The 144,179-nt window shown below is 40.9% G+C and overlaps 1 protein-coding gene across 1 annotated transcript; it reads right to left on the bottom strand.

Moving 5' to 3' along the window:
- Positions 1–139,469: 139,469 nt before the first annotated feature.
- BARX1 (BARX homeobox 1) lies at positions 139,470–142,527 on the bottom strand (the record flags this gene model as incomplete). Its single annotated transcript, XM_082487686.1, has 4 exons — positions 139,470–139,634; positions 140,016–140,100; positions 140,233–140,521; positions 142,323–142,527. The coding sequence occupies 4 exons, from the start codon at positions 142,525–142,527 to the stop codon at positions 139,470–139,472; spliced, it is 744 nt and encodes a 247-aa protein (XP_082343812.1).
- Positions 142,528–144,179: the final 1,652 nt, after the last annotated feature.

Genomic DNA, 144,179 nt, shown 5'->3' with positions numbered 1-144,179 from the left:
CACTTTTTCCTCTTACATTAAGGATTTTGTCTATGATGCCTCCAAGCAATCACCAGTTATAAATGAGCTGTATGAAATCCACGTCTCTATTGGAGTATGTGGTGGCCAGCTTTCCAAGTTCCCACTTTCACATCTTAAAACACTTATTAACGGCATTGCTGAGACACCCAAGTATTATTGCGTCCATTTCTTCCTCTCCTCTGTGAACTGGAATCCAGTGCTGTGTCATATTAAGGCTGTTGCTTTCGATAACCAGAAAAGTCCTCCGTGTGCCAAAAACTAGCAAGACTTCATCGGGGGAGCTGACTAACTGAAATCTGCAGGCTGATTACCTGATTAAGACAAGCAAAATTTGGCTTATCACATGCAAAATCTTCAGTAATAAGAAGACGAGCTTCCCCAAACTCTCTGAAATCTAACACGAGCCAGTTCCAGCCCAAAGTACTGACTAAATTCTTTTACTCTAATGTATTACATTACTGCTTTATTGGCTGACATGTACTATAAAAAGTTTTAGGAAAGGTTTGCATGAGGAAGTAAAGGAAAAGCTTGCATATCCATGATTTTTCATTTATGCAGTCACCGGACCAAATATATCCCTGGTTCCAAGCAGTCACATTCAAAGCCATTAAAGCACAGATATATTTGGCCTTTATGCTATGACAGAAAACATAAGCAGGTTATACAAGTTTTGATTTTTCACTCTAAATTTACATTTTGAAGTTGTTTCTCCCAGCATTTACTGTATTGTGCTTTTCTTTTTTTTTTTTTTTTTTTTGCTGCTTATGGGAAGCGTTTTCAGGCTCTGCAAATGCACAAGCAACTTTGCCATTTTTTTGACGTGAACTTTTTTATTGCAAATGCGAGCTGCGCATAACCGCAGTTTGGATAAAACAGCAGAGCTGGAAATAAGAGAGCGGCTTATTACCTGACAGAAATGCAAGCATCTCTTCGTGAGGCTGTATTTTTACACAAACGTGTCAACTTCCATAAATACAACTGTTTCATACAGACTGACTCTTTGGGCAAGCGTGCAAAAATTTATATACGTGTATATGTAGTAGACGTGGCGCTGAGGGACATGGCTTAGTGGTGGGTTTTGGCAGTGTTAGGTTGATGGTGGGACTCAATGATCTTAAAGGGCCCTTCCGACCTAGATGATTCTGTGATTCTACATATGAATCGGACAATAAATAAAGCATTAAATAATATTTTTCATATCTCATGGAAGCGTTTCCACTCGGTCCTCAGCAGTGGGGAAAGAAGAGTCTCTTGCAGCGCCGTTTCTACCTAAAAGTGGGTACTCTATGGTTTACAGGGGAACAAATGGCCAAACTGTATTTAGCAGGAGCTCTGCCTCACTCCCATAAAGCCCCTCTCATGCCATGTTTCCAAAGGCTGCTTTTACTTTCAGACTGTACATCGTTCCTATACAACCAGGAAGATGAAAACTCAAATATTCTCTTTATATACTGGCATTTCTTTCTAAGCATCGCTGGCAAAGCCTCTGCTCGGAGATCTGAAGGCTTTAACTCACAATTACATCAAGTATGAGCAGGCAACACATTCAATCTCCTATTGCGTCTAAGAAACGTGTTTATGGTATGGGAATCACCAACACCGTATAATGTGGCTTTTGTAAATGGAATTTTATCTGTGTGCCACCTGACAGAAGTACTCATATATGGTTTGAACACTAATTATGTTATTCTTGTAAAAAAATCTGCCCTGTCACCTGCAACTTAAAGGTCTCTGCTGCTGTACAAGAAAAGTAACAGCAAAGCAAAAGACAAGTAAAAAAAGAAAAAAAAGAGTTACAGGATAAAAGAAGAGTTACAGGAAACAATTGCAGATATTAGTGCCAGTAAAAATAACACAGCTATAATAAACAATGATGCATCATTTAATTTTACCAAAATCAACAATGAAAAAAAACCCCATCAGACCTGCCATAAATCAGCCTGCCATGAATTAAATTTTATAGAAACTACCTGCCCTGGAAGAAAACACTTCCAATTTCTGCAATGCCTTCTGAGATGCCAGGCCAAATGGCTCACCAACCATAGAAACATGATGAACACTATAAAAGAAAGCAACATGAAGAGGTTATCTTCAAACTGTGCTTGCTGAAATATCAAGTATATTTGCAAGAGTAAAATCCTGCTACTTTTAAAATCAATAGCTAAGCCCAGGGTCCGATGTCACAAGAGCTAAAGAGAAAATAAATAGAAAATAAATGAAAATAAATACTTTCACATCCATTCTTGTAACCAAAAATGTGATGCTGTAGTTTTATTAACTCACATTTTGCTAAAGACAAATGATTACAACAGAAATATTTTCAGGTGGCAGATAGCTACCAACATCAAAAATGAATTCAGCCCCAAACAGGGGTTGATTCCATGAATGTTCAGTTGACACCCGACATTCGACTACTGCAGACACTACACTGTCACATCATTATTTGGCAAATTGAAAAATACCAGACTAAGATTCACATTTAATGCAGAATTTCATATAAAAGCACCTGTTCTCGTTTAACAAAAAAAAAGAAAAAAAAGAAAAAGAAACCAAAGAAAACCCAAACAACAAAAAGCCAAACCAAACCAAAACCCCCACACTGGGATAATTTACAATTTTGTACATAATTAATAAAGCAACTATATTTAAGAATTATGTTACAGAAATCAAAATCACTTTGGGCACATACATAGCACCCGGGTCCACAGGGTTTTCTGTGATGAGCTGAGTGAAAATTGAATGTGCTTCCTGCTATGTAACCGTACCGTTGCCTTCTACATTTTATCCTTTTTTTTTTTTTTTTTCTGGTTCCGAGATACCTCTAGACTTTGTAAAAATGGCAAAATCCCTACAAAAGTGACTTCTCTAAGGTCCGCCTGAACAACGCAGAGGGTTGTGCCACCCCTCGCTTTGCACAAACTCTGTTATTCTACCCTGCCCTGAGAACCGCAATGAAGCCAGCAGAGTTAAGATACAGACAGAAGTCAGACCGTACAGTTTATTTCCTGTGTTTTTCTTGAAGATCCCAAACTAGGCGAGAGTCACATATGGCAGAGCTATATGCATTTAACATATCACTATAGCTGGCTGCAGCATGTGCCAAGGAACTGGACAGATTAGACAGAAATTTTGATTAAAGTAGATCAAAATGATTAGGTTTGAAGTGCCCAGTGAGCATTTACTTGATAAAGTGCAGTTAGTAGTTATATTCTGGAATCGCATAGCAAAAATATCACGTCAAAAGTCAACTGACTGGAATTTTAAACAGCAGCTGTTTAAAATGTGACAGACTTCTGCTTAGTATGGAGAACGAGAATTTTAAAAGCCAGAAAAGCACAGAGTACAGAAACTCTCAATTCACTGAATAGTTAAAGGACTCTGTTCATCATTGGAATACATTTAAATTCAGAAAAAAAAAAAGTTATTCCGTGTGGAACTGGGCTTTGGACAAGACAGTCACAGTCTTTGGCTGGTGGGAACTAGCTGATGTCCACCCAGACAGGCTGTGGGGCTGGTCTCCTTTCATCACAACCTCCTCCCGGGAACTGGTCCGTGTTTCAGCCTCATCCTGCCCACACCACTTATTTAATTGTGACAAATGACATTCTGCCCTAGGAAGAAATTGCTTTTGATGGGTTTTACCCTACTTCTGCCTATGAGTCTCAATTTCAAAAATGGCTTATGGTGCACAGATAGCTGCGTGGGGACGTCTAATTGTACATGCACTCATGTCTTGTTTCTCTTTAATAAGAAAAATGCTGATCAACATTGACAAAAACTAAAATGGAACGCTTCCTTTCACACAATCAGGTGAGATTTTTAAATTCAGTCATACACTATGTATCCTTCAGTTCCACTAAGGGAGGTTCACATGACCTGCTTGCGCCGGCTTTATCCTTTTAGGTTTGTTCCTTTGTTTTCATCTCTGTAAAACACACAACAATCAGCAATTTGCACTGGGACGTTAGTAAACATATATATTTCTATATAACTAAGTCCCGCTGCTTTGAATATATATAGTAGTAAAAAGTATTTATTTTAGAATCCTTGAAACAAATTACAAGAAGAAAAGTAAACTTCAACAGAGCTGCAGACACTGAAACAAGAAAGGACCACTTCAACGTTCTATTTTGACTTCCTTCTTACTTCTTTTGTAGAACTTACTTCTCATGTAGAATTCAACTAACACTTTCATCACCTGAACACCACTTTTGTTCGCCTATAACACAATCTTTTAGAAAAATGCATGGTCTTCATGCAAGAATTTCAGATGAAGGCATCACTATATATATAGGCAATGGCTTTTTTCAGCAGTCACTTTGGAGAAAACCCCATCTTTGACAAAGGGGAACGAATCAAGCTCCCGACTAAACAGGGTACACAATTTTCCTTCCGTAGGACAACTTCCCGAGTGGCTTTTTTTCAGCCTGCTTTGTTTTCTTCTTCCCAGTTGTGTTGTATTTTTCATGATGTCTACGTTAATCTGACGCCTGTTATAACTTCTCGGAATAAAAAAAAATCATGTTGTGGTTTATAAGTATATGTGGCAAAAGGGAAAGCTTTCCTGGGAAGTATGGAATACAAACACAGAATGATGGCAACTTTGTATTGATGGTAACTTTTTTTGTCTTAGTTAAAACTTTAGTTGCTGTATTTTTCTTTCTTTTTCTTTCCTTCTTTCTTTCTCTTTCTTTTTCTTTCTTTCTCTCTCTTTCTTTCTCTCTCTTCCTCCTTCTTTCTTTCTCTTTCTTTCTTCTCTCTCTTCTTTCTTTCTCTCTCTTCTTTCTTTTCTTCTCTCTTTCTTTCTTTCTCTTTCTTTCTTCTTTCTTTCTTTCTCTCTTTCTTTCTTTCTCTTTCTTTCTTTCTCTTTCTTTCTTTCCTCTTTCTTTTTCTTTCTTTCTCTTCCTTTCTTTCTTTCTTTCTTTCTTTTTCTTTCTTTCTCTTTTTCTTTCTCTTCTCTCTTCTTTCTCTTTCTTTCTTTCTTTCTCTTTTTTCTTTCTCTTTTTCTTTCTCTTTTTTCTTTCTCTTTTTTCTTTCTTTCTCTTTTTTCCTTTCTCTTTTTTCTTTCTTTCTCTTTTTTCTTTCTTTCTTTCTCTTTTTTCTTTCTTTCTCTTTTTTCTTTCTTTCTTTCTCTTTTTTCTTTCTTTCTTTCTCTTTTTCTTTCTTTCTTTCTTTCTTTCTCTTTTTCTTTCTTTCTCTTTTTCTTTCTTTCTTTCTTTTTTCTTTCCTTTCTTTCTCTTTTTTCTTTCTTTCTCTTTTTTCTTTCTTTCTTTCTCTTTTTTCTTTCTTTCTTTCTCTTTTTTCTTTCTTTCTCTTTTTTCTTTCTTTCTTTCTCTTTTTTTCTTTCTTTCTTTCTTTTTTCTTTCTTTCTTTCTCTTTTTTCTTTCTTTCTTTCTCTTTTTTCTTTCTTTCTTTCTCTTTTTTCTTTCTTTCTTTCTTTCTCTTTTTTCTTTCTTTCTTTCTTTCTCTTTTTTCTTTCTTTCTCTTTTTTCTTTCTTTCTTTCTCTTTTTTCTTTCTTTCTTTCTTTCTCTTTTTTCTTTCTTTCTTTCTCTTTTTTCTTTCTTTCTTTCTCTTTTTTCTTTCTTTCTCTTTTTTCTTTTCTTTCTCTTTTTTTCTTTCTTTCTTTCTCTTTTTTCTTTCTTTCTCTTTTTTCTTTCTTCTTTCTCTTTTTTCTTTCTTTCTCTTTTTTCTTTCTTTCTTTCTTTCTCTTTTTTCTTTCTTTCTCTTTTTTCTTTCTTTCTTTCTCTTTTTTCTTTCTTTCTTTCTTTCTCTTTTTCTTTCTTTCTCTTTTTTCTTTCTTTCTTTCTCTTTTTTCTTTCTTTCTTCCTTTTTTTTTCTTTCTTTCTTTCTCTTTTTTCTTTCTTTCTTTCTCTTTTTTCTTTCTTCTTTCCTTTCTCTTTTTCTTTCTTTCTTTCTCTTTTTTCTTTCTTTCTTTCTTTCTCTTTTCTTTCCTTTCTTTCTCTTTCTTTCTCTTTCTTTCTCTTTCCTTTCTTTCTCTTTCTTTCTCTTTTTTCTTTCTTTCTTTCTTTCTCTTCTTCTTTCTTTCTTTCTTTCTTTCTTTCTTTCTTTTTCTTTCTTTCTTTCTTTCTTTCTTTCACCTATGAAACTGACCAAAAAAATGTCCCATGAACCAAAAATTGTGATCTTATCTAATATCACTAGAAATTACCAATGTTTGTGTGTTCAGCTGGGTGATGTGACTTTATCCGTTATGCATTTGAGAAAGAGACGTTAAGTCGAATGTGGCGATGACCTAAAGCTGCACCACATGTAAAGCAGAGCACCCGTGCTGGATTTGCGAAGATCAAAAAGCGTTCATCCCCGTTCCCAGTATGAATCTCCCTGCGCGTTCCTGTGCAGACAGCGCCTGGGTCGCTCGTGCCGGGTGAGAGGAGCCTGAGCTCACGGTCACATCCCGCAGCTGCGACGCAATTCCCACCGATACACACCGTGGGGGAATTGCTGCTGAATCTCGCTCTTTGAAGAACTGACTGCCGAAAATGTAACTTCCCTCTACGCTTGCTCATCTGTAAACGCGGTGCCTGAATTATTACTGAGATTAGCTCAGGATCACGTATCTGAGGGACAGACAGAGCAGATCGTCTTTATCAGATCAGCTAAGTGCTGTTTACACAGTAGCATTGATGAAGCCTTCGGGAAAGTTTGTAGCGTATTGTGCTGTTCGGCACAACTGAGGGCATCAAAGCCTGCGTCTCAGAATGCCACCACGGGCGTGATTTAACACCTTCGAGATTTCACCTAAATCGTTTAAAAGACTTTTGTTAAATAAATGTAGCCAGATCCTCCTTTTATAGCCTCTGCACTTTAAACTTCGGTTGGGGTGACAGCAAAGGGGAAGCTCGTACCTATGACACGTAGGAAAGGCAGCACTGTAATTGATATGCTGTCTAACAGGCGACTAATGTAAATCTTTCAGCAAAGGGGAAATATGCTTTGAATGTTTACTTTGAGCGATAAGGGCTCCGATACATTTCGAACCTGCCCCGCTCTGTAAAGAGTCTGGCCAGGAAAGCCTGCGAGCATTAGCGTAATGAGTGGTCAAAAAAACCTGGACTGCCGTTCCTACTTGCAAATATAAAATGCATAGCTGGGCAGTGTGCTAAATGGAGGCTTTAACTTTGAGACTAATATTTCCTAATGTTTATTTAAGAGCCCACAGCGATGGGAATTACTGAGTATAGGTATCATGTTATTCCTATTAATGGGAATGAAGAATAACACAAAAGAAGTTAAGCAATTGTTGAGTTTACTCCAACAGAATCTAATCCAATTTCCATTTTAGCAAGAAAAAACTGAGTTTTGTAATACTCAAGCAGATATATTGCGTTTTGAAGAACTAAATGCAAGTTTCTTTATGTTTTAAAATTGCATCAAAAATATAAAATGGAAAGACTTAATTTTCAGTATTTTCCTTAGAACATTACATTAAATATTGCTGTTTGAAACATCTTTGGTGTTTTTTGGTTTTTTTTTGTTTTTTTTTTTTTTTTTTATGAAAAGCATGTAACTTTACTCAGTTATGTTTGAGAGGAGTATTGTTTAAATAAAATGCCTGAAACAAAATCTCTTGAGTCAATGGAAAGACTTTCACCAGCTCCCTGGGCATTTGATCAAGCTTTCATTCAGAAAACATTTTTCTCCACCAACATACTTAAGCTGTTAAAATTAAAATGCAATTTAAGCAATTACATAAATAAGAGTGACAAATGTTTCTTTTCCTAAGTGCAAGCAGGTGTAGAGCACAATCAAGGTTATTCTCCAAGAGCCGCAATCTTTACCTACGTGAGCAGTGCCGAAAGAACACAAGACAAAAGCATGACGAGCCTTAAACAAGATTAGCCCAGTTTACATCCTGTTGTGCAAACAGATCTGCAACATCATCTATTTGAACTCCGCCAACTGTTATCACAAGCCGCTGTTAACACAAATACGCGTTACTTCATGAGCACAACGCCCTGAAATACGCAACATATATGCGTCTACATGACAAAGTTGTGATGCTTTTGTCTGCGTGATTGATTAGTTAAGCAAGTAGTGCTATTTTAAAGAATTCAGAGCTCACCTACCAACCGGTTTACTTTAAAGTTGGAAGTTTACTACCCACTACTACTATGAAGTAGTAACTTCACTGCATTTACACTGATGTTTTCCACAAAAATCTGATTCAAATACATAAGAAAGTTGCAGATTTTTTTTTTAAGTATTTTAACTGATAGGTGTTTTGATCAGCTTTCCACTCTTGTATTTCCAAAACCTCGCTCAACCCTTACATACTCAGATTTCTGCCTTTGCTGAAAACACGCTGTCCAGCTTTAAGTGAGCAGAAAATCCTCACAATTCTTTATAACATTTCTGAAAATAAAAATTTTAAATACGAAACCCTCAGGTCCAGCTGTTCAGCAGCTTATGTGAAATACCTGCTCTTAAAACGTATAAAGGTAGAGAATCCATTACTTAGTAATGACAACCTCTCCATTGCTGATCTCCAACTGTTGAATTTTTCTTGTTAGTCTCAAATGCTCAATATTTACTCACTCTATCAATACAAAACCTGCAGAATATTCATTATAAAGGTTTTCTTTAGTTAACCAGAAAGTAAAGTCCTCAGCTAATACAAACTGATTTACAGCTAAGAATCAGATCGATCAGATCATAGAGTTTTTTGATGGCAATAAAGCCTATTTTTGTGGTTTCTAATGGTTTCTGTTTGAAACAACTCCTGTATTTTCACTGCCAGTACGCGGTTCTGTACAGGCAGTTACAGTTTATTAATGAATTCTTCAAATCTCTTTTTGTCTGTATTTTTTTCCCTTGATTTTCTCCTGCTTAGTGATAAAATAAAACTGAATACAAGACCAAAAAGCCACCTAAAATTAGTATTGAATAGCTGAAAACTAAATTTTTATTTGCCTCTTACACATTTATTTCCTATCAATGTTATTACCGCTTTTTAATATCTTTTTACATAATTTCCTATGGTGATCTTCCCTGAGTTTCTCCCGTATATAAACACTTTACTATCAGAAATCACTACAACGTGCGGCTCTAAAATTGCCCCAAATTTGCTACTTTATCCTGGTAAGGCTGCATTTTCTCCTACCTTCATCCCGTGTTGATAGTCTACACCAAAATCTGCAGTAAACACTATTGAGAGGAACAGCGTTAGTGCTTCTCTCCCAAAGCCAGCCAGCAAGTTGTGCAATATAATGACGGCAAGGCACGGCACAAAGGGGATTTCAGTGCTATTATTCCAGTATGAGAAAACAACAAACGTTTAAACCTCTGCTTGGGTTTTTTTAGAACAGGCTTGGTAACAGTAGAAATGTAAGACAATTGCGTGTGGCTCGTTTTTTAAGCAAACCTCTTTCAGAAATATTTTTGAACAGTCATTGTAGCAATTATTTTTTACTGAGCTTAAGAAAAATTGCGCTTCAGTGGCTTTTTCTTTCCCACATGTATGCATGCAAAAATTAAATACACCCGCCAGCCAAGATGCAGCTTTGTGGGAAATAAGTTGGTATAATGACTTTATAAATGACTGAAGGGTTTCATTACTGACCTGTATTGAAGGAAATATTGGAGACTATTGAAAAAATCTTTCCAGATTCCCATGTGATTGGCGGGTGGTACTCCACTTGCCTGATCTCCAGTGAACGGCCACCCCCTCGGAGCACTGCTACGGCTGCTATTAATTTAACTTCCCTTTATTCAAGGTTGGGTACAAAGTAGGTATGGTGGAAATTAAACAAATGGCCAGTTCTTGGTGATCCCAATAAAAATGCGGGGGAGTTTCAGCGAGGTTGGTGTAGCTGCATTGCGCTCCCACCAGTGCAAGGAAGCGTGGTCCACGTTAACACAAAGGATAGCTCCAGGAACAAACTGGCTATCGGTACTCCACAGCTCATAGGGAATCGTTCAGTCAGCACTAATACCGACCGAGTCACGGCATCATCTGAGCTTCCAATAGAAAGAATTTTGGCCAAGAATTATGATCCCATTCTCGGTAATCTTTTACTGCACTTGGAAGGAATTCGTGCCAACATGCAAACCTGGCACCAATTATTCCTTCAGTGATTGAGCCGAGTGGGTTGCCATACTGCAAGTGAAAGCCAACGGTTCTGCTCATACTGCCTCTCCCCCAAGTTCTTTTCCCCCTCCATGAATCTTTATTCAAAATAAAGGAAAAGGAAATGTTGGAGCACACGCACCTGATAGCCAATGCAATTAGCAGATCCTTGCAGCAGGGTCTCAATTCTCTATAAAGAAAGTAATCAATAAAAACGCAACAAGGACAAAATGACCTGCAAGACTTAGCTGGTTTCCATGGTTAAACCCTGCCTGCTGAGACACGCGGGGGGGGGGGGGGGGGGGGCGCACACCACTAGATGGCAATGCATAGTGAAAAAGAAATAATTTCCTTTTTACATGCCCTGCGTTGGTGAAGCGTTCCTTGTAACAGTACCAAAACCAAGAGCGTTCCTTGCCGCGGTGCTCCATGCATTTCTTGAGAAGGAGTTACAAATACCGTTTTCATGATACAGTAAGGATTTATTGTCATTTGGGAACTGAGTAAATAACTTAAGTGCAAGTATCCAGGGAGAAGGACCAGTAAAATACTCACCGCAGAACCTGCTAGCTATTTGGTAGCTTTTGTCTTCGTGAAGCAGTTTAAAATAAATCATTCTTTGATTTCTGTGCAGTTCTGTTATTATTATTAGAAGCCCGGGTATCATCTGCAAACCACAAGAACAGGTCTTAAGTAGCGGAGCATATGTTTCGCATTTATCAAAATTCCAAGTTTTGTGCTTTTTTTTTTATCACTGCAGTCTACACTATGAACAAACAATTAATTTACATGCAAAGTTTTGCAACAAGTGATATAAAGGAAAGGCTAATAAAATGCTTAAACTTTGCTGCACATTTAGCCTTTAAAAGTTTTTTATTTTACAGTTAGAATTAGTACTCAGGTTATTTCAGGTTTTGGTTTTATTACTGCTGAATATTTCCTTGGGATTAAAGCTACACATGCAAACACGTCAAAAATAACATATTTTAAACTAAACTTGCATTTCTACAACCTTTCAGGGAAATAAAGAAGCATGCCACATTCACTAACTGTTCCCTAAAGGGAAATTTTTTTAGAATCATTTGTATTTGAAATATCTTTTATTATCTATCTTTTTTTTTTTTTTTTTTTTTTTTCAGATAGTGCCAGGAATCACTTCCTGAGGGAGTTCTTCAGCAGTAAAATCCTGCTTCAGGGCATGTGTCTCACTTCAGTCTTCTGACCGGCCGTGAAACAACAGTATAAACAACAGCATTTTAAAGTCTTTCTAAATACAACTTTGGGACTCGAGCATGAGCGTAATACATCCATGGAGAGATTGAAACCTGGATCTAAAGCACCACAAGCTCAACACAAAGACTTACCGATTGCAACAGCCTTTGAATTGTTCTTAAACACACATACCCAAAAACCATAATCAGCTACTCCACTTCTTTAATTAGCTCTTGTTTTCAGCCAGCTGAAATGAAAGAGAAGCACAATATGGTGTGGAGACTGATTTTCTACAGAAGAGCGCAAAATCAAGGCCTCAGGTGGAAGATTTCAGGAGTGTTTGGGCCTAAATAATGCATCTATACCTAAAGTTGTAGACTGAGGTGTAGCAGGCTTTTCTAGAAATGCCTTAATACTTTCGTCACGTAAGTGAGTTTTTTGAAATTTGGTCAAACACAGTCATTTCCTAGGACACTAGGTACTAATCTGCACCTTTAGACAGTTTGGATTTATTCTCTCATGCATCTAAAACTGGGACTTTCTGATAGTTTCAAACCCTAGCAGCATCCTCATTGTAACGGCATCTTCAGGGTCAGAAAACCTGGCTCCCAGCATTAGTTTGCTAATGACAACAGTTCCCCTTCGAAAAAAAACACAGTAATTTGCAGAATATTTAGCTTTAAAGAATATCAACAATATCAATGTATCATCTTCAACTGTCAGTCCTTAAAAGACGCACTTTGCACTTTTACGGTGCTTTACAGTAGAAACTGCTCCTGTATAATTTGGACAAATCTATATATTATTACAAAGAGCAAATGATGATGAGTAGGCTGCAGTGTGTGGAGTAGTACCGACCTCCCAGGGGGTAAAATCTAGTATATTTTTGGAGGAAAAGGGACTCTCAAAACTAGATGCCCACCTTACCCATACTATTTTAAAAGAGATGCTTTTTGCTTTCTTTTTTTTTTTTTTTTGGTTTGGTGGTAGTAGTGGCACATGGTAATAAAATACTGCTTTGTATAAGTATTTTGGGATCTGTTTTCTGAGAATTAACACTTTTCTACACAACTAGCATAAATAAGTGATTTTGTACCACGTAGCACAGCTTTAGTTGCTAAGAATTCTGTGCTTTTAAAAAATAATTGGTAGATATTCCAAGTGCTGACTAGGGATTTGTACAGCACTCATCCCAAGATTAATGGAAAGCACATTCTGAAAACTCCACAAATCACCTGGAAAATGTATCCTACGAAGCAAGTAAATACCTGCTAAGGGACAGACTCTCCTTGCTTTTACATGGAGAAATCCATTGGTATTAAGGGCACTGCTAATCCTAAGGACAGATAATAAAATCTACTTTGCCTTCCCTCAAAATGTGAGAACTTTGAAAACTTTCAAAGCAATTTTTCATTCTCTGAATTTGTTCCCAACATATTATTAGGAGTCTGCAGAAGCATTCAGTGCTGGATAAGTCTTCCCAGTGTATTCAAAGTAATACTGGATGCAATATAAGAAGCGGTTTGGCCTTTTCAGAAAACCATCAGTTCAAAGTATTTTCAGCATAATCCAGGACACTAAATCACTAGTTAAATAGAAACATTTACTGACAGCTTGAGTACAAATGTTTTATTGTGAAGAGCAATGAATATAATGACCAGAGCTGTAGCCTCTTGGTCTAGCTAAACAAGGTGGTGGCGTTGGTGGGTATATGTGATTAAAATGTCATTGCCAGGGCAAAGCTGGCAGCTAAAAAGAAAACAGAAGGAGTCCCCACCAGACCTGTTAAAGCTTTAGAAGGGCTTTAATAACTTCTGTTAGTACGGGTCTAGCTGAAATGATAGTCTTATTTACTCTGAAGAAGGCGAAAAGATCCATCACAGTCAATAAAGCTTTTTCTGGAGGTTAAAAAAAAGAGAGACTAACCCAAGCTGCTCCCAAATAGATAAGCCATCTCAGAGCCGGCTGAACAAACCAGCCTTAAAAGCAAAGGTTTCCGTGTCCATGCTGAAACAAACTGTGCAACTGCAACAAATCCAAGCCTGCTTTCACCAAGTACAAACCCGCTTTAATTTTACTAGTTCTAGTGTCCATAGCAGCATCAGTGCAGCAGCACACACAAGCCAGTCATCCAGGGACCTCCTGCGTTCCTACAGTCCACACCAGGCTTCAGGAACACAAGAAAATCTACCTTTTTGCGGACAACATTCTGGAGATCGTTATGCGTGAAAGGGCACTTCCGTGATTTTGGCAGCCAGTCTCCACCCCTCTGTATTTAAAGAGAAAGAACTGTACCATACTATGTTGATATCTCTGGGGGGAAAAAAAAAAAAAAAAAAAAAAAGAGAGAGAGACCCTCCCCCCCCCCAACCAAACAAATGAAAAAAAAGAAAAGGGAAATAAAAGTAAAAGCCAGTTTATGTGTTCAGAGACTGGGCTTCCAGACTGCAAAATCCTTGCGCAGAATTGTTTTAGAAATGCATTCATCTTCTGAAGAAGTAGACAAGTGCCTCCTGGTACTCTGATGTTCTGCATCTGATGCCAGCAGGTTCTTTCCCTGCAAAAAATGCCCAGAATATTAGCTTGGTCATTCTTCGTTGGGTGGAGAAGACACCAAGAACTACGATAGTGTTAGAATTATAGCAGAGCTATAGCAAAACCAAGGTACTATTCTGGCTCAGCTGGATTATGCAAGATTACATTACAAATTCAATAATGCCAAATGTAAAGCGCGGGGTTTTTCTGCTAGCAATTGACTTTTATTATTTCAGCCCCATATTTTCTCTTCAACTTTCAAAACGATTAGAGTAATACTATCTACACACTTAAATGGAAGAATAAGTGGCTACCAACCCATGTAAAACCCCACCAGTGTCCTCCCTTCATCAGCTTCTACTATTATTAGGACTAGAGTGAAATAGTGAATGTTGTAGTCATATTAGTCAGAAAAGAATGTCAGGGATAGAGTTTGTACAGAGGAAAGTAAACTAACTCAGATAGATAGAAGAAAATGGATAAACTTGTGTATGCACAGACCCTTTTGTAATTATTTACAGGGTATTTAGAGATGTTACTACTACATCTTCTATGCAGTATGTTCTTATATATGGCACGCATTGCTACAGGATACTTGCACTACCTCATCAATATTGCTAAACAAGATTTCATTTTACCGCCATTAAATAACAATAAGGAGATATGGACTGCTATAAAATACTTCATTACTCAATTTTCCAGGAACCAGAGTTGAGAAAAAGCGCAGGAGGGCAAGGCATATTTATTTTATTCACAAGATTACCCTTGTGTGCTGTGTGACGAGGGAGTTGCCATGATCGGTTCACCTTTTCGTTGAAAAAAGTAAATTAGTAAGCAAGAAAGTATGCATTGACTTGTCAGCTTTTACATTAAGGCTGCCTCAGGGTAGCCTTCACTTGCGTGCTTTCCTCTATGTCAGAATTTCTTTTTAATCCACATAGTTTGAGCACTGAAGCATAACCCATTTCTTCCTTAATTGATTCTAAAGTTAGAAGAATAAAAAAAAAAAAAACAACAAACCTTTAACAGTACTTTAAGTCTAGGGTTAAATTATATTTGAGTGAATGCAACTTGGGCAAACATGTTAAGCTCGGTGCATGTCTCCAGGCTTTACTGGATGAGAGACAACGATCTAAGTCACCCTCAGTGAAAATGGGCAAAGCTGGGAAGAGAGCGGGAAAACCCATCACAAATGCTGTTTTCTCTCCCAGCTGAAGATTTGATGGTTTATTTTTTTTATTAAGTACAAAATGCAACCAGATATTATTTGTCTGAATGAAAGGGCGTTAGTAGTTAAAAAGGAAACGTACTGCAGGATGAAATGTTCTAGATTTTTCAGTATTCATTACAAGTGATATAAATGCTAGAGCACCAAAGAATAGTGTCTCAATCTTCAGACGGCATGATGGCAAACATCTCTGCTTAATGCCAGATATGTACAATTTTTAAGTAGGAATTCAAATTCAGATACATCCCTTAAGGATGCCCTTGAAACAACATGCACCTGCACTTTTTATTAGATTACTTGCATTAAAAGGGAGGTTTTAGACTCTTGACTTGGTTTGGATAGGTCTGATATCTGCCTACACTTATTCCCCAAGAAATATGGAAAACCACCTAGCAAATATTGGAAGTATTTAGGTCAGAGCCATTAGCAAGCAGATGTGTTCTGAACCACAAGTCGCCTTGTGCTTCAGTTTGCAAGGGTACATCTACAAGCGCTGATAGGCCAAGTTTCAGTTTTGCAGGCTGAATTGAAAGGTGAAGCCTTTCTTGGAGTTCATATGAAGGAAACCAAAATGTGGAAAAAACCAAACTGAACGTAAAGGACTTTTACCCCACAACTCTTCATTGCAAAGATGCGTGCTTGATACAAGATTCGTTTGCAAAGCCAAAAGCTAGTCAAGTAACAGCCAATGTATCTCTCCTAACTCAAGATTACAACCCCATTTATTACCTAAAATTATTTGCTCTAAGAAAAACATAGATAAGTTCACTGCATAGAAAAACAAACCTCTCCAGCAACCACAGCTGGATCCCAGTTGCTGCCTGTGGTGACGCACTTCATCTGCCCCTTCTTCTACCTGCCCCCACCCCCCATGGACTTCTTCCCACCTCCGCCTGCTCTAGCTGCGTCATTCATGTTCTCAATCAGCTGCAGGTGGCAGGGGGAACTTGTACTCAGTCTTCTTTCAGCACTTTCCTTTGGACTTTTTTTCCAACCTGGAAACTTGCACATGCTTTAGTCTAGACATGAATGCGCTGTCTGTTTTTGCTCCTCAGACAGCATCTTTTCACAGCAACTTCACACATTATAGCCGAAAGTGGAACCTCGATATTTACCATTGGGCAAATGGAGGAAAAAACACCATCACTTTGGCAGCCTCAAGTTTCTGCTTCCCTGGGTATCCTTTACCAAAATTCTGGTGGTGAGCAGAGGCCACAGAGACAGCAGCATTCGACACCGAGGAATGACACTGTAGGGAAGAAGACACCTTATTGCTGTAGAGCAAAGAAAGTTCCTCAGCAGCCCCACAGTGAAGAACTGCTAGCAGTCCCTCACGGCCCCCAGAAGCGAAGGAGGGTGGGATGCTTTCTCTGAGTGACAGCGGTGTCCTGCTGGGAGCTGCGGTGGCACAGTGAAATCAGGAGCCTGAGGCGAAGTTGGAGCCCGGAGGTGGAAGGGTGCCTTGGTGCCACCTTTGCACCCTACCCTGGTACTGAGACAGTTGAAAGACAAGGTTGGCTTCTTCCCACCCTTCTCTCTGTGTCCTGTGCTCCCCACTGAAACAAAACAGCTGGCAACCAAGGTCTTAGCATACCTGAAAGAAGTTAAAAACAATTACCAAAGATGCTCTTTTTTTGGTCTTGTTTTTGTTTTTTTTCATCAGGCTGATTTCTAGGATTTCAGGGTAAGTACATTCCATCCCAAATGTACCGTCTCTGAACGCCTGCTGAATTACTCCTTCAAACCTTGCTCTGTTCATCGCTGAGTACCCAGCTTGTGCCTCAAGCCCCAGCCACATTACTACTCACGGTTCATGAGCGCTAATACAGATTTTGTTTGAAAAGCCACACGTTAGCAAACCACAGTTATTTGCAAGCCTGGCCCAGGGCTAGTGTCAGACATCAACACATAAGCAGCACAGATATTTTATTTAATTAAGTCATGCCATCTGGGCCAACAATGAAGGCACTCATATACTTTGCCTTTGCTTTCAGACTGCGTAGTGCTCCGATCCCCCCAAAATTGTTCGAAAAGCCAAATCTCCGTGGACTTTAAAGAATACTTTCAGCTGCTACTTGCATTAGGCTGAATTTCTGCTGCAACATACTCAGGATTTTTCCTACCCTAATAAAGTGAGTGACCGGAGTCAGATTTATGCGCCTTAGTTTCGTCTGAATGCTGCATCCACCATGCAGGAAATTATTAATGAGCAACTAAACGAACTGTGCTATTTATAGGATGTGTGTATACTACCACATAGCCACCAACTTTATTCTGCCAAAGGTTATTTGCTACGAAAAACAAAGGTAGCACCAAACAGCCAGGCATTACACAAGGAGAGCTGCTACTCGTGCTCCGTAGGCTTTCCAGACCTGCAGCATCACCGTTCCTGTCCACAGACGCTCCCAACAAAGATTTCTACCAAATCCGAGGGTTTCGAACACATCCACAATGCATAGGAACTGAATCAAAATATTTTGGGACAAATATGAGCTCAGGTCTTCAGAAATGAGAAACGCTTAAACCCTGTGAGTTTCCTGACTTAGTTTTGAGACTCAAAGAAATACAGGGGAAAAAAAAAAAAAACCTGTATAACCCAGTGCCAGCTTTGTGCCATGGTCCTAACCTCCTCCCTAAATGCAGCCGTCACCTCTACCACATGTTAAATAGCTACGAGTTGACTGAGCACTTTAAAAAGTTATAGATACCTGCAGGGTTTAAACAGGATTAGAAAAAAAAAAAAAAAAAAAAGACACAAAAACCTGGTGCACAAGAAGCAGGAACTGAGCATGGACAGACAGATCAAGTTATTCTCAGTTGCCTTTTACCCAGACTGCGGCATTTCCACCTTGCTTACGGGGAATTTAGTGGCCCTTCCTGGTGACAGGTGACACCAGAGCACCACGCTCACCCAGAGTTATGACATGTGACTACAGTGTGACACACAAATGTTTAAAATTAATTCAGCTATTACAATACCTTTACCGAAATATTTTAGTAAAGTTTCATAACTGTAGCGGAAATGCAGAGTTGAGTCAGGTGTGAAATTAAGTCACTGCACCTTCTCTCAATTATGTGTTACCCTCACTCTTTATTTGGTATAGAGAGGATTTTATCGTGCAAATCAACTGAAATAGGAGCTGAAGTGTTTTGCTGAACTGAGGCCTAAGCCCATGGAAATGTATTTTTTGCTTACCGTTTTAAACAGCGTAAGGTATTACTTCGGATGTGCATAATATTCAGCTTTTAAAAGTTCTGGAAAAACACATTCACCAATTTTTTGTGAGGTAAGAAAATAGGGAACACAAGCTAAGATCGAAGTACCATTATGTCACTCCCTAATTGCTGGTTGTCTGGGAAGTTACCCATATCTTTGCACTTCCTAGTTACAATTTACATCTGCCTAAATTTAACAATTAATTCTAGCACACGTACATTTTAGCACAGAAAAAAAAAAAATTCCCATTTCCACGTTATTAAAACCAAAAATCAACCCACACATCCTGGGAAATAGCATCACAGAGCATTTTCAAGGGAAAGGGTATTTTTTACATTCCTATTTTCCAAGTTTCTGTATTTAGCAGTGCTGGGCAGAAAGTCAAACATTTCCTTTTTACTGCAGCAGATGCGAACTGCTGCAACTTCTCACGCTCTTGCTACCATCTTACATTAAGGGAGCGAGAGCAAGTGCTCCTAAGCACTGCTGAAATATCAGCGTTGTAGACGTGAACAACAGATGGACACTTCAATGTAGGACTACTTAGTACCATCAGCAATAAGCGGTCAGGGTTCACGGACACCTGCAAATTCGTTTCTGTAGCATCAAGCATACTCTGGGCTGCCACGGGCTGCCCAGTATTCTATGATTATGGCACTTACTCTGCACAAGCAGTCTTGATGGATCCAAAAGAAGCATAACAGAGGTCATTGTGAAATATTTCCCTAATGTACTTGAAGCTCTTTTTCTTTGCTTCCAAAAATACAACCACACTGTTTTAACATGGCTGGTTTATGTAGTAATGAACTTAGGAATATCAAGCAGTAATGAAGATACTGTACAGAACAGCAAAACATTCTGGTGGAAATTAAAGTATTGGAATGTGTTTTAGCGCGTCTGTTGATAAATCAAACAGAAAGACCAGCATTGCGATCAGTAATTGGTTGGAAAAAAGGAATAGAATCACTTAAGGCAAAGCATTCAGATAGTGTTCAAAATAAGGCGTTTCCAGAACTGCTAATACCGTTCTAAATATTTTGCAAAAATATTTATAGAGGGTATGAATATTCTTACAAAGTGTATAATTCATTTAGACTTGTTAAGGACTGAAAAATAGACCCCAACTTATCTACTCAAATTTAACCTAAAAGGATTAGGCCAGTGAGTTCTATGTATAAGTTAAGTACAGGGTTTTTTTTTAAAAAAAAAAAAAGAAAATTTGGACTGCTAAGTAAGCACAGGCTTGGCGGGGAGGAGGGGGGAATGAAGTTGGGAGTAATAGGAAACAGCATATTTGGGTAAATAGGAACTCCCCATATTTACACATGGCATGACTGGGAATGAAACCAAAGCGGTCCTTCTCTTGCATATATCACAAAGAACTCATATATATGGTATATAAAGCCAACACTGCAAAAGACACTTATTGGATGAGCAGTTCACAGTTCTAACTCCCAGGTTGGAGAAACTTTTAAAAGATTAATACAAAGAACAAGTTTCATGATAATGAGACAGGAGAAGTTCAATTTTCCCAACTGAACCTTTGTTACGAGGAAAGGCTGAGACCTGGGGCTGTTCAGCCTGGAGAAGAGAAGGCTGAGAGGGATCTCCTCAATCCTTAATCAATATCTACAGGGCGGGTGGCAAGAGGATGGGACCAGACTTGTTCCAGTGGTGCCCAGCAACAAGACAAGGGGCAACGGGCACAAACTGGAACATGGGAAATTCCATCTGAACACGAGGAAAAACTTCTTCCCTGTGCGGGCGGCAGAGCACTGGCACAGGCTGCCCAGAGAGGGGGGGGAGTCTCCCACTCTGGAGTCATTCCAAACCCACCTGAACGTGCCCTGTGCAACTGCTGTAGGTGCCCCTGCTCTGGCAGGGGGGTTGGACTAGATGATCTCCAGAGGACCCTCCCAACCCCTACCAGCCTGTGATTCTGTATGATTCTGTAATTTATAAAGAATTTTGAAGACCTTAAATGTACCGCGAAGGTACTGAGTGTCCCTGCTTGCCTGTCCCAAATAGCTCACCGATGGAGGAAGCAGTCCTTTTTTTGCTACGGCTTCATGGACGCAGAAGCTGGTCAGCTGGAAGATTCTCCATTACAGATAAAGCAGTCAAGAAGCAACAAGCAGAAACCCGAAGGACATTTTCAGCAACAATGTAGGAAAACATTTTGAGAAACGGGAGAGTGAACAGACAGAGAGGGAAAGGGCTGTTACACCAGCAACGCGTGAGGAAGGCACTGAAGTGTGATTAGTGATGCTGAAAGACGTTAGTAAAAAAATCCTGTTGAGATATAAGGGGAGATACTGGAGTACTGTGCATCTTTTGTAGATCTTATGCAATCACGCTTTAGAAAATACGGCTACATTACGAGGTATATAGACTATTCATTTTTTGAGGTGCAGGGTGCAAAGATTGTCAGAATCTTGGTCAATTTATGAATAATTTGAAAAGTAGTAGGAATTACTGACATCCGAACGGCAGTTTCTTCAAAGCATTCAAATTCTGATGAGTTACGTTAGCCATCCGAAAAAAGAGTATGCGTAAGCGTATAGAAATTGCAGACAAAGATCAGAGTAAAAAGTTAAAACATACTGAGCTGAAAAACAGCCTGGACACAGGCAGAAAGATGAGGTCACCTCGCAAGAATATCAGAATTGTTTCTTTGTGCTCATGCAGCAAAAGGACATAAACATAGTCTGAAGTCCACCCTATTTGACTTAAGCGTGTTCTTAAGTTCAGTGGTATTTTAAGATGTGCCCTAGATGCTTTACTGATTGGGATTATTATGTTTCACAGTGTAAAAAACAATAGCTTCACAACTACGAAAGTTCTGTCTTTCTGTCTCTCTGAGACCTTTTTGGCACCTGTGACTGCTTTCTTTGGACTATGTAACAATATTTACACACACTCTGAACTTTCCCTCATCCATAGGTTTTATCCATTTCACTAGCGTAAAACTTTATATGTGAGTTTGGAACATTAATTCCAGTCCACAATTAACCAGATTTCAACCAAACATGAAAAAGAATAATTTTCTCGCTGCTTAAAAGATCTTGGAAAGGATGCCCCAATTGTACGGTCCTTGTCAAAACAGCTCATGCCAAAATTTGTAGTTCCTATGTTTACTGCTCTAAGGGCAGTTTAGGCTTTATCCTTCTGAAGCAGATAAACAATGAAAAGGAAGGGAACTCTATGAAGAAAAAGTTACTGGAATTATACATCTTTATTCCAAAAATTATGCACAAAAGTTTGTAGATGCAGGTCAAGCTGAAAGTTCAACGTCAATTCTTCACCCTTCAGCTCCGTTATTAAAGCATCTCGCTTCATAAAATTTCAAGACTCTGATAACCGACTTATAGCAATTAAAGATCAACTTATTTTTTCTTTCTGGCCTATAAATTCTCCAATGCTTAACATTTGCTACAGTGAGGAGTACCTCTCTTAAATAAGCTTTTATGAAGAAAATAAAATGACCCTGCTATAAACCTAAATTTGGTTTTTGTTGATTGTGAAGCGGTATCAGCTGTTGGTTGAATTTTTAATCTGACTGCTCTTAAATTTCAGAAAGTTATTTAAACTCAGTGAGAACGTGCTCCTGCGTTTGCTTGCTTGCATGCTGCATACACAGGCATACAAACATATATGGATGTCTCTGTTTGTGTTTATATGCTATATCCAAGCTATATAAATACCTACATGTGCATGTACACCAATATTTTAGATAACTATAAACGCTGCACCTCTTCACTCCTGTGGAAGCATGACAAAACTCCTATTGACATGAATTGATCAAGATTTCAGCCCAAAGACTTTTAGGTCGGGGCTTCCAAACAGGTGTCCGGATTGTAGAAAGGCCCTATACGGTTATATAGTCCAAAACCAGAATAGTGGGTCAAAACATGCCAAAGGTTAAGAATCACTGTTCAATGCTATTTATTTTCAGCAAAATTATGTCAGCCTGCCTTTAAAATAGGCTTTTCCTAAATTTCCCTCCTGCTGTTTCACCTGATTGAATTAATCTATTTTCCACTCAATGGTATGAAATAGCTGTGTGACAAAGTGAAAAAGAAATCCCAAACAGAATATAAAATTAAATATAAATTATTTGAAAGTATGTTACAGCAAAGGATAAAACCACATAATTCTATCAACGAAAAGAGTTGACTGTCAAAAATTCAACACACAAAGTACATATGAAATATACAATCTGTTTTTTTTCATGTTTGAAAAATTACATTAATCCTTTTAGTGAATTTTTTTAACGTGTGGAGTACATTAGTCTGGATTAACGGATGGTGTTTATCATACTTTGTATCGTGGTTTCAGGAAATAGTCTGGCAATGCTAGGTTTCTACAAATGGATTTAAAATTAATCAACATCTATTTATGAGAAAGTTTAAACCATTATTAATACACTGTAAATACAGATCTCCTTAGAGCTGACCCCAAGTGTCTACCATCTGCTCAACTGTTGTAATCACATTTTTAAAGAGCACGGTCATACATAATGATTCTTCTCAGGAAAGAGCATCCTTAAATACATCAGCAACATTTTAAATTCCACTTGTGTAATGCAATAATTTCCTACTGCCCTTTGCTAAGGAAAAAAGCATATGGCGGTGACTAAAGGCCAATCAAGCAATCCTTGATTTGTTTCCAGTGCTGCATGGGTGATGAAGGACTTTTTATTTACTTTTAGAAAAAGTAACCAAAAAACTGTAACTCTCACAACACTATTTTTTTTTTTTTTAATTAAATGTAAGTATTCTCACTGGCTTAACTAAAGCAGTCTCAATGTTAACATAGGCATCGATAATATTAATTCCAAATACAAACTGTGTGGTAACTTCAGATATATTATACGTGTGAATTAAAGCACAGTTTCAGCAAAGCCAGCTGAACCAAACAATTTAATTTGAAGCAGTCCACAAAATCCTTTCTAATCCTGACAACACCATTCCAAGTTAGTAAACAAGGTATGAGGCATCAGTCCACAACTAATCTATTGGAAACGGGGACAACACATCCCGTACTCGCATTATTTACACACCCAGGACAAGCGATGCTATCCAGTTAAGACACTTAACTTCTTTTTACGGGACAGGTAGGAGAGAGAGGGGGAGGAAGAACATTCCCCGGATCAGCTTCCTGTTTCCAGCACGCAAACCAGCTCAGGGACCACCACAACATGGTTTCAAAGAGGACTTCGCACTCTACCTGCTTTGCCACACCAACCTGCGTCTTGCCTGTCTCCAACGAGGAAGCTGTTTTGGGGCTTCTGCAGGAAAGCCAGACACCGTCTCATGTGAAACTGTCTTCATGCCATGCCCCTCTGGCGCACACTTCTCAGCATTGGATTTCTCTTTGAGCTACTGAAGGAAAGAAACCCTGCTTGTCTGGGGACAAAGGAAAGACACATCATTCAAAGATTTCTAAAACTTAATACATATTTCCTCCCTACCGTGCATTTTTTCAGCTAACTCATCATTAAGGTCAGGCTTTAATGCCCGAGCAATGTAAATCACTGACAACAATATCAGTATCGATTCACTGTTTGCTTGTTTAACAACAAGAACCGCCAACAAGGAAGTTTTCATTTTCTTTTCTGTTTCAATAGTGTTTCCAACAACAGGGTCATGGTGAACAAGCCAAGGCTACATTAGCATAACTCAATAATTTTAATCATCACTTTTCCTGTGAAATAAGCAGCAAAGGCAACCAAGACACATACTGGCATGCTACTGTAAAGGGTCCATCTCCTTTTCACTGGTGGAACTGTGTAATCCATTCAGACTTTTTTTTGTGGACCAGTTTGTCAGCAAATGTGAACTTTATTGGCTAAATGGTATTTCAGTGATTTATCCCAGATGAAATCTTGGGGTTTTGGGAGAACTGCAGCTAACTTTGGAGCCAACTGTTAAAATATCTGTAGTACTAGACCACCATTTTGGAAGTATGTTAAAAAAAAGTAAAGCAAGACACAGACATAGGGACAACTTCTGTCTCCCACCTTTGTCTCAAAAACCTTCTATATTTATATATCTGAGTGTGGAAATGATGTTTCATGATTTTAAGGCCTGGAATGAGGTCCCAGAATCTAACATAGAATCATAGGAAGTCTTTCCGGGCTCCAGGTAGGATTTTTGGGATGCTTGCAGCCCTCACTAGCTATTGGGCTCCACGGAGCTTGGCTGTGATGTATTGTTCGTTCTGGATTAAGAAAACCAAGAACGAACAGTGCACCTCTCCACCCATCCCACTCCACTGTTTACATAACGTTTTCAGCAGTAATTAGATCTCCCTTGGAGATTTCTGGAGAGTTTTTGATGTTTTTTAAAAAATCCACTGTGTTGTTGAGTTGTTGACTCAAGCGATTACCATTTCGGCTAAAGTTCATAACTTCAACAAAGAAATTAATTTTCATATTTTATTTTAAAAATATTTATATTGGAAGTAAATTATGCATAAGATTTATTCAACCACATATAGTAGTCAATGTTGTGTGGTATTTCCATGGACAGTCAACAGTCTTATGGATAAATGGAATGACTACCACTAAATCAATTGAGAAATTATACTGGATTTAATGTGTTTAACTTTCTTCAAATGCTACTGGAACTAAACTTGTCTATAATTCTCCCAATTAAAACAAACAAGCAAACCAACCCCCAAATTTTCAGTGATTCAAACAATTCCTCATCAGATACAAAGTTTTTCATCTTTAAGTCACAAGGTCGAATCTATCAGCAGCCAGTAGTACCAGAAAATTGTTCTCATGGCATGCTTTTACAACAGTCCAACCTGAAAGAAATTTTATTGTCATTGCAGTTCTGCAGAATTTGCTGAGCTTGCTTCAAATTGGCTCAACAAACCGTGTTGATGGACATGGCAGACGTGATTTCACTTGTCCAAACGGACCTCTCTGTTCCCCCACAATACTCCACGGTTTTCCAGAGAACAGGGAGAAGGAATTTTACAAGACTATGGAGTGGCCTGGTGAATCTGTCACTGCATGGACAACTGAATTTGGTAAAGGCACCTGTGACCATGCAAGTCAACAGTGAAACCTAAAAATAACTGATTTGATGATGAATTGGGCGTCTTGAATGCATGAGAGGACATTTAACAATGCACGTTGATTCCAGGCACTCATGTTTGTTATTATTTTATCTTATGAAGAAATTATTAAACATATAAAATTGACGCTATCTGCAATGACAGGGCTTGTGTTTCTGTTTTGTAGCTTAGTGGTATTCATTGGAATTCGACTGGCAGGGAAAACAGATGGGGATGGACATAACTTGAGCAAAGCCCTCTGAAACGCTACCAGCAGGCTACGATTATGCTATTACTGCAGCTGATGACTCCAGTAATGGCTGGAGCAGCCTTTACTTCCCAGGTTACTTCCAGAACAGTAATCAAGGACTCATTTTCAGCCACGAAGGAAATCCAAATGAATTGCCCTTTCACAATGGGCACAGATTTACGTCTGTGGAATCTGATGAATTTCCAAATGAGGGGATTATTAGTTACAGACATTCTCCTGTCTATTAGCATCAAGCCAATGGACGAAGAAAAGGTTTTAGCAAGACTTTGAAAGCTTCTTTGCAAGTTGTTGTCCTACAAAGAAAGCTGTTGGCAGTCATTTGCTTCTCTGCAAACTAAACGAAAACTTGCCCAGCAGTCAAATCCAGACTATACAAAGTTTTGGTGACAGACTGGTACAGCAAAGATCATGGGATAAAACGTGCAAGATGATGTTGACAAAAAATAAGCCAAATGTACGTTGATGCAGCGCATGGGTGATGCTGTTGCGCAACGTTACATTGTGTTTCTTGCAATTCTGCATTTATTAAAATCAAAATGCTAATATTGATCCGCCCCGCTGTGCAACAGAAATAGCCTTTCTGTGTAGTTGTTTCAGAGGAGAAAACACACAACAGTTTTCATTTGTCCTCTCAAAGGCTATGTTTGTGATTCTCAGTTGAATTTGGCAATGCCAGTTACTCATTTACTATGTGTTTTGGCAGTGAAACGAAATCCATACAGCCACACGCTAATTGACAAAATCTGTGAAGGCATAAGATCCCAGTTGCTTTCCTGTGCATCGCTGTTCTTAGCACCGTACTGAAACACTTTGAGAACATTCGGTTGCAAAGGTGCCAATTTTGCACAAAAAGAGCCAGACATGCTCTGCAGAGGACAACAAATTCTGTTCTTGTAAGGGCTCTGACATCTTCTGTCAACGGACAGAAAATTTTTCATTCAGTGGATACATTCAATTAAAACTTTTGGCTATTGTAATTATTTATATTTATTTACTGCTTATTAATATGTAATATTTATAGTATGTTATTCATAAATGCGGCTAATTAGATTCATTTATTAGTAATTATTGCACTGCATTCGCGTACTTATCAGTAATTTAATTATACTACATGCACTATTCCATTTAGTGCTAAAAAAATGCAATAAACCCCACACTTTTACAGACACACTTATTTCAACCCCTGCTTTCCTTGCAGGATCTTTTCTTTGCTGTTCACAGGTACACAGGTATTCTCAGTTTAGTGCAGGTTATAAATCACTGTCTTATCATACTCCTAGGAGGAACACAGTACAATGCATATTTTTAATAAAACTTAAAAGAAATAGAATCAAAGAATCATCTAGGTTGGAAGGGACCTTTAAGATCATCGAGTCCAACCATCAGCCTAACACTGCCAAACCCACCACTAAACCATGTCCCTCAGCACCACGTCCACACGTCTTTTGAATACCTTCAGGGATGGTGATTCCACCACTGCCCTGGGCAAAAATATAGGACCATCAATCAAGGACTAACATTTAAATCTATTGAAATTTGCAGAGGCACCTGCCCTCCTTAAAATCTCTAGGAAAAGGCCACTACCCCTTACCTCAAGTGACATATAACATGCTTTGGAATAGAGAACTAATTCTGTATTAGCAAATAATGCCACAGGAATGCACATAATTTGGCTTTTATAAGAATAATAACCCTTACAAAAGCAGTAAGCCAAAGAAATCTATTTGGGATTTACGCCCGTGTTTGCTCAGGGATTCCTATTTGTTAGCAGAGCTGTGAGAGACACCTTCAGCCTGTGGTGGGGGTCACTTTCTGTCCAAAAAACAATGAACAGAACCTCTGTCGGACCAACAAAGCAAAGCAAGCTCAGCTGCTTTTGCTGCATTGTCTCTGCCAAAATCCCTCCGTGAGCAAGACATTACCTTTCCAGCCGTCTTTCAACGTAATATTGGCATTTCTTCCCTGGCTTTGACACCATCACATGCTTTTGGTTTTTTCCCTGGTTCTCCTCTTGTTTCTCAGGGTAGCAGGCAGCTTTCTACAACAGAATGCGCAAGAAAAGAGTCCAATGAAAATCCTGGGGATAAGCTTAAGTGTCCAATTTCTTGAATTGGTTTTATTAGATGAGTTGCTATTCCACAGTTACTTTTCTCATGGACGACTGTAAGGCATGCTGTTTAAATTGTCTATTAGTTTTAACTCTCATAATCAAATATATTGAAGATCTCTCTACCTACTGTATAGTTTCTTATTATTCGTTATTATATTTATATATTATTTGCTGTATTATTGATGACATTATTTATTATATTTATTATAATATTATATATCAGATTTTGTACTTGTCTGACAATAATTGTCAGGTTGTCTAATTCTCTGACACCTGTGGGAAATATTTCGCCAAGTCTGTTACATTTGTCAAAAAAAGAACACTGCAAAACCAATAACTGCATAAGGGTTGTTTTATTTGGGACCAATTTACAGACATAAACCCATACACACAAAACCCCATATCCACGTATAACTCAGGAGCAAGTGACCTGATGTATGATAAAGCAGCATTAACACAACAGCCACCGAAAGCACTGTTGCTTTAGAGTCTACACGTCTATTTTAACTATTCTGCTTATTATCATTCAATGTGTGCTATGTATCCGAGCCTGTTTGACAGTGACTAGCTGCAAACCAACCTGACTGGCAATATCTATGTGTGCTTGAGTAATTAGCGACTAGTAGGTTCAAACTGACCCTGGCTAACACAAATTAGCCTTTTTAGCAGCACTGCTGGCTGCCGAGCTGGTCAGGAAGAATGCTGGAGAGGTTTCCTGCGGGTACGGCCTGAATATGAAGGGGACTGGTTTTAGTTAGCAAACTTAAGAAATCAAACAAACCCGTCTTTACTGTTTTATTATTTGCCGCTGTCTAGTTAAGACCTAAAAAAAAATGTTCTTGAAAATCTGAATACAATCCTGACAACATTTCTCTTTGTCAGTACTCACCAGGTTGCCCTCAGGAATTTCTCTTGTTCTTCGTCTTCAGGAAGTTCGGTAGAGAGAGAAACCATTTTTCAATGGAAATTTCCGGGCTGTGTATGCTCACTGGCACTGAGCAGTGATTGAATATAGCAGACCTCAACAGGTCTTTTTTGAGCTAGTAGCAAATCTCTACCATCCGCAACCCTGCAGAGAAGAAAAAACATTTCCATCCGCATACTTAGCTGTCTTTGTGCAGTTATGCTCAGACAATTTTCACCACAACCGCTTTGCAGTCGGGTACCGCAATGCGCTGTATGCCAGGAATTTGAAATGCGCCACCATAACAAATGTTTCAGCGATACCACAATACCTTTTTAGGATCGCTATCAGCGCTCCTGAAGACGGCAGAGATGGAGAGCAAGCTTGCAGAGCAGGAGGTGGGTGCTGCCTGGCAGAACAGAGTGAGCTGAACCACCAAGGGGGCATCAGAAACACTGACCAGGCTGAAGGGTTGGGGCAAGGGCAGGGGGCAAACACAAGCTTGACTGATGGGTAAAAGAACTTGAGACCATAATTGATGAGGGCTGGAAAGAGCCAGTTTTTCTGCTGGGAGCTGTTATTTTCTGCTGGGTTTGATCTGATGGTGAAGGAGGGCTCTCCGCTCCCTCTAGCAGATATCTACCATCTTCACGTGCATCCTTAATCCAGCCGGGCATGAAGTCAGGGCACAGAACAACCTGCACTGGCATCACACGCGCAGTTATGTGGCTATAACCTAAAAGGAAAATAAAAATAGTACTGTCAAATTGCAAACATTGAACAAGAACTTCTTCCAGGGTAATTTTTTTCCCACATCAAGGAAGATGGAGATCTCATTTTAGCTTTGAGCCATTAAGCTCCCCATGTAAAGACGGCAGTAATTACTTCCTCTCACACTGTTTCAAGCAACGGGTGTGTCCTAGTGGACAAAAAAGGTAATTCCTGTGTGTAATAAATACTGAACCACATAAACTGCGTGTTAAACACAAATTCCTGAAATAGCAAGCATTTCAGAAATCCTAACTCTAGAATGCCTGATAACAGCTGCAGAGATAACATCACATGAACCGAGTAATTAAAATTAAAATGCAAATACTAACTTTTTAATCGTGGTTCACAGACAAATACCTAGGATCGTGAAAGTGCAAAATCAGGTCCTCAACTTTATTTACCCAGGATTGCATTTAACAGTCATGGAAGACTGAAAATCAACGACGCAGAAAGCACTTGGTAATTTATTTTGTAAAAATCTTCCTACTAGTTTTTGGAAGCCACAGCTGGATATCCAGCAGAAATTAAACGAAAGTTGTACTTTATGACATGACTGTGTAATGTCAGGAAGGACCAACTTATAAAAAATAGGCTATACTACTTTTCACAATTTCTGTCACGTGTTGATTCAGACTTGTTGATTCTGACTTATTTTTCTGAAATGCTTTTAAGCGTAATATTCAATATGTCACTATGAAACGCACTGTTTCTTTCTTAAAAGTACTCATTTATTTATCTATGATTTCTGCATTTATGTGCATCATTTATCGTGCACTGCACAGATGAAAGAATTCCACACCCCTTTCCCTGTACCAGATGTACTTGGTTCCAGTAATTACTACTTCAGGCTAGTAACTTTTTTACATTCATTTTGCTGCAGGAGAAATGAAAACACAGAGTATGGCAGAAAACGGAATTTGGCCTGCTGGCTCAAATATTTATTTACCAACTACAATGCAGAAGGTGTTAACACATAGGAAGAAGCTTTTTTCGTGCATATCAAGGGCAAGAATTTAACATTTGAACGCATAACTATTTCTCAAAATATTACTTGAAAAGAAACTGCACTTCCCTGCAGGTTTAAAGTGAGAAATGAAACCGTTGGAGAAGCAAAACGAAAGTTGAACTGGCATTTCATTCCTTTAGCTTTTATTACAATTTTACACAGGTGTTCACATAAAAATATTGTCTGGAGTACGCTGTTGCTTGCGGCAGACGTATGATATTTGTATGTTGATGGCGATAGTCTGCCATCTACATTAAATATATGTGGGGCTGAGAGGGTTAATACGTTCCTTCTTTCCTTCGGGAGGCCTGGGTTCAAATTTAGTTCAAGTCACAAGTGAAAATGAGTTTGGTGGTCTCGAAGCAAAAAACACATTTGTCCGTACGCCACAAAACCGCCGCGTAATTTGGCAGACGGCCGCTCCATTGAACGGTTTTGCTGCGAGGAGCGGAGCGGAGTGGAGGGGAGCGGAGCTGGCTGGAACGCTGCAGGGCAGCGCTGCGGTGCACCGGCGGGAGGACGTGGGAAAACATCAGCGCTCGCCCTGCTCCGCCAATCCATCTCATCGGGGTACCAGGCTCACGCATATCGTCCGTCACACCAGGGATCTCCACCGTCTTCATTAGCAAGAAAATAAATCACCCTCTTATAGCTGAAATGCAGAAGAGGCTTTGCTTTTTGTAAGATTCTGCTTGCTTTCAGAAGGTTTTGGAAATGTTTCTGGCAGCTGGAATGCTCAGTTTTTTCAGAATATCTATGAAAAGGAATTCAGAAAATGTTTTTAAAAAAAATAATAATCAGAAGAATCAGAAGGCGAAGCGCTGACTGCAGTGTTTTCACTTGGAGCTTTTTCATTAATTTAAATGAGCTCAGAATTTCATTGGAGTAATTTCATTTTGCCACATTTTCCATGCAGAGTCTTTATTACTCAAATTGAGACAAGATATAAGAAGGAAAGAGGAAATTATTCATTTTTCATTAAAGTGTTTCAAGAAGCATCCATAGAGTACGTACTAAAAATAACTATCACTGTAAAAATATTAAGTTATGTACCATTGAAAATACATTTCTTTAAAAAGCCCAGTACCCACCTTAAATACTGGGTAACTAGACAAGATTAAAGATTTTTTCTTCCTTGTCATACACTAGTTATGTGTGAAATATCAGATGATATCAGATGAAATTACCAGAAAGTAATTCCTTCTCCTGGAATTCAGGAATTTATTGAAATGGTTAAAAGAAATTATGTAAAGGTCAAATAAAAGGACACCACTGAATTCTTTTGAAATATTTCATTCTTGAAAATTTGGCTCTTACACAGAGCACGGAGGGGCCATTTGTCTTCCCCTGAAGAACAAATACTCATAAATTCTCCTGCAACCTTCTGGGGTACATTTACAACATGCAAGTGACCAAAAAGACAAAATTCCTAAGACTTTCTCCACCCTTCACCATTCTTCATTCTTTCCCCCCAATATCAGAGTGGTTCAAAACTGGAAAAATAAGCCAAGCAATTAAAGGCCCTTTGGAGGTTTTTTGGGGTGACTAACAACTGACACGAGGAGTGCCCAGACAGCAGGATGCTTCCCACTTCTCCATGAGGTGGTTGCCTACTCTGACCTGCCTCCTTCCCTCTTAAATATTTGTTTCTGCAAATATTTGGACATTTGCATTTAACGCCCCAAAAGCTTGCAAGAAAGTGAGGCTTTCAGCTGGAATGTGTTTGAGTGACTCCATCAGAAACTGCCTGTTTATTTATAGCAAGGGAAACACAACACATATTTTATTAATGTAAATCTGAGTCTCACCTTGCCTGGATGACAGAGATGTCAACTCCACTTGCCTGCTTTGTCACGGAACAAAACTGTGCCTACCTGTGTTCAGTTTCTGGGCTTAGGGGAAGGTGAAAGAGCAGGATCTTATAGCTCACGCTTTAAACCCAAATATAGACCACAGAGGAGAAGAAAGCTTTTCCTTATCCCAAAGCCAATTACAGAATTTTCTATGGCGGCTGAGGTTGCATCTTGGTGGTTTTCAGCATTTAGCGTGGAAGCTTATATTTAAATATACCAAAGCATATAAATGATGAGTTTATTGCAAACAATGTAAAGAAAACAGACGAACCTGAAAAGTAAAGAAGTAAAGAAGTAAAGAAGTAAAATGCTATATTTTATCGCAGTTCTAATATTTACATTAGCTATTTCTACTCAATCCGAGGGTGTTTTTTTGGTTCACGAAGATGTAAAGGAAATAGATAAAAATACTAAACAGTTGCCACTAGCTTCAATATTTAGGACTTGGCAAACAAGTTTATCTCAGATATTAACTGAAGAGCAGGTAAGGTTGCCCGCAAAATCTAATGAGGCTTAAAGGTAATCTGGAGTATATAAAGCAATAAGAAAATCTCTGTCGTGTCCCAGTGAGAGACTTGGATGCTGTCTAGTTCTACATGCTATAATTTTTGGGAAAATATTTTTTTGCAAATGATGGGAAGTCAGTAGTTACAGTTACTGCTTACTGTTGACATTAGGTGACTGTTCCTATGCCCAGAATACCACCTACCTCAGCTAAATGGTATCTTTATGAAATTAACAGAATGCGGTTACAACATGGCTATAAGAAAAAATATTAACGTCAAATTTTGGATTATAATTGGAAAACCGACCTTTGGAAAATATGTTACCACTGCAGTCCTGAACTGTACTGTAAAATGACAACTTCAAGATCTAGAAGAATGACTGTATTATGCAGTTTAGAAAACGCAGAAAAATAAAAATAATTATACTCTTTACGCATCACTAGAATTCTAAATTAAAAAAACCTTGAAGCTTTCCATGGCCTTCCTCCTGTGAAGTAATTCACATTACTTTCTCTCTTCCAACTCTTTGGAAGTGTCTGTCAAACACTTTAAAATACCTTCAGTAAACTAGATTTTTTTGTCATTATATGGGCAATCTCCATAGGCAATTTTGACAGGTATTGTAAATAAAGTTTTTTCCTAGAAACATCTCAAAGCAATATTATTTAACAGCATATATGTGATTCGGTTTTTTGTTCTTAAACAGCTCTATTTGATTGAAAACCCTGAACTACAAAGACTCCAAAGTGCGTCACAGCAAAGAATTTTGAGAAGGTTCTACAAGACTCACTTTGATATTTTACAGTTTCTCTTGGCTACATTACTCTTAAGATTTCTGCCACTCTTAAATTTCAATCAGTGCTGCATGCATTTTTAGTTGCTTTTCGTTCATTGCTTTCCTCCCCAGGTCAGTATTTATTAATGGACATATTCCTGTATGCTTATATAGCTTTATTAGCATTTATTAAGCATTAGGCTAGTCCTATATCATTGGTTTGAATGGCATTTTTCCAACAAAGACTCAAAAATGCATAGAAAAAAGTCAAGCTGTGACAAAAAAATGTTTATGGACTAATCACAAATATTCGATATGTGAGGGTTTTCTCTGAGATGTGAATATTCGGTTATAGTATTATTTCTCACTGGATACAAAAAAGTCTCACTTCCACACAAAATTTTTGATCAGTAAATTAATAAATAAACATCTGCATAAACAAATACAATTACATTGCAATTGTATTTAATCTATCAGTGCTAAATTACCATCTAATGGAGAATGTAGAACTCAAAGCACTTAGCCTAATATTTATTTCTAAGACAAAATTTGGTTTATTCACAGTATAGAAAAAAAAAAAAACAAGCCACCAGAGAATGAGGAATATTGCATCTGTCCTAGTTTATCAGTAACTGCTCAACGACAATTGAAACCCAGAGGACTGACAGAATGACGTGAAAGCATAGCATTGGTAAAATATAATGTAAAAAATACCAATGACAATATGGAACACCTTAATGAGGAAATATCCTCCTGGTTGTGTCAGTGGAGCTGGCAAAACCCTTCCAAACCTTAAGCCAGCCAGACACAAGGATGACCAAACTTCAGCAAGAGTTTGTGCCAAAAATAAAATTGAAAGCCTCTTGAATTCCGGGGGAAGAAAAAAAAAAAAAAACAACCAAACCCCATTCTTATTCAAATACTCTTTTTTGTTTCAACACAGTATCTCAAGACTAAGCTTATTTAATTTAAAATCAATAATAAAAATTTTGAATTAATCTGATTAAGTGGGCTATTTTTTGAACTAAGCATTCTGTATTGGTTTGTTTGAGATTTTCTTGTTCTGCTTTGTTTTCCATTTTGCTGAGAAAACAAAACAGATTTCACTTTATAGTGACTCAGAATGATCCAACTCAGCCCAAAATTTTCAGACTTGGCCAGAGAAATTAAAAGAATAAAGTATTCAGACATCTGTATTTTAGATGCAGCTGGTGTAAGCTAAAAGGTCTGAGTTAAGGCTCCCTTGCAGAATGATGAGTGAGAATCTTATGGACATTCCCACTGCATTTTTTTCACCTTCTTCTTTTTGACAAGCATATAATAAAGCATGGAAATTAGGGCTTCTTGATGCATGGCAACCATTCATAGCCAAAACCTCTAGGGTTTGCTGTACGTAATAAAGGTAATCCACTGTAAAAAAAAAAAAAAAACCCACACCATCTCTGGTGTCCTAGGAGGGAACGATACAATGACAAAACAGGTTATTTTCCACAATTTTATGTTAATCATTACTGTTCAATTCAGACTACCTCCATAGTCTATCATCCATCCCGTCCCCTCGGGGTTTTATATTGCATTTCGCTACAAAACGACCTCCACTCTGGTCACCTGCAGAACAATCTCTCTTCGTTGCCCATCATAGCAGGGCAGCCATTTTTCTCTCTATCTTTTAATTAAAATCTCCGTGTCAGTAGCATGTATTAAATCACGTTCCATTACAAGCCCAACTTTCAAAAGTGCATTTTCTTAAGCAGCTCATATTTTGTCGAGCCTAATTGCTTTAGTTCGAGGCAATATTAGTTGCAGAACAGCCAGTAATAACCTTTAGTCCTGGCAAATTTTCTCTCTACAAGAACTCAATCACATAACATAAACAGCTATAAAAGGAGGCTTTTTAAAGCTTTATTCATAATGTGTAGCACATGCATGTGGCAACGTATATCAGATCACAACACCGAATGAAATACGAGATTTATCCATGATGTAAGTTATGCCAACATATAGTAAGTTGAGAGCATTAATTTGAATTTAGTTATATTAGAAAGGAAAGGGGAAAAAACAGCATGCTGCTTTATTAGTGCAGGCTTTCCCAATTTAATACGAAAAATCGTTCCTTGATTCCTGAATGCAGTTGGGTCGTGGCGCAGCACTTGGTGGTGCGATGCAGTGCAGAAGAGACACACCAAGCTGTTGGCAGCAGAGGGTCAAGGTGGTCCCTCTGAAGAAATGCACGCCCAGGATTCGCGGTACAAAAGACAGATTTTACCTTTGCTACAGCACAGCAGTAAAAACCAAGCCGTAAGGATTGAAAAAGTCAGAAGAACGAGAACTTAGGATGGCCCCCAGGCCAACACATGCCCGCGGGCTGACGGAGCCCCAGCCTCAGCCGCATACCCAAGAGCATTCCCAAGATCCACAGGTAATGGAAAAGCCACATGCTGGCCATCCCCGCCTGGCTGCGTATCCCACAGGGCAGTCTGGATTATTCTCAAAAGCCCATGTGTAATTTATGGGGTGTATTAACAAAACGCCTTTAGCTTAAGCCACTGAATTTGTTAATCCCCAGAGATGAGGATACAGTCTTCAATATGGCAAATATACTGCAAGGATTTAATACCAACTTATTTAACACTTAATCTAGTATATTTTAAGCCAATCTATTAGAGGAATATGCCTCGCAGACAGTTTTCAGCCTGACCGGTGGTCACGGAGAAAGACAGTCTGCTCAAACCCACCACCACCACACCATCCGCTCCAGAAAGATGGCACAGTAACAGAGAGCGTATTTATTCCCTTCCCTTCACTGCTTTTACTTTTATTCACATAACGAGTTACAAAAAGGGGAGAACCAGAGCAGAATGATCTGAAATGTCGCAGTACGCGAGGATATTATTTTGAGAGCAGCAAGGTAAATAAATACGAAGCGAGTCACCCAGTCTTTAAAACAGAGAAAAGACTGATAATGAGTTATTTTTTGTAGTTCCATGCAGTCCAATTCACCTAAGAGTAGTATATACTCAAGAATCTGAAAGGTGGTGATAGAACTTTCTTTGTGATTTACAAACTTCTCTAAATCAAAAATATACCACTAATTTCGCAAAGGCTAGCTGCAGAGAGGTGCCCAACATGGAAATCTACATCACAAGTTTGAATACAAAAAGGGGTTCTCAAGAAACAGAATTTTCTGTAGGACCGTTACTTATTTCACCAGTAAGTTTGCATAGTTCCAGCCAAGTTTTTTTAAAAGGTAATACAATCCTTTTTCAAAGGATCCGTTGCCAAGTGTAATTATTTGTGAGTATTTGAGAAGTTCATAGAAACATTGTGCATACAAATTCAATTTGAGAAGTTTTAGGAAGTCCAAATTCATTAGGGAAGGCTGATCACAACTGAAAAGCAATTTGTGACCATGTCCAGCCCATTTATGAATGTTTTGCAGTCCCTGAAATGAAATGTTTTCCTTAGTAGTTGCAAAAACCGATCAGTACTCAATATCTGTTTGTTCTACAAGTATGTTACAGTTATTTACATATAAGAAAAATATTATTACATAACTGAAAAAGTTAAATATCCAGATTATTTTCAAAATTAAATACAGGCTTGCCCTTATTCTCAATGCACAATTTTTCTACTCAAAAAAATTTACAGCACCTAATTTTTTTCTATTTTATGAAGATCTAGAAATTGGATCTCTGAAGAAGGGACTTATTAAAAAACTTAAGTTTCAGCATATTAAAATCTTAAAAGTAGGAATACGTATAAATCTTTGTTGAATAATGGAATTAATTATATTTCAAAATGGATAACATCAATATGTTTGGGTAAAACATTTTTTCTTCTAAACCGGATCAAACCCGCAAAGCCTTCCGAACTAACCTTGAGCTGCTTCAACAGACTTTCTACTCGGTGCCTGAACCTAAACGTGAAACCAGGCAGGCACAAGTATCACCTACTTGTGGTGGAGCCATGTGAAATTTCATTATTTTTGGCATGTTCAAATGTAAAAGTGCACAACTACCAAGGAAGATCACTAATACAAGATGAGTATCAGGCAGTTACAAGCCCCGCTTTCCGAAGCACGAGTTAAACAAACAACACTTCCAAAAGGCATGCCAGGTTTTCGTGAACTTGCGATATCAAAAAAAGTATTTTTGGACTCATTCTTGAGCAAATCATGGCTACATAGAGGGACTCCCCAGTGCAGAGCCCCACTGCTGTCCCAGGAGCTCTGCATAAGTGCACCAGTACATCCATACCTGCCATATTGTCTATTCCATAGCTCTCCAGTGAGAATATATTATGTAGAGTAACCCAATAATTGCAATTTCTCGTTTGTAAGAATACCACTGAAGAAGATGTAAAGACAAAAAACAGATATAGAGCAGCACTTTAAAGATATTTTTTCCTTCAAATAGAGCTTTTTAATATACAGGTGGTAATCACACAGAATAGTGATACAAAGTACAGTGTTTAAAAAGTAAGAAACAGAAGATTTTCTTTCTGGAAAAATTCCTAAAGGAGTTACCGTAGACAGGGAGTTAATTAAATTTCGTATCTCTATTGGGGACTTAATTTCTGTTTGTTAGCTCTTCTTTTTGTTTGTCATTATTTCTGTTTCAGAAAGCCACACAAAATCTCATTTGAAGATGTATACACAACTTAGTATTAATACCATTCTGTTAAAAAAAGGCAATATCCCCTTAAAATGTAGTTTTATACTACCAAACTACACTCATTTCCTGAAGAGGAAGGTCAATAGATTTAGGATTAGTTTGCGTACCAGATAACAGGACCCAACAGAGTTCAAAACGACAAAAAAAGAGGTAGCTTTATTTGTGTTATTTACATTGCATACTGGCTTAACCTGTAATTACAGCAAAGTTTTCTTTAGCAGAGACCACAGCAAGCGGAAACCACACGGAGTTGTGCCAAGAAAACTGCTGCCTGCTCCAGTTAATCACTAAATGTGTTTCTCCAACAGAATTTTATCTTTAAGACCAATTTTCACATTAGCAACTTTGCCTTTCCCTGATGCGTCGCCTGCATTAGTGCCCCGATACATGCCCTAAGTACCTGAGAGAGGAGGAGGCGCACAACGGGGGTGAAAGCGGAAGTTTTATCATTTCTGACTTTCCTAAACCAGCATTGCTGACTCTTTAGGTCCCTCCTCGCAAAGCCCTATAAAGCCAACTGGATATGGTGTACTGGAGGTGGAGCAGGTTATTGCAGAATCACTGCAGGTCTGATGTTCGGAGTGGCACCAAGTTAGACATGACTGCCAGAACTTTTCAAGTATATTTTACATTTCTTCATGAATGCTGAGGACAATATCCCCAGTTATTAGAAAAATGTAGCTCCATTCTCTCTGGTGACATTGGCTAAATAATTCCAACTTTGTGGACTACCTATTGATTTACTATCCATTTTACAAAGTCATAGACGGCCTACAGCATTTGCATATATATTACGAAAAATTCCAGGTAAACCTGACGTAAAAACAAAGAGTGAGATTTTGCATGGTATAAACGGCTGTTGGTCATTCAGGTCCTAAGAGAGGCTTAAAAAAACTCCCCTTCGCATTAACATTCATCTACATATTACCAAAAAAAATCCCTTTTAAAATGGATGTTAAAAATGAAACTAGATCAGATAAAAATACCCAAGCACATAAACTTTTTCGTAATGACATAAACTGGTCTGATCCCTCAGAGCTGTCAAGAAATGAGAACTCAACTGGACCAAACGCTTCACTACTAAATCCAACATCAATATAAAAGACTGCATCAGTCACATCATATTTATGGTCATGGTTCACATGTGGCATTTTCATCGTATTCTAATATAATAAAGGATCTAAAATGTCACAATCTGCACTTAAAAGGCCACCAAATTAATTCCTTCTCCTCACTACAGCCTCCACTGCTCAGCTTTTACAGGTTTTCTCACCTTTTTTCACTCGATACCTGCTTTACTGCACTACTGCTTCTGAAAATCAGAAACGTATTTTTCTACCCTGTCACATGATTAGAATTTAAAAGTCTTTACAAGGAAGGGCTGGATTTCGAGTGCCTCCTTTCCTAATTTTCACAATGGAGAGTTTATTGCTGTTAAAAGTTCTGCTTATCAGCAGCAACATCAAAGACGTCACATTTAGAGGTATTACTCAGAATCTGACGTCATGTAACGTGTTGTACCACTAATTCAAAAAACAATTGGCATTTCTTCTATAGCAGTGAATACAAAGACAAAATGTTTACTAATTTAAGTAATGTAAAATAATTTTAAAAGCTGTCTCACACTAGAAAACACATTGATATGTAGCATTACAGAAGCCAATTGTGAACCATTTCCTATATCTACCACTGTAATCCCCTTGACCTTGACTGTCACCTATCAAGAAGCCCCATACAAACCAACTCCTTTGCTTACTAAAAGGGCAGAAATGACTAAGACCCTTCCTTCAAGAAAATAACTAAATAAGAAGGATTTTATTAAATACTCGATATTATTAAAAATCTAAAAATAACCTATTCTATCTTATTAGTCATCATGACTGTACCTGTAAAACCACGAATTATCATGCCTGTATGTTACGTGTGTAGTTTTCAAATTCCCTTCAACTGGTAAGGAAAAGGTTTTCTTAACAACTTTTCCATGCAGTTTTTCTTGAAAGAATAATCTTACAGGCTGCCTGTAAGTGCTCATCATATCAGGAACAAAACAGAATAAAGCAAGCTGAAGAGTTATGCCCAATAACCTTCACTTTCAAACTAGAAAGGCCCTAATTAATTGAAGAATGAACCAAATCTCACCCAGCTCACACTATGCCTTTGTTGGCTTTGCTATTACCAAAAAAAAAAAAAAAAGTTTGGAAATTAAGAATTAATAGAATTAGTAGACGCTATCACTTCATCAGTAGACCATTAATAATGCTGGGAGCTCCTGATCCCACAAAGCTTCCTGTATTTTTGTTCACTCTCATCGCTGGGCTTTCTCTTAAACCAGTTACTCCAGTTACTCTGGCCGGGCTGGCGAAATGCACTGTAAAGCCCGTCCCCAGGGCTTCAGCAAACACAGGCAGCACTGCAAGGAGCCGAGCGCCGAGCCCCAGGGCTGCAAGTTCCGTTATTATCATGTACAGAATCATGGCATCGTCGAGGTTGGAAGGGACCTTCAAGACCATCGAGCCCAACCATCAACCTAACGCTGCCAAACCCACCACTGAGCCATGTCCCTCAGCACCACAGCTGTATAAAATCCATTCAGTTTTTCAGGTAGAGGTCCTCAATTAAGCTGTTGTTTATCTCTTTGGAAAATGTCTATAAATTCAGCTAGATACGTCTACAAATTTAAGCCTCGAATGTTACTTCTAGAAACTGAAGCTGTAATAACGAAGCAGCATACTGAAGAAGAAAAGCAAAGTTCAGAGCAAAAAAGAGTCCCGAAAGAAAAAAACTGAAGAAGCTGCAAATAGCTAGAGATAGACCCAGAGAGCAAGAAAAATGTATTAGCAGACATTGAAGATGCTCCAATAGTGCAAAACTGGAATTCAAATCCAGATTTGGATGTTAAAAAGCCCCAGAGTATAGAAGTGCTTGGATCTGGACAGGTATTGTAATTCTGTTTTCTTATTTTTCTTCTTATAATGTATCAGAAAAGGGTCGGATATTTTGTACAACCACATAAAATACCGTGGGTACAGCACAGCAAAGTGTATAAGTGCATGTTTAAATCCTATTAACCGTGTACAGACTTTACAGTAATATTAGAATTGTTTGTTGATGTTAGGGATGAGATTAGGTGTGATTACTACAACCAAATCCTGTGTTATTCTATTTCTAAAACCGACATCTAATTTTGATTGTTTTCTAAAATCAACAAACTATTTGTATGTACTAATGCACCAGCCTGCTTGCAAGTTCCAAATCTCAACCTGTAAATTCCTGCAGGCGCATGAACCAGACTTTAAATGCACCTGGACACTACTATGGAAATACAGAAATAAATAGCAGAAGCAGTGGGAAAACCTATCCTGATGGAAGAAAAATGTTACATCCAGAAGGGAATGCAGCTCGCAGATACGATTGCAATAACTACAAGTGAAATGGTTCTGTAAGTAGGTATCATATGGAAAACAAATTAGCAGAACTTGAAAACATCTGGAATAGATATCAACATAAAGCTCAACAATGCATTTGAAAAGGAAACAAGATTCCAGCAGAAATATCATGGAAATAAAAGACTGGAAGCAATAGTTAAGTACTGACTCACAGAGGCTTCAATTCTGTTAATACAAAGGATCTGTTATTTTTATTTCATTGTCATTATCAGTTTGTTATGTATGTTTTGCCTAATAAAGTGGTACCTGAAATCAGTTGGCACATTGGTACTGAAACATGGAAGACTAAGAAAAAGACAGATCTCGATTAAACTATTTTACTTTTACTATGTTTTGTCAACATTTTACCTGCTGTCTGAGCCTACATATGTCATTTAGCAATAGTATAAATAGGGGAAAAAATACCCAAGCAACCCCCTTTGCAGAACAAACTGTGCTTACTGGAAAGATACTCAGCTGAAATGGGAAAAACAGTCTACGTTTTAAGATACACAAAATGCCGAATATGGAATTGTTCTATACCAGATGTTTTAAATATACAAGAAAATAGCCAGTTTGGGGTTAATTTAAATGTCTTTTTAAATTGATTCATATTTTTCATAATGCGTGATACAACATATTTTCTTAGTATATAAACATCCATATATTTCTGCAGTTGGAACATGAGGATTTTAGTACCAATTACATTACCAGGGCACTATTTTAAATCTATTAACCATTTTGAAAAGGCAGAAAATCCCCTTACGTCACCACTGCTTCCCAGACACATTTCTCAGTAACTTCGTTACCTTTTCCTCCCTTGATTGCTCCGGTTGCTGAAGGCTCCGGTCCTCGTCCAGTTCCTCACCTCATGGGACAGACTCTTCTCTTCTGAGAGTCTGAAGGATGCTAACTGGTCCTTCCTCATTTGGGACCCGACAGACCCTATCACATATATACAGACAGACCTTTCCTTCATTGCCCTCGCTCTTTACTTGTCTTTTGTTCTGAAAGCAGTATTTATTTTATAGGCATGTTTGAAACCACAGGGAAGTTGCTTCTCACTGCCTCTATCATTCCACTACTGGAAATTATACTGCTTTTCTCCTTGATCATTTAAAAGTAACTTTATATAGTTACAAGGAACATGTTTATGTTGAGCAAGCCATCCATCCACTGACCTCAAAAAAAACATAATGCTGAGCATGAACTGTGAGTTTTGCAGAACCTATGGGACCTTCCAGTGCTGCCATAAAGACATAGAGACCATGAACACAGGGCTGCCCACCACAGCCACCTCCTCTTCCCCGTGTGGATTTTCTACCCATACGCATCTGCCAGCAAAGCTCCCTACTCTGTTATCTCAGCAATTCTGAGCTTTAGGGAGACTAGCTTCAGCGAAACAAAGTAGGCTCTATTTTAGTCATTACAAATAATAGGAATAATGATTTTCATTTAGTAAACAGAAAATCTCTAATGTATTTTCGTTTAGACCACACAACCATCTTTCCTGTCCATCCTAATTTTTACTGTGTATTACACATAGTCGAAGCAAACCATTTCTTCCACAATCACTCTTTTTTTCAAGAGTATCCACGCTTAAAGTACAGTTCTGGACTGGAAAATGCTGATATAAAAGTGACGTCTTCTTCCTAAGAAGTTTATCGCCTTTCTAAACTTCTGATCAGTATTACTTATCGACAGCAACTGGCACACTCACAACATTCCATTTCAACCAACATAAGTATTAGCAAAGCCTGGCACTAAAATATTAATTATCAGTGATGGAATAGATTTCAGACTGACCAAAATTTTCACGGCGTTTGTAGACACGGCAATGAGAAATAAAATAACCAAAGTGATACTGTAGGCGGTTTAACTAATGATTTATAAGAATTAATAAACAATAATTAGCAGTTATGCTTAGACACATCTAGTATGCTGTAAAGTTATAAGTGCATTGATGCATGGTATTATAGGAAGTTAACAAGTATTATCATTATTACCCTGTTGTACTCTACAAGGATTGATTTGCAGATGTCTTAACAAAATATCAACCACTAACTTTGATAAATAAGTCATAAATAGTAATTTAATGTACAGATTGACCTGAATGTTATTTTATTTTTTTGTAAAACAAAGATTGTTCACTAACAATAAGTGGCAACGACCACAGCTTTCCATATTGGCATTTTTACAGTAAAACTCAATTCAAACTCTAAGGCAGTGAGTATTCATGAAACAGAGAAATGATGAAAAACCGCTATGGAAGAGCAAAAAAGAAAGACCCCAGAACAACTATAAATCTTCTTTTACTTTGTTGGCTATTCGAATACCTGTGTTGTCTTTTGGGCATTTTTGGTAATTTCTGCTCTACGGATGTTTGCATTACTTAAAGTGACTTTCTATCCTGCAGCGCTGAAGCTGCAGCATTGAAGCTGCATGAGAGAGGTTTGGAACCAAACTCCACAATTTTCACAGTAATTTGGCACTGCCTCGGAGCTTTCTCGGTGTTTCATTCACCACGGTTTGGCATTTCCCATCAATTGTTTTCTCCATCACTATTGAATTGGTCCCACAATTTGAAATTAATCACTTGGAGTATGTCACAATTCCAAGTAATTTAACATTAAATCAGAACCTAATTATACTTTCCAGCCTTGTACGATAGCCAAAATGTTCATAATGGGGCACATGACAAATTACCTGTGTCACGGATCCAGCGAATAAGCTGCTGCAGCAGAGGAGTACTTTCAGGTGAAAGTACAGATCTTTGGCCAAGTGGGAAGCAAGGCCACTCGCTATCTCCCTGCATTTTCCTAACACTAAATTAAGCTCATAAAACTAAGATTATGGCACCATGCTCAGTATGAAGAGATCTTTCAGTAGTTCCAAGCTAATGCTTTTTTAGCAATTGATATTAAAAAATAACCTGGCTTCAAATACTCACCGTTCTTTGTTTAAACTACTGTTTACTTACCAGATTTTTTCGGCAGGTACGCTTGCATCTGGCACAAAAAGCATCCAGCTAATGTTCTTCAGCGAGGGAAAGCACATGCGCTATAGTCTGCTCTAACCGCAAGAGGCTTAGTTTTCATTAAAGCTGTGTTTACTCTAGCTGAGTAACTTTTGGGGAGTGCAAAGACGCAAGACAGCGGATGTACTGGACAAGGAGCTCATGGAAACAATGGCTGCGTGTAATATTTGAATTGTTAATCGCTAAAAATAGTACCGTATCAAATCTCTGAGCATCGTATTCTTCACCGAGCAACAGATATTTTGAGAGAAAAGAATTACGGCTGAATTAGGATCAGTAAAAAAATCAGGCCGCTAATTGCACTTGGCCTCCCCGAGACGTAGGTGCAAGAGAACAGAGTCCAATTTCTCTACAGAAAATCTTTTACTTCTGTTCCTGCTTTATTTTGGTTTCATATGACAGACACTACTAATTCAGTGAAGGAGTGACCCCGAGACCCTGTTTCTTCTCCCCGGGGGAGCTCCAATCAGTCAGATTTTTCTCTGCCTTCCTTGCTACCAGTGTATTTCAACTGGTTTCCCCAATTTTTTTCTGCTAATTCCCATTTCCTTCATAATCACAGGCTTTTATGTGACTTGCTGGCCAAGCGATTTTCAGGGGAGCTATAATTGCCACAGGTCTTAAACATTAACCCTGCCAGGTGTCAGTGCTGGGACTGCTTGTGCATTTGATTAATGATACCAGAGCAAAAAAATTGGTTTTTAATTGACTGTCGTGTTTTTCTTCTTGTTCAAGTGCTCCTGAAACAGTCAGATGATCTGGAACAAAGGTTTCTTGGGAAAAAACACCTGAGATGGCATGCTGAAATACAAGAAATAAAAGCTAACTTAATGAAAAGTAGAAGGTCTCAGAAGCCCAAGGTGGATTGACTATTTCACATGTGCAGAAACCTCAGCAAGTCGGAAGCGTTTCCAGCTTTTTCACCTTGGATGGATGTTACACCACAGGGAGCAGAGACACAACCATTGACTTTAATTATTATCTTTTTCGTTCATAAAAAAAAAAAAAAACCACACACAAAAAAAATAATAAAGGCAACCTTGATGTTATTCATTAACAAGAACGGTGCTTTTATTTGACTGGGCAAAGCCGCACCAAGAGGCTCACTGTCACCGGAGGGTACGGGACTCTGATTTCCCAGTTTGCCATCAAGGGGTCAGTTTACATGCTGGGAGTTCAGTGCACACACGGCTCCAGCTGCAGGCATGGTCTTTGGAGCAAATAGACAGCAAGATCCATATACCTGTTGCTCTTTTTAGTGCTTTTAGGATCAGAAAATTCATTGCTCTGATGAGCTGTTCAAGCCAAGCTTTCTCCCTCCTTGGAAAGCAGAAGCAGCTGAGGATCCATCCATGAAAAAATAGCTTTAAGGGCTCTCCTGCAGCCATCAATTGCAAACAAAAGGTGACGTTTAAATGCGCACATCTACACAAGCTACTGCTTGAATCGTATTACTAAACAAAAGTTGTTGGAGTTGGACTTAAGTGAATATATCAAGACCATCTTCAGGCAAACACAGAAAAAGTAATCACTCAAGACAGAGCATTGCTTTAAACCTATTAACGGTTAGAATCCTGTTAAAATGTGTTTACAGCTTCTTTTTCTTTGCCAATTAAAAACGTGGGATATTTCCACTAAATCCCACTATCCTAACTGAAACAGAAGTGAAGGAAAATAAGCGCAGGTAAATGTCCCATGGCCTCAGAGCACGTTCTTTTACGCGTCTCACCTCTGTCAAGTCAGCTGAAGCCTGTCCCAAGCAGGGATGCTTTTATTAGACGTAGCACAGTCAAGTCAACAAAAGTAGGCTCAAGTCAGCTCAACTGTTTAACAATATAAGCTGATTTAAATCGGTTGAGGTGGTGCTCTCTTGAAGTCTCCTATTGCAGCACAGCAGCCTTGGTATTTTAAGTGCTTTAATGACATCTTGCAATCCCAGTGACTTCAAGAAGCACCGGTCCAGCTCCTACTTCTGGCCTGTCTTCACTGCTGAAAATTCATGTTTCTCATGGACTGCTATTGGTGTATATAAAGAGCTCAGTTTTGCTGCGAGGCAATAAACAGGATAAGTCTGTAACATACTTAAGGTTCTCATTTAGTTGCGCTCACAAATTCTTAATCCATTGTTAGCGTCTTATCTTTTCAAGATGCGATATCCTCCAAATCCCTGTTATTGCAAAATCATCCTCCAGGTGACAGAAATTGCTCTGGGTGTATGAAAAAAAAAAATAACAACAACAACAAAAAAAAAAAAAAAAAAAAAAAAAACAACAAACTGAAAAACAGAGGGGCTAGAATGGAAGCCGGAACTCTGGTTCTTAACGATAGTAAACACTGCAAGTGATGGTTATAATAAATGTTTGTTTGAGATACAGTTATTATATATTGCCCAAATATTTAATTTAGCCAAACCTCTGATCAACTGAAACAAAACCTACGTGGGCCAAGAAGCTGGAGCTAAACTGTTTGGGGGAACGCGACGCTGGCATTAGCACTGAAGCAGGAACAGAGGTAGTGTGAGGCACACAAAACCACAAAAAGTGATCTCATGTCTTTAAACTGTCCAAAGAATCATAATAATAAAGTTCTAGATGAGTGTTGAGGGGACACATGCCATTTCAATGAAAAAAGTAATAATTTTAAATGACATTTTGAAACATTCCATGGAAATGTATTTGAAACGTAATATGGGGACTCCAATGAAGAATATGCTTTTAATACATTACAGATTATATGTGATCATCAGTTTAAGACTTCCCCTCAACAAGCAAGATAATTCAAGTAGACATCTAGTCTGTCTATACAGTTTGCGTTGCCATCCTTTCAAATGCAAACTCTGATGTTTCTTCATGGCTGGAGAAATGCAGAGAAGGTATGGTTTTAATTTTTCAAACTCCTTTGCAAATAAGCTTAAACATTTTACAGTTAAAAGGACAGAATTTACATTTGCTGTGTCTGGTCAGTTTTAAAAATGGTATCTGTTATGAATCATGTTCACTTTTAAAGTTCATTTAACTTGGCTTATGGTTTACTTTGAAAAAAATGTTATGCATCATTTGGAGCTGCACTCCTAGCCACTATTAGCAATAATAAAGGCGTGCAGGTTTCCATCTGATGGCCCTTGTATAAACTTGGATTTCCATAGGAAAAAACAAACAGGATCCACACAGACGGTAATAAATCCCACAGGCTTATGCCGTTACCGATGCCAGGAGTTTTAATCAAGGTACAGCCATTACGGGTCTTTCTGCCGCCATAATGGGATGCCTGTGTGGATGGTACTAGGGAGAAAAAACAGTAATCCCATTAACCAGAAATGCAGTGGGATTTTTTACTTTTAATCCTAACGAGGAAACATGCCTTTATGGTATGATGAAGTCACGGAGTAACTTTAGCGGGACTTCAGGACTCTCAGCATCTTCTGGTCCTGAGCTTTTTAGGCTATTCTCAATTTTGCAGCTGCTATGCTATTCACTCAGGTTACCTAAAATGGTCAGGCAAGAGAATCATATCCAGAATGAGAAGAAATGCAATATTGTAAGATAATTTGCTTTCAAGATGGTTCAAGCTTCTTCAATTAACAGAGAAGCTTCACATGGTGGTGTCACCACACCACATCCCTTTTTCTTTCCCTGAAGGTTATCCCAAATGGCAATGCTTCCCATCAGGCTGAATCACCTATTTATTTTTGAGACCTCTGTGCTACTCTACCCAGACCATGCCAATGTTGCCCCCCAGAAATCTTCCCCACCACTTTTTTTTTTTTTAACAAACAATAATACAAAAGCAAGTGGACTTGCTGACCATGCCAAAGGAGGCAAAGAAACCATAGAATGAGCACCTCCAGTGCACTGACAAACACAAAATCAGCCTCTGAAGAAGGCAGATGTAGAAGACAAGAAACAGAGGGATCCAGACCTTCATCTTACAGCTCCAATTAATGTCTTTTTTCCCCTCACCATTATGTATTCCAAAAGAAGAAGAAAAGAAAAACACCCACACATTAGACCACAAACCCTTGTAACGATGCAAGCACTTGCCTTCCATTCAGCCATGTTCACTGACATCTTTGACAGAAGAAAACCCGTTTTCTTACAATCACATCTGTCTCATAAATAAAAAAGTGTCCTTTCAAAGCCACCACATGAAATCTAAACATGGATGTAATGAATAGCAAAAATCACTTTTGAACACGGCAGCTTATAACCTCAAAGAACAAACTATGTTTTCCTGATGCTTTTCTGATGCCCAATTTGATATGGTCTGCAGAGCAGTTTTTTCTGGCTACTATTATGTTCCCAGGCTCTGTTCTTCTATCTCCTGTCCATCACTGATGGATAGAGACCTTTCCCTCACAGAAAAACATGTAAGATTGCCCTGCCCTCCCCAGTCTCCGCAGAAGAAAATGTACCACTCTTTAGAGCTCTCAACATGCACATTTTCCTGTTAACTGAGCAGCTGTTTAGTCTAGTTAAATAAGTCAAATCCTCCAAACCTAGTCCAGTAAACAGTTCGGTTAGGCAGCAAAGCAGATGGTAAAAAAAGATCGCCTAAAAATGTCAGTGGAAATCACATCGCTGACACAGTGAGTAGCCATGAAAGCCCATGGTCTACTTCACAGTCCCTCTGCTTCAGGAAGTCTCATAAGACACCAGGTTCCTTCAAGCCAACATGACTGACCCTACAATGGTCAACCAGGTCTTGCAACAGAATGAAAAGACTCATCTCTATGGTCCCATGAAGAGCATCAGCACAGTTTAATAACCACAAAAAAGTATCCTAAGGTTTGTGACCTACTTGTTAAACTTTCTAGAGGTGTACCACTGAACAGCTCTGTGACAAAAGCCTGAATATTAACCTGCCGGTACCCACTGGGTGGGCGTCTGGTAGCTGCCAACAACTGAGACAGCCACTTGCTGAAGAGCTGCTCTTTGAGTTTCAAGCTGAGTTGCTGCACTAGCTTCTTAATAGTGTCAGTGGTCTCTCAAGCCAAAAATAGACCTAATGAAGCTGCTCCAAGAACAGTCCATCCATAGGTACTCACCTGATTTTATCTTCCGTCCCCTGATTTCATCCCAGTGTCTCAGCTGCATGGCAGTGGCTGCAACTGTTAGATGGTGCTGGCTTGTATGAACCATCCTAGCTTGAGTCCAACACCCAGCCCCGTAATTCCCCAAGCACTCTGGCTTCTAGAAGTTGCACTAAGAAAAAGCTCAGGGGACACACAGCCCAGCTCCACTATGGATATCTGCCCAGATGTTGAGCAGTTATTTGGACAAAAAAAAAACCCACCGCAAAAACCCACCAGGGTTGCATAGGGAGGAGAGTGGGTTAAACCCAACCATGCAGATGTACTTATTTCAAGAGTTATCACTCAGCAAGTCTGAGCACTAAAGCATAATCAACTAAAAAAAAAAAAAAAAAAAAGAGTAAAAAGAAAACCTCAACTCCACAGATGATCAGTGCTAAAGTGTGAACTATTTCTCTGGTGCCACAATGGTATTTAACAGCAGCACAAATGTTTACCTCAATATTGCCTTTAAAACCAAAGGTATTTATGCGCTCCGGAAAACAAACCAGGGGACAGGCAATGCAATTAGCTTCATTTACCATGTGCGGCAAGGAAGCTTGCCAGGCCTGCCTGAGAAATCCAGCGCTTTAATGGGAATGACCAGCAGCCACCTAATAGAGAAGTAGGTGAGTAATGGCTAATGAATAATCTATTCCATGCATTTAGGACTTCTTTCCATTTCAAAACTGTCTATGAACACATTACATGCTGTCAAATAACTTCTAGAGTAGTTTCTTGAAAGCTTTCACATTCAAAAATACATTAGTCAGACGTGCATAATACTTGGAATTCTGTACATGTACCACGCAAAAAACAGTAAGTTCAAAATTTTCACAGAAACAAAAAGTTGAATTATTTTGTGAAAGTTTCCTATTTTGTTGAATGTTCACACCTCCTTGGCTAGGCTATTCTCAGAAAGCAAACAGAGTAGCCAGGGGTTCCCATAACAAAAGATCTACTGAGTACGTGTTATGTGCCCATTTCCCTCTATCAGTCTGGAGACAACTCCAGCTCACTGTTTGCCCCATCTAGAAACTGCCTCTGTTGTTGGGACGAGTGCTGCTGGGGGAATTCTCGGGCAGCAGGAGAAGAACCACCCAGTGCTGCCTCTGCCCCAGCTGCTGACTTGGTGCTCACCCTCTTGGGCAAGCCAAAAGGGACGTCGCTCTGAGGAGCCTCATCTCTTCAACAAGAAAGAGCGTTTACTTTGGAGCAACGGAGAGTGAGCTCACCCAGGCTCACGGTGATGCTGTCAGCAGTCATGGTGACTGCATTCCCGTCCCTCATTGAGAAGGAACGGGTCGGTGATTTGAGTACCAGCGTTGACACACAGGAAGCGGGTTGGTACTAAGCGAGTCTAACGGAGGGCTACAAGCAGCTCTCTGCAAGTAGCACCTTGGAGAAAGAGAGAGCAACAGTCAGATAGGGATCGCCTTGATAGTGGTGCCCCAAATGTAATCCCAACCGGACAAGCATAACCCCAAGATGTTTGTAGAGAGTGCTGCATGCTGAAAGTTTAGCTGAACTGAGGTGGACAGTATATATTTAACGTATCAAACAACAAAACTAAAGATGTTCCTTGCATGCACCTGACATACCATATAGACTTTGGCTATGAAAATGGAGACTTAATACTCCAACTCCATACGCATTTTCAACACACACATTCTAAACTGCAGCTCTTACCCTCTCCAATTCCCTGTTTATGTCAATATATAAGTAGAAGTAAAAGCAAGTCATAATGAAATCAAAATAAATACAGCAAATTTGAGCCACCAGAAATGTACACGCTTAAAAAGACTACTGAAATGTAGAGTTTATCACAGATGGGCCCCTGGGACTTGCAATCCATTGTTGAAAGTGGGGTCAAATGCAGCACAATTCAGGCCGTCAGCAGAGGTGTCATGTCAAGATCTGACAAGCTTTTCCCACCCACTGCAACACCAGTCCACTTCACAGCGAGGATAACCCAGACCACGAGCTAGCAAGTAGGTGATTTGACGATGAGAGAGCTAAGTTGCACTTCACCCCATATATGTCCTTTGTTGCCAACAGAAGAACTGCCAGTGGTGTTCAAAACGCATTCAGGAATTCGATGAACACGTGCAACGCGGGACATGCAAGATACTCCTACACTCTAAATCCCAGGCAGTGCTACCAGACTCCTCTTTTGGTTAAAGAGCAGATTTGGGTTCCTCACTCTGTAGCACGTGGATAGGTCATTTAGCCCCACTTGGCCTCAGGCTCCCTTCTTATGAAATGGCATTAATGTTTCCATATCACTCATGTTTATTAGGGCCTTCACAATTTGCAGTGATGAGCATCATGGAATGCCTATAATAACAAGTAGCTTACGTAGCTGACTTGCTGCAAACACAGATTAGATGTTTAATGCCGTCTGAGGTGCATTCACCTCACTGAACTGGAATGAAGACCTTCCCATGTCAGTTTATATCGCATCGTTACCTACACACACAATAAGTAACAACTATGTTAAATTCCTAACAAGTTGTTACTGGAGCATTCTAGAAACAGTAAGAGCAAAAAGCTGCAGAGGCAGATTTTAGTCAAATTACACACATCCAGTGTCCAGCTGGTCTGTTTCCCAAAATAAAGGCTAAAAAGACCAAGTACACTTAATGGATATTTACACATTTTCTATTTCTAAAAGCTTTCAGGACCGACCTCAAGAAAAGTCACTTTCTTGGGAACAGTGCTTGTATCAGTACAGAAAGTTAAACTCATTGTTACTGAGATAAAAACATTGAATAAATTCATTGGTAATGGTCATATTTCACTATAATAAAGAGCTCCTATCCACATGAAGCCTACCTAAAGGACACAAGCAGTTGTTTCACAAACACTGGAGGTAATGTCTGCAGACAAGCTCTTTCCTGTCTGGGTTCTCTGGTGCCAACCAGGGAGTATATTCACGTTATAGTGCTCCTTTCATTGGGGTGCTTAATAAAATTTCTCTCCTCTGTTCTAGCACTTGCTGAAGCGGGGAGGGATATACGTATATAAAGGCTTCATGTGAAACTAGGTAAATACAGCAATGTTGTGCCATGTGTGCTGTACGCATAATGTTTGCTGCGTGATACTGTCCAGTGATAATTTTTTCATAATTAATTGTATCAAACGCAACCCTGGCGAAGATGCTGAAGTTGCATGACTGTGAGTATTAATCTAGTATTAAAAGGACCCCAATTGTCATAGTGGTTTCAAAATCACAGAATCATAAGGCAAGAGATTGCTTAGTCTATCCAGAGGATTAGCTCTCCTGCGTCGTTCTCGATAGACATGTGTCTAACTCCTCTAATAGTAGACATTCCCAACTCATCCAAACACACTTAATGATTTCAACAAACACACTATTTAGGGAAGATAAACCTTCTTTTCTGCAGCAACTCAAGACCACTATAGCGCATCATGTCTGTTATAGATATGGAAAAAAAGTTATTCTCTTCCTCCTTGCCTTCTAGATGCTTCACGTTGCCGTTTTCCCTTAAGTATTTTCTTCTTTAAGCAAACTCTGCTCTCTCCTTGAACTTCAAATTTCTAGACTGCTAATCACTTCCACTGATGCCCTTTGGCCTCGACACTTTTACTGAGGCTTGGTATCCCAAACTGGTCATGATATTCCAGTTAAGGCCTTTGCCTTTCAACAGCCAAGTAGAGAGGAAAGATGGTATCCTACGTCTCACTGGCCGTATTTCTGCTGATACTTTTTTTCTGCAGTGTTTGTACTTTCACAACAATGAGACATTGCTAATTCACATTCAGCCCCAGTAAATCATAAGTCATCTTGTGCAGACTGTGGCTCAGCCCGTTGATTACCATGAGACATTCAAATTTTTTTCTCTATTCAGTAGAGACAAAATAACCAAAACCCGTCTCCTATTTGTCAAGGAAATTTCAAATCCCGAGCTTGTCCTCCAACATACTTGCAGATCTCCAATTTTTTTTTTTTTCAAATCTTTTTTTTTTTTTTTTTTTCCAAATTTTCAAACAAAGTTGTGATGAACAAACCAACTTCACATGGCCCGCTCAGTATGCCCTCCCACTCTGATAGGGAACTAATAATACCTGCTCTCTGAAACTGGGTTTACAAAAAGTTTTCACCCCTCCCAGAGTATTTTCTATACATTTAATGGCTTGTGAAGATAGCACGTGAAATTATCTCAAAAACCTTACTAAGACAAAACACATGACATCAACTGTAGGTTCAAAAACATTTAGTTAAAATGTTCTTCTCTGCAACAAAGACACCAGCTAAGCAAGAACTGAAAACTACTCAACAGTGTTGGCTGCAAAGCTAAACTCAGGCACTGCATTGGGCTCGGGATTTACTTATCCAACTCAGGTATGAAGAGAAGTTTGTTTTCCCCAAAGCTTGTCTATTCTTTTCCCCCCAAAATATTTATGATTTAATCTGCTAAAAGAGACCATCACAGCTCCTCTCCCTTTGGCACCAGCCTAGGCTCCAGTACAAGATGCAGAACTCTTGAATCATTCCCACTTTACTTGGCTTGCATTTTCCCTTCTGACCAAGAGAGACCACAGGACTTTTACGACTCTGCAGCCTATTCCTAGGATCCCACTTTGGAGTATAACAGCATTACAACGTTCCAGGCCATATTACATCTAACTCACACCGCTGAGATCACGTTAGTGTGTTACATTTTGTTCTCAGGTCCCAAAGATATGCAAAAATACTCATTCCACTCTCCCTTTTCAGGCAAAACATGCCTCTTGTAAGAAACTAACATCATTTTGCACCTGTCCAAACTGTTTACTAAACTTTTTATTAAACTCTTACTAAACCTTTTACTAATCATCGAACTGCTGCATAAAGCAGAGACAGAGATTAATTTCACAGTACTCTGAATAACGTTTCAGCTGAAATGTGTATAAGGTAATGTATGTCAGCATTGCAATGAGGAGAGAGTTCTTCAAGGAAATCCAAGAGAGGAAAGTTCCATTTTCTTAAAAAGAAGCCATAATAAAACTGGATTATGAGCGATTCAAAGATGATCCGTAAAAGTACATCACTGGCAATCAAATAGGACACAGGAAAAACCCCACATTTTTCAGGTTTTCCTTCTCCCACGTGGCTGAAAAAGGTTTTAATTCAAGTTTTTTTCACTTTTCTGCTTGACATTTTACTAGACTTTGCAGTCTAGTAAAAACCTCTACTAGAGGACATAAAAATTTTGTCTGGTGATTAAATGCTCATCTTGCAGAAGCTGGTTAGTGAAGATTTTGTGTGTGTACACACAGATAAAAAATTAAAATGTTTTCCTTAAAGTTTCCTTTTCTTTTAGAACTTCCAGAAATTTAATATCTCTTTAGAGAAAAACTCCCTCGAAACTTCCACTTTTGGAAGAAGCAGAAACATCTTGCTATGGTACAAACATAACATATTGCTTCCTTATGTATTTGTTGAAATATATTACTTTAGAGTTCATTAGTACAAGGATGTTATATTTTGTGGTTGGCAAATCACATCTTTTTGTCATCCAGTTCTTGGCAATCAGCAACAGTCATGAAAGATAAATCATTGGGGGGGGGGAAGTTCTTGGTCCCTCAGATTTCCCAATATAAGTCATGTATCTTCATTTAGGCACTTTAAGAAATCTCTGTTTCAAGATACAGAGCCAAATAACATGTGGGATGGCTCCTCATCTGTCACAGGGCAAGCACAAAAACCGGTCCAGGGTGTTAGAGTATCAGAAAGAAGACACCATCTATATTGTGTTACTCTTTACCGCAGCTCGGCAGTTTTCTCACTTTTACCCTTCCTATTGTCACCCCCATTCCACCGGGGGAGGGGTGAGCGAGCAGCTCTGCGCTGCTGAGCTGCCCACTGGGGCTAAACCACAACAACTGCAGATAAATATTACAGTACAAATACAAATACTGTACCAATTTGACAGTCAAGTAGCATCAGCCAGCTGTAGCACATAGGAAAAAAGGAAAGAACTCAGGAATACTATCCGAAAACTGATTTGCCTGTCACTCCCGCCTGTTTTATATCAGCGCATCTCCAAATTCTCCAATAAATTTAATCCTGTATTAAAATGTACATAAGTCTTTTCAATAATATTTTATTAGGGATTTTATCCAATACAAGAAAAATTAAAATCTAAGTCTTTGTTCCTTTTATAGTCCTCCATGGTCTATGAATGAATCGTAGTGAAATGCAAACCCCCCAAAAACACCGAATTGTTGGTGTGCTTTGTATAGGATAGAAAATGGGACACAGTGGAAGTTTTGCAGTGTTGCGCAGGGACCAACTTCTGCGTTTATTCAGAGCCTCAGCGAAGGACCACAGGGAAAAGAAATCTGACCACTTTCCTTGCAGGTATCCACAGGGCGAGGAGCGACAACCATAGGAAAAATGCTACCAGTGAAAAAGCAGATATCCTGACAGGGAAAAGAGATGAGAATAGAACTAGCTGTTCTGTAAGATCCCAGAGAGTGTACAAGACTTCTGAGACTTAGCCTGATTTCATTAGTCTTCTGGATAAAGAATTGGGAGCAAAATAATGGAAGGGAGTCTAGACAAAGACAGGGTGAATAAGCAGGAGGGCCTTTGGGGTGGTAGTTGTTAAGACTTGGTCCAAAAGTACTACTAGAAGTTCTCCTGAGAAATGGCCAGTGCTTTCTTACCGTGAAAGAAAAGAGCTAAAGAGGCACATAGCACACAAGGAGGTCCTAGCATGGACCTCAGGGGTTCGCAGTGCTGCTCATTTCACCTACAGTGTTAGGTTTGGAGATCCTAGAAGCAGTGGAGTGGACTGCATCCCACACAAGACAAATCACTTTAAAGGTTAGAGACAGTGTTGGCACCTCATAATGCCAGAAGATTTTGACCACCACTGTTGAAAATGTGGTTATTCTATTATTCTTAGGATGTCCCTATGCCTTAGTCACTCTCTTCCGCATCAGGTCTAATAGTCCACCATTATCTTTGATCACAGAGGTAGGACATGAATGCATCCCACTCAAAAGGTCTGCATTCCCCAATGCCTAGCTAGCAAAATAAGGTGAAACCCTAACACCGTGCATCTAATAGCTCCTGTGTCAGTACCTCTTCTCATAGGAGCTGGCAAGATAGTTTCAGGTTCAGTTAACCCAGTTCACAAAATAAAATTAGTGTTTCAACATGAGGAAAGTCCTACTCTGTTTCTTAATCTGGTGGTCAAAGTTAACCAAACTATCCATGGCTTGAACTGTTCCACAGCTCCATATTTCACAAATGCAGCAGTTAAAAAGAGTAAAATTCCCTGAGCTTCAACAGCAGTTAAGACACCATAACAAAGCAACTCTTCACAGGCAATAAGGCAGACAGGCTCTGAAGAAATTTCTACTACAGCTTTTCCCTCTCCTGCTTTTCTTGTTTTACAAACTATTGGAAACCTCATTGACCTTGAGAGTTCATTTTTGTTAGTCAGTCTACAACGCTGCCACGTCGGGTGTCCATCCATAACATGGAACAACCGGGTTTCTGCTCACAGAATGCTGTGTCACCCTCAAGGAGAGGGAAGCATAAATACCTCGCTGGACTGGAGCATAGTGACTTGTCCAGAACATTTCCTCAGCTTTAAAACTCGTTGTACAAGGTATATTTTGCTCTTATATAATTGTCTTGGTAAACTCTTAGAAAATGTAAAGCTGAGCCAGACTGCAGACTGTTAAGTGTCACATGAAACATGGTCTGCTTGCAAGCTAAATGATGTTTACCTCATCATTCTATTTAATAATAGAGCCATTACGTAATTTGAATTCCTACAACAAACACCAAATGTAAAAGAATTCCTCAGGTTGGCTGTCGCTGAAATCTGCTGTTAATACGATATACAGTTATATATAAGATCCTTGTAATTACAGAAGAATCAAATGGCTTACTCATTATGGAAATTCTGAAAATTGTGGCATTAAATCCGAATGAAGCAGCTCATCTCAAAACAATGAAAAACCTTTAAAATAAGATTTGAGTAAATACTCAAATATACTCAAATAACCCTCATCTTGGGTTACATAGGGATGAAATAAAAATTGAGATTTTGCAATTTGTGATGAGAAAAAATATCACAAAATGCTAAAAACCAAAGTGTTCACCCACCCACTTAACCATATATGCAAATATTTTCCTCCTGAAATGAGAATTGGACATTGTGCTATCACAGAATTTCCCATAGTGCTCTGAAAACACAAAGTCAGTGTGGAACACCTGCCAACATTACAGATGATCAAAGTCACTGGGTGCTCTGTCAACACACAGTTATTTCATTATGTAGAAGTTATTACAGTTTGATCCAAACCCACTGAACTCAAAAGAAGCTTTTTATTAATGGCAATGCTTCCTTTTATTAAAACAGAGGTTTTGGACAAGATTTCAAATAAAACACAGTTATCCTGCTGCTGCGTTCAGATCAGGAATCATCTGTAGAGTCTTGATGGATCATAGCCCCTTTTTTACACAGATCGAAAGGGAATTCATCAAGACCTAAACATTTTGAAGTTTTAATGCTATGGGCCAAAATATTTTTTATAATTTGTCTAAGGCATGGTATTCCTTTTAATTGAGTTCCAGGAAGAAAACCTGACTCCTTTAGCTCTCACAGACACATATGAAAAGTATATGCTTCTTCAGCATTAACATAAAAATAGTAATAAGCAAAATTAAACAATCTACAATCATTAGCCTGTACTAGGACAATTTACTCATAGCTTGGCAGATCTTCCTTACCATCACACAAAAAGCTGTCTTTTAGTAGTCTCTACAAATGAATGCCATGTGCTTCTATTGTATAGCCTTTTCTGTCCGTTGGCTCCACCTTATAATGAACCTGCTGCTTCTGCTTAATTCAATGTATGTCAGTTTTCCACTTACTTCAACAGAAAATCTATTGTTCAGAGCTAAAGATAATACGGATTGCTGTTATATAAGATATAGTAAAAGGAATAATTGGGTAAGAGGAGCAGATGAATGAGTAAGCTCCGGTTCAGACACAAAAATCTGGATAATCAGTAGTGATGGGAAGCAAATGCAAAAAAAAGAACACGGCAGTTAAATTGAGTTTACTAAAATACAATGTTTTTAAAAATTACTTGAATATGGCAGGAGCTTTTCTAAATTTACCGAAGTGTCACAGTTAATTTTCTTGTGGAATTCTTATCGGGTTTTTTTTAGTCAGCCCTCAGTATAAGCTAACAAGCTTTAGGCCTTCTCTCTGCATCTCATATTTTTTAAGGGTATGTGAGTTCATTGCATTTGCAAGCAAAATCTAAATAGTTACCAAAAAAACTCAAGCCAAAAATAAGAGCTGGGAAGAAAAGAAGCTGTGGATCATCAGTGTTGTTGCTTAGTCATCATTTCCCTCCACCTCATTAGCAAGCAAAGATGCGGCACTGGAAGGCACGCGCACACGCACACAAAGACTCTCCATCCTTCTTCCACAGTGCGGGAAAATGTAGGCACACTCGAGGGTGCACTGGCAATCTGGGCAGAATGCTCAGTTATTCCCGCTCACAAGCAGGGCTGTGTTTCATGCAAAGCCACCACACGGGGAGCACTCTTTCCGAGAAGACAGCATGCTCCCACAGCTAAGGATCAGTCAATGAAGCCTGGAGAAACACTGGAGAAGGGCTGCAAAAGCATATGCAGCTATGGAGAGGTTCCACACTGAATGTCTGCAGGTTTATGCCCATATACAGATCTGTTCTATTTCTTTCATAGAATCACAGTATGGTTCGGGTTGAAAGGGACCTTAAAAATCATCTAGTCCAACCCCACTGCCATGGGCAGAGACACCTCCCACCAGCCCAGGTTGCTCAAAGCTCCGTCCAACCCGGCCTTGAACACTTCCAGGAATGGGGCCTCCACAACTTCACTGGGCAACCTGTTCCAGTGTCTCACCACCCTCACAGTAAAGAATTTCTTCCTAATATCTGTTCTAAATCCCCCCTCTTTGCCCTCTCAGCAACTCTCATCCCCATCAAAGTCCAGACAAGCACAGGCTCAGACCATTAATTTTCACAATATTTCCATTTTATAAGTAAGGAACCAATCCTAAAAGCTTTGTTCAAACTAAGTATCAACTTGAAAATCAACTTATTCTGACCTATCTTCAGCTGTTTCATTTAGAAATCAAGGGCGGTTGCTGCCAGATCTTCATCTGGTACCAAACCAGCACAGTTCAGTTGGCCTTCTGACACCTTCCATGAATCGGACGTGCAAAGTGGAGGCTGCCCTCTCACAATGTTTGTATTCTTCTGTTCTTACATTGTATTCTCCCATTCTTAGTATGCAATGAGATATGCTTTAACCATTCTGTTTTATTAAAAAAATATCTAACCAAAACACAGGCCAAAACCCAACAGGTGTCCAGCTTCTGCAAATCTTGAAGTCCAATATTAGCCGAAGTCTAATTTATTTTTTTTTTTTTTAATTCAATATTTTCAAAGAGGAAAGACACTACATCTCAGAAAAAAAGTAAAATATATTTTCCAGTCTTTCCGTGGCTTTATTCAACTTCAGGACAATGCTAATCGCAGCTGTTCGGCGTTTCCTTAAGATATTTTCTCTGCAACGTGTTTTTTTGGTTTGGCCTTTGGTTTTTTTCCCCTCTTTCCTTTTCCTTTTGATGTGACAAATCTATATTTTCTAATTATTTATAAATGGAAATTTGGGGTTAAGAATGCAAATTGAAGTTCTACTTTAAAGAGGCAGAGCTTAGGTCAAATATAATAACAATTTCTCATCAGCTATATTTCCTGCTTTTAGAAAAAGGACATACAAAAAGTACCATATTGCCAAATAATACTACAAAAATGGGAGCATACAGGCCAAAGCAAGCACGTGTATATAGATGGGAAGATTAGATGGAGAGAGCAAAACCAAAAATATCCAAAGATACTCCTGTCCAGTAGTCACCCTGTTCCAAAAAGTTAGGCTTGTACTATACAGGAGAAAGTTTAAGGTAAATTATCAGATCAGAGATTTCACTAGGCACATTTCGGATGGGAATTCAGCCCTCTGGATGCTGCTGCAACCTGAGCTGGAGTCTCTTCTTCCCCTGGAAAAGTTATTGCATACGACTTATGCTTACGGTTTAAAGGGAAGACTAAGCGTTCAGATTTACAAGCCAGTGAAACAGTTAAAAACATCAAGATGGTGTCAGACACCACCCCCCCCCCAAAAAAAAAAGCAGATTACAGTAGAACTACAGCAAACAAAAGTTTGCGATGAAAGGATAACATACCATAATAATTCCTCCGCTTCAGCAAAAAAACAGGTACAGACATTCTGCTTGACTCAGAAAGAATACAAATAAGGCAACGATAGACATGTTCCTTGGATATCTGACAGTGTAACACTTCCACTTCCTTCTGTGCTCACAAACATATCACCAAGTAAGGGAGCACATGAAAATGCCTTTTTTATAAAGCTGGATTCTCTTCACTAATACTTATTGCACCATTTTAGAAAGAAAGGCACTTTTCCTCTGTTCAAAAGAAATATCCAACAATTTCCAGTAATGATATCAAAGGCTCATCCCGCAGTTAAAAAAATGGTTCAGAAGCCAGAGCAACACAGACCAAAGTAAGCACGTGTATGTAGATAGAGAGAGCAAACCCAAAAGGTCTGAATTTCTTAATTTCGTAACAGCATAGGCAACTGAGAAAATGTTCTTCTTGAATTCTTTCTTTAAAGCAACACCCTATTTGTTAACAAAATAAAGTATTTTTCTGCAATTCTTTCCTGACTAATACTTCCATCCTGGTCTTGCCTCGTCCAGCACAATCCAATTTATGTGCCACCGCCCTACCCACTTAAAAAGAACTGAAAAATTACATACTTGCACGTCATTTGTTTTACAAAGCTTATTGACCCAAATTTCATCTCTGACTTCATCTGTTTGCTGTGAAATGAGCCTTAAACAATTTTTCTAAGTCTTTATTTCAGTCAACAATGGAAAAACATTGTCTTAACATACCTCAACTGCAGAAACAAAAACATAAGAAAGCACATTTATGAGCAATGCCTGTAGCAACCATCCCTCTGACCCACCTCTTGATCTATATTGTTTCCTGAACAGAGCAGCAGTCAGGTGGCAAATATCAGGTCCTGACACAACTATCTTTTCCTCAACTCTGACGACTTAAAAACGAACACCGGAACAAAATTAGTCCAACCTTTGATCAAAGAAGGTGGATACAGAAGACATTCAAGCTCTCAACTTAGCTGTTAGTTAGCCAATGATGTTAGTAACGTACCATAGGGACTTGTGATAAAGAAAAAAGGACAGACAGAAAATAAGTTCATTTACAAGTTTTAAATAACAGTATATTGTTATTGTGTCACCATTTCTCCACTTCAAAAATTTCAGTTTGTTTTTGGTTTTGTTTTTTTTTTTTTTTAATCAAAGTGTTGGAAAGTGTAATCAAATGCTGTTAGAACTGGTCAAAAATTACATGGCTGGGTACTATTCTACGTGCTATGCAAAATCAGTTAAACCAAGTGTCGTGGTTTGGCCTCAGCCAGCAACAAAGAACCACGCAGCCGCTCGCTCGACTCCCACAGCCGTGGGAAAAATCAGCAGAAAAGGGCAAAACTCGTGGGTTGAAATATTATAATTTAACAGAACAGACAAAGGGAAGAAGAAAGAAAAACAATAACACCGGCAAAGGAGTAGAAGAACGCGATTACAGTACCGCCACGCAGCGCGCCGACCGGACCTGCCCCACCGCAGCCCGCCCCCGAGTGGCGACTGACTGCCTCTGCCCGGCTAGCTCCTCTTATAGCTGGGCATGGGTCACGTGGTATGGAATACGTGCCTCCCCTGCCGGCTCCTTGGGGAAATTAACCCCATCCTTGCCGGAACCAGGACACCAAGATTACAGGGAATTCAGATCACTGCAACCTTTGCCCCATGCAGGACTAGATGCAGGTTTCACTTATCACCGGGGCAAATAAAAAGAATACAATACAGAGAAACACTGAAGGGTTAAGCAGGTCTCATTTTTGCATTGAAAATGCATAACATTCCCATTTTCTGTCTTCCCTTTAACCTTTAGAATTTGTCTTCTTTTAAACAGGTTGCTCAGTAATCACATGTTGATGGATGTCAACTACTGCAGTTTTGTTCAAAACCATGAGCCAGATTTTTTCACAAGTCATCCATTTACTACTGACTTCAGGGAAGATATGTGAATTTGGCATCAACAGAAGGGCTGATGTAAGGGCTCCTATAGGCACTATGGTCTTTATGTGAGCATATGTGAACACACGGGCACTCAAAAACTGTCAAAACAAGTGTTACTTAATGATAGGCTCCTAACATAACATTTAGATGCCTAATTAAGACTCCTTAATTACAAAAGCACTCAGCAGCCAGCAGTCTCTACGTCGCCTGAAGTTCAACTTCATACTCCTATTTTTAATATGAATTCAGCCACACACAGTCTGATTGCGCTGAGAGGTACAAAAAATTTTTTTAATGAGAGGGTTGGAAGGATGTTGTAATTAATCACAAGCCCTGTGCCAGGGAGAAGGTGCTACCATGAAGTCCCTGGGGCAGCCGGGAGGCAGAGCGTCAGCCAGGGAACTGCTGAACTCCAGAGCTTGCCTAACCCAAAGACTATATGTGAGTAAGCACAGAAACAAAACCACCCAAGGAATTATGGATCTGAAAGTCATCTCACAACTCTTAGAATTTATTTCAGGTCTCCTTCATAAGTGGGATATGAATCCATTTTCTTTTTAAAAATTCCTCCCCTGATAGCATATAATTTTTCTCTTAAAAGATACAAACAAAACCCAAACCAGAAAAAAAAAACCATAATGTGCTACTTAACATCATGTGACAAGAAGAGTCTTAAGACCACAGGACCTATTTCCTCCCTGTCAGGAATTTGTGGGTACTGTCTGTCCTGCTCAATTTTACTGAGCATTACACCATTCCAAACACTGTTTTTTTGAATCACTTAATGGATTAAAATCTGTCAGCCTTTAGCCAAAAAAAAAAAAAAAAAAGGAAAAAAGAAGAAAAATAAAAGAAAAGAAAAAAGTGCCAAGTGACACATTAGCAGCACTATATTGTTGCTAAGTACTTACAGCAGGTTCACCTTGACAGCCTGTCACAACATAATGGGATGTTCTGTCACAGATGAATCACCTAACACCCTTCCTACAAAGGAGAAGCACTGAATTCGAAGTAACATGACAAGCCATGATTTGCCTCAATCCTCCAAAACATGCTAAGGTGGAATGCAGAAGAGAAAGCCAAGAAGGAAGAGATGAAAGTTTAAGGCAACAGCGCAGCGTTTCAAGACAGCACGTGTTTTTCTCTACTGTGCTTGATGGACGTGGCATGACTAAATGGCTAAATATGAGGTTAATTAAAAACAAACAGTTCGTTTTTAAAAAGTGTATTATTGACCAAAAACATTATTTTCTCAGGAGCTCGTTACATGAGAATTATTGACTTGATTGAGCATTATTAGCATGTCAATCACTTCCAGGCTATTTTTATAACCTTGTGCATGTTGTTTTATTGCAACATATACAGATAGAAAAGTAGATACACACAGTAAAGAGCACTGGAATTCATAATCTCTACCAACAATATCTGTTTTGTAGTGTCTGGGGCCACGCGGAGGCTATAGGAGGGCTTTTTACACTGCAACAAACATGGGAATTGGATAATCATCTCTTTTAGCATTGTTGGTTTGCTCCTCTGACCCTCTATAGCCAGGACTATTCAGTCCCCAAGACCAAAGGTGGTCTCTCAAGATATGCTCATTGCCACAGCTGGATGGCCCAATATTAAATTTACACAGAGCATGCAAATCAAAGTGACTGTATATTATGTAGAGGCATATAAAGGGACTGAAAGGGTTTGCTTAGCCAACTCTGTACGTACACAAGAATTGCTGTTTAGGCTTGATGGAGGAGAAATAATTATGTTTATAATTCAACTTAGCTTTTTGAAGAGAGCCAGTGACAGTCCTGATGCCTAGCCTATCCACAGAATTACAACAACAAAAATAGTAGCAGTTACAAAGCAAGTTTCTTCATTCAGTTGCCACAGGGGTATATCATAGAATCATAGAATCACAGAATTGTCTAGGTTGGAAGAGACCTTGAAGATCATCAGTCCAACCATCAACCTAACACTGCCAAGTCCACCACTGAACCGTGTCCCTCAGCATCACTTCCACCCGTCCTTTAAATCCCTCCAGGGATGGCAACTCCACCACCTCCCTGTTCCAATGGCTGACAACCCTTTCTGTGAAGAAATTTTTCCTAATATCCGTCCTAAACCTACCCTGGTGCAACTTGAGGCCATTTCCTCTTGTTCTATAACTTGTTACTAGCAAGAAGAGGTTGACCCCCACCTCTCTACAACCTCTTTTCAGGTAGCTGTAGAGAGCAATAAGGTCTCCCCTGAGCCTCCTTTTCTCCAGGCATTGACAAACTCCTGCACCCTTTGGCTCTCCTGTTATAAACCAAGAGGTAAAGGGGCTGATTACTGACAAGAACAAGGCTGAAACAATGCTGTATAAAGAAATCTCATTAGGGACCACAGCTATTCCCATTATCTGGCTAGGTCAAATACATCGAGTATACCTTCGCCCAAATAGCCTGTTTTCTGTGTTTGATACAAATTAATGCCGATAATGGTGACACTGTACAAAACACAGACTTTAATTATGTGTTATCTGGAAGTCAAGAAGGTAGCAAATGTCTGCATCACAGGACAAACCCTGGCTCAGCTTCCAGGGCTGCCTAAACTTTCTTCCCATGCAAAGGACATTAACAGAGTTGTTCAGGTTTCATTTTTACTGAAGGAAACGAACTGTATTTTACTTGGGGCAGTCAGAAAAATCACTGTCAAAGTCCTGTGGAAAGCTAAAACATTTAAAAGCATAAGCCAACGGTAGACTAAGCCAACAGAAGACTTTTTTGTAAAGCGACACCCATCCATTATAATGCCCGTTGGGCGTTCGCTGGCTCCAGCAAGAAAAGGGAGATGCAAGCAACATGACTGTTTTCAATTTCAACATTTCTTTTTCTTTTGTCTGTCATGAAGAGGAATAAACCGCAGCAAGCTGACAGTTCATTGAAACTCAGCATCACGTGGGATAGTAAATAAAGAAATAAGACAAATCGTTTCCTTTTATGAAAATGTCTAACCAAGAGACTCTGCCAAGCCACCACCGTGGTCGCAAGGCTCTCCTCGCAACCATGAAGTACAACTGTGCTGTGTGATTCCAGTATTCGCTTGTGTCATGAAGCAAAACTTAAACATTCCTTTTATTTTAACTTTTTTTCAGAGCTGGGTACAAACAAGGTTAGATGTGTATTTGAAAACAAAGCTGAAGAAAAAATGATAAGAGGCTCCTCAAAAAGTACTGAAAAATAACACTCTACAAGAAAAAAGTAAAATTAAATTGTTACTTGAAACCTTTACTTCAACAGGTTTATATCAATAAGTCCCTATAAAACCTCTCAACTGAATTGGTTGGAATAGTCAAAATAGAACTATAATCCAATTAACTTTCTTATTTGTATTTTTTGAAAACTTAAGGAACTTTCTACAGATGGGTTCCTGGGCCAGTAGACTGCAGGAGGCTACTTCCACCATAAAACTCAGTAAGTCTTACACTATAAACATGTCAGAACTGCAGGGTTAGGTGACTATTCTTATAAAAAAAAGGGAGAAAGCCTGAACTATTTAAAACACAGTGAGAAAAGGGAAGCCAACTGCAAGCTGTACATCAAATGTAATTTTTACTGAAATAAAATTTTAAAATATGGTTTCTTGTGTTATTCCACAAGCTTTTAACATCACCACATGAGATCCCTGCATTATGTCAGTTCAACAGTTACTATGACAATCAGTTATTACTACAACTATCAGTTCAACAGCTACTACAGGGATGAGCAGAAGACCGAAACCCAAAAAAAGTAAATATCAACATTATATTTTCTTGCATGCGTTTTAGAAAAAGAATAGCATTCAGATGGAATTAAAGAGTGCTCCCAAGATTACAGGCACTTGAGCAATCTCAGATCTAGTTTTAGATTTTCAGTGTACATGGGTTAACAGAAAGATATAAGGCCCCTCCTGCACCCTACATGATTTCATGTAGGGGGTCCTAACCATTTTAAAGGTGAAAGCTGCTCCTTCTTTTCACCAGCTGAGGACAACAAATCCTACAGCCTCTTCAGCGCAAGTCTCTCTCAATCACACTCTATTCTGGAAATGAACAGAAGCAGCAGGACAGGTCAGCACAACAAATAAAAGAAAACCTTTACCTTTCTGTGGTCCCTCAATTAACCAAGAGGAAAAACCATCCTCCAACACAGAATCATCCTCCCATAGTCAGCCATTACCTTTGAGGAGAGGGATCCCTCAGGAACTTCTATCCCTTCTTGCTTTGTCAACGCTAGAAATCAACCACACCTTCAGCAGAATAGCTGTCTATTCTTTCATTACAAAGTGGAGGGAGCTTGGATCCCAAGAATCCCTTGACCAATGCCCTACACAAATGCTCCACGAAGGCGCTCCACAGGACAGTTGCAATGGTTGGTCACATCAGCTCACTTTTGCATGAGACGCCCTTAAGCTTTTTGCATGAGTCCTATTCAATCTTGACCACCGCCATCCTATCCAATCTTGTTAAATTTAATTTGCACACACAGGCATGTCCCATAAGAGCAGATGGCTTTCCAGTGAAATGACAAACATCTTACACAGCACAAGAACAAGCGAATTTAGAAAAGTCAGAAACTATTTTCGGAAAGCAGAAGCAAACTAAATACAGGGTAGCAGCCTCGAACCACAACTTGAAATCCAAAACCCCAGAGGCTGGAGCGTGTAAAATGCAGTGTACCATTGTTCTAAAAAGTACAGCACAGTTACTTGCCTACTGGTGTGTTCGGAGGCTTTAGAGCGGGTGGGAATTAACCTCTGAATGGGAGAAGAAAAAAAATGGTTATTTATCATACAGCCCACAAATATACAATATGAATGAAAACATCAACAGATGATTATGGTAACATGATGCAAGACAAAACAGTGGACAGTCACGTCTACAGACATGCCAAGGGAAATAATGAGATAAAACAAGACCCTTCTGTGGTCCCTCAATTAACCAAGAGGAGAAACCATCCTCCGCATAGAATCATCCTCTTGTAGTCAGCCATTACCTTTGAGGAGAGGGATCCTTTGGGACCTTCCAGTCCTTCTTGCTCCGTCAATGCTGGAAATCAACCACACCTTCAGGAGAAGAACAGACGTCTATTCTTTCGTTACAAAGCAGACCACTCAAAACAATACACTGGTGATTTTGTATGCGAAGGTTGATATTTCCAGCTTTATTCTTTGCAGCTCTGCCTCTATATCTAACCTCAGATCATAAAACGCTGTACATTGATAAAAGCTGTCCTGTCATCACAAACATTTGCTGGTTACGGAGGCTGCAAAGGCCACCACCCTCTAAGGCTCAAGATTTTTTTGCCATCACCATGATCACTACGGAGTTACGCACCCTCCGCCCCATTAAGACCTAGTGCCAGCTTTCTCCATGCTTTTCTCCCCAGCCCTGAGTTCCTGCGCCTGCCTTTGTGGGAAGGATCCTTTGCTCACACAGCTGCACTGGAAGCCACCTCAGAGAGCCAACATTAGCGTCTATGCAAGGGGAAAGGTGGGAACTTGTATCTGGAGGGAATGGAAGACTAGGAAAAGCTCTTTCACTTATTTCAGACTGCAATTCCACAATTACTTTCTACAAAGAAACCATAGGGCTGAGACAGGCCAGATTTTGGGGAAGAGGAGTTGCAGGAACCCCTCTTTGAAACAGCAAAGACTTCTATATAAGGAGGACTCTACTCCTTACAAGACTGTAGAGAGGTCAGAAATGCCTTGACAAGATTTTGCCAGTATTTTTAAAGAACATAACTGATTTTATATGCACATGATTGAATTTACAAAATTACACACGGGATCATTTTTTTCTCTATCCAACCCTTTTTTTGGTTTTCAAACAGCTAGTCTAGGTCCTGTGGAGTTCCTGGAAGCATGTCTGTCCTTAGCACTGGACGTGAAGTTACTCATGTTCTTTCAGATGTCTGGATGGTTCAGCATCGAAGCACGAGACAAGAATTCACTTCCCAGTGTTCGGTTTCTCACAGATGTCTTACACAGGCATGAGAAAGCTCTCTGCACTACTTTGCTTAAATTTCCCATCCAGAAAAAGGAATAAGAAGACCAACACGTTTATACTTCCCCAGATTATTGTGAAGATAAATGCATCAAAGGATGTGAAGTACCTGAATATGGCATAAATGAGCATCACAGAAATACCAGTGATAGGCAGGCATAAAGGAAAGTCCAGGGCATACTTTGATGGACAGATAGACCTCAAAATTTAAACGGCTTCCAGAATACAAGGAGCTCCCGTCACTTTTCAGAAGGCAATCCTTAGATCTCAACAGCTTTTTTACATCACTGTAAGAACTATCAGTACAACTGCCACAGAGAGTAGGTGACACCACATCATCCAGCATCGCCTTTTCCCTCCTCTCGCAGACAGCCACATAAATCCAAAGCAGTTCTGGCAATACTTGACTTTCTTTGCTCAGGTGAAAATGTTTTACCTACATGGTAAATTAAGCTTTAACTGTTTTTACTGATTCTTGCTGAAGTTTTTGTGAAAGTACAGAATTTGGGTGTTCTTAATGTAAGAAAGCATAGTTCCTTAAAGGTTAAGCAGAGAGCTTGTAACAAATGCCAACAGCCCACTTCAAAGAAGCAAACAAACAGAATCCCAGACTGGTGAGGGTTGGAGGGGACCTCTGGAGCTCACCCAGTCAACCCCCTGCCAGGGAAGGGGCACCTACAGCAGGTTGGACAGGACGGCGTCCAGGCGGGTTTTGAAGATCTCCAGACAAGGAGACTCCCCAGCCTCTCTGGGCAGCCTGTGCCAGCGCTCTGCCACCCTCACAGGAAAGAAGTCCCTCCTCAGGTTTAGATGGAACTTCCTATGCTCAAGTTTGTGCCTGTTCCCTCTTGTCCTGTCACTGGGCACCACTGAAAAAAGACTGTTCCCATCCCCCCGGCACCCTCCCTTTAAGTATTTATAAGCATTGATAAGATCCCCCCTCGGTCTTCTCTTCTCCAGACAGAAAAGCCCCAAGTCCCTCAGCCTTTCTTCATAAGAAAGATGTTTCAGTCCCCCAATCATCTAATCCCCTAATCATCTTCGTAGCCCTTTGCTGGACCCTCTCCAGCAGATCCCTGTCTTTCTTGAACTGGGGAGCCCAGAACTGGTCACAGTGCTCCAGATGTGACCTCACCAGGGCAGAGCAGATGGGGAGGATGACCTCCCTCGACCTGCTGGCCACACCCTTCTTGATGCAAACAGCATTGTACTGGCAAATTTTCAGTTTCTGAGACTGATATATTAAAACTGGATTTCTACATTGAAGAGCAAATACAGGAAAGGGAAAAAAAAAAATCTCACTCCATTTAAGACAAAATGCCATTTGTAATGCCAATCAGTGTAAGTACATATGTAAAAAGGACAGAAATAGTATTCAGAGGAAATGCATTGGTGTGTATCTGTTTATGCGCTTATTTTCCTGCTGGGTGTGTACAATTGCTGTAACTGAGTGAATGAAATTAATTTGAGGATAAAATCTCTGCCTTATTTAAAAAAGAATAATAATAAACTGAAGCTCATAACTCTGCGGCCATTTCTAAAGGTATCATTTTTTTCATCATAAGCTTTTCAACAGCTGTGACTCACAAACCATAAACACTTAGTACCAAGAAATTGCAAATGACATATGATTTATGATGCGTTTGTATCTCTCTCTATAAAAACGTTCTTTCTTTACATATAGGTTCAGCGTTGGACACAACACAGCATGCATGATTCTTATATAAAAGGAAATCAGTGATTCAGCTAAGACACCTGGCTACGAACTTCAGTTGACACTGGCAGGTTCTATTTAGCGTGCTAATTAATTTTTTTTATACTGAATTTGAATGATACTGACCTGCCCATACTGTCTCAAGGACAAAGGCTTTGATTTAAACAGCACACGCTTGCTTTTCTCTTCTAATGAGCCACAACATTCCAAGTTTGGGGTGTCTGATCACATTACATTACAGAACTGTTTTCTTATTGGGATCTTTTTAAGCTAATGCATATATTCTCTGTCAACAGTGTTCCACATTTCCCAAAAAGCCAAAAGCAGAGCAAACCTGTTTTGACAGTTTACATCGAAGTTCCTTGGATAACTTCAGATTATTGTTTCCTGTCATCACTGCATGATAGGAGTAAATCCATAATGTTTTACAGACTAGACTGTGATTTCCTGGTAAATAAAAGAAAAAAAAATGCTTAACCACACCACACATGGAAGGTGTAGAAACATCATCGTATGCAGTGCACATAATCCTGCAGACATGCCTTAGGTAACCCTCAACAGTATAAAAGACCACCCTCTCCAGGAGCATAAAATATGCATGACAGGACGTCCAAGGGTAACAAAAATGACAATGATGTAAAGGATCACACACATACAATCTTTTTCATCACATCTAGAAGATTAAACACCAGTTAGGTTCTGGTTTGATTCAGCTCTCATTGGGTTTTTTTGCTGTTGTTGTGCTTTTCTCTCATGGCAACAAGTTCCTCTCCACCATTCACAGCTCGTGAAGGAGTTAAACTTTTTTTTTTATTCTTTTCCCAAGTAATATGAGGTAGTTAGTTTGGGCCATCTACAAGGATCACTTCATTGTAATATAAACAAACACTAAATGTAATGTGTATTTCACAGGCAAATGACCATGTGGGAGGAAAAAAAATTTTTGTTAAAAAAAAAAAAAAGAGAGACTTTTATGTATTGAATAATTTGCTGCAGTTGAAGCATGCACAAGGAAATGATGCATCACATAACGTCATATGAAATTTAAAATCAGATTCTTTCAGGTACTTAAATGTTCACCTAAAACACCTGCAATACAAGTGCTTCTGAAAGTCCAACATGCTAAACTTTATTTTCAATAGGAAAATCTCAAATTATTTGTATGCAACTTGTTATATGTTGCAACATTTTCCTGAAATGGAAGAAAATTTTTAAAAATAACAATGAAACAATCTGCTCCTGACATGTCTTGTTTTCTGAGTTAAAATAAGATAGTCCTTTTTTCCCATTTCAAGGGTAAATCCAGCCAAAAAAAAGGGGAAATTGCTAACCATACTCAGGGAATGAAGGCTTGGCCATCCATTCAACAGTCAAGTGCACACTTAGATAAGCTGAAAACTCCATTCAATCTATTGGTTTTAGTTAGTATAAGAACTTTCATTTATAATATCCATAGGAACTAATTAAGGAAAATATGTGGGTTTTATGTTGATCTCTAGTAGCTGTTGCTCTCACAACTCTTCACCAACACGGCCTCATTGTGAGAATAAAGCCTGAAGGTGCGAATCCTTGACTTCATCCTTCCTATTTACAAGCCAGAAAGCGAGATAATTTTTATTTCTTTTTTTTTTTTTTCAGTTTTTTTTTCAGTTTTTTTAGTTTTTTGAAAGGAAAATCATCACCACAGTACAGAAAAATATTTTAAACAAGCACAAAAATCCCCACACTGAGGGAGGAAAGAATATAATTGAGAATACTAAAAAACCCTGTACACTTATTCTGAATGCTTTTTCAATGTCCAAAACCGTGCTGGAAACCATCGTTGGTTTTGATTTGTGACAGAGAGTCCAGTTAATGAATTGGTGGAACTTAAAATGCCGATGAATGTAATTGGAAGTAGACAACATACAGACAGCACAAAACAGCTAAAGACTCATCCTGGATGCAGAGAAAGCTTGGAACTTCTCACCGCTCGGATGTGCTTAACTAGTAGGAACTTGCACAGCATGGATAAATAAAACCTTACAGTTAAAATTTCTACTTAGGGAGATAAAGACTCACCACAAAAGGCTACTGCAAGTAAGTAAAGAAATTAAAATGTAATAGAAAAATGAGCGACCAAAGAATACTATGACTTAAGATATCAGGAAGCATAGGAAGGCAGTGAGAATTGCCAAAAGGGGAGCGTGAGCTGGCAAACGCGGTTCCTATCGTAAGTGAAAGATGCGTTGCCAGATAAAGCAAAGCCACTTGTAATGGACAGAAGGCAAGTACTGCAGGCAGTCTAGGGAAGACGGTCAGTACACGAAAGTTCCTCTCTGCTATCAATCAGCATAATGGCGTCGAACATGAAGCAGGATGCTTTGTCAGCACAGCGCTATAGAAAAGAGAACTCCATCAAACGGGGGATAAGCCCCAGAAGCCTGAAAAAAAAATTCAAGCTGAGGAGAACCAAACCATTCCCAGCCCAGACTGAAGGAACACTAACTAACAGTAGTGGTTTTGAGTTGGTCTGGGGTTGTTTGGTTTTTGTTTTGTTTTGTTTTGTTTTGTTTTTACATTGAAAGTGATATCAGATATTCAATAGGCAGCAATGTTTTACTGGTTTCAACAGTATTCCCAATTCCACAGCAAGTTATGAAAGTAAATGGAAAGCAGAACAAAATGCAACATAAACAAAAGTTGATCATGATAAAGGCATAAGACAAAAGAATACAGCAGATCCCCACGTTTTATTGTAACTGTAAGAAAACCGCAAGAGACAACTGGAGGGGGAGAAACTTCACAAATTGTGACACAAAATAGCAAACCATTTTCCCTGTCTCCTACAACAGGAAAGAGTACGGGGCATCATATGAAATTAATAAGAAGCAGGTTAAAAACAAAGAGAAGGCAGCAGATCCTTACGCAGTTCATACTGAGCTGCAGAAGAGCTGACCCCGTGATGTTGAGTGCTAAAACCTTGCCTGGATTCAGATTCTTGGAGGACATATTCACCAAAGGGCTATTAAGCAACAAGAAGCCACCTTTGATTCAGAAATTTCCTAGACTGCAGACTACTGCAGCCTAGGAGCATAATTTCATGCCTGACAAGTTCCTGTGCCTCCCTGAAGCATCTGCTATTGACCACCTAAAAAGCAAAGTACTGGGCTAAACGCATCGTCCTAGTAGAGATGGTCTGTTGTGCCTGCACTCTGGAAGAGCTTCCCATGTAACTGATCGGGGAGGAGATTGGAGGACTTGGGGAGTCTTTATCAGTTCCTTTGCCTCGTTAAATTACTAGCTCTAGTCCCTCCAATTCACTTCTGGAGCATTTACACCCAAAGCAAATGCCAAGGAAGAAAAGCGTAAGCCATAGTATAACGATGGAGATGGATAAAAAATTGGTGATCATACATTTAGTTTAAAATTTAGAAAAATATTTCCCAAACCCTCGAGCAATGACTGGAATAAGCTTTCAGTAAAAACAGTTGAACAAACAACTATTTTCAAGATTCGGGTCGGTCATAAAAGAGATCACGTGCCATAGTTTCCTGTAAAAGCAGCGGATTGCACACACCGAGGCAAAAGATCCTTTCAGGTCTGCTAATCCATCCTATGTTCTGGAGCCCATCTTTCATCTCCTCTGATTTAGGAGGAGTTCCAATATTACCTTATGCTCCATGGTGGTGCATAGACCAAGGGCCAAGGAGAAGTAACTGCTACGGCACAGAAATTAAAGCAGAGACGTTGTGGGTTTCAATTTTGAACACACTTGTAGTTGTAAAATGCTCAGAAAAGGCACATCCATTATATTTAGTTGGTACTTTTCTATCCCTCTTGCATTTTGAATGCACATACAACTGCTTGCAAACAACAAATCACATAGATGAGAGCATTAGCTATAAATAAGTGTATCTTTCTTTGGTCTTAAAACCTGAATTCTTTCCAGGGGAAAACTGTAATTAGTATGACATGGGGGCTTTTAGCAGATGTGAAACCGGATAGATTGAGCTCTCATATGAATAGCCTGAAACGAGGTCTGCCTTGCATGGTTTGTAGTAATGGAGAGGAAATTGAGCATTAAATACAAATCAACAATCATTCATTTCACTGCAGCAGTGGAGCAGCAGAGCTGGTGAAGTCACTCTTTTCAGCACCTTGCATCCTGCTGGACTTTATTTACAGCACCGGAGCTCCCATCTTTGGAAACGGCCACCTACAGGGTAACTCAAACAAAGAATGATTAAGAGAGAAAGCAATTTAAGGTTCAATTTTTATACACAAACATCAGAGAAGCGACATTTTCTTTGCTTGCAATTTACGATGGGTCTTTAGATATATTCATTAAGCTATCATTCTAACAGCCTGAAGTGAGGTCAACATGGCATAGCACTGCGAGCCGCAATAACAGCAGATATTAGCTGGATACTTGTACAATATGTGAAGTCAGAAGATTTATTAGTTTTCTAATCCAAAGACTGACCTGAATCTCCATTTAAAAGTTGAATAGGAAGTTGAAAATCCCTCCTAATGTTTTTGAGAGGTGTGAGGAGATGAGGAAAGCACCTGCAATGCATCACTCTGTTTAGATTGCAGCATGAAACACTGGATCTGTTGGCTGCAGTGGTCTCTGCATAGAGGGAACAGACAACAACAATCAAGGAGTTCACTGCTCATTATGTGTGAAGAGAAAAATGGAATGCTATCCCCTGAAACACCAGAACGCTCTCGAGGTCAACAGCTCTAAAAAGCTGCCATAAAAAAAAAAAAAAAGAAAAAAGAGCAAACCTCTGATTTAAGCTTTGAACAGTTCGAGTTCATTCTAATGTTTGGATATAATTCTTTGTACAATTAAAAAAAAAAGTTAATACTTTGCTATTTAACTGGTGTCTGTGATGTACAAATAAGATGCAGAAAAAAGCAATATCTTAACCGTATGTACTATAATTACTTTTCACAGTGTTTTCTGGAGGAAGGACAATGCCACAATAATGCTAGTTTCTGAACAGATTTCTTTCCGCCTGTCAAAAGTTGCACCACCGCCAAGGCCATCATGGCAACAATATCAATATTCAGTCAGTTTGCCTCGGAAGCTGTCAGATGAATCTATGATAACCCCGTCGCCTCCCACGAAATAACCCCAGACATCACCAGCACCACCCCACCCAGAACTGTTTCCTAGAGCCGGATCCATTCTCCGCCCTGACCCACCGGGGCTGGCCACGTGCCGTCCCGTCCGCCCATAAAACACCCTGCCGCTGGTACTGCCACGAGCTGTGTGGCACAAGAAACACCGTAGAAGGTATTTCAAACAAAACCATAGCCTAAAATTCAGCCTGGGAAGAGGGTGACCCCACTCACTCCCTTTTCAGCTAAATAATGTGGGAGGGGAAAGAATGTCATTGTTTTTCCAACGTGATTACAAGTGAACGCAGACCTGAGAAATGCTACGAAACCTCAACCGTGCCGCCTGAGCCACACCGCTGTACACAGGGTTCTAGGAACCTGGAGTTAGCGAACTTGAAAGAAAATCTCCTTTAAACGCGGCTACCTCAGAAAATAAAACATTAAGAGTGTGAGGGCAAACACAGACACTTCTAATGAAAGTTGAAATAAGAATTTGGTAACTCCAAATGAGAAGATTTAGAATCGAAAACAGTATGTAAATCTAAGAAGTATCATTAGGGGTAATAATATTTTCTGATTTCAAATGGTATCCACATTTATTGTACAACTTGCGCATTTAGGTTTATGAATCACAGGACAGGAAATCTAATGACTATTTTTATGTTGCATCCATAAAATATTTATTTTTAAAATAATGAAAATAATAAATGTTATTTTATGAACTCAAAATCAAAATATCTACCTTAGACCCAACAGAGTCTATAAACTTTTTATGTATGATTAAAATGCACGAGTCAAAGAGATGCCTTAAAAAAAAATTTGTCTTCAAGTGATAACTGAAAAAGCAAAACAGTTGCAGAATTTCTAACATTGTGAGCATTATCTACAGATTTTCATCAGATACAGCATACTGCAACTGAGTTGATCATTCTGTTTTTAGCCTAAACTGAGAAAAATCTATGTAATTATCAGCTCAATAATGAGATCATAATTTCATGTTCACTTACAGTCTTCATTGTACATTGATTTTTTACAAATAAAAGCTTAACCTGAGAAGCTTAATTATAACCCTCCACATTCAAATGTCTTTTAAAAAATTCGTGTTTGAAAAGAAGTCTGTGATTCAAGAGGAGACAAAAGGAAATGGAAGACATCTTGCAACTTTTGGCTGAGATTTGACGAAAGTTCCTAAAACCAAGTTTGCTTTTTGTTCATTTAAACAGAGCTTGAAAATACATAGGACTGCATAAGCCCAAGCATTTTAATTCATGTATTAATTGCAGTTGCTGTAAATAAGCATCATTAGTCTGACAGCCATTTAAAGTAGTAGTACATCTTTGTGAATCCCAGGACTGTAAGAAAGACTTCTCTGTTCTCCCTTCACCTGATGAAAAACTGGTAAGCAAACCAAATCAGCCCCCAGATGAACTGATTTTTATTAAAAGGAAATCTTTTTGAATGTTTCTTCCCCAGATAACTAGAGCAACAAGAACTTTTTCAAGCAGAGGCTTTTATGTCTATCCACAAACATTCCTCATGATGTGTTTCCATTTGATGCTTTATTTCAGCCCTTAAAAGGTGATAAAAGTCCAACAAAATGAGAACTACTGCGCAATGGCTAGAACATCCCGAATTTATGAACAATAATTAACCTCAGTCATTATGTTTGCTACCGATGTACCAGAAACTTGGTAACCTCAGGGACTCCATATCTGGTGTGGATGCTGAAGGAGGTCAAGATAATCTCATTCCTGGTTCAGGGAGGGTTTTCTCAAAAGAGGACAAGAGTATGACAGCCCCCTACCCATTCCTCTCTCTGTCCTTGATTTACTGCATGTGAACAACACCTACACACAAATACATGGTCAGGATGCCTAAAAGAAAATTCCAGCACTGCTTATGGTTCACTGTGAAACAGTTCATCAGCAAGCTAAGAGGCAAGTTTAGCAAGACAGCCAAAAAAATCACTTTTATTTTCAAAAACACTGAAAACGTTGGTGCTTCAGCCCCAGCAGAGTGATACCAGGTTATCTGGGCTGGATGGAGGAACTTCAGAGTATTTTGCTGAAAAAAAAAAAAAAAAAAAAAAAATCACAACCAACCCTAAAGACCCGAAATGCTCATTTCATTAGCTATACCTTCTCACTGTAAACTTCCTCATCAATATTAAGTTCTCTAATCATTGAAATGAATGTCATACTCCACAGACCAAGTCAAAATGCCTAATGGGAACAAAATGAAAAAAATATCACAACAACAACAGTAAAAGGAAGCAGCTGACAAGCACAGTAACGCTCCACCACAACGTAGAAAGTTCTCAGCAAGAAGAAATAAACAGGAAAGAGGACATTTAAAAAGAATCCCAACTTCCGCTTTATTGGTACGCTGCCTCAATACTGAGACCTACTTCTGAGAGACTGAGCAGAGGATGCATGACGTGGAGAAGTCAGATAGGGTATGGTTATTCACCGATTCTCATAACACAAGAAACATGGAGAATCCCATTTTTTGGCTAAAAAAGGAGATGTTTTTCTCATTTTAATTACACGTGAATTCATTGCTATGGAATGGGCTTCATCTTTCCGTAACAGTCCACTAAGATCATGGTTACTGTTCAGGATATTAAGGTTGTTTCCAAATCAAGCACACAAAAACATGTAAAAGTCTGCATAAGCTCCAAATTGGCTGAAAATAACCAGTAAACTAAACATTTACTCATCTGATCCAGAAAGGATGCAAATCTATATCCAGTTCCAGATAATGAACTGAAAGAAATCTGTACCGTCCACCCCAGGTAAGACTCTTGTCTATTGTTTCAACACCATGGACACCTGAGACTCAGTCTTATCCTACATTTTCAAACCATTACAAGAGCCATTCTTTACTGGAGGAGGAAACTGAATAAGCAAATCATCAAGAAACATGATTAATAGGTTTTAACTTAGAAATTCACTGAGCCTTCACAAATACAGCAAGTCTACAAAGACATTCCTCATCATCAAACCCAAGGGCAATGATCCTGCTCTGCAAAAATATTACCTGGGAGCCAAGAATCACTTGCACTTCTCCAGTTTTGGGGCTGCTGAGTTCTGATGATAGCTGAATTAATGACAGCCGGGCATTAGTGAGGTCCACGGGCGGCCTTTGCCACGCACCCTTCCCACAGCATGGCCCATCACCATGGCTTGAGGAATGGGTCTGGCAGGGGAGGCAGGACAAGCGGGGGTGTGAAGTGTTGTCAGGAGGATCTACGTCGGCTACGTGTCAGCAAAGGATCACACTGCATGGAGATAAAAGCCAAACACTTTGGTCTTAATGCAGTTTTAACATCACTGGAGGAACAAACAGCAATGAGGATTTGTACCAAGACAGCTGCAAAATACAACCATGGGCTGACTTCTGCGCCAACAAACATACACGTTCCTGACACTGACGACTTAGGAGAGGCTGCGCAAATACTGACAACATCAAAGGCAGAATTAAATGAGCACTGATAAAAGATTGCCAAAACAACATCCAGCTCCCCTGCCCTCCTGTTCAGAATGACAGCCTTTTTGATTTTGGCAACTGCATGTCTTAGCGAAATAGGGCAAGGAGGAGCTCTCATACTTTCAGACTTGGTCTTAACAAGTATTATAAAAGCTGAACCAAAATTTATAAGTGTATTAAAGCTGTTGGGTGTTCAGGATGATAATGGTTAAGAGGATCTCTAATCTGAAAGGTTTCACACTCTGAAAACGATCAGAGTTATTGAAATCAGATGCTTTCAAGAAAAAAATTACAGCCAATTCTTCTAATGTCTTGCTGCAAAGTACTTACATTTTCTTCTTGTAATCGTCTTGCGTTTCTGTTAAGGCAGCACTGATGAATCCCAGTCCTAGATCAGGCAACTCACGCACAGGTCTCTCTATTAGCGTTTATTCAAAAGACAACCCCAGCCCCCAAGGCCTACTTTCAGCAGTAAAAAATGAAAGACGACGAAATGTTTCTGACTTCTGTAAGATTATCAAGACTGCACAGTTTCTTGTAATCATCAGAAGAAATTAACAGGACGAACCCTCAACCAGTTCTGTACACCACTCTTCACCACAGTATGATCTCACCTAATAAAATTAAAATCAGGAACACGTAATGGAAGCAACCAGGTTTTCAGACACATGAAAGTCAACAGGAACCATGTCTGCTTATGCTTAGACTGTCTTTAGTCCATTATGTGTGCTCCACTACGACCGAATAAGAATCCCACTTATTCAGCAGGAGCTGTCGCCAGAAACATAAACATCACACCACCTCGGGACAGGGTCGGACTCTCGACGGCAACACACAGGCATCGGCTGTGGGTTGCTTGGTGGAGCCGAACTATTACGAACAACTGTAAACGCAGACCTGATGGCTTCTCTGCACGATTTTTATATACTCGCTAGTGCAGAAATGCTACTTGGGGAAAAACATTTCTGATTCTTCTTTTTCCTAGACAGATTTAGGAAAAGAAAAAAAAAAATGAAAAAAAAAAAAAAGAAAAAGCAGTGCTCGTTTTGGAATGTGAGCAATAAAGATCATTACCCTCAGTACTGACACCTTGTATAATTTGAAAAATGATGTGACTTTTGGGTAAACATGAACATGCCATAAAGAAAGTGTTCTTACATTAATTAAAAAAATCAAGTCTACAGGCTGGGTAATGAGCCAGAAAAAGGCCTGATTTTTAAAACATGCATTACAAGGCATGAATTATGTCCTTAGCTGTTTGAAGGTATTTATTGCCTGTATTTTTTTTTAAACCCATAGAATCAGAGACTATCTTCAGAAAGCAAGAAAACATGGAATAGATATACTTTACTATATATTTTTAAATGCCATTCATAAATTAGTAAATCAATTTGAGCTACAGTATAGCTTGCAAATTGCCCCATTTATACCCAGTGAATAAGAGCTGCTGAGCTCTCAGGAGTCTTAACAATCATGGGAACTTTTCTGTGGGCTTTAATGAGCCACACATCTGAGCAGAGTTGATGGGAGTTTTGCTGAGTAAGAATTAAGTGGAAACCTTGGGGCTTGTCACTGATACAGGTGTAAAGTACGGCTCAGAAATGGTTTGCAAGAAGCCCTCAATGAAGGCCTCGGAAGTTGGCCAAATAGGCGGAAATAACATCACTTAAAAAATTCAGTAGAAATACCATGAAATTGGATACCACACATTACCATACTCAAAAAGTTGAGAGTCTATTTGTTTAATTTGGATGAGTTTTCAAATAACTCGGAACTCAAGTAATCTATAGTGGGCACAACAACACGAAGGAAATACTGAAGCTGGTGTGTCATACGCCCTTCACCGTAGCCGTTGAAACAGGACTCGTAAATGCATCCGAGGGGCCTGTGCTATACGTGCCAAGGCACATTTTCTCAGTGAATGTTTTTCAAAGCTTATGCAAAGCCAATAAAAATGGAAGTGACAATTTAAAAAACAACTTAGGCTCAAAATTAAGTTATTTTACTATACAGGGAAAGAAACAAAGAGACAAAGAAAACTAGAAAGGATATCATGAAGTACCATTGTTATTTATTAATATTATACAACTCTAGGCATGTTTGAGCTCAAGCAAAGGACAGACTGACTACCTAAACATAACCAATATCTTGACTTCAATTTAACAATCACGGATTATTTATACCTTTCAAGTCATCACTTGGTAGCACTAATCCTTAGCCCTTAATACATCGAACAGCTCCTCAGTACTTTCAGGTTTCATCAATACATTCTGCCCCACCAGCATCAATGGAGCCAAGACAATTTGCAGTCTGTGAGGATCTGGATGAAGGCGCAGGTATTCCTGAATTATCTTACCTCCTCGGCTATTGAAAATGTACAAACTGTACATTGTAAATTGACTTGATAAAAAGTTCTTTCCCTCTCTGTTAGCATGAGGAAGCCTGTGGGAATACGAGGTGCGGGAACATGAGCAGTGACATATTCCAGAAGCTCCCACATATGGCAAAACTGAGTCAGCTGCCGATTCAGGCACCAGGAGATCAGGGTGGCCTCCCTGGGACATCTCCAGAAACCCAGCAGGCCACAGGTACTTTGCAAACATCAGTAGCTCTTCAACAAAGCCCTAGAGGCACTGCCTTATCTGATGGATTTCCTTCTAGTTTCACTGTGAACATCTCCACACAGGCAAATATGGCTGTGACAGTAAGGTTTTCTAAAAAAAAAAAAAAAAACAACCACAAAACAATCAAAATCAATGAAACGCTCAACACACTCCCATGTGTAGGCTGTTCGACAATCACTCTCAAAGCACAAAGCACCTCCCTCACATTCGTGGTCACCGTCATTCTTGTACTCATTTTTTAATTCTTTTTTTAAGCAGAAACAGGTATACCCTATGTTCACTTAAGTTTTGTTCACTTGTGTCTTTTTTCCACCTTACTGATTTTTGCACTTAATTTCATCCCCCTTTATGGTCTCTGTTCACTTCCTCTCCTCTGGGAAACAGAACGCCTGCTCCATGGTATGAGGTGGTTCTCCATGAACTTCTAATCAGTCAAGGAGCTCCATCTAAGTGCAATTCTGGAGACAAATTGATCTAGAAAATGTGAGGATTACATACTTTTTTTTTAAGGCTCACCAAACAGGTACGTATTTAGCACCGAGAAGCCCAAATGTGTTTCTCTGTTGCACAACAGACCCTGTATTCTACCGTGAACCCAGCAGGCAGCCCCTGTAACATCTGCTGGTCTGCAGTATCAGTGTACACCAACAAAAGCCTCTGAATACCCAAACCTCTTTGTTTTCAAACATCCTACCCAAAATACATGGGACTAGCACGTACAACATGCAACTTCAGAGATACAGGTACAACCAGCTATAATATGCTGTTACCTGGTGGTCCACAAGCATAGGTCTTAAGTGAGAATGACCTTGGATGGAGAGCAGCAGCGTGACAACACCAGGCAGTAGGTACCTGTAACGCCCTTTCTTCCTCGTGTCCCCTGTGTGGGAGGGACCAGTCCTACAGCAGGCACAGCAAACCGACGGCGGTGCCCACCACAGCAGGGGTTCGCACCGGTGTTCCTTCACTTGTGAAGAACATCTCTGTCTGGAGCAGCCTAGCTTCTGCCTAAGTCATCTCAACTAATTGTTGGTGTTAAGTGTAAAGAGAAACAAAGCAACAAATGATAACAATGAAAGGCTTAAAGAAGAATCTTAAAGAAGAGCCCAGCTTGCCCCGGTCTTTGAGTGAGTTAAAACACACGATCTGCAAATTTTCCATTTCATCAAATCCTGCTAATAGAATGCTACAATCTGGTAGTTTAAGCTGCACGTTAGAAAAAGCCAGGGAAACATTTGCTTTGGCACTGGCAGGTTCTCAGATTTTTCCAGTTGGAACAATGATAAATGACTTAACCCTGATCATTTTTCTGAAACCTGATTTTTTTTGTTTGACATTTATTTACAGTTTCTATAAACACTAACACCTATAAAACATGGTTTACTGTTTGATTGCTTGGCGGACAAGCAAGCCTTAAATACATAAATTATGAGCACCTAGTTAATGAGTGACATGACGGACATGAAGTTTTATTTACCATTGGCATGAGCCTTCATATAAAATTAGTGGCATAAGAAAGCCAGGTTTTGTGAATGCACATAGTCATACCTATTCATGGCCTGACTTTTTTTTTTTTCCTTTTTTTTTTTTTTATTTTTTTATTTTTTTTTAAAGACTTGACATAAGACTGTGGCCTATGTGTAATTTCATTGCCTGGAGCAAGGTTAGGGGAAAGCCGCTCCATCTGGCAATTTCCCTTTGACTGGCACATAGTTAAACAATGATGCAGTTTGACAAATTTCAAACCCTGCTTATGAAAAAATAACATAAACACAATAGTCACTCTGAGTAGATTGTCCACCTGTGCAAGCGGGCATGAAGTGTTAAGTAAAGGCTGCTGGTAATGAATAAAGATGCAGTGCATAGTTGGATTAGGTCGTTCCAAATGTAAATCACTGTCAGATAAAGCACTTGTGTTTACACGTAGCATTAATATTTTGATCAGTATGTTTAAGAGAATTAGCTTCTTAATGCAGATGTTCTCATTTGGACCTTCACACCCGTAGCTTCAGCCAACTCCTTTACCATCAGTTATGTCAACATGTCATAAATCTTAGCTGCTTTAACTTCTATTTTAAACAAAGCTTTGTTGTAAATTTTGGAGGCGTGTTTCCTCCGAGGCTTTATTTTTGCCAAATTTCTTGTTATTTTGTTGAAAATCTGACACATTAATGTCCAATTAACCATCTTTGAGTATTTTACTGACAAGGATCCCAGCAGCAATCAAATGTCTTTTTATTGTAAGAACCTCCCTGCCCCCCACCCAACCAGCTGTATCCATTATGTGAACAAGAAGTCTTTATATCTTGACACACGAACAATAAAGGCATTACGCTTAGCGGAAACAGGACATATGTCTCAACAGCTACACAGTCTATACCCTTTCGGACTACATACCGTAAAGGTAAATGCTCACAAAATGCTCACAAAATGGGATACAGTGAAATTCCAATACAAAATTCATGGACAGTTGGCATTTTCTTTTTTAAACAGGGAAAATCTTTTAACCTATCCAAGTTATTTTAACATCCATGCCCTTATCGCGGGGGTTGCTGCGGGACACAACACCTGTGGTAAAACACAGCCCATACACAAAACCGCAAATTCTCTCTTAGGTCACCATGAATGTAGCGATCGTGTCGCTTTTTAAAGTTCAAAGGTTTACCTTTCATCAAGTGAACATTACCCCTTTTTTAATTAGTAATTTTACATTCTCTCAAATTTCACATTTTTTTTTCCAAGTGCTTTTAAGTGTCGAGAAAGAAATTATAATTTAGTCTTAAAGTGCTTATTATTAAAAGGAAAATTAATTCTTTTCTTTTTTTGCTAAAAGACATGCAGCGAACAAGATATCACACAAATTAAGAATTTTTTCCTAAAATTCTGAATAAAAAGCATGAGAAAGAGAAATACTAGCATTTTGGAGGTTTTGTGTTTCATCAAAGAATATTTTGCCTTGCTCTGATTAACCATGGAGTTCTAAATTTCCATTAATTGTGACTATTCAATGTAGTTTTCTAATTGCAATTTGTAAACACTTGACAGTCTCCTATCAATCTTCCCATGCATCACAATCATTGCCAAGAATAAACACACATTTCCGCAGGCATGGGGCTCTATGGAAAGACCATCTTACCTTTCCAGAGCTTCTATGTCATTATTGCAACCAAGACGTTGGGTGAAGTTTTTAAACAATTTCCTCTTTTTGATTAATTTATGGTAACAATTTTGCTGTTTTTCAGTATGATATGAGTGAAAGAACGAACATTCATGGGAGGAAGATTTGGCAACAGACATCTTTTGGACATACACTGGTCATCATGACGAGCATCTGAGACCTGTGGAATACAGATCCATTGCAAGGAAACAAATTTGCTTCGAAACTCATTTCAGTGTTTGGAAAACCACCAAAGTTTGTGGGCCATGACAGCCTTTTGGGGGAAAGGAGGGTGAACAAAACCAAGTGCTGTGTTAAAGATACCATAAATGAAATGGGTATGGTAGGACAAAAGTGCCATTTGCCCTTTGTCCCCAAGATGAAGGGACCCTGCTACTGAAAGAAACACATCGAAAACAATTTGGTGCCTCAGTCATGTAACTGTTCTTATAAGAGTTTAAGATTAATAACAAATGTACCTAAAGCAGTACAAAAAAAGCTAGCATGGATTATTTCCCCGGGAAGGTCTGACACATTTTATAGATCATTTCTTCTCTGTTTGTCTTATAAAGTGAAAACCCTGAAATAACAAAAAGTGAAATGCTAAAAATACTGTCATAAGACTCGAGTCTACCATTCCTGTTGAAAGCTAACAAAACGTCATGCAAATACTTAACCTGCCGCAAGAGAAACACCATCCTTGGCCAGCTGAACTGGACAAAACTCATTTCCCCAGTAATAAAACTGGAGCGTTTTCGGCTTGCACCAAGTTTCTGTAGATGACTGCTGTATCATAGTCTACCGGCTGCCTTGCATCTTCAGGGTGAAGTTTCTTGTACTTCAGGAAAATAGTTTAATATATGGATTTAAATTTGGGGCATCGGGTCACCTAACGACGCCACTGCCTGTTTGCAGAGTGACATTTTCAAACCTACCAAATTCTGAACTGGTGTCATGGAAAGCACACACGGTCTAAAGTCTGACTGCAGGAAGGTCCCTGCTGAAAACATCAAAGAAAGAAAAAGCAGAAGTGTGTTTTGAGGAGTGGAATGTCTTCTCATGTTTGACTTCAGAGAGTCATTAAAAAATGAATGAAGAGCTGGCTGATCTACTCAGAGACCCTAACAATTAAGCTAGCATCAAAATTCAACTCCTGAAACATGTCAGGAAAGAAAAATCAAATCACAGAAACGGTGCAATTTGCCAAAAATGGCAAACGGTACTCCTCATACTCTTACTTGGATTCCAGAGGTTTATTGATGAAAAAAATATTATAAACATTAATATCTGTTGGTTGCTTCGCAATTGCACACACCATAGCCTGGAAGAATTGCATCAAGCATCCTCACTTTGGTGAGAAATCACACTCGGATGTGTCAAAGCCCTAAATATCTTTATTTCCAAAATTATCCTAGCAAACAACAAGACAAAGCTGAACAATGCCTCACTACTCCTTCCAGCCTTCCATATGCATCTTTCTTCACATGATTCCACAGAGCCATGCTCCTCCATTCATCTCTCAGCTTTAGGACATCCATGGAAAAGACCAGAGGAAAAGGCTGGTCCTCTGCTCCAGCTGCACTGCTAGAAAGCTCTAGAAGGAGCGGCGAGGAAAATCCTGACTCTGAAAGCCTACACTGACACTCTTGCAAGTAGGATATCAAATACGGTATATTTGATATTCAGGCTTTAATTTTCTGACCTTCCAGCTGCTCCGTTGTCTCTCTCTCTCTCTCTCTCTTTCTCATTTTAGGTATGACACCACCACAAAACTTTCTGATTTTATGCATCTGCTTTCTTAAGTTTTACTCCTCTGAAAGCTATTTTGACGTCTTAAATGTATATAAAAAAGATTGGATCCATTTTTACTCCTTGCTTGATCTTGATGCTTCTTAATGGGTAACTACTTCTCCATATCGATTCTAATTTAATAGTGATAAACCAATGAAAACTGCAAATCTTCTTAAAAACACCAGGATATACTCTTTTAATAATGCACACAATACCAAACAAACCAGGCCTCAAGCACTCATCCTCCAAAGTTTTCCAAATTAAATACCAAATTTATATAAAAAGTAATAAATATATGCATATCTAGAAAATACTATAAAAAACTTATTTGGAAGAAATAAGTTCTTCTGCTGAATAATGCTCAAAATGCTGGTTCCTAAATATTCTTATTGCCTGGAATGGAATCAAGTCATTCAACACTTGTTGTTGGTTATGCTAATCCTTTAATATTACTATTTATTCCAGCTGAGAAAAAAGGGCTAAGCCAGCTGTTCGAAACCTCAGCATTTTAATGTTCTCAGTGTTGGCGTAATATTTTATCACCTGTTCTTTATGTTCTGTGTCTCAATTCATACGTTAAATTATACGTCAGAATTACTTATGGGGATAGCAATCAGTTTATGCTGATTTAAGACCGCAATAAAAATTGCACGACAGTCTAAAAAGATATAAAATGCTCGTGACATAGTCGCTCTCTCTTACACCTTCGCACGACCCTAAGAAAAGCTGCAGAATCCAATCCCTGTAAGTTTCCAGGACCTAGCCTGAGCCCCGGTAGCCTGTAGCATTGTAGGAGAAGTTCTGCTTTAAGCACCACTTGCCCATCTTAAAATTCTGAACTATATGCTTGTTATCGCAGGAGAGTAATTTTACAGCTAAAACTAGCATGGGTGATTCTTCAAAGAAGGAAGTAGGACAGCATTACTGAAAATGAGTAAGATTATTTTTGTGTCATTGACTTACTCGGAAAAAAGAATTAAAAACAAAAAAATCAAACCTACTATGCTACTGAGCTTTCAATTTCTTGTTTAATCACACAATAAAGGTACAATATATCTGAATTCATTGCTTTTCTTGCAGTTCAATTTTGCTCGAGTATCCTGTCAAGCCATAAGTGAATAGTAATAGATGCAGACAGGGAAAAGAATGGAAGATTTTATCTAGCCCTCTAAAGAAAATGGAGAAACTGAGTTTGTAAGGAATACATGATCCTGATTAAGCTGCTATCCAGCCTATTTATTCTCATACAACATAGAAGTCGACTAATCACTCTATTGTTTTAAGCCAGTACGAATATGGGATTTGTAGCCTCCGCTTTTGCTAGTAGATTTTGCAAATATTTTTAGTAAATATTATGTTTCGCTGATATGTTGTATTCCTTTTGCCTGACTATCTAAACACAAGGAACCAACACTAGTGAGTTTTTGAAATCTCCAGCTATTATACAAATACTGTGGTTGCAGCAAAAAGGCTGCAGAGTACCACAAACCCTGTTCTCCACCTTCTTCTGCTCACGACAAGCAATTGCTCTCAATACTACTAGTTATTTACAGCCAAAACATACTGAGGGCTCCAATCCTGCTCAGTAAAGGCTCTACAAATACACAAGAAAGACCAAATGCTACTAGCTTTATTCCTCTGCATGAGCATCAACTACTGGGTGACCACATGAGAGCAAGAAAGAACCAGCCTGTTGGTGCCCTACCAGGTAGAAGAAACCTGGATAGGCTGGAAAGCTCACACGCGTTGTAAAAATTAATTCTGCGCTTCAAGCAATGGGTTTCGAGGATTGTTCATCTCTAGTAACCTCCTGAGGAAATGCCCGAAGGCCTCTAAAATCCCTGATGTGAAATCAGCACTGTTGCTCTGGATCCCCTGAATTTCTTCTCGTTCTAACAGAGAGCCACACCTCCTCCTTGGCTACAGAGTCTTACAAAGTTTCTTCTGGTTGTGCTTGCTCTACCACTTTCTTCTCAATTACTTACCCATTTGCAAATGCGCTTCCACAAATATTTTGATAGCAATGTTTACTTGGTGCTGCATGCAAATAAAGACAAATACATTAGGCCACCCTGACACAAATCAGGTTTTGCCACAACAACTTGCGAGATCTTGAATTATTTCCATATTATCTCAATCGAATATGTAAGTCCTGATTATAATTTTCTAATAGGGAATATTAACAGGTTCCAGGCCAGATTAGAAAAATCTGGAGTCCTGGGAAATGCTTCCTACAACATGCTTCTACAAGAGTAAGGCTACTAATAAGATTTGAAGATTTATCAGTTACACAGTTCGTGACCTTGGCAATTTCTTTAGTGGTAACGAGCAATAAGAACATTTTGCTAAAACAGGGGCATTTATAAACACTTTGATTCCACCTTCAATAAAGATATCAGATAATGTTAATTTCATAAAGGTGTCTCCCAAAACACAGTCCTCTATCTTTCTGACTAAACTCACTCGCCAAAAGGTTTGTACAACTGGAAAGTGCTATGTTTTCTAGAAGTCAGACCTTGTCCTCCATGGCCCAGCTCTTCCTCACCGCAGCACCGTAGGCTGAAAGCTGGTCAGCAGTACAGGCAGGACAACAATATTTCCATTAGTGAAATGAAAAGCAGACGACATCTTAGAGGAGCACAGTGATACACTCTGGCAATTAAATACAGTTAATTACAAGCCAACGCTATGGAAGGCAATTGGTTGTGAATAGCATGGGATGTTTCTTCACATGACCATTCCCCAGCAAAGTCTCCATTCAAAGCTTTTCTGGAATGACCTGAGAACCTTGATCTCCTTAAATGCTCAGAATTAAAGAAAATTGAACATGGAAAGCTATCGCTTAGTAGGAAATTTAATTCAACGTGAGGCTCGACTGATCTGGTAGTCATTCCATAGGCAAAGTTCTGACTGAAGTCAAGAGATTTTTTGACTAAGGAAATCAGTATTTCAGTCAAACCGTGCTTAAACGGAGGGGAGACGAGCGATCTTCAGCACACCCAAATAAACTGAGAGCACGTGGATTCCTGCAAACACTACCGAGGTGGATTTTCCTGTTAAGTCATATATTCTGTTACACGGCCACTTATGAAGGTTTTGGCAGTGATGGGACACAAGAACTTCTGCGTGAACAACATTTTTTCATTGTGTTAATAGAATTAACTAGTAAGAACAGTTTGGACACCCAATTTTCTCGCCCCAGCCCTGAGAACATTACAATAGTAAAGCTCACAATAAACTTAAACATGCTATCCATTTAAAACATATTTATTCACCTTCAGAACGCCAAGGCATAGTGAAGATTCTCGAAGATTTTTCCGAAGAGTATGCTGCTTCAGCTGAAAAACTCAGCATTTTTGACCAATCCTATGAGCTCTTCATGGTTAGACAGCAAGCTCAGGATCAGCTGGGAAAATAACAACATAACTAAACACAACGATGAAGCAATCCAAGAAAGCATTTTCTTTCTTGAAAAGCAGACTGTAAGTATATCACAGAAAGTATGCATTTTAGCATTTTCTGTAATGCTAAAATACTGCTCAGTAGTGACAAACGACAGTTGTTCTGTACTTAAAATAGTTTCAGTCAATTTTACTTTTGATCTTCTGCTCTGAAGTTTTTGATTATTATAGAGTCCTAATTGCTTTGAAGAATAAACCACAATATTTTATCACCGGTAACAGCCTTTCCCACATTCACTCTATGAAGAGCAACCAGCAGTTATCACCAGTCACAACTGGACCATCACCTCTTTCATCATATTCTCTACTCTGATGAAATATTCACCAGCCAACATCCTCTTTTTAGTCCAAATGCATTGTCATTGGTATATTGGGAGATCAAGGTCTCATGCCTCAGTTTCAGTAAGTTCTCAGCACATCTGAAACGGGGGTACACCTAGCCGAGAAAACGTTTCATGGCCCAACCATATCCTTAACCCTGACTGCTTGTGATATGGATGATACATTAAAAGTGGTGGGTTAATTTTACATTGACACCTCCTCCTCTTAATTCACAAACTCGACTAAGAATTTGGTTTATTCTTGTAGAGCAAACGTACAGACCAATGACACATGAGTAATTTCAACCAATGGTTTAGTAATCCCTCTTTCCAAGTTTCAGTGTAAGAAGAGGCAGAACCTATTGAGGGTGCCAAGGATCATCTTGTAGGATGTATAAATTATTGCTTTGCTGGAACAAGGGCGATGTGGCTGCTACCAAAGCTTCCCTGTGCGCTGCAATGCAGGCAGCTACCCTTCTGGGGAACCAAGGAAAAAACTTCTCAAGAGGCATTATAACGCTGGACATCCTTACTGGGGACTTCTACAACCTGAAGCACTGCATCCACATGGATAAACAAATATTTTAATTCACACAGGTGTACTGGCAAGGACGTTAGTTTCACTGGTTATCACTCTAAACAGCTAAACTTCCGTCCTCTGCAAGAATTCAGTAGCATGGCAAGGCAGTATCTATGCTTAGCTATATTAGACGATTTTAACTTTCACAGATTTCTCAGACGAAGGGTATGAAATACAACATTAAATGATCATTAGGAAACACACACCACAGTTCTAAGCGCGCGTAATCATTTTCTGGATGCTTTGTAAGTTATCGGCACTTTTATTTCTAATGTAAAGTATGTTTAATTCTTTACACTTTTTAAAAGATATTCTGTTGAGGCAGCAAAATAAATGGAATTAACTTCTCCAGAGGCAGCACATTCCAATATTTAAGGTAAAGAATATTAAAAGATGGTTTAGGAACTCCACCACTGGTATTTAGTCATCTTTTTGTGCATCATATTTCTGTCTGCTCTTGTTAGTTCGATTATGAATTTCTTAGGGTGTGGATTGTCTTTTACTCTATGTCTGTACAATGTCTAGGGCTGTCAGGCCTCATCTCAACTGGGACCTTGAGGCACTAATGCTATAAAAGTATTACTAACAACAGTAAAGCAGTTCTTTGATCGCACTGAATTTTGAGAACTTAGTGGAGCGATGGTTCAAAAATAAGTAGCGACCTGCCAGAACCTTATTTATCACAGTGCAGCCACAATCTGCCAAAGCAACGCAAAGCATTAAATTCCTCTCTGATGAAACACTACCTGTTTAAACGAGGTTACTGGAAGAGTGAATACAGCACCCCGCATATAAAGATACTCAGGATTAATTTGTAAGCATATAAAGGGAAAAAAAAAAAAGGAAAAAAATATTCTCATTTAAATATAAATAAACAGTTAGCTCTTTAAATGTTTAACAATAAATTGATTGTACGTGTAGAGTATAGACTGGCTTCTTTCCAGTTCTGCAGAATGCTAATTAGTGGTGTTGAAGCTGTGTATTTGTGTAAGTGATTAGGTTGTTACAGTGATCCATACAGAGTTAAGAAACAGTGCAGATGATTAGTGATTATGGAAATGTTTACGGGATCTAAATGAAGTGACCCGCACAGTTCCTTGGTATCCTCTTACCCCACAGCATTTCAAAATGCACCCGCACAGCAGCTATTGTCACCCTTCGGCTGCCCAAACCAACTGCTGCTATTCCAATCTGGTTCCTAAAGCATTTCTAAAGTTTTAAGTTTTTCGAGGTTTGGTTGGTTTGGGGTTTTTTTAAGGATTTGTTGTACTATTAAATATTCTTGCAATCACGATCGCTTCTATAAACACATTTTCCTGTTCCCGAAGCATTTTGCTTTGAACTTAAACTTCAGAGACGAGTGAGGCAGAGTGTATGGCACAGCCCGGAGTACACAAGAGCCCTGAGAACTGTAGGTGGGCACAGAAATGCTGCGTAGTCTCCAGTTCAACCCCTCCTGCTTAAATCAGGACTGGGGACACAGTCCCCATCCAAACCAGCCCTCTCTTTACCTTTGCGGGATATCTTGAAGATGCTCTACGGGACAAGCCTTACTTTGGAAGAGCCTAGGTTAAAGCTTCGTAGCACGTGAACAGGACTGTTTAGGATCTTGGCAACGTGCTTCGTGGCAGAAAGCTGTTCAGCTGCTCAGGGTTTCTTGACAATTAGACCTACAGATTGTTTTCTGTTTGAAAAGGAGTATACTATGATAGTCGCTACTGATTTATGATGCTCTTTGTGCAGCGTTTCATAGAAGTCAAAAAAAAAAACAGTAAGATCCGCTCTAGCTTGGAAGACCTTGCTAACAGGTCTTGAGTAGCAACTGACACATACTACATTGATGCGTCTGGCTATAAAAAAAACCCAAGACTGAAAAGGAATTTGGCGTCTGACTCAAACCACCATCTAAATGTAGCTTCCACCAAAGTTTTGGATCAAGCAGCTTTCGGTTCCTGACTTTTGATTCTGGCCCATCTCCAGCAGGACCATAGATCTGGCTAAGATTTTCAGAATTAGTGTAGCCAGGAACCCAGTTACTGGTCCTTCAAATTGTCAACTAACACCCAAGCCCTCCAAACAGACAGACAGCGTGGGAAAAATAAAAAGCATCACATAGTGCGTTTCCAAATAAACTGATCTTCTTCAAGGGTGTGTTCATAACATCTGCAAAATACACGTTCCTCAAAATAAAATAATATCATTCAGATCTAGGTATAACTGTAAAAATGAACAGTCTGCTTGGGGTTTTTTTTTCCCTCCTTTCTGCCTTGAAAGGAAAGCATACTTGTTTGGCTACAACTAATTTATCAAAAAAACCTAATTAATTAAAATTAAAACGATGTATCTAATTTTAGCAAGAAAAAAAAGGAACCACAAACTGGTGTGCTACAGTACATAGTGGCTCTGGAAGCCAGCCAACATCTCACAGCCACAGAAACTCCACTGACAACCAGGAAACTCAACCAAATCACTTCCATTGCCCACTGACTCGTGACAAGCTCCCATTGTAAAATCACGTTACTAGAAATTGTCTGCTTTACAGAGTGGAAAAAAAAAAAAAAAAAAAAAAAAAAAAAGAGAGAGAGAACACAAGCGTAACTTTTAGGGCTCACTTAAGCAGACTCGATGTAGAGGGCTTTCCCTCCGCCTCCCTTCAGTAATTGCTATTTAAAGATCATTTGAATGACCTTCTAGTACATCTTAGCCATCTTTTTATTTACTTGTCTGGTAAAACCCAATCCTTCATCAGGCCAAATAGTCAAAGAGATGGAAAATTTAAACCTTTCCAGCTCCTGAAGGAAAGTTTCTCCCAACAGCTGTCTTGCTTTATGAAAGCATGAAGTCAGTACATCCAATCTCATGCTATCAATCACGCCGGCTGACATTTCCTGCAAACTGTGTCCACAAGACAAACGGGGAAAGAGAACCTAAAAGGAACAACAAATTGCCAAAAAGCAGATGGAATTATGTGCTCTTGTTTATATTTGGCTGTTCAAATGAGCCTGGTCTAAATGCCTTCCCCTTCAGAATTATAGCACTAAGCAGTCATTTGCATCACTGCTGAAAACACCTGACACTCGTATTAAGAAATATTGGGTTTAATTGCAGTCCATTAAAATGTGGAAATGTCTTCAATGTAGGATTAATGATTTAAGTGAACTGTCGGCTTTTAGAGTATTTTTAGGCCCTCCTCCTGCAGATGCAAACATCCTCTTGCTCCCCCCCACCCCGCCCTGAACTTTTACAAAAAAGGTCTGCCACATGTTTCTCATCTCCTGGCTTTAGGTAAGTAGCATTTAAAACGACTCTGAACATCAAGCATCTATGATTTGTGACTTTCAGAAGAGTGTTTGTGTACACAAAGGGATGTTAAATTGTTGTTTTGACTTTAATCTAAATAATTTTCATTTCCTCTTACGGTGAACATTTTCTACACATAGCAAAACAGGATTTTGTTTTTGTCAGTTCTTATATATGCACAAGTATGAAATTACACGCTGGATGGAACACACTGACCACTGGTACTCCGTTTACGACTTTCCGTTACATGCACAGCTAGCTTTTGCCCCAGACAAAAGCTTGCAGTTGGATTTCAGCTATGCTGGCGTTGAGGTCTACACACGTGCATGTAGAGCAGATGGAGGGTAAGAGCTGTTGTTGCTCACGATTGTAACATCACAGGAAAAAAACAACTCAGTGCATTGAGTACTGTAAATATAAATGTTTTAATTATTCGGAGAAAAAAAACCTGCTTCTTGGGTGAAACCACTAGGACTTAAGTTGCTCGACAATTGTTTGACATTCTAGGATACAAAGCGTAGAGTTGTCAATACCTCAGGAGGGAGGGTGGATTAAAACTAACAGAATTTTAACTGAAAATAATTTCTGGCATTTACCCCAGCAAAAAAAAAAATCGCCAGCCCACTACACCTCTGAAGTTGTTAGGTTCTGGCCCGATGCTGACCACTGAAGTACACGGATCCTGCTGGATCCAGCCCCATCGTGGAATAACGCCTCTCCTACCCTGCTCTCTGACACTGGGACCATCCAACAGGGATTTGTAGGGCTGTGCTAACTGGCTCCCAACTTACTGGCTCACTAATGGTTTACCACAAGAAACCGTGGCAGAGGAAGGCGGCCCAACAATCCAAGAAGTCTGAAACCCAATACTGTCATCAACACGTCCTCTGTCTGCAATCTTGAAAGCACCACTTTCTGCCATACCCTTTACAGTTGGTTTCCGGATCCTATATTTATATATCGCTGCCCTCCCTCTCCTTTCATATACTAAGAATTTGGAAATTGAGAATCATTCAAACATATAAATCTTACTGGATCAGCTCTGACACTTGCAGATGTGAGTGTGGACAGTGTGTAAATACAGGTGCCGTGTAAGCAGCCTTCCAGATTGGTCAATCAAAACCAAAACAAAATCCACCTTAAAAGCTGAAATTATATTTACCAAAGAAATGAATGGAAAATGAGATGTAATATTCAAGTACAGAAAAGGATTTCAAACCCTTCAGTTTCACTATTTAGCAAACTTGTCACGATTCTGGTGTTGTGTGTATCTCTAAGTGAAATTGCAAGAAAGTCAGGTGATGGCTGCAGTCTCAAAGGCCAAAAAGTACAAGAATTGTACATGGAGCTAGAGGTTATGAGAAGTTAAAGCTGTGCCTTAAAAAAGCAGATAATAGCTGATCACTTCCCATAGATTTGTCATTTAACTCTTACAGAAACGGTATTTTACATTTTAAGAAAAGTATTAAAATCTTTAATTATAGTCTCTCACATATGTCAAAAAAAAAATGCTCCATCATTTTCAGAAGATGCATTTTCTTATTTTCTTTTTCCACCGTTCCCACAGAGAGCCATGAAAAATAGCTTAACTCTCAAATATATGTCATTTGAAAACAGGCCTGGAATATTCTCAATTTGCACATGAATGCATTATTTATAGCATGCATGAGACCATTAACATCCAATTATTAAAAATAATTCAGTTCACAGACTAGGTTTAGAATCATAGAATTGTCTAGGTTGGAAGAGACCCTTGGGATCATCGAGTCCAACCATCTACCCTACTCTACAAAGTTCTCCCTTACACCTTATCCCCCAACACCACATCTAAACGTCTCTTGAACACATCCAGGGATGGTGACTCAACCACCTCCCTGGGCAGTCTATTCCAATGCCTGACCACCCTTTCTGTGAAAAATTCTTTCCTAATGTTCAGTCTAAACCTACCCTGTTGGAGCTTGAAGCCATTCCCTCTTGTTCTGTCATTAATTACCTGTGAGAAGAGACCGGCACCAACCTCTCTACAGTGTCCTTTCAAATAGTTGCAGAGAGTTTAGCTACATTCCTAGCACATCTAGCTCTTCCCAACATTTTCAACACTGCTATATATACACAAAGCCTAATGTTTAGCAGGCTTAACAACATTTTCAAAAATATTGTACTTAAACGTTTTTGTTTAAGCTTTTTGGCACGTCTGTGCTTATAAAGAGCTCACGCTCAAGTAAAGTGCGTGCAGAAAGGTAAGTTGCAACTAAACTGAAACTTGGTTTAAAGCGTGGCCATCCTTTTGGAAAGCATGACCGTTACAACCCCTTTTAGCATCTTTAAGCCTTTTCTTTCAAGTAGGTGGCAATATCACAATTTACTTTGACACCATGAAAGCAAGCAGAAGAATTTTTGAAGATATCTGATCACATTTCTCTCCCAGGCTGCAAGTACCACGATCAAGATCAAGAGCATTAGCTTCTCAACAACCATTGTAGTGTTACCTGGATATGACCGACACCAGTTTTGGGTTTCTAAAGAAAAAGCAGCACCTGAAGATAGATTGTGCTCCACAGGTCCCCAACAGGACTTGACCTGGTCATCGGGTATTTGCAGGGCCATGTTTTTCCCCTGTCCAGAGGATTATATCTAGTTTCCATCAGGAAGAACAATGTTTCATGAAACAGCATGTTCTGTGATAAAATGGCTGGAGATTAAGCCAATTCTTGCAAAAGATGTATGATTTTCCCAAAAGTTAGGTATGCAGAACAGGCAAAATTAGGACACAAAATAGTAGTGGGGGTTTTTGGGTTTGTTTGTTTTTTTTTTTTTTTCAAACCGGCAACGTACCCACATTCTGTCCCAACTGCAAGAATCCGAAATAAGCAAGAAAATCCAGCGAATATTGAAGACTTACAAAGTAGGGGAAGGGGAGTTTAAGCAGTCGAAGAGACCACACCTCCTGGACAGATGGCCAATAAATCACCATCTGCATGGATTATAGTACTTCTACAGCCGGGAAAGAAGTACTTTGTGACTCCCATTGCCCATTAACAGGAACTCCATGGACAAAAAGAAGAGAGGAACTCTACAAGGTATTTGTGAAGTAAGAACCCCTTTCCTAGCCTTCACCTTTGCCAGACAATATGGATAAACGCTCAAGCCTTGCAGACTCAGCCCTTGGCGGAGATGTCCTGCAGACAGCAAGCAGTCCTGTAGGAAAGTACCATAGCTGCTTTAACCAAGCTCAAGCATCTGGAATGGTATAAATCAAATCCTAAAGGAAGATTTTTCTTACACTGTTATTTTTCTTTCTGCAAGATCCATGCCATCCCAAGGCTAATGAAATGCCGTATTTTATTAAAATTCTGCGTGGACGTACTGAAATGTTCAGGTTGTAGGTAGACACTGCTCTCTAACAAGAACCAAACCTTTTCCTTGCTTCTGTTGTTGAAGTTTTCAGCCAAAATCTAGGAGAGGATTAGAGACCTCCAGATGTCCACAGATTTGGAACCAGACCTCAAAGGTACCGGGCCATGGAAATTTCACTGCAATCCACTGGACACCAATTATTATGTGTTAACCACTAACTATGCCTGGAAAACCAGGTCTTATGATCTGGGTCTCCATCTGCTGGTGAAGAGAACGACAATCCAAGACCAAGGGCTATTGTACCTCCGCAGTGAATAGGCAAGACCTTTGCGGTTGTACTCACTAAACACAGCAGAGCACTTGCCACTATCCACAAGAAATAGGGTAGAGTGTGATTTCTACTAAATAAAGTTACTATATGATCCAGGACATACAGCCCGGACAATGGGCAAAATCTTACTACCATGAAAAACAACCAAAAAAACCCAAGTTGCGGGAGGCACAGATTTACTTTATTTATTTTTTTTTTTAATAAAAGCATCCTACCTCTAGCAGAAAGCATATACAATTAGGAAATATTTTGACAAGATATTTGATTACCATGCTGCTCAGCTCTATTCTTTCTTCTGACCCCCCATGCCTTGCATGCACCTTTCTAGAGGAGTCCTGTCCTGGAATGATATCCAATAGGATGGAAAGGGGATAAAGTAAGGAAGTCAGAGAGGTCCATATGAAGAGAATGGACAAACACAACAGTATTTTTTAGAACTTTTCATTAAATCTATCCTATCCAACAATATATTCACAAAAAAAAAAAAAAAGAGTCAACTAAAAAAAAAAAGAGATTGTTAGACATGCCTGAATAAATTAATTTGTGGATCACAGGTCTTGTGAGCTGATATGAAAAATAACAGATAAATTTTTGCACCGTACCTGATGATGTCATCTCCTTCACCATACACGTACCCTCCAAAGCAAGTGGAATCAGAAAACAAAAGAACCCAAGGTGAGAGATAGAAGTGCATGAGAAGAATGATAAGGCAAAGTTAAAAAAAATAAGTACATGATATTATGAGAAAGCATACAAGATAAAGGCAGAAGCAACCTTCAAACAACATTTAAAAGGCAGTAGATGGGGGGAAAAGAAGAAACCATAAAGTTCAAAACCTGAAGTGGATGGCACTGCCAGATGAACACCTAGTTAATGTACAGGGAAAGAGCAAGAACACATGCCAGTAAGTTAAGTTTTTCTGCTAACTACAAAAACAGAGTGTAAGATACTTAGAGAAGGGAATATTTTTGACAGCAATATTGGGGCTAATTAATGACACACGGTAACTAAACACCTTTTACAATCTGTGGGCTGAATTCAGCAAGACTGAGCTTCTCTGACCAAAACTATTTGTATAAAACTGATTTAAATTTTGTTAGTCTCTGAAGCCCAAGGCTGCACACAGACTGCACTCAGCGTACCTACTGGGAACAAAAAAAAATTCATGAAGGTAGAAATTTCATGAAGAAATAAAGGAGTTCTCAGCGCCTGCTGCAGACTTTTACGTATGGATGGGAAAAGTGTGCTCAACTCAAAAGAATAAACTATTCTTACCAGAAAAAATAATGGATATTCAGAAACCTTCCTTTTCAGGAAGGTCACTCATATCTATATAGTCCAGGTTTTGATAAAAGGCAGCTTTAACATTTTTATTAATAATTTATGTAAAACCCTACAAACTAGGCCATAGCATGAAGAACACAAGTCCTTTATGCAGTAAAACACATGTAACAAGAAGCATGCAGACAGTATTACGTATAAAACTATGTCTTACATAAAATAGGAAGCAATTTTTAAGTGAAAAACCATTTGGCAATTCTATTTGACATTTACTAGTCACAGAAAAGTATTGCTACCACTGTCGTTGTGTCCTGACCGTTCATTCCAGCTTCCACCGCTGTTATGTGTATACAGATTTGCAATAGCCATCTAAATCTCAGTTGTGCAAAACTTCTATTGCTTCCCCCCCCAAGGGTTTTAAGGAAGAAGTCAAAAGGAAATGCCAATATATCTAGCAAAAAATACTGCTATTTACATGCAAGAAATAAGAAGCGGCAATGGAATCATCAGCTGCAACAGGACGTTGGAAAACCACCTGCATTAATGCTCTGCACGTATGCAATGGGTTCAACGGCAAAGTATTTAAATGGCCTGCTAAAGGGATATAGATTTTTATCCACACAAAAAGCTCTTCAAATTTACTCTGATCAACTACCTTGTGTATGCTTATGGGTGCTTTGTCCTTTCTTACTTAAAAGCAAAATTAATTATAAATCCACTTTGTCTCACCGATGTGTAAACACATTTCATACTAACAGCACAAGAAATGTGCTCCGGATTATAGCCTTGATATCTGAGTTACACAAGTTTTAGAGCCCTCTGTGCTCTTTGTGGATTAACAAACTATCAGAATTATGAGGCAGCATTAAAGGGTAATTTCCTTCATTTTGTGGAGTACAATTATTCAAGCAATTATGCAAGCATAGGAAGCAATTGCTGATAACTTATTTTTTCAGAAATAAGAGCCCAGTTTTTCAGAAATAGCTTCCAATGTAATTGCTGTGAAACCTGAAGAGCAGAAACAGCCACTCTGTAAATACACAGATTTTATAATTTAAATAAATGGTTATTTTTTCCTTATAAAATAAAGTGTTACCTGATGCCTGAAAGTTTCAGATGGCATGAAAATTAGGCTTCAATTACACAGAGAGAGTAACTACTTTGTACTGGTAATGGCTAAACTCTGTAATGATTTGTAAATTAACCTGTGCTGTAATTGCTGTACAGAGTGCTACACTGAGAGAATGGCCTTATAAAACAGGGTGACATGTTTTGCATTGGGCTACTTTAGAAATCGCAGCTGCTACAAAATGAAGTCTGCGTTAGCGGCACTAACGATAACTGCAGTTTGCCACAAGCGGCACACATCCCCAATCAATTAACTCTAATCCGCCCTAGTGTAAAGAAATTCAGAAACCATTACCCAGGTTTCTGCCAATGAATTTGAGCTCCGTGGTGAGAATACCAGCTACTCCCGCTCTTCTGTCCTCCCTCCTCCTTCCCAACACAATAGGCGAGGTTCAAGCTCTCCAGGATGTCCCTCCGGTGGCAAGCCTGGAGGCCAGTAGGAAAATTTTTGTCATCTTGAACTGCCCGACACGGCCACTGAGTCATCAGAAACGTTCACGTGCCACATACACACTAATCTAATGATTTTGTTGTGGCGCTACACACTCTTTATGGAAGCAACTATGTCAACACACAGTAGAAGTCAAAGCTGACCTAAAGTCATAGATGTAAACTTCCAGTCTCTTCGAGGCTGACGCTGCAGGATTCAGTATGCCAAATCAAGCCCCAAACTTACTGTTGCCTGTAAAATTAGACTTGCTAGAATATTATCAGCAAATAAATGTGGGTGTGGACACAGCTAAAGTGAACACAGGAAAATGACCTCTTCTGTGGAAACACTTCTGAAAGTCACTCAACTGCACACAGTGCCTGTGTCATCCACCTCACTTGATCTCTTCTGTTTTCATTGGATACAACGTTGAGTAAACCCTTCTCTTGGCTGACTGCTGCTCCAACTGCCTCTGTCTTTTGTTAAGCTGAAGTTTAGCACTGATGTGTTCTTCTGGCTGGCAATACCTCCTTCCTAGTCGTGCACAATCCGGTTCCAACCCCGCCTCCCACTGGAAGCCCTATAGCCACACGTGTGACCCCGTCAAAGCTCTCTTCCTTGTGCTCCACTCTTCAGACTGTCCATCATGCTTAGCCATCAGCATCTTCCTGCTCCTCAGTTCTTTCTTCCTTTGAAATCCGTACTTTCTAATTTTCTGATCCACCTAAGCTCTCAGTTCATGTCTTCTTTGTAGCAACATACCAACACCACTTCATTTCACACTTCCATTATGCTTCTCTGCCAGCATTTCTAAACTAACTTCTCATTCAATGATCTCTCCATCATCAGCATTTTTATGAAAAGAATGTATGCCCTCCCCCACTTCTTCCTCTTCTGCTGCTTCCAGTTCACCACCAGCAGGGGGATGACTGAACTGGTAATTTTCCACACTCTCCATCTGCTTACTCCTCCCTAGCTGAGGTGACATCCTCCGTGCCTTTTCTGCATTCCTTTATTCAGTCTATCATGGCAGTCAGCTCTTCTTCAGCACCTCCAAAACCCAACCCTTCTTCCTTGTCACCGTTATCAAGTGTTTATTGGCATCACATCACTGCAGCTTCCTCATTTCCCACCTCTCAGACTTTTACCTCCCCTCCTCAGCCAAGGATCCCTCATCTGTAACTATCTCCATTTGTAACTGCAGGCTGCTGGTTGCTGCCCTTGCCTCTCCAATATTTTGATTCTTTCATTTTGCCTTTGAAAGTTCTCCAGGTCGAGCTCTCGTGCATGCTTGTCCAACTTCTCCATTCACCTTCCCTGCACAAGTCCCTTACCCAGACCTTTTGTTTTCTCTCCATTTTCACAATTCTGTGCCTTATACGATCATCCTCTATAATTGGATCACTTTTCCTCCTCTCTTTCTAAAGCCTCCCTTGTTCCGATCCTGACATCATCAACATTGCACAGCTCTGTACAATTGAAGGTTTTTATGAGATTGCTTTCTCTGCTTTGGTTTGCGTTCTACATTCCCCCAACTTAATTTGATAATTGTTTCTTTTTCTATTGTGCCAACTTCACAAAATTGAGTACAGACCAAACCTTTGCTTTACTTTTTTTCTAAACAAAACCAAGCACTGGTGTTATAAACTCGGTAATGCTGACTATATTCATTTTTATTCTGAGCATGCTGAATAATTGGAAGCAAAGAATAAAGACAGGATATTAAAAATTAAATTACATAAGGAACCAAGCATTTTAAGAAAAATTAGCTATCCAGAAAATGATTTAGCTGGAGATGGTCTAGAAAACACTGCTACTATTTCGCAAAATTACAGAGTCAGAAGTTCTCATTTACTTAATGGAATACTTTTATTTAGCTATACTTTATTAGAATAAGAACCTCGTAGTAGCCTGGTTTTATTCATGAAGCTATTCGAGCAGAGCTTATGCACTGTTTAGATTGTCTGGCCTAATCAATGATAAAGTCTATAATTAAATCAGAATGCTGTCATTCAAACATTCTTAATTTGGAATATATTATAGATTTAAAAGCGTAAACAATGACAAGGAAATAGCGAGCTTAATACAGCAATTAGAGAAAGGGTTTCATTAAGGGTCACCCCAGCATATGGATTCCATTTCACAGAAAATGTCTGCCAAAGCCACGCAGAAGCCACAAGGGTTATTCTGTTACCACGGAATATGAGTGCATCTGATCTTACAGTACTACAGGAGAAGGAGCATGTGTAAATACTTGCTGTCTGATGTCAACAAAAAGCCATCCACCGAAGCCACTGCACATCGGAGTAAGGAAAGGAGGCATTTCAAGACGTAACATTATTTCAGAAGTGGCAACCGATTCCTCCTGGTTATGGGAAGCAGTATTGTGCATCCCCTGTTGTCTGGCCATCCAGCAGTGCTGCCAGGAACAGGGGTCAGTACCATGTAATACATCTTTTTCTTCACCCACATTACTGAGAAAGAGCACATGCTGTTCTTGAGCCACATACTACATGTAACAACAAAATGTTGGTTTGTCTATCATTAGAAGAGACCTCATGGTAGTATCTGTCTGCAATTTCATCAGATTTATTCTTTAAATGTAAAAATGCGTCAAGAAAATGAAAATTGCAGTCAGATTACACCCAACTGCAATGGTCTCTTTGGACCTCAAAAAAAAATACATGAACCTATGAAATTTTCAGAACTCCCTTTTTGAAGGATTGCCCACATGTCTGCAAGCAAAAGTTTTAGCTTTTTCATGATTTAAATAAAAACCAGGCGAGGAATACCTATAAAATGTTGTAATATGTGTGGCTTCTTTCTATATCAACTAATACCTCTTTAAAAAAAGGATACAGACCCCCCAAAATCAACTTTTTCACACTGAAGCTACCACCTTTTCCAGACTTTGAAGCTACAACCTCTTCAGAATTTGCCTTCCTATAGTTACAAACACCACTTTCTCCTGTTTTAACATGTAGGAATCAGTTAAAAAAAAATTTAAAAAAATAATAATGATGTCATAGAATCATGGGATCATTACAGTTGGAAGAGACCTTTAAGATCATCAAGTCCAACTGTTAACCCAGCACTGTCAAGTCCACCACTGAACCACATCCCTCAGTACTACATCTATAGGTCTTTTAAATACCTCCAGGGATGGGGACTCCACCACTTCCCTGGGCAGCCTGTTCCAATGCTTGACAACCCTTTTGGTGAAGAAATTTTTCCTAATTTCCAACCTAAACCTCTCCTGGAGCAACCTGAAGCCATTTCCTTTTGTCCCGTCGCTTGTTACTTGGGAGAAGAGACCTGGCTACAGCCTTCTTTCAGGTAGGTGTAGAGAGTGATAAGGTCTCTCCTGAGCCTCCTCTTCTCCAGGCTGAACACCCCCAGTTCCCTCAGCTGCTCCTCAGAAGACTTGTGCTCCAGACCCCTCACCAGCTTCATTGCCCTTCTCTGGACATGCTCCAGCACCTCAATATCTTTCTCGTGGTGAGCGTCAAGGTGTATGTTCCCCTGGCATCTCCATACAAAGCAATTCTAATCTGATTATTTCACGAATTGTAAGACTCCCAACAGCTGCCCTCCAAGACCAAGCTTCTCACCCCAGACGACCCCCAGCACCCGGCAGCCCCCCAGCTCCACCATGCTGCTTTCCTGCACCCCGCGGTGGGCGCAGCCCAGGGAGCCGCAGGGAAGCAGGAGGTCCATGAGGACGACCTCTCCCAAGTCTAACCCAGCCCCAGACGGCAGGCTGACAGGGGCAAGTGGAGGGCCCAACTCACAGAGGAGACTCAGACACATTGAGCAAAATCTGATGTGACGTTTGACATGCTATGATGTTCGTGTCCCTTTTCCTTGAAAAAGGGCCCTTTTCTCAAGATTTGTAGACCAAAGTTTAGCATTTCATCTGAAAAAAAGGCCCTAGGGCCTCTTCACACTCGACTGCAGCGTTGGTTCCGTATTTGGCCCCACTCCTGAGAAACGCTCCGTGCAGACCCAGAGGTTTCCCAGCGTCCTGCACCTCTGGTGCACACAGCAAACCAGGACCGCCTGCCCTGCTCCACTGCGCAGCTCCCCAAATCCTCCGTGCACAGATTCCTTTGGGCCTGGACCACTTCTCCCTCCCCCCCCCCCCTTTCCCACACACGAGGAGCCCAACTGCTGAATTCTCTCTAAGTAGTACTAATATTGGTTTGGAAGAGCACTTAAAATGCGATGATACTAGTTCATTAGAGTTTGTGTTTCCAGGATGTTTTGGGATTAGCGGTAAAAAAAAAAAAAAAAAAAGTCTGAGAAACAAGCTAGAGCAACTGCTGTGTATTAAAACAGGATGGAAAAAGTTATTCTATTGATGCCAGCTATGTTAGTCCACTAGCTAAATGATTAATGTTGATAATTCCTCTCCAGCAGACTCATTAAACCTGAACTTATTTTTCTTACAGGCCTTTGACATTTCCTACTTTCTTAATATCAGAGGTAATGACAGTGGCGTGATTATATACTTATTCCTTTCCACCTTCAAGCAGTTTTCTTTGGCAAGAGTTACTTTTTAAGCAGAAAACCTGCACACGAGTATTCATTCTTTCCCAAAAACTGTTACAGCTCCATTAGCAACACTAAATGGCAGTGCCTTAGAGGAATGCACAACAACCCTTCTAAAAATTAAATAGTCAAGGTATTCAGAGCAGTACCATGAGAAAGATATTTTCTACAGAGCTGCAATTTATAATGGGGGGAGGAGGGGTCTGCCCCCTCCCCCCACATTTCTTTTAGATCCTGTTGTCAAAAAATGTCCAAGTTAAACAAAGAAGAAATTACAGAATGAATCTGGAGCTTAGCCTTGAAGAATTAGGTTTCACTCTAATTGAGATCATACGCTGCATGTGCAGTTTTGGCACATAAGCCATATTAATCAGAAACTCTTTAATCGTGGATAATTTCTCCTGTGTGTGCCAGATTGGGCATTCTGCTGCTGGCCCAGCTTCTAAGTCTGTTTAAGAGTCCACCTTTGACTTCATAAACACCCGCTTACAAAATTGGGGTCAACTTCCTCCTATGAAGGTATGTTACACTGGCGCTAAAAAAAATTCCCTTAATGATTAAATTGCATCTCATATGGAAATAAAAATGTGCAGATTCCAAAGGAGTGACTATTTCAAGTGATTACAATTTGTGTTGGAAGTAGCCCTCACTTGAGCCCAGCTTTCTATGAAGTACGCAACAGATGAAAACCAGGGAAGATGATCCAATAGCCACAGTATGAAATTTGATGACTGCACTGAGCATCATCTAATCTACTGTTATTATACTACTGCCGAGATCCAAGCCCAGAAAGAGTAAACAGGACACAAAAATGTTTCTTGCATTCAATTCAAGATTGAATGGGGAGGGTGAGTAACTAATGATACACCAGTATCGACTGGATTTTCATCCCTTTGCAGTAGGGATGAAGATGGCACTGCTGAAGCAGACAGTGAAATGCCCCACATACACGGAAGAAACCCTGTTGCTGCCAAACTAGAGTTTGAGCTGCTACGCTACGTTTGCAGGACATCAAAATTAACTGCACTCCTACTGAAAAATATTATCACTCACATCACTCATGCCTTTATTAGATTGTGCATATACTTAAAACTTTAATATCCACAGTGCATACACAGATCTGTAAAACCTAGCTCAGATTTGTCATAATGCACAAGCAACCTTTTGTAATAAATGGATCATTCTATAAATTTCTGCACCTGTGGGTTCAAAATGAGCTTTTGTCCCCAGTGTTCCATTCAGTATTTAAGCTATTCAACAGTATGACACCCATGAAAGATAAAATTACTACTACAGAATTACCCTTGTGTGAATTTTAAAGTAATAAAGCAAAACCAACTGCAGCATAATATATAAACCTTAAAAAAAAAAAAAAAAAAAAGAAAAAAATTAAGAAGGGAACCCACTTTACTCAAGCATACCACTTCCATGAAACATCACACACACTGCACTCATGTCCATAATTTATTTCAGTGGTGACTGCTGGACTTTCCATTATAAAATTTCCAGCTTCAGACACCCCTCCTCGTTTCCACAACTCCGTACTCGCTAGCTCCAGCCTGCCTTACGCACCTTGTGTCTCTCTACTCCCCCGCTTCTCTCAAGTACGGTTTTGCCTCCTCTTTCTCTCTTTACACATTATTATCCACTTTCCTCTCTGTATTTCACGGCAAAGGCCGTTCTAAATATTACCTCTTCACCTAAGTAACTCAAGGAATTTTTCTTATCTGCCGCAGTTTATACTTTCCTCCTTTGCCCATAGAAATTGTGATTTGCCTCCTTCCCCCTCTCAAACTAGATCTATGACAGCTGGGTTCCGATTCCAACGGCTGAATTGAAGTTTCACACGCTCTCTGTTGAAAAACCAAGAGCTGCAAGCTACTCACGCTCAGGCAGAAGAAAACCAAGCTTTAGCTCCCATAAAGTCTGCTTGGATGCTTTTCAGGAAAGGGAGGTTTCTCTGACTCTTCTGATTTTTTTTTTTTTTAATTTCAATAATAAAATAGTTTTCAAGTGACTTCCCCAAGCATTTAGCACAGACTTAAGGCTGCTCCTTGCCGGGAGCAAGGGGCTTTACCATGCCTTTCTATAGGTATTTTTAATAAAAAAAATATACTCTTCAGAGTAAACCATCAAACTTTTGGTGTGGCGACTCATGAAAACTCCAGATAGAATGTGTTTTATCTTACAAGCATTTCCAATGAACACATCTCTCTTCCAATAATTCATATGGCGTTGCTTTAAAAGAAATGCAGCAAAATTAAACCTTCGTGAGCACCATGAGACACAAAGAGAAGTAGAAAACATCCTACATATTGATGAGGCTACCATAAAAAATAAGTAAAAAAAAAAAAAAAAAAAAAAGAGCTCTGGAAGTATCACCATCTTTCAGTGGAAGACAGGCTGGGAAGCAGCTACCAAATGCTTTTGTGGTGTTTGCTTGGAATGCAACAAATTCTGAGGAAAGAGCGTGGGGTTTCATGCTCTCCTAATGCTTTTCTTGATGGCAGGAGCCTCCAACTGGAAATAAGAAGCAAGTGTGGTGTTCCCGGCAGTTCGAATGTTTCCACAAGGAAACGTGAAAGGAATGAAGATGTAAAAAAAAACCCAAACCCTGAAGATGTCAGAGGAGAGAACTACTATAGATGCTGCTCACTACATGCAAAACCTGAATTAAAGAGTTTTATCTGAATTGCATCACGTGTTGCTATGGGCTGAGAATATGCAGACTGATGGTTAAGAAACTGAATAAATATTAATAAAAAATAAAATAATCGTATTTTACTTCCTAGAGGCGGGAAAAGAGATCCTCTTCGCCTTTGACAGATGCTGAATTCAATTGTTAAGTCAGGCCATGGATCAGGTGGGGCTTTAACCAATACCATTAATAAAATAGTCTCTAGCCCCCAAAGCTCAGTCCAACTTAATGCTTTAATGAATTTCAGTGTTCATTAAAATGCTTGGGGAGGGGGTAAGGAGATACCTGGTTATGAATGCATAACTCTTCTAATTGTTCAGAACTGCTTTATGGTACAAGCTGACATTATGATTGTCGACATCTATTTTACATATTTACAAACTCAAAGTTTCTGTATTTTTTTCTTCACTTACAAGCTTTATACCTCATTTATTCCACAGAATCGCTTTAGCAAGACATTGTCGCTTGGTAAAATCCAGTGTAAACATTATGCTTTTTCCAAACTTTAAGAGATTCACTGTGTAAACAACAACAAAACTCAGTCCATAAACTGTTTCTTATATAAGAAAAAAAAAAAAAAAAAAAAAGGGATTCTTGCATTGCATCAGCTAATGAAAAAGGGTAAAATAAACTGCCTCATTATTTTTGAGCTGGGGAAATGGGAACCACAGAGAAGGAAACTAAGGGCCACCTCCCCAATACAAGCCATGGAAAATCTGCTCTTCGTGTCCTCCTTCCAAACTAGCATTGCTTCTCCTTATCTGCGTATCTAAGTCTAATAGGAAAAGTGTATAACACCACTGATTTATGGTAAAATTGACTGTGTGTCAGCACTAGTTATCTTACCGTTTCTTTTAGTAACACTTAGCAAAAATGATAATGTAAACCTCCAAAGCAGAACAGCGTGCTAATTATTGGCCATCAAGCCTCAGAGTCGCGTTTCAAAGCTCATCGTTCAGATTCAAAGGGAACCTAGCCGCAGGCAGCTGTGCTCATTAGGGATTTCTCAACATTTAATACACCGGAAAGATAAAGGGTGAAATCTCTGACTCAGTGCAGTCCATGGAAGTTTTGCCCCCAATTTGAGCAGGGCCAGGGTATCACTGGCGGAATTAGGGGAGCCTTTGTCAATAGATGTAAACTAGTAAAAATGTCTCCTCTGAAAGAATGTTAGCTTCCAAGGCAGATAATGGCACCATTCACCAGCAAGAATGACATGTTTAATCTGATGGATTGAGCATCCTTTAATCCTTCCAGCTATCCATTAAACTGTTTATTCTCAATGTAAATCGTTCCAGCCATAAATTTACACCGGCTAAAGTGCCTATCATCCTGGTTTATGCTCAGTCACAACCACAACTACAATTTTTGTATTTTCTGACACACATCTACAGATTTTTCAAAGCTTGTACTGTCTAAACTTAAAATCCTAAGGCAGGCCAAATTAAAGCTGCATTTTCCAATAAGAGTATTCCAACATTTGGGAAATATAATCTGTATTTGGAAGGCACGCTTCTTAGATTGCGCCCCAAATGCTTGTGTTCTATAGCCTCCAAATTGGAGGAACTTAGCCAAAAATCTCTTTATAAAGTGTTTTGTATCACTCTGGGCCCAAACTAGCGCTCACTAGAGTTAGCATGATCCTTGACCAAATTTTTGGAGAGGATTTACGAGGCATTCACCTTAATACTCGCATCCATTATAAGGTGAGAGAAAAAGCAAATGTGTTTCCTTAGCACAAACTACTGGACAGTTTTCTGGACTGGGAATGGTTTTCTTGGCTCCCTCCATCCAACCTTCCTTAGGCCACAGTTAACCTTTTCCTTTCCAGTCTATAGGGATATTTGTAGGCCCTGCAAAACAGACACACTTTATGTGAGGGTACGCGGGGCAAAGATAAGCTACGCACGAACCTTTACAGTCTCTCAGTCTGATCTAACTGCGGAGAAAGCAAGGAGCAGCTATCTACCTGGGCTTTCTTCACCCAAGTTCAACTCCACCCCAGCAAACGGAATGGGAAACTGATAGTTTAGCAACTTTTCGCAAAATATGGATTAATTAGTAATTTGATTCCCAATTAGGGGACAACTATATCCTAAATTATCAATTCTGATTCATGGATATCAAACAAGGATATGATTATTCACAGAGGCAGCACAAAGAAATCGAGACTTATAGCAGTTTCAAAACGTGTTTACCCTTTTTCTCCTTAAATTCTGACTAGTAGTTGTCTTCGAAATATGTATTTTATCATGCAATTATATTTAACAGGTTATCTAAAGGGGGATAGCAGTAAAGAGGCCACATTTGCCGTGGTCCCACAGAGGTAGACTTGCAGGAAGTTTCCAGGAGCTGCGGTTGAATGCAAAATTCTCATGACATTAGACATTGGAAAGTAATGTAAATCCCTTAATCCTCAGGTAAACTAACAATGAGCATTTGCATAGAGTAAGGGGGGGAAGGGGAATCATTGAAATCATTGAGAAACCAATTCAGAGCATCCTGGTTTCCTAAGAATTTCATTTGAGGTATAATCCAGTTGCTTATAAAAACATATCATATGTAAGATTGTAGTAAATGCTTCCAGTAGTTATTTTAAGTTTTACAGAATATGCTGGATAGAAGTGCAGTTGTTTTTATAACAACTTAATAGTAGTGCCATACCACAGTCACTCACGTTTACATTCATATGTATAATCATTTTATGAAAACTTCACAGACAAAAATTAAAGCCCGCTAACCTTGCTCATACCAGACTTTCAAATACAGAAGCAGCAGTACACCGTGCACACGTAAATCTGGCTTGCCAAACAGCTTCCCATTGGTACTGAACATTAACTAGGATCTGAGTCAACCCATCCGTTATCAAATATCCATCATGCCTTTCAGTTGACATAGACAAAACCTGGAATGGCTTCTTCCCAATCTATAGGACTTCGGAAGAACACCAATTTACTGCCAAAAGTATTTAGGGGAAAACTGTTCTTTGGTCCCTCATTTTTCCCCTTTTTAAAACACTGATCCCTATTCAATAATCCTTTTTGTTTAATGGTTAACGATGTACTTAGTAGAAAGTTTCTTGTCAGTTTATGTGATCTCTGCACCCGTTGGCACATTAATGATTCAAATTAGCTTCCTAAAGTTAACTTCCTAATTTTATTAGGAAAACATTTCCCTCTGTTGAGGCACCAAGTTACTGCTTTATACTTGCATCATATTTCATTAGAAACTTGTTTCTTAACAGGAAAAATTAAATGGATTCCAGAGCGAGTAAAAGAGAATTACCAATAATTTTTAAAAAGGGTAATTTAATTAATTTGGATGGATTAAATACAATATGAAAACAAAGTCTGGGCTCAGCTAGTACCAATAAGTTCTCATTTCATAACAGCCAACAGGGGTGCCAGAGTAACGGTTTTGCTTGTCCCTTGCTGGCCAGCCTCTAACCTCCAAAATCTAAAGCAATGACCTGGCGCCATGTCATTTTAGAAACAACTGATGGGCCAGTCCTAACTGCTAGAAATGTACAAAAATCTTTAAAAGATATTAATCACACATCTGGCAATCAGCCTCCTCCTTTAACAAAGACATCATCACATTTCTGCCGAATTTGTTGGAGTACAAGAAGTTTATTCCAACCTCAGTTTTGAGCAAATCCTGGGAGGGCAGATGACACGTGATCCCACTAAAACTTAAAGCTCCGTGGGCAGATGATACCTCATCTAGCGTAAACACTGCTGATATGAAGTTGACACATCAGAAAAAAAAATTAAATAAACTTGAACCCAAAAAAGTTTATGCTGAATCAATGCTTTGTGTCATATGCAAGGAAACAGAAAGCCAGATCTGTTAAACTGCAAAACAGCTTCAGAGAATTGCTTCTTACACATACAGATCATGGATTTCCATTTTTTCCCAGTAAGTAACAAACAAAGCCTAAATCAATACACGCCTAAATAATGAAAACCCACCCCTACTGAAGTTGGGGCATTGGCTCTTCTACTAGAGTCAAGATTTTGGCTGCATTGTTCTGGGTGGTACAAAATAACAATTTTATACCCGATTTCCTCATATCTTCTACTACTCAATATCCTCGTCAGGAATTTCAGTGTGTTTGTGTTGTTGACTAGATGTAAACAAAACTGGAGTGTTAACAGCAAAGTACGTCACTCACCTCTCCTCTGAGCTATAAACATCCACAAGAAACAGCCATGATGAACGGCACTAAATTGACCTCACGTTTTGAGGCCACTCTCTGATACCTCGAGTCCTTTCTCCCAGTCTGCTGAAGGGCATAACATATGCGTCAGACCCAGAATCAGAGTGAGTTTGCTGATCAGCTGAAACACACAATCTGCCAGTTAACGCATTACAACTCTTGCGCGATAGCTTACGGGATAACTCTACCACAAACAGTACGAGCCAACGGCAGTTACCAGCTAGGATGGCAAACCCAGCTCAAATCACCGCTACAGACTAGATTTTTTTATGGCACAAATCCCAGCTCCAGCTCCTGCCAGCACGTAACAACAGCAGCTCCACGTAAGCCCTGAAAGCTCATGTGTCCTTTGAGTCCTGCTCTGTATGCACTCTTCTTTCCATGTCTTATTCACCCAGGAGCTTGTTTGCCCATATCCCCAAAACAGCCTACACGATTCCCAACCCCGACCAGGCTGAGGGTCACCAAGGCTATAGGAACCATTTTTGCATTGATGGCAGTGGTGTTTTGCAGTCTTGACCGGCTGAAAGACTCTGGGCTAAAACTGCCCTAAGAGGAAACAGACCTTCGTGGGTTTCTGAAGGTTATCACCAAAATATTCAGCACAGTAGCTGCAAAATGAATCACAGGATGGTTTAGGTTGGAAGGGACCTTGAAGATCACCTAGTTCCACCCCCCTGCCTTGTGCAGGGACACTTCCCACCAGCCCAGGTTGCTCCTGTCCAACCTGGCCTTGAACATCTCCAGGGATGGGGCAGACACAGCTTCTCTGGGCAACCTGCGCCAGGGGTTCACCACCCTCAGAGTGAAAAATTTGAGGGTGCTTATCCAAGCACCAGCTTCCTGAATTAAAGCATGGTTTCATCAGTATGTCTTTTTTTGGAAGAGTGCTGAAAATTTTCAGCTCAAAACTATACTCATGAAAGGTAGAGGTGTGTTTTGTTACACTTAAAATCCAACTCACGTTTTGAGTTATGTGTGGAAATAAAGCTGTTACTTCATATGCAGACCTACTTCACTGGGTTTGGGTTTGTGTTTTTTTTTTCATACAGAGCTCCAGTTTTCAGCCCAAAGTATTGTGTTTCCAGTACTGACACAAAGTGAGGATTAAGAATTAAATTAGCAAAGAATTGTGCTGCGTCACCTTATAGTGTGTCAGGGTTAGTTGCATGTCAGATTTTCTCCTTTTTCTGGAATGGCACAATGTTTGGGAACATGTTTTGAAAGAGCATCAGAAATTACATCTTCCTCACTACTATTTATTGTTTCTACTAATGTGCAGTGTACCAATCCAGTTAAGGCCAATTTATTTTCCTACCTCACTTCCATTATTTGATAAAGAAGTAACTTTTTGCTAAATAAAGACTTGATTATTTTCTAGTGTTTTGGGATCTGTCTTTTTAAAATATACTGGCATATTATGCAAGGCTTTTTAAAGAAAACATTGCTCTGAGACACAATTTTACCAAAGCCTGTAATTTTCTATATCCCTTTTCCCTCAATTCTCTTTAAAAAAGCAGCAAAAATGTTTACATTTAAATGTGATCTTCCTTTAGGATTTTTCCAACTCCACCTTTATTAACTCCCTCCTCAAATTAGTATATGAATATCTGTAAGGTAGCGAACAAGCCTTTTTGTAGCAGAACTGCAGAGTTAGGAAAGTACATTTGACCTTAAAAACAGATATAGATGTAGACCTCGAAAATAGGTATACATGTATATATCATCTGTTTTCAAACACCAGGAGGAACAAATTATGAAGTGGTACCTAAAAACTGTAGCTGATATAAAGCATCGTCTGCTGCTTGAAGTTCTAATCCTGCAAATGGACTTGCGTGCGCTTAACCATGACACCATGACTGTTTTGAGGAACCACAAAAACTCTCAAACTCCAACTGGCTTAAAAAGAGTCTATTCCAAATCACCTTGGGGGTCAAAACTGATAATAGGAACGGCACATTAGCACTGCCTTATTTCATTTTTTTGCATTTGGAACAAATGAAGACATTACTCCTTACAGACCAAGCTTCAGAGCATGTGGTATAATCTAAATACAACTATTAACACTCCTGCAGAATGAGTGCACATTTTCAAAAGTAGTCTCCTACTATTCTCATTTCCCACTATATTAAATAACCCCTACTGCACTGTTTGTTAACATCTAAAAAAAAAAAAAAATAATAGTAGATCTTAATCCATATCTTTTAACTTATCATTGTGGCTCTCTGGCATGTTATCTAGCAGCAGAGACATCCTGACTAATGCAGTGTATTTGCTTCTAACCAGCTGTAGCTTTCACGAAGAAAAAAAGAAAGAAAAAGCTCCTAAAAACACTTGATTTAAATAAATTTGCAAAACCCACAGAAATTATACATCTTTTCTTAAACACCTCTTTTAAGTGGTAAACGCAGGACAAATTAATTTGGGGAATGAACATCTATTTAAAAGCGGGTTTTTATTTTATCACCAGCTAAGCAAGAATTCACCTGGAACACGTACAGCCATTTTGACATTCCACGCTGATCTTGCAGTCTCTAGAGCAATCAAAAAAAACCCAGAATATACAGTAAATTAGGAAATACCTTTCCCATTCCATTTTTTTCTTCCAGATATTGTGTATTTTAATGTCAAATTTATCAGTTTGCTTTTCTAATACTGACATGATTATAATAAATAACAATGTATAATGTAGATATATATAAAATATAGTGTGTGTGTGTATATAGTAAATATATTCTGTGTACAGTAATTCTAAGTAAAATTACCAGTGGACTTCTGCAACAAGCTGCATTTTTTATCTGAAGAACTTTTAAAGGCACAAATCGGGAGAAACATCAGGCTTGAGGATGAGTAATGCATAATTAACAATAAAGATGGCAACAGCTGCTAAAATCCCCAACAAAGAATTCTTACATATGAAAACAGGATGCTGGAAGAGAACCCAGTTACAGGATCTGCTTACTTTCTTATTTGCTTATGTTATATACATCCCATTGGCGAGGTTTTCAGCAGCCCAGCCAATGGTGCATGCAGAAGCCTACAGAAATGTTTCAGGGTGCTTCCCTCGAGTTGGCACCAGCGGAGTTCTGCCTTTGAGGAAAATCAAAACAGCAAACTGTAGTCAGACTTGTCAGTCTTTGTCCAATTTGGGGGCAAAAAAGATGACAAACCAGGAACTGTCAGATCTTTCTCCCATCCACAATGCGAAATCCAAAAACTGAGTAATGTTCTCCTAAACTTGAGGCCCCAATTGACAAAGAGTTGGAGCATTCCACTGGACTCCAGTTCAGCATCAGGTGCACCTTCACATCATTTTTTTGCACACAGTTATACTGGGAAGGACCATCAGAAACATTGCCATGGTGAAACGAGATCTTCTTACAGTAGTACACCCTTAACAGAATTGGGCAGGTTTCCAAGGCTTTGGAGAACCAGTGCAGTTGGGAAATGCTTCCAGAAATCAGAAGCTGATCTGAAACTTCTCCAGGTCACAGTATGACTGGGCCAGAAATGTTCATTTCTGGGGTACAACTCCCCAACAACGGTAGCACAAGGCAGCTCATCACAAACTAGGCAGCCTCCGTGCCTTACCCTCTCCACAAAGTCTTTTCCACGAGGCTGGTTGGTGCTCTTACATGCATACCGCGCTACCCCTCTGTATATTGCAACAGAAGTAGGACGGGGAGCTCACCCCAGAGTGACAATATAGCAGACACCTCTAGGATTCAGAGGTGCTTCCTTGTTCAGATAACAGTGTTATACTATATGGTGGCAGAAATACAATATTTCTGTCAATTATACATCAACACCGGCCACTCTAAGGGCAAACGCGAACGTCAGCTGAGAGCAAGAACCTCTGTAAAAGATTTCAGGCTGCAAACTCAAAACGTTCTGTGGTGGTTTGGTTTCACATGTCTTCCTGCCGGATACCCCCCTGCATAGCGCTGGTCCTGCTGAACTCCCACTCACCCCACTTCTGGGAGCACAGAAGAAACAGAGCAGCTTATCACGGGTTAAAGCACAGCATGGAAGAAGCCAGAAGTTAAACAAGATGGCACATCCCAAGGGGGACTGTAGCGCATGATTAACAGCTGATAACACTACAATACTTACTACTGCAGCCAAGTCCACGTCCAAAAGGTGAACAAATGTTTCACCTGAATAGTTCAGAAGATGGTCCTGCAAACCCTCCTGAAAGTCCACCAAACAGATGCTTTTAATGAGTTTGTTCACTCTTGCCTGGGCGTAACACCGCAGAGAGACAAGTCTTCATACCAGGCTAAAGTAGAGATGGGCCTAGAATAAATCTGTGTACTGTTAATGTTGGAAACAATCAGCTCCCAACAAGGACTGCCAAAGCATTCAAGAGCTCCACACTAAGTAGTTCTGGCCTTTCGTAGTCATGTTACTGACTTTTTATAGAAACCATTGTGAGGCATCCAGGTCTCTCTCTGCTTCGCTCAATTTAGTTAAATTCAGAGTTGCACAATTTTGCTGGTAGGCTGCAATGGGACACGCTGACATACCCGTTAACCAAATTAAATTCTAAAGCAACACATACTCCTTTGAGCCAAATTATTTCTATTTCCAAATTGCAAGAAAGCCACGGCCCACTGCAAAAATAATACCTCATCATGTGCATGGAATTGGGCAGAGGGTACTGTTGTACATTAAGTAATGCTACACAAAAAAATACTGTGAATATTTCATAAACTTTTAATCCTACCAGTCTGGTGTTAAATACCGTACTGATACAAAAACTTCACTTTTCCTGATTTTTGTAGGTTTTTTTTGCTTTGGCGGTGTGTGTAAGAGCTACCTACGTTTACTCAGACACAGAATCTAGACCAATTCTTCTGCTGTCTCGGGTCATATCCACTGAAATTTTTTTTATTTATTCCTGCTGAGGATTCTGTCATCCCTACGCAACGAAGAGAAAAAATTTTATTGGATGAACTGTATATTTCATGCTCTGCTCTCTCTGAGCAGAAATGCAGTTGTTCTGCAAGTAGGATGTGGTCTCTGTAACCTCTGCTTTCAACAGAGGACAAATTTTCATACGTCAACTGATATTTGATTAGACTAGTCCTATTTATTCCTAGAACAAGCCTATTTATTCTTAAAAAAATTATTCTTAAAACAATTAATTCTCAGAACATTTGTGAAATGACGTTCACAATCACCTGTAAAGTTACTGCCTTATCCCAAGAAGCAAGTTCCTCCAGGATCTTAAAAATAAGCATATAGAGATATCCCCCCCTCCCCCCCGCGGTCCCTCTTAAAATGTGGATTTTTCAATATTATTGCTAATAGACCACAAGATTGCATAGAAGCTCCGGTAGCTGACAGAGCAACAAGTGAAAGCGAAGACGTGCGTGCCGGGGAGCCGGATGGCAGCCGCCGCGGGAGAAGGTTACAGCTCACAGTCCCTTGGCTGGAACACAAACAACTGAAGTGAATGAAAGGCTCTGTGTATGTGTGGGGAACATAAATGTGATATTAATTATTAATTTTGACAAGCCTGAATACCTTAATAATGTATTATTTTAAGCTGTAAGCTTTTTAAAAAGCCATTGAGGCTAAAATGAGCCGACTTTGCGGCTTGGACTCTCATTCCTCGGCATATAGCAAATTGCGCTGTGACAACAAAATGGGCTGTGACAGACTTTGGCGAGTGCGGTCTTGTTTTGTATATTTAATAAAGGGCTGATAAATACAATGTTTAAAGTGTAAAGGGTGGAACATATCAGCCAGAAAACACTGCGTTAGCCAATCTGTCAAGACAGAAAAGACACTTCCAATTAATACTTGCGCAAAGCGACCCATAAGCTGGTTCCCTCCTACTTCAGTACTTTTTGGTAGCGTGATACAGGTGCAGGTAACATTATTTCTTTAACAAAAATGGATTATTTGTGCAGCAAAACGTACCATGAACTAATCCCACTCTATTCTGCAACCTCGTTGAGGTGGGAACGGTGTTAGATATCTACCATGCATTTAAAAGCAACTCGCTGGGGAGTTTGTGACAAGAATTTCAGAAGTACTCAGGGAAGCTTTATTTTTGACACCACCTGCGACACCAATACCAAGCACCACTTTAAAACCCACAGTAAACCTTTTGAGCCCTTCCTACCTATGAGAGTCACAAAGCATTTTACACCTGTTAATCAGAGAAAACCTCGTAACGTTCCCACAAGTTATGTATTACTATCTTTATTAAGCAGATATCAGAAAAGAATTATTCGTGAACTTGGACACAAAAGAATTCTCAAATGCTCCTCTTGGCACGGATAAAACTGTACGCTTTATCTGAAACTGGCAGGGAGTTGAAAGTTAAAAGTTAAATGTAGAACCAGAGTAATGACGGACATATTTTAAAAGTGAATCCAAGTTATTTTTTTCCTGTCATCCCATACAACTACAGGAAGGTTTGCAAATTTGATTAATCACACCCTTTCATATTATAATTTCTACTATGACTACAAATGAACTAGGAAGTCCTCTTCTTTCCAAAGACTGTCACAATATTGCCTGTTTTTTTTACCTTGTATCTCATGGTAATTAGGTTGAAGGGTTTTTTTCTTAGTTATGTATAAAATGAGGTTGAGGCTTTAAGTTCCTAACCCTCAGTGGTACAGAGTGAATAGTAAAAGTACAGAGAAGCTTTAAAAAACACAGCCCAAATGACTTAAAAAATCACAAGCAAAGCAATTACTGTTTCATTAAGCTTTGTGATTCTTTTCAAGCCAATCTCAGGATTCCCGGAGGCTTGACTCCTGATTTTAAACGGGGATTGGCAGTTTTACAACCTATAGGAAAATACAGTCGGGCACCATATACGAAGTCCTGCCATGCAAAAATTCAGTCCCTGATGCATAAAGACATTTTCTTGAACACGATGTCTGACTAGAAATGGAGAGATATATGTGGGGTTTGAGGAAACAGGAGGGAAAACAAATTATCTTCCTTTTAATTCTACCATACTATACACAAACACACAGAGCAAAACCCTCAAGGTGATCAACAACCTAATGGCCAGTAGGTTGAGGGAGGTCATTCTCCCCCTCTACTCTGCACTGGTGAGGCCACAACTGGAATACTGTGTCCAGTTTTGGGCTCCCCAGTTCAAGAGGGACAGGGAACTGCTGGAGCGAGTCCAGCGAAGGGCAACTAAGATGATTAAGGGCTTGGAGCATCTCCCTTATGAGGAAAGGCTGAGAGAGCTGGGACTCTTTAGCCTGGAGAAGAGAAGGCTGACGGGAGACCTTATTATGGCATACAAGTATCTAAAGGGTGGGTTGAAGGAGGATGGAGCCAGGCTCTTTTCAATGGTTCCCAGTGACAGGACGAGGGGCAATGGGCACAAGTTAGAACACAGGAAGTTCCGTTCAAATACACGGAAACACTTCTTTACGGTTCGGGTGACAGAGCACTGGCACAGGCTGTCCAGGGAGGTGGTGGAGTCCCCTTCTCTGGAGATTTTTAAGACCCGCCTGGATGCAGTCCTGAGTAATGTGCTCTAGGGAATCCTACTTCAGCAGGGGAGTTGGACTAGATGATCTCTAGAGGTCCCTTCCAACTCTGAAAATTCCGAGATTCCGTGAAATCTGGTTTCCAGTAGGTCTTGTTTCCTCAGAAAACAGGTTGAAAGGTCAGAAATCGGCAATTTTCATTGCAGCAAACAAGGATTTTGTGAGAAACTCCAGCTTTTGTTGACTTGCTTGTGGCTCATATCCCAGTTCTGCCCACAGACAAAATAACAACCTCAAAGTCAAGTGCCCAGGCTTTCACTTCCTTAATTCTTTGTTTTCAGGGGGGATGCCCTTAAAATATTAACAGCAACATAAGACTTTATTAAGAAGACAAAGGCCTGTTTCTTCTGAATAAACAAGGAGCTTGAAGGTAAGGATGCATCCAAATTCCACATCCTTTTTGTTCCGGCTAGCAAGCAATGGAGATCTCGCTCTACCCGGGTCCCTGACATAACCTTGTATGCTCTGCTCAGTCCACACAGCTCCATGGCTTTTATCTTCAGCTCCACTATTTCCCTGGTTCATTTCAGAAAACTTTATCTTGATAATGGAAACAGTTCAGAGTCAGTCCAACGTTTCAGTAACGCCCAGCAGCACCATTTACACAACCATCTCCCACAAGCTTCCCAAACCATCTACACAGAAGACAGCAAGGCTCCTCGGCTAGAAGCAACCTATCCACAGCAGCAGAGTTCTGCACCATTTAGTATTTAATCCTTTAATTTCTTAAATTATCCCACTCTGGTAGCTAGACAGGACCTTGTTTAAAGCTACCTCCCACAATTCCACATTACACTTCAGTCTACAGTCTACCCTTCCGATCAACCTTAATTCTAGTTGAAACTTAGCTAAGCTATGTCTAGATCTAAGCACACTTGCTAACTGATGCTGACACTGTTCTTCTCCTGCTACATAAAAACTAAGAATTCTGCTCAGCAAAAATCAATACAAACAGCACTTTTTTTGCTGAGAACCAAGTCAACACATATCAACCTACACATTATAGAAGACTTGAAGGGCAAAGGAAAAAAAAAAAAATTACCCAGCAGTATCAGAACATCAACATATTTATGCCCCCAAAATCCTACATAAGTTCCCCAGAGTTAAGTAGCAGACAGACCCATCAATTTTGAATTATGCGAATTATTCACCATTCTCTCCAACTTTGCAAATAGTTTGTTTCAAGGGAAAAATATGTGGAGTTCCGTTAGTCTAATTCCCAGAAGCTGGTAATAATAATACATCAGTGAACCGGTGTGCACATGTATATCTAATTTTCTGTGCCTGTTTTATAGTCCTACTGAATAAAGACAGTATGAAATGAAAAGAACAGTTGAAACTCAAGCTGTTAAGACATGCATATGCCATTTCTTAAAGAAAATAAATGTAGCTTTCCCAGCAGTTACAATGAACATTAACTCTCAAATTATCTGAAACGACATGAAGAGCATCCTGCTCTGTACAATTATCAGAAGCTCTTATATGGCAGTTTTCATTAAGCCTAAGTCACAGATACTATCCAACGGTTCTTTAATAAAGCAGTGCTAGCTGCAATTCTCATCCTAAATCCTGTAAAGACGAAAAGTTTGATCATCATCTACCAGCCACTGATGGCCCCAATTCTGTAAAAACTGTTCTTAAAACTTATTCAGCCAAGCCCTTAAGCACGTGCATAATCCTCAGCCCTGCTGAAGGCCCAGAACTTTAGAGTGTGCTTTTAAAATGGGATTTTTGCCAAAGTAAAGACTGAGCGTTAACAGGAACAAAGCAACCTAAAATTTAAGCAAATGCCTAAAAATAGCTGTTTCTTCTGTGAGGAACAGTATCGTCAGCTTCTTCCTGTGTGTTCAATTAATCAAAAGAATCCTTTTAAGCAAGGATTAAATTGCAGTTACTACTAAGAAACCCTAGCAACATACGCTATTTAAATGGATTTTTTGACTGAATAAACTCTTGCCTGTGTTTTTATACCCGATTACGAACGCAAGAATGTATTTCCCAGTCACATCTGAAAGATGCTTTGTAAGTGAAATAAATGAGTGTTCATCTTTCCCTGTATGATACAACATTCTTCTGATGCTTTTAATCATGCTTCAAACGCTGGGGGAAACTGCTCGCTCCATAAAGTAAGTGTGCTGCTAAAAAAGGGGGGAGTTTTTTAATCCTTTAAATATACTACTGAAAAAAAAACAAAAAAAAACAAACCACAAATCTAAATCACAAGAGTCTGTGGTAGACATTTAACGCCTCATGAATTAGATTGAGTTATGTCCCGTACACGAGGTAAAGTTACCCCAACTCCCTCATAGCTCTCAAAGCTCTAAGCATTTCCTCAGATGATCGTCAAATGCATTATCCGTTATTATAATATACATTTATGCATACATACATCTAGCTGATCTCCACATCCCAGACTGGATGGTCTTCATCACCGCCACTTGCAAGCTGTTCCTAGATATCACCAGCCATTTCCCTCCAACTCCACAGCGTGCCCATCATTGAGCATGGGAAAGAGGAAGCTTCTCTATTGACAGAGAGATATATTCACAGCAGTTAAAGGCAGTGCCTTCTTTTTGCATAACTACAATTTGTTTCAATTCAAATCTACATTTTGGTCTTCACCTCCCTAGGTGGTGGATATCAGCTCACTCTAAGATGCGACGTTCCCAAACTCATCCCAAATAAAGCAATTAACAGGTGGGATGCAGATAGCTCAGCAGCAGCACATACATAGCTAACAGCACATCCCTCCCTCACAGGTGTTTCGTGTTCCATTTGTCAGCCAGCCAGCGCAAAATCCTCGTCTTCTGGAGGCTGAGGTCTGCGCTCATTCTTGAAGGGCAAGAGGAGTTTATTAATCCTCTTCATTTCTCTCTCCTTAGTAGGAAAAGCTACAGCTTTGTTTTTTTTTAAAAAAAAAAAAGCCAGATTAAACAGTGAAATGCAATACAGAGCAGATAGATGGATAATCTAGGGAAGTTCCATGCCCTTGGATGGAGGAGTAACCCATGCACCAAATGCCACGACAGACTGCAGAAGAGATGAAGACATAGAAGAGACTGATATTCTCTACTTACTGATGAACCCAGACAGAAGCAGTACAACCTCCTTGGCACCTCTCAGTCCATGTGCTTTAACTAAGCCTTCCATTCCCAGCTGCAGCTGATAGAGCAGCTTCCACCCTCATCCTTTACAAGAGAGATGCTAACAAGTTTCCAGCTAGACCGGCATGGACTTTCATTAGATGTGTGAATTAGGACACTTATGCAGAGAACACTCATTTCACAACAATTTTCAGCCAGTCACTCATAATCCCTGCAGAAACGGCAGTGGTGGTCTGGAAGCACCTATTTACCAAATTCTGACACCATCTCCTCTCTGATTTTCTGCTTATACATTTTAAATTTCAAAGAGTACTACCTTGTTGTTGACGTGTGACAAAGGCCAAGCTTCAGTGTGGAATGACTACCTCGTCCTTGAAAATCCTGGGGTTTGTTACTATTCCTGCTTCGTACAGTAGAAGATGGCCTCAGAAGTAGGGGGTGAATGTCTTAAGAATATTTAATATAACAAAATTCCTGAAGTATTGTCAGAAGTCAAATCCCTAATACATTTTCTGTGTCTAGATAGGTTGAGGCTACATCAAACTACTTAATTAATGTTTATTTATTCTCCTTTTTCTCAAACAGCTTATTAAGTTATTTAAAAACACAATTTTAAAATTAACCTCTGGAAGCTGTCAATCTTTTTGCAAACAGATGAAAGAAATCTGAGAAGCTAAATCAATAAAAGCAGCAGTCTTAGCAAATAACTTCTTCCTAAGCTCAGAAGAAAGATATCCAATTATTACCACCTGAAAAGTTACTTGCTTAACAGACATTTGAATGAGCAGGTAGAAAACTCCATCAAAATAGACAAGAACCCAATAAAGCACCAATGAAGCTAATGACTGTAAACAGGAATTCCTTAAGAAATTATTTATATGTAATACACAAAAACATTTACATGTTTACAGCCCTTGAAATATTTGAAATGCCTTTCAGTAAATATTCAATAAAGTATGAAACTATTCCGTATGAGACACAAATAATAGCCCACAAATCAAAATGAGCAGCTGGCAAATAGACAATTATCATCCAGCTTAAGTAAAAAATACCACTTTAAAGATGGCAAGTGCAAAGTAATAACAATGCAAAAAAAGCAAGCCAAGTCTCAGATTTGGCGTTATCCCTGGGAATAAGGACAGCAGCAACAGTCCTGGTGAGAAATAATTAATTCTTCAAGTGCCGTGTGGAACAAGTCTCTGCTCTCTTTCCAGTGGACAGATGCAGCTTTCTGAAACAAGGTGCCGCTCCAGTGGGGCAGTCAGAGAAGAGAGGGTGGGTAACATGGACATCGGAACGACTCGGTCAAAGGTGAAGAACGTTGGCCAGGGCCCACGAGGAAGTTCAAGCCACCATGGCCTTGATGTTCTTGTTCCGTAGCCAAGCAGACAACCTCTGCCTCCAACGCTGCAAATCCCATATTTTTCATAAGCACTGGATTCAATTAAAAAAAAAAAATGAAATTTAACTATTAAAAGACAGGTTTCAGCTAAATGCTAACTAGTTGCATCGCTAGTACTAAAAGCTCTCTGTGGCTCCCACTGCCAGAACTTCCAAATAAACTCAGCAAACTTGCTTATAATAGCAGGAAGAAATCGGATCTTTCCAAACGCTGAGGCTCAGCCAAATGCATCCCAGAGTCCTGTGTTGCCACGAAACAGCCAACCGTCATCTGAACTGAGGCCGGAGCTGGTTTCCACATTGCTTTGTTTATATTGACTGCATTTATGATGCCTCAGAAGTTGCCAGTAAAATATTTATTTAGCAGTTAAAACGTTCTGCAAATGATTTTGCTGTCCCAAAAGATAAATATTTCTCAGCATGCTGAAATGATACATTGATGTTTTTGTTAAGGAAATTGCATGTTGATAAAATTTTCTCAGATTACACTTTGTCGTTCCTTTGTATTTGAAGTGGCCACATTAATTTTTTTGTGATATTTATTGTAATTGTAAATTGCGCTGAGATTAGAAACATTAAACTTACCATAAAATGAAACACATTTCAAGTATTTCCGAGTCATCTATTTAAGGGCTTGAGGACACTTTTGATCCTTCAGGTGGATCGGCCTGCTCTAAGCTTACAGGACAAGGGTCCAACACAAACCAGAATCCCACTTTAAACTCTTGGGGAGCCATTTTCTTCCCTTCCTCTTGGGTATTTTTTTCTCTCTTTCCTTCTTTTTTAACACGCTAATGTTCATCGCCACTTAGGGGGGAGGGTCCCTACACTGCAAAATTTCAATCTGAATGTGAGGTTTATAGCAGATTAGAAATTTATGCAGGCCGTTAAATAAAAATAGGCACTGCACTGCCATCTTCACGCCTGCCTTTAACCTCCAAACAACATTCCAGTCCATGGTTTTGGTTGATCTTACGGGTCTGAGGCAACAGTATTATTTCTCTGGACAGGGCCAGACACTTTTAGGAAGCATTTTTTCACTGAAAGGGTTATTAAACATTGGAATAAGCTGCCCAGAGAGGTGGTGGATTCACCATCCCTGGAGGTGTTTAAGAAAAGGGTAGATGAGCTGCTTAGGGACATGGTTTAGGAGTGGTGGTGTTTTTATCAGGGTAGGTTAATGGTTGGACTTGATGATCTTAAAGGTCCCTTCCAACCTCACTGATTCTATGATTCTATGATTCTATGACTTGCAAATAAGTGATGGCTGTCGGTATCCGAGATCATCAAAATTTCCATCAAACACTGTGGCCTTTGTGCCTGCTCCCAGGCATGCAGAAGTACACTGTATTGCTGTGAAATAAATCACTGCAGGGCGCAAACGCCATCTCAGTGCAACAGCACGGCTCCTAAATACGGCTTCTGCCATTGCTTCCCCATTTACCAGCCTCGGCCTTGTTGGCCAACATCCCAAACACAGCCCTCCCCATGGGAAACCTCTGGAAGGTTGGATGCCGATGCCGGTCTGTGCTCTGAGACATGTGGGTGCAAACCCTCTGCAGGTAAGGTCTTCACGTAGAGGTTGCAAAGGGACTGCAGAACAAGGCCATGCTTCTGTCACCTTCTGTATTGGGTGTCAGAAGCTAATTGGCCCTGTCAAACATTCAGCCTCCAGGTCAGTTCACACTATCAAAAGGTCTCCCTGGAATTATAGCATACGTGGCATTACCTCCAGCCTATGCCGTAAACCACTGTGTAATTCTATTGCACATGGTTAAAGAGTAGCTGTACTTCCACCCAGAGGTGACCCCGGACTGAAATCTTCAGGTGCAATGCAGAAACTATTCTGGGTTCAGCATCTGCATTAATCAAGTAAACTTTGATTTTTGGCCACTTCTGTATTAGGCATTAATAAAAGGAGACATGTTAAGAGTAATAGAAAACCAGATGTCTTTCCTCTTTCTAAGACGAGGGAAGCCAGCTTCAGCTCTTCCAAGTATCTGCTGAGGTAGTGTGGCTTACCAAGGACAGGAGATGTGCTTGTTTGAACAGGCTCAGTGCCGCATCTGCTACAGAAATAGTCTCCGAGCAGCTTCGTATCTGGCAAGTAAAGTTTTACCGGGAGAATAAGACACCTCAGGTAATGTATAAATATGCAGAGATCTGTAGATGTAATGCTGAAAAAGTCTCACACTGCACATAAGCAGGCAGGAACATGTTCTTATCAAGTACAAATAAATATCCACATCTTGCAAAATAAAACGTCTTTAGTTTGCCTCTCAGATTGCTGGGGCAACTCCACTGTTTCTACCTTGATTTTAACTTTTAATAAATACTCTTAAAAAACAATTTGGGAAGGGAATTAGTTTTCAGCGTACTCGGTTGTTACATTACCCCTGCTGCTGCAAGGAAAACATTTCATGTGTGTGTACATGGAGGGTGTAGGGAAACTTATAGGAAAAGCATGCATAATATACAAGTAAGGAAAAGTAAAACCGTCCTCATATACTATTTCTTCACTTCTTGTTCCAAAGAATTTTGTTTGTCTTCCTACTTTGAAAAGAAACTACATTTATTTTGGATAAGAGCTCAGATTTTTATGTTAAGCTGTGGTAGGTAAAATCTTAGCCTCATTAAACCCCATGACAAAACTGGAATCACCTTCAAGGATGGTAGTACACTACCTGATAAAAAAATCAATGTCATAGGTCTTCAAGGGTTGTTTTTATTACCAAAAAAAGTACTTGGGTTTCATAAACACATGTGAGGAAGAAGGCTGCATCTTCTTCTTCATTTTGTAAGCTTAAAAATTTGGTTAAGGTTTTGCTACTATTATTTCAGGATTTCTTCCTTATTTTCTTTTATGTAGGTGGACTTTCTTTTTAATTGTTTTCAAACATTCAGCTGTATTACCTGTATTCCTGGCACAAACCAGCAAGTAATCTCTCTAACCAAATCATCATATTATATAAAGTATCAGTGTCAACTGGAACTGATCCTCAGTTACATCTTCTGAGAAAAATCAACCTGAACACATTACCTGAATGCAGTCAGAATGTATTTGCAGAGAGCGCAGGATGCTGCCGGATGCCAGAAGTCCATTTCCACTCAAAACAGCGCCAGCCTAAGCAGTCAACAAGAAAAATATTCTACTTTTCTAAAATCTCCCATCTTTCTCACCAGTCTTTTAGTGCATCATATTACCTAGGTTTAAAATAAAAACATTTTTCCAGCATTTGGAGGGAGAGTTCTTCATATTTGCTTACACAAAAAACCTTTTTCCCCCCTCTTTTCTCCCTTTTGGTTGGTTTTGGTGGGGTTTTTTGCACCATTTGACTTTAGAGAACATCTCTGAATTCATTGGGAATCTGCAGGGATGGAAAGAAACATTAGAAGAATGGGAAGAGGTTCCCATTCTAGCTGTTTTCAGTGCCATTTTTTAAGCAGTCAACACAAACTTTTCAATAATCGGACCTTGACATCAGTGAATTCCAACTCTTAAAATGTACAGTTAATTAAAAGAAATCAAAACCAGCTTTAAAAGTGAACAGGGTTACAGCCATAACCTCTGAAGAGGCTTCCACCCTTTCCTCTGTAAAGCACAGCTCCATCCCCCAGACAGCGCGTGAACCACAGTCTTGCGGAGTAAAACATTTAGGCCTCTTCCACAGGAATCAAAGTAAAAATTCCTCCGGTCATCAGCAAGCCTGAGAGCGCTCTGAGTCAAAGCTAACCGTTAGAGGGCAACCTGATTACATGAGCAGGGATTATTCTAACCCAAGGACTGGGTTTCGCTCCACAAACCCAGATAACAGGGGATTTGAGATACCACGGATGGACATGGATTTACAGCCAGAGCTCTGAAAAAGCTCTTGATAAAATGTTAAGGAGGAACACAAGCCAGAACAGTCCACGCTAGCAGTTGCTGCATTAAGAAGTACTGTACATGCCTATGTAGTCACTGATGCTCTTCAGTCAGAAATTAAACCTGCCGCACCTTAGACCGAAGAGTGGGACAAACCTCAGTGCAGCCCAACGGGAATGACTGAGGTGCAGGGAAGGCAGAAAAAGGCTGAGGGAAACGCTGACAGAGCTCCGTAAAGCAGAGAGTTGCACGGGGGAAAAAAGAAAAGAGGCTGTTATCTTTGTGAAAACACACCGCCTAAGTGTATCAAATGAAATTATCAGGTGCCAAGTTAAAAAAGCAAACAAAGGGAAGTAGTTCTTCAGGTATCGCACAGATAACAGAACTTGTTGCCAGACAATCTGGCATATGCCAAAGCCTGCTTGGCTGAAAATGGCAAATACGAGTAAGAAATGCCTACTGGGGCCTAATAAATAAATCCACTTTCGCCTCGGGAAATCCTTGAGCAAAAAATGACTGTAAAATGCAACTGCAGGACAGAGGAGCATCGCTATTTGCTTACCTCTTTTGATACCTTCCCCTCTGCAAACTGCCGACTGCCATCACATCACATGTAGGGCATAGCTAAAGCTGAATACTCGCAGTCAAGAAATTCGTCTTTCTCACTCTCGCCCTCCTCTGTGGGTAAATACTGTTCTGGACAGAGATGTGGTGAGGGTGGGGGGACCAAAATTTGTTTGCTTCAGCGCAAACTGACATCATTAAGGGTTGGAGTGAAGGAGGGAGAGTGTAACCAGGAGTGTGAATTCCCTGGAGTTGTCTCGTTACTCATCTTCTAATCGCTAAAGTGGTTCTTCGTCACATGCCAACTCTTAAGGATGCGGCACACCAGAAACTAGAGGGATCTGAGTATAACAAATAGGATTCCGCCAGACCCAGATCAAGAACTTGGGCGGTGCAGTGAAAAATACTTCTGATTAGGAACGAACAGGGTGAAACCTGTATTCATGCCGTTCTAGACCAACCATTATTTCTGACTCTTTTTTTCTTCATTAAATCGGCGCATGTAAGGATCCAGGATTAAAGCTACACTTCTTTCCTGGGAAGAGAAGTTGCATCTCCCAGCTACAGCAGCTCTATTTATAAAATCTTCAACCCTGGAAATTACACTTTGCCTTGAAACTTTCATCTGCATTGACTGTAGTAACAGAATGTATATTGGACAGTATTTGCGGGACACTCAAGGACACATTTACCATGAATACACTAATAAAAATATCATCAGGGAAAACGCACCTGGAAAATGTGAGATATGTAAACGTACGGTCAAAGAAGAGAATTCTTGTAGAGTGCATATATCCAAGCCTAAGAAAACACAGTGGGGTTTTTCATTTTAATAGGGCAGAAAACACAAATATGTGCCACAGTCTTTGACCCAGTTTTGGGTACTGCCAATTATGGGCTCTCTGGTTATAAAGGTAGTATTTTCTTATCCAACCCAAACATAACTATTCCAAATTCATATAGGGATAACATCTCCTCTGGAGTTTGTCTCATCTAAGAGAAGACATTGTGAGGGACTGTACAGAATCAAAAACTGTAGTTACAAAGAAATGCCTTTTCTTCCTAACTCCTTTTTTTTTTTATATCCAACCAACAGATCACATCACGATACGGTTGCAAAACGTTCTGTCAGGATGTCAGTTGCTTTTATAAATCGCTTCATAAAAAATAGGAATTGCAACACAAGGAAAAGAACACAATGGGGTGACCGTACCCATCTGACATCGCAGCACCCCAAAACGTGGATGCTGGTCTACGACTGAAACTCCTAAGTACTAACATAGTTTAAATATACCCTAAAAATATACTAGGGCTGTGTCTAGGACAGACTGCTTTAGTAACAAGACTTCAAGATGATACAGAGCCTTTTTTTTTCCCCCTGTAGATGTTTCCGAGCAGCTTTTCCACGTGCATCCCCGTTAAGCATGATCCAATAAGTTACACAGTTTTATAGACTGGAGGCTACTAGGGGCCCACCGCAAACCACAAAGATTTCTTCCTTACTTTCACGACAATCCGCTTTTCATTCTGAAAAGCGTCCTCCTCTGCAGTAATAATTAACCACCGTTTCAAACCCTAAAAAAAATGTATCATACAGCATCGTGAAAAGGGCTCTGCTAGAAGAATAAAGATCAACGGGTGGAAGGAAAGGACAGTACTTTCAAAATTAGATATATATAAAACTCTGCTTGCATAATCGCGCAAAGCAAGGGAACAAGCAAATGCCTTTTATGTGCTTAGAGGCCCGGAAAACAGAAAACATCACCCTATTTGAGAAGAGGATTTTGCGAGCCTGTGGAGGAGACAGTCGGTACAGCTTTCTGACCGCACGAATGCCACAAGCACACTCGCCAATACTACGGCTTTTGGCGGCAGAGCATCATTCTTACACTTCATCTATGGCTTCTTTGGCCACACGTTCAGCACTTCTGGATGCCCAAAAGCTCGGTGGAAGCACACGAGATCACTCGCACAACGCCCATTCAGTGGATCCGGTACCTCCCGGGCCCCGTGGGCTGTCTTTGCACTGTAAACAGGGTGGAAGCACAAGGCAATCCTGGAAATCCAGAGCAGGAATCGCAAAAGCAAATTTTTAACCGAATTTTAAGCCTTAGGAATACAGGGCGCGAGACCCTCATAAAGAGCTATGGAAGTTTTGCCGTCACGGTATTTCCTGTTCCACTGGGGGTAAGAGAGTAGCAAAACTAACTGGAAATTGTCTGTACCCAGTCAGCTGAAGGGTGGCCAACTGCTGCCATGCACTCTCACAGACTGGTCAGGGTTGGAAAGGACCTCTGGAGCTCCCCCAATCCCACCCCCTGCCAGAGCAGAGGCACCTCCAGCAGTGGCACAGGACATGTCCAGGTGGGTTTGGAATGGCTCCAGAGTGGGAGACTCCCCCCCTCTCTGGGCAGCCTGTGCCAGGGCTCTGCCACCTGCACAGAAGTCCTTCCTCATGTCATCTCAGGAGCACATCACCCAACAGCACTTGCTCTACCAAACTTTCCAAGCCTTAACAAACTACATCCCTTCAAAGCCCAAAGCCCTGCTCGCACGGAGCCTGTTTTCACACCAAAAATCCCGAATTTGGCTAAAACAAAGTTTTGTGAAAACCGTTACAAACTCCTTAACTTTCCACCCAGAGAATGAGTTCTTCGGAACCGCGGGGAGAGACCGTGACTTGCCGAGCTCGTCCCGAGTGCTGGATCCTGAGCAACACAATTCTCCTTCACCCTTTGGGTATTGCTTGTGCTTGCTGGAAATAAAAGAGTTAAACTACGCACTACTTACTTTCTACCCACAAGACAGTGAAGGCTACAGACCACTAATTTATGTGTTTATCTAAAGCTTCTGATCTTCTATGTATTTTTTTAAAGGGTTTTGTTTTTGTTTTTGTTTCAAACTAGTCCGTATTTTTCCCTTTAAACTAAGGATATAAAAGTTAAATCTGGTGGGCTTAGCTGCAATTTACACACCGGTAAGTGTAAAGCGTACATACGTTACAGCTTAGCCAAAAATCTGCAAAATATTCGTTAAAATTCAGAAGCAAATTCAGCCATATTTACAGCTGCTTCACATTTGCTTTCTGCAAATATTTGAGCACTTGTACTTTACTAGTACAAATACTAGTGAATAATGAATTTTAATTTCAAATAACCACTGAGCTTTAACATGGTGAGTTGGGTCATTGTATGCACGGTCTGTACACTAACGCTTTCCCGGTGAGAAATGCCGCCTGACCAGGAAACAACCAGTGCTCTGTGACCTCCACAATTAACAGTGCAAAATCAGAATATGAAATATTTCCACACCCATTAACGTGGAAATTTCATGGCATGCCACAGAATGCAAAAAAAAAAAAACAACCTTCCAGTGCCCTTTAAACCTTACCTATGGCAGTAATAAGCCTCAAAGGGCTGGAAATGAGAGGAGGCTCTGAACAGCTGCAAGGACTGGCACAAAAATCCAGCTTTTTGTATTGACTGAACAGTCCCTGTGAGAATTTCGGTTTAAGAAACACTAATATTCAGCAAACCAACTCTCACTTTTACAGAAAGAAGAGGACAAGATGCACAAATTATTCTTTTTTATTTTTTCAAATGTCTATTAAAAGCTATTTCAATTTATACAAGATGTTACTCCCTTCCATACTCCAGCAAATGGTATAAATAAAAGAGAATATAATTTAAAGTTATTTGGGGGTTACATTAAATTCTTAAATACTTGCATTTAATCGTTAGTAAATACCTCAGAGAGTATGCCTAGTTGGGTGGAATCCCTCTAAGACCTTGTAGTCAATTAAGCAGTAGAGAAGGAAAAAGCCCATTGGCTCAAGCTGAACAGGCAGCTTCTCACTCATAGACCTTACCGCGGTGAAAAAAAAAATGGTATTTTGGGAGCACCTTCCTTGCCAGCCAAAGTCAGACTTGCATTTTGCCAACATCTACTGCCATATGTAGCTTTATGGCCAGAACACTTCCCCCGCACAATAGTCATCCTACGCAAAGCGCAAGTTTGGGAGTTGGAGAAGCGTTGCATCGTAATTCATGTAAGATTGCCCAGAGTAGTGTTTGAGGGTCTTTTCTCCCAGTTATTGTAACACTGTGTCTTCAGAAAGACGTCAGAGTTCCTAGGACACATGGTTTTCAGCCTGTGAATAACTTCTGCACGTCTGCCTATTCTCTCCTGGGCTCTGTTTACCCATTATTTTCTTTATCCTCATGGAATAACACTGAGGTCCAGGCATCCTGCACAAGCAAGTTTTCAGCTAGCAGTTACGAAATATCAAGCTGGAAACAGTTGTCATAAATTTATGGGTTTTGCATAATTTTTCACTGCAAGTCATGCCTGAGTAACTTCTGAGTATGAATGAAAAAGGACATCATGCTTTAAGCAAATCTGTACTTGAACTCAGCAGGCAATCTCTTTAACACTCCCTCAAGGGTTTCCTCCTTGAAGAGAACCCTCTAAATATAACCCACTAACTTCAATATCTATTCAGAGAGTGAATGTACACTGCCTAACACTCTTTAAATTTATTATCTGAGGGGAAAAAATTGTGTCGAAGAAATTAAATCTTCTCATTCCAGCTAATACTCATTTAGATGGAAATCAATCTTCTTTTATTCATTTGCCTTGTACACCATTTCAATTTCGGAAAGTTTCCACATTCCCAGCCTAAAAAAATATGGTTTAGAAAGGCTACAAGTTTATTTTGCGGTTCGTTAATATGGGTGCAATATAAACAATGGATTTGAGGATCTTGCAGAGGAAGAACCCATTTTATACATAATCATGTTTTAATGGACTCTGTTTGTAAACTGATGAACCCGTACAAGACTGTGACTGTGACTTTTTCCATCAACACAGAGCTGCCTGGGTAAGAGCATGTTTTTTTAAAGTATGCTACAAAAACTGCTGCCCACTGACGCGATGGTCGTCATCAGTTTCATTGAAGGTAACTATCCGTATCCCAGAGCCTTGATTCTGGCAAATTTCCTATAGATTTCATGGAAAAAGTTTAGCCAAGCAGAGATGATAGTATCACCAGCCGTGCTAGTGTGCTTAATCCGAACTTGCCCTGAACTTCATTTACATATTACTCAGCCAAATTTCATGGAGTTCAGCGATTAGATTTTATCTACCATACAAGTCAGCTGAAACAACCAAATGTGTAATGACTTCAATCCAACATTTTGTGTTAAGGCAAATGTCTAATAATAGTATTTCACGTGCTGGTTAATGATTTTTAAAGAGTTTGGCTAAACTCAATAGGTCATGTGGATCCCTTCATTATATTTTTCTCCAAAATGGTGATAAAGTGCCAGATAGATGTTATTTTTTTTTCTCCCCAAGTCCAAGAAGGCCTAACCCACCCCAGCTCCAGCTCAGCGTGCATACGTAGTGCTGGGTGGTGTATTTTATCAGTACCCGAGGGGTGCAGGTTGCAGCTGCCTTCAGCATCCCTCTCCATCCTCCTCACATCCCCTTGCAACCCCCTGCATCCCACCCCCCATCCTCCCCGCATCCCCCTCCAGCCTCCCAACCCATCATCCCTACATGCCCCCACACACATCCTGCGTCCCCATTCCTTCATCCTCCCTGCATCCCTCCATCTTCCGCCCATCCACTCCGAATCCCCCTGCACAGGTCCTTGCATGCTCCCACATTCCCCTCCATCCTCCCCGCATCCCATCAAAACCCCCTCCCATCCCCTCTCACAACCCCACATCCTACCACCACCTTCACACCCCCTTGCATCCTCCCACATCCCCGTCCATCCTCCCCGCGTCCCCTCAAAACCTCCACATCCCACCCCCAACCCCTCCATCCTCCCTGCATCCCCCTCCAGCTTCCCCACCCATCATTCCTGCATCCCCCCACACACACCCCTGCATCCCCCCCCAACCTTCCCCATCCCTCAATATGCCCCCCCATCAACCTTGCATCCTTTCACATCCCCCTGCATTCCCACTCCTCCATCCTCCCAGCATCCCTCCATACTCCCCGCTACGCCCCCCCCCCATACTCTTGCATCCTCCCACATCCCCCTCCATTCTCCCATCACAACCCTCCACATCGCTCCATACTCCCCACATCCCCTCTCCATCCTCTCTGCGGTTTATCTCTCCCCGAAACTTCCAGAGGGGAAAGGGCAGCATCAAGACCGTGCTTTAGGATGTGTTTTTTTGGTGGGGAGTGCTCACAAGGCATTGCTCTAGGACCAATTTTTGCTTTCAGAAGGACACAGCAGATCTCCACTTGCCTCGCAGGTGAACTGGGGCAAGGTCGCTTTTACCTCAGTATAAACCCCACATCATTAATCTTAAAATCCTCTGGCTGCGTGGAGCTATTTTTAAATTGACAGTGATGAAAAAGCAGAACCTTTCTCAGGTTTCCCTGAGATGCTTCATAAAAAGGGAATTTAGAATGTTTGAATTGGAAACTCACCTAAATGGATTTTTCTTAGGGAAACCATCATAACGTTTGCCGATTAACTGTGACCCGATCAGCATTCAAACATGGGAAGAACCCACTTTTGGTGCTACTTTTCCAGCCTTCAATCTATGCCCTTCTACTTTGTTTACAGAGAAAACATACGCTGTTTTACCTATAGTGGAGTAATTAAAACGCTAGAGTTCCCTAGCGTGGACACATTTCTGCCAGAATAAATGTGTTAGACCAATACAGCTTATTTATATACAGAACGGAGAATAAACATCAGGTGTGTTAGCCACGACCATACTTCACTGGTCCCAGAATTATACAGCACTGGCAAACGACCCCCAGGGCAGGGGGCAGCTTTTCGGGCAGCAGCGCTTTGGGGTGCTGCAGAGAGGGACCATCCCCGTGGGCGGAACAGGGCTCACAGAATAAACCACAGCACTGCACAAAGCCATTCAAGATCTTCCCCAGGGCTCCCATCCCACATCCCGGAGGATCTGGGCTGCCACAGCTCTAACTGCTGAAGTATAAATGCAGGTATTGCCCATCGCAGCCTAACAGCATCCGTACTGGTTCGTTCTAGCTGTAAAAGGTAATTAGGAAATGAAACAATTACGCTGCTCTAACAAAAATTATCCATCGGCACCAAACCCCCGCGGCGGCGAGGCCTGTTGTAATTTCCTCGTGGTGGCTCGCGGGCCGGCGAAGGTTGAGGTGAGGACAGAAGGCCTGTTTGTAAATGCGCCCCGAATTACCCAAATGCTGTCACTAATCACTGGTGGCACTTGCCTTTGCTTTTCAAACAGAAGGACCCCTCTGCTCCCGGCTCTGAGCCGCTGTCACCGTGGCGCAATGCCACACCAGCCGGCCCAGCGAGCAGCCTACCCTGTGACATGGGGACATTAAACTTCTACAGAAAATAATACAGAAGCTCGTTAAATGAGAAAACAACTTACATTAAAAAAAAAAAAAGGGGGGGGTTACAAAAAAAATAATAATAAACAACTGAACACTTACTGGGTATATTGTCAGTTACTTCCCACAGATTTCTCATGTGACTGAGAGTGAGAGTTTGTCACTAATGTCACTTCTACCAAAAAACGTCTCTAGGCACGCGGATTCCGACGTGGAGCCCATCAATGTCGAGGTGATGGTCTGCTGCTGGGGGTACAGCGTTTTTGCACCCTCACATCTCCACCTCCCCACCGGTTGCTCGCACACGGCGGGAGCGGCCCCGACGTGTCCCGGTGCGGACACGTCCCTCCCCGACGTGTCCCGTCCCTCCACCCGCCGGGGAGGGACGGTCCCACTCCCACCCCGGTTCTACCGGCAGGAACGGGTCTGGAGAGCCTGGGGCTGCTGAGAAGCCCCGCGCAGGAGGTTCTTGGAGGAGGGGAGGCTCCCCCCGAGAGCCCCTCGGAGCTTTCCCCGCCGTGGGACGGAAAAGAAAAATAATAAAATAAAAAAATAAAATACTAAAATAAAATAAAATAAAATAAAATAAAATAAAATAAAATAAAATAAAATAAAATAAAATAAAATTCCCCCTGGATGCTGCGGGGAAGTGGCCAATGTACATACACACACACACGGAGACACACACGCCCTTGCGCGGGTGCGCAGCCTGCGCTGCCCCTGCGCGCCCCCCCCGGGAACTGGGGCTATTCGGGGTGAAGGTGCGTGGAACCTTCGGCCCGGGCGAGGCCCCGGCTCAGCAGAAAAACCCTCCTAAAGCCCACCTGCTTTTCTCCCTCTCTGTTTAGGAGGGGAAAAAATGAAATACAATAATATAACTTTCCTTATTTAATGGCTTTATGGCCTGTGAAAAACAATCGCTTTACGGTCTGCGAAAAATAATCACTTGTCCGCCACTTGCTCAAATGTGAAAAAGAAAATATTACCATATATCGCAAGGGCGATAGTAATAACTGAATAACTCTTTCCAAATCTCTGTTTAACGTCGGTGATGGCCCCGGCTTGTCATTCTGTTAATTTAGGTTAATGCGCCAGTGAATCTACCTTTTAATTAAAACCGGCTGCTGTTTTCACGGGCGCTGAAGTCGTCAGCCTGTAACCCAAACAGAAACAGTGGCCAGAAGGCGAAATAAAGGAGTGACAAAGTCATCCACCGGCCGTCCCCTGCCCGCACCGAGCGCCCCGCCGCCCGCCAGGGCTCTGCCCGGCCCCGCCACCGGCGGATCCGCCGCCTTCCCCCGGGCTAATCCTCATCCCCAGGTTAAACAAAACATTTCAAATCAATTGTTTATTTAAATATACAAGTCATTTTAGCGTAAGAATATGAGCTTGCTTCCTGTTTACTCAGCAATGGCCGTACCCTGCCCTTACAAACACCCCATCGCTCATCGCGGAGTTACCCTGGGATGAAGGGAGCGACTCCCGGAGCTGGGGCGGGGGGGAACCCATCGGCCCCCGCTCACCCCACTGTCTGGCTGCAGCGAGTCCAGACTGCACCCCTCGGATTGGAGAGAACCGAGGAAAACCGGGAACACCCGGGACAGGTACACCTCGGTGCCCGCCGAGGGCTTCACCGGCGGCCGGCTCGGAAGCGGGACGGGGGTGGCTGGGGGCGATGTTTAATTAAAGCCCGTAATTGCTGTCAGCGCTGCTCCCTCCCCGCCGGGACGCTGCCTTCGTGCCGTCAGCGTTACCGACAGCCGGCTCCGGTGCGGGCTGCGGCGGGTTAGAGAAGGACCCGCTCCGCCGGGGGCTACCGCTGCAGCCGGGAGGGCGACTAGAGAGAGGGGGAGGACACAACACCGACAAACCCACGGCTGCTAATTACCACCTTTAATTGGGAGGCCCGCCTAATTAACGCCCCCGTAGTAAGGACTCGGGCCAGAGCCTCCCCGCCGCGCAGCACCGCGCAAACACCGCGCCCGCGCTGCCTCCGGTCCCGCTCGGTTCCTGCGGCGCGTCTGTACTTTAGCCGGACGGCGATAATTGCACGTCTCGGTAGATGCTTTGTAATTTGACATCTCGACAGAAAAAAAATACAGCAAGGACTCGGGGAAAACAAGCAAACAAAAAATAGTAAGGAAAAAGACCCAAAGCGCCACGGTTTCGTGCAACGTCGCAGCAGCTCACCCAGAGCCCCGGGAGAGCGGCGAAGACCGGGACCGGCAGGAGATGGCAGATACCGGCTCGGCGATGCGACGGGTGGGCAACCGTTTGCTCGGGCCACTCGCCCTCCTGTGCGACCAGCCCTCCTGCCGCGCTCTGCCCCAACCGCGGTTTAAAATAAAACACCATTTAGGATGCGCAGGGCGGAATCTAATGAACAGCAATTAATGTATCTTTAAAATGCGAACGCATCCAAATTTGCCCGAGCAAAGGCTGCGGGTCCTGCCTCTCCCGGCCACCAGAGAATCCGCCCCCGGTACCGGCCGGGGCATCAGCACCCGCTTTGTTCTCTCTCGGTAAATCTGCCTGCGAATTTGGGGTTGGATCTCTAACCTGCCTCACCGCAAAAAAAAAAAATAAAAAAAAATAAAAATTTTTCTTCCTTAAAAAGCATTACATTACTCAGAGCAATAGTTCATAAAATACTTTATTGAAATAAAGTAAATATCTTCGCATTAATAAAACTGATCATAAAATGCAGTTTTCGAATAACTAGGGGCACCACAGGGTTTTAGACAGCGAGTAGATGTGAAAGGTGGGATCCAGTGTCCTCCTGGCCCCTCCGGGCCGTCGCACAACGCGGGCGTCCGTGGCGCAGCGCTCCGCGGGCGCGGAGAGGAGCCGCGGGGCGGGAATGGGGGGAGGAAGGGCGGGAATGGGGGGAGTGAGGGGACGACGGGGACACGCGACCGACCAAGACGCCCAATTCACCGGAGACCGAAGGCGACCGTGACCACTAACCGTGCTGTCCCCCGTCCTGCCCCCGCCGCGGCGGGGCGGAGAGGTGCGGGGCCGGCGGCGGGTTCGGCGGGCAGCGCCCCGAGGGGGCGGCCGGGGCCGGCGGCGGTGGGGGCCGGGGCGGTCACCCTCACTCCTCCTGGCTGACCTCGGCCGGCGAGCCCAGGCTCTCGGGAGGCTTCTCGGCGTCCCGAGCTCGCTCCTGCTCCGAGAGCTGCTCGCTGCTGGGGATGGAGTTCTTCTTGGGGCGGCCCTTGGGCTTGGTGGGGGACTCCAGGCCGCCCCCCTGCAACACCTGCGAGGCGGGGAAAGGGCAGAGGAAGGGAAGACGGGGGGGGCACTCCGGTCAAACCGTGCTGCCATCAGCCCGGGGCGAACCCCCCCCCTCTGCCCCGGCTCCGGTGCAAAACCGGTGCGGCTCCTCCCGATCTCTCCGCACCCGGGGAACGGGCTGCAAAGCCGGGCGGGCTCGGACCGGAGGGGTCCGGCAGAGACCTGAGCGATGATGGCCTTAAAGACCGGAGGCATATATATAGTCGTTGTTGTTGTTGTTGTTGTTGTTATTATTATTATTAGGCATGCAGAAGGACGAGCCCGCGGGGCAGCGCTCGGTCTCCCGGACGGGCGCGAACCCGGCGCGGTGGGGCGCGCAAAAGGGTCAGAAAGGGGCACTTACTATTTTCTTCCACTTCATGCGCCTGTTCTGGTACCAGGTTTTCACCTGGAGCTGGCTGAGCCCCAGCGATTCGGCCAGGTCTATTCTGCGGGAGAGAGAAAGAGGGCGGTGAGGCCGGGCGGTTTTCGTCTCGATTGGCAGTTTTCCTCATTTTTCAGGAATAATTGAGCCCCCCGACCCGTCCCGTCCGCGGTCCGGAGGGTCCCTCCTCGCCTACCTGTCGGGCGTGGAGAGGTATTTCTGCTTCTCGAAGCGTTTCTCCAAGCCCATGAGCTGCAGTTCGGTGAAAACGGTGCGGCTCCGGCGCCCCTTCTTGGCTTTGCCGCCCGGCTCCGGGGGCCCGGGGTCCAGCTTGCCCCGGAGGTGCAGCTCCAGCGGGAGATGGGGAGAAGCGGAGCCGCCCTGCAGCCCCGAGCCGGCTGCCAGCAGCGCCGAGCCTAGCCCCGAGCAGCCCAAAGGAGCCAGCGGGAACTTGAACACGGCCGCCGGCTCCGCCTTCAGCACCGCTGCGGGAGAGACAGGGACCCGTCAGTACCGGGCACCCCCCCACACCTCACCCCGGCCCGGCCCTCGGGGACCCCCGGGGCTGCAGGGTGCCTCGGTTGCCCCAGGGATCAGACCCTGCAAGGAGCCCCCGGCCCTTCTCCTCCTCTCACGGCAACGGCGGAGCGGAGTCGTCTTCTCCCCCCCCCCCCCCCCTCCCCGCCCCGCCGGGGATGCGCGAACCCCGGGACGGTCCCCCCCGGTTCCACCGACTCCACGGTACAAGGTGACGTTTTACCCTTCAATGGGCAGTTGCTAATTAAGGGAATGACTTGGGAGGGGGGCTTACAAGTGGAAATAGTTTAAATTAACCGAAAAGCGTTGCCCTCCAGTGCCACCCCAGAGCCGCCGGGCCCACTGCAGCCGGCCGAGCCCCGGCGGGGGTCCGGGCACGGCTCCGGGTTTCCCTCCCCAGCGTTTTTCGGGACATTTTCGACGGGAGAACGATTTATATCCCCACGGTTTTTCCTACAAAGAACGCGCCCGGGGAGAGGACAGGGAGAGTTTCCCAGCCCGTCCCCGAGGATGCTGTTTGCAGACACCCTCGGGCCGCTCCCGGCCCAAACGGCGGCCGTCCCCATCTCCGTCCCCATCTCCGTCCCCTTCCCCGGCGGGCTGGAGCATCGCTCGGCTCCGTTCTTCCCGCCCGGGCCCGCCAACTCAGCGCCCGTCCCAAATTCAGGGCACCCGGGAGGGTGGAGAGGGGCTCCGGCCCTGCCAGAACCGGGGTGTCGAAGCAAACACACGCCTCGGTCCCTTACAGGGCCCGATCCTGCTCCCGCTAAATCCAGCGAGGGCCGTAAGGGCTATAAACAGCCTTTTATGCCGTCCAGTATTTCAAATAGTTCTGCCCATCTTGAAAATAATCCAAATTTCCAGCTGTTCTACGAATATGGTGCTCCCCTGCTACGGGGTTTGACGCATTCCTCTTTCTCTTTTAAAAAGAAAGCGAGAAATTGGGATCTTCCTATTCCATTCGTTTCTACGGTTAAAAAGCGACGTCTCCGCAGACCAAGACGGCTTGGGAAAGGAAAGCTTTCGCAATCCCACATTAAATACTGGAGTTTAAAATACATTAAATACTAGTGTTTAAAATACATAAAATACTGGCGTTTAAAAAAACCAACCCTGTTTAATACACTGCATTTATCCTACGTACTGTATCAGACTGAATAGAACACGCTGGCTCCCTCTTAAAATAAATTTATATAAAAAAAATATTATATAAAGTAATATATATAGTTATATAATATATATAATATATATGTCGGGTTTCCAGCTAAATCCGTGTCCGCAGAGCGCCGTGCCGCCTCTTGCAGCCATACAGATACATACCCCACCGCGGAGGCTCCAGCAATTCACACCTCATCCAAAAAAACACGAAAAAAAAAAAAAAAAAAAGAAAAAAAATCCGATCAACAACAACGGTCTCCCCGTGAAATTCAATTGCCGTTTTGTGCAAGCAGCGTCGGGGCCGTAAAGCCGCTTTCTTCAGTTTAGGCCCCAAAATATTCGCCCGGCTCCAGGCTGGGAGCCTCCGGCGGCACGGCGAGGGGATGCGCACGGCTGGCAAAGCCCGGCGGCTAAATTTTTAGGCCAAATTCAGGAGGTTTCCCTTCCAAGAGGACCGTTTTAACGCGCTCGGATGGATCAGCAGGGAATGCCTCGCCGCCCCCCTCCCAAATCCGCCGCCCCCCCTCCAGCCGCGGGACCTCTCGGTGGGCCCGAGCGCGGTTCCCCCCCTCCCCTCCCCGGGGGACGTACCGAGGTGGTTGTGGTAGGGTCGGGCGGAGAGCAGCGCCTGTACCCCGAATTTGAGCAGTTCCCCGGCCGGCGCGGCCCCTTTGGCGTCCGGGGGGTCGGTGAGGATCTCCTCGATCATGAAGCTGCGGTAGCGGTGCGAGCGGTGGTCGGGAAAGGCTTCGGCCGGGAAATAGTGCGCGGCCCCCAGTTCCAGCGGGTGCTGCATCCTCGTCCCCCCCCCACCCCCCCCGGTCACGGATGGACGGACGGACGCCCCCCCCGGCCGCCGGGGCCGCCCTAGCGCAGCCCCCCGGCCGGCGCTGCTGGCAGCCGGGCAGCGGGGCGCCCCGGGGGGGCTCTGCCCATCGCCCCGCCGCCCCCTAACCTGCCCCCTGCCCCTACGGGCCGGGCCCGGCGCGGCCCCCCCAGCGCCAGTGGCCCGGGACCGGCCTGAGCAGCGCGGCGGGCCGGAGCCGTTACCGCCGCATGCACACGGGGCGCGGCACCGGGGAGCGTCTCTCCGCCCCGGGACGGCGGGCAGCGGCCTATTATACCGCCGGCCCCGGCGGGGCTGTCAGCGCCGCGGGGGAGGGCGCGGGAGGGGCCGCGGAGGAAGGAAGGGGCCGGGGCGGGCGAGTACCTGGAAGCGAGAGGTTACAGCAGAGCATTTGATCCCCCGCCATATAAAGCAAATTAGCCCTTCTGCCCGCCGCGGGAGAGCCGACACCCAAACAAGCGCTGGCCCCTTCGCAGCGCGGCACCAGCCCCGGCCGCAGCCCCGGCTCCGTCTCCGTCCCCATCCCATCCCCATCCCCATCCCATCCCCATCCTCATCCTCATCCTCATCCTCATCCTCATCCTCATCCTCATCCTCATCCTCATCCCCATCTTCATCCTCATCCTCATCCTCATCCTCATCCCCATCCTCATCCTCATCCTCATCCCCATCCCCAATTACCAATCCCCATCTCCGGCCCCTTCCCCTTCTTCGTCCCCGTCCCCATCCCATCCCCACCTTCATCCCTTTCCCCGGTCCCGGCCCCATCCCATCCCATCCCCATTCCCGGCCCCGTCTCTGGCCCCATCCGATCCCATCCCCATCCCCGGCCCCGGCCCCATCCCCATCCTCATCCCGTCTCCACCTCCGGCCCCTTCCCCGGCCCCAGACCCAGCCCGGCCCTGTCCCTGTCTCTGTCCCCATCCCTTTCCCCATTCCCGTCCCATCCCCATGCCCGTCTCCGTCTCCATCCCATCCCTGGCCCCGTCCCCATCCCCATCTCCGGCCCCTTCCCCGGTCCCATCCCCATCTCTGTCCCCATCCGGCCCCAACCCCGTCCCCGTTCCTGTCCCTGTCCCCACTACCATCCGCATCCCCGTCCCCATCCCCGTCCCCATCCCCATCTCCATCCCCGTCCCCGTCCCCGTCCCCGTCCCCGTCCCCGGGGCTGGCTGGGGAGCCACAGCTCCGGGCCGCGCCCGCCCGGAGGGGGAGAACACACGGAGCCACCCCCGGCGACGGCCCGGCCACCTGCCCGGGCCACCCGCCCCCAGGGCCGGCTCCCCTCGGGGGAACGAGCCCCGCGGCCCCCGCCGGGGACCTGCAGGTCCCCCCCCCGGCGGGGAAGGGCGGCTCGGAGCCCTCGGGGCAGCCCCAGTGCGGGGGCCGGGGGGAGCCAGGGCAGAGGGGAGCCCGAGGGGAGGCGGGTACCGCGTTGCCGGTCTGAGCTCGGGGCTGCCCGTCGAGGGGGCTCGGCCCGACTGCCCCAGCTCCGGCCCGGCTCCGGGCCTCGGCCAAATCGCTGTACACAACCGAAAGGAGCCGCTCAGGGTACGAAAACAAAACACAGCACGAAGCAGAGCGTTTCCCTTCTCTTTTCT

The sequence above is a fragment of the Vanellus vanellus genome (assembly GCF_965231255.1).
Source record: "Vanellus vanellus genome assembly, chromosome: 9".
Classification (NCBI taxonomy): Eukaryota; Metazoa; Chordata; class Aves; order Charadriiformes; family Charadriidae; genus Vanellus; species Vanellus vanellus.
Note: the sequence above shows the minus strand (reverse complement) of the source record. Positions and strands in the feature narration are given on the sequence as shown.